At 47.8% G+C, this 142,454-nt stretch overlaps 1 protein-coding gene across 2 annotated transcripts; it reads left to right on the top strand.

Moving 5' to 3' along the window:
- The first annotated feature begins 44,565 nt into the window (after positions 1–44,565).
- Positions 44,566–128,189, top strand: HRAS (HRas proto-oncogene, GTPase). 2 transcript variants are annotated; one of them, XM_065404537.1, is made up of 7 exons: positions 44,566–44,628; positions 85,203–85,272; positions 102,770–102,923; positions 111,299–111,477; positions 120,024–120,183; positions 124,731–124,855; positions 127,918–128,189. In XM_065404537.1, the coding sequence occupies exons 3-6, from the start codon at positions 102,813–102,815 to the stop codon at positions 124,848–124,850; spliced, it is 570 nt and encodes a 189-aa protein (XP_065260609.1). In that variant the 5' UTR covers positions 44,566–44,628; positions 85,203–85,272; positions 102,770–102,812; the 3' UTR covers positions 124,851–124,855; positions 127,918–128,189. The 2 variants fall into 2 exon arrangements, with proteins under 2 accessions (XP_065260609.1, XP_065260610.1); XM_065404538.1 differs by lacking the exons at positions 44,566–44,628; positions 85,203–85,272 and adding an exon at positions 96,376–96,421.
- Positions 128,190–142,454: the final 14,265 nt, after the last annotated feature.

Below are 142,454 nucleotides of genomic sequence, written 5' to 3'. Positions count from 1 at the left end.
CCTGGGCTTTTGCACTGCCGATCTGGGAACCGGGGCAGGACACGGTACTCTCTGTACCAGGCAAAGATGGTAAGCCGTAGACTTGTTGCAGATTAAAACTTTAGGAGTACCACTGGCCACCTTTCACATTGAAAGCAATGCCAGTTTGTGCTGCCAGCAATCGGCCAAGCAAGAACTGTGGCCCTGTCCCACCCCCTCGCGGATGTGCCAGGGAAAGATCCCTGGATGCTGACCCTCTCCTGCCCCCACCGCGTGGCTGTAAACCAGCGGTCACAGTTCTGTAAAGGAACTTGTTGCAAGCAGTCCCAATACTAACAGTCCCCTACCTAATTCAAAGCAGGTTGTCATGAGCGACATTACCCTCATGAGGATCCCGGACACCGAGATCCAGAGGATGCTTCGAGAAAGCCTGCAGAGACCGGGGCCCTATGCCGCCATGATATGCAAGGCACTGATTCCAGAGTACCTGCTTGTCTCCTGGCGCGGGAACGTATCGTACTTTGGAGGACCAAGTAAAGCCGCTCTCCCCAGGAACCTGATGAACAGGCTATCCCTTTACCTGCAGGAGAGCTTTGTTGAGATGTCTGTGGAGGACTACTGCTCAATCCCCGGACATATAGACCGGCTTTTCATATAGCTGCAGTAGCAGGGACAAAAGAGTGGAGCAGCTTGGGCAGTACAATCATGCACAACCGGACACTGTTTGATTTATTTATAAATACTTGTTACTGATTATTTAAGCGCCCACGGGGAAGAAATCATGAATCAAAGATTGTTATTAGTATTAATATTCAAGTTTTGTAAAAAATAAAGGTTTATATGTTTAAAGCACTTACCGCTTGATCCTTCCCCTGAATCTGTGTCCGGGTTACATTCTGGGGAGGGTTGGTAGGGGATCTCTGTAAGGGTGATGAAGAGCTCCTGGCTGTCGGGGAAATCAGCTTGGTAAGCGCTGTCGACTGCCTCGTCCTCCTCATCTCCTTCCTCATCTTCCCCGTCCGCTAACATGTCCGAGGAACCGGCCCTGGACAATATCCCATCCTCAGAGTCCACGGTCAGTGGTGGGGTAGTGGTGGCGGCCGCACTAAGGATGGAATGCAGTGCCTCGTAGAAACGGGATGTGTGGGGCTGGGATCCGGAGCGTCCGTTTGCCTGTTTGGTCTTCTGATAGCCTTGTCTCAGCTCCTTCATTTTCACGCGGCACTGCGTTGCATCCCGGCTGTATCCTCTCTCTGCCATGGCTTTAGAGATCTTCTCATAGATCTTTGCGTTCTGTCTTTTGGAGCGCAGCTCGGAAAGCACGGACTCATCGCCCCACACAGCGATGAGATCCAAGACTTCCCGATCAGTCCATGCTGGGGCCCTCTTTCTATTCTGGGATTGCACGGCCATCTCGGCTGGAGAGCTCTGCATCGTTGCCAGTGCTGCTGAGCTTGCCACGATGTCCAAACAGGAAATGAGATTCAAACTGCCCAGACAGGAAAAGGAATTCAAATTTTCCCGGGCCTTTTCCTGTGTGGCTGGTCAGAGCATCCAAGCTCGGACTGCTGTCCAGAGCGTCAACAGAGTGGTGCACTGTGGGATAGCTCCCGGAGCTATTACCGTCGATTTCCATCCACACCAAGCCTAATTCGATATGGCCATGTCGAATTTAGCGCTACTCTCCTCGTTGGGGAGGAGTACAGAAGTCGAATTTAAGAGCCCTCTATGTCGAACTAAATAGCCTCGTGGTGTGGACGGGTGCAGGGTTAATTCGATTTAACGGTGCTAAATTCGACATAAACGCCTAGTGTAGACCAGGCCTTAGCCTCTAAGGATAGAACAAGAAGCAATGGGCTTAAACTGCAGCAAGGGAGGTCTAGGTTGGATATTAGGAAAAAGTTCCTAACTGTCAGGGTGGTTAAACACTGGAATAAATTGCCTAGGGAGGTTGTGGAATCTCCATCTCTGGAGATATTTAAGAGTAGGTTAGATAAATGTCTATCAGGGATGGTCTAGACAGTATTTGGTCCTGCCATGCGGGCAGGGGACTGGACTCGATGACCTCTCGAGGTCCCTTCCGGTCCTAGAATCTATGAATCTATGAATCTCTTACATGTTCCCAGTCTCAACAGGGCCCAGCGCAGTTCTCCCCTCACATCTCCTTTTAACTCCACCCAGGCTTAAAATATATCATATCGCAAAAAAAAGTTATGAAATATTTAAGGTTGCTATACACATAGTACGCCTGACACAAACCCACAAAAGCAAGGAAATGAAAAGTTAAGCCATATCACAGTATTTACCCTCTACTTCACCCAGAGGAAGGTACTTTACCACTGCATGCATCACAGCCTTAACTCTGCCCCCATAGGGATGCCCGCCTTCCAGCACCCCCTTTACCAAACCACCCTCCTCAACTTTCCCTTCTGCACCCTTCTTTATTATTATTTGTATTACAGGACCACATAAAGGCCCCAGCCAGTTCCATTGTGCCAGGCACTGTAAAAGTGCGTAAGTAAGAGACAGTCCCCACTCTGAAAAGCTTGCAATCTAAACAGACAAAATAGAAAAAGAGAAGGAGGAGAAACAGAAAGGCAAATTGACTCATGTTAATAATAAAGCTAGAAATAGACCCCAGGTCTCCTGAGTCCTAGTTCACTACCCTCCTGTTTGGACCACGCTGTTCGGCCTGTCCCTTGCTATCAGTTGTGGAAGTCTGGCATGCTTAAAAGGTGAAGTTTGGTAAAGGGTGTACTGGAGAGTTGGTATCCATAGTAAGGGAGAGTTAAGGTTGTGGTGTGTGACTTTTGTGTACAGTAGTTGTGGTAGTGGTATGTGTTACCCGAAATTGGGCCAGCTAGTAAGCTTAGGGAGGACTAATGACCCACCAGAAAGCAGCACATTTATTATACTGATAGCTAAGCTCAAAAGAAAGTGTGTGGGGGGGTCACACTCACACTCGCATATCCACGCTCCCAGGACAGGCACGGCACTGGAGATGTCAAGATCCTTCAAGGTAAGTGTCCCACAGCGCAGCGATGGATGGTGCGATGAAAATAAGTCTTCCTGAGGCATGATGAAATGCAATGCGGCCAGTGGTCCAGGCGAAGGGCCTTCACGGGAGGTACAAGCTTGTGAGTGCACTCCTGAGCACATGGCCCCTTCCCCTTTTAATGACCTGCACCTCATGGCCTGTGACTAGAGATGACTTGGCATTTCTGATTAGTCACACTCCACCTCGGACAGTGTCCATGAAGTGTCCATGCGTTGGGTGTGTGATCGCTGCCTAATTAGAGTTCCAGCCACCTTATCTACCTGGAAGCTCTTCTGATCTTCCAGCTGTTCAAGCAGCACATTCATCCCACAAGCATTCCAGGAGGGGAGGGGGAAAGCCACTTTACAGGTACAGTGGAACCCCGCTATAACGCACCCCACGATAATGCGAATTCGGTTATAACGCGGGGTGAGTCTGGCCCCGGCGGCTGTGGCAGGCGTGGGGTGAGTCCGGTGGGTGCGGGGCGTTTGGGATCCATGCCCTGGCGGCTGCGGCAGGAGCAACTCTCCCTGTAGCCCCGGCGCACCCCTGGGGTTCTCACCTCTGTCCCCGGCAGGGCCGGCTCCAGCCCGCAGCCTGCGTCCTTCCCTCCCCGCCGACCGATGACTTTCAGTGCGCCACTGTAGGGGGCGGCAGCACGGAGGAGGGGAGCGCCCTGCTGGGAGTGGGCTGCACGCTCCGCCTGCCCCAACCGGTGCCAGGTCTGCAGCAAGCCCAGCAGCCCACGTCCTTCCCTTCCTGCCGACCGACGACTTTCAATTCACCTGCAGGCGGGAGTGGCGCGGAGCCCTTCCAGCAGGCAGTGCGGCGGGAGGGACCGAGTGGCGAGCGCCACGGCTGAAGGAAGCCCTGGCTGCCCCCCTTCTCTCTCTCCCCCCCACTCCCTCCCTCCTGCTAGCCGGGGCGCACACTCTGCTGCCCGGGGCATGTCTGCAGCGCAGGGAGTCCCACTAGCAAGAGTGCAGCCACCGCCCACCCAGAGACTCGCCAGCGCAGCCGGGGGAGGCAGCCACAAGCCGCCAAGTAAGTGGCACCAAAAGTTTGTGCCCTGTTTTTTGTTGTTGTTGTTTTGTTTTTTTGCTTCGCTGCTCCGGCTGCCCCTTGTTTTTTTCTCGCCGTCCTACTCCTCCTGCCTTGGACAAAACTTCCTTAATGGTTGTAAGTTGAAACTGGAAGCTGAACACAAGTACAGTGGAACCCCGCTATAACATGACCCCGCATTTACCGCAATCGAATTTTGTTTACCCCAATTATCGCGTTATAGCGGGGTTCCACTGTATTCAAAGAGGGAGAGGAGACAAAAGGGTGGGGGGGGAGGTGTAACAGACCTTTTGAACATACAGGTTATACAGAGCATACAGATCACTGCTGCTCCTACAACAGTATGCTTCATCAGAGAACTGTCCTTACCAGAGAGCTAGTGTGTGAACATAATCTAATCCAATCTCTTACTCAAGATCATAAAAAATCTGCTCCTTACAGTAAAACAGCACTGTTGGTGTTGGAATTAAATCTCACACTTAAACAAACAAACATGCAGTGCAGGTAGTGACACCTGTACTTAAGGTTGCTTGATGCGTCCCATTATAAAATCTTGTTTTCAATTGCTTATAACTTTTCCAAATTTAAATTGCCCGAGTTGAAATTTTCCACGGCAGGTCTTTGCTTCAGACTGAGGTTTTTGGGGAAAGTTTCAGCTAAACCAGTTCATCTGTTTCTCAGAACAAGGTTAGGGAAAAACAGATTATTTTGCCGATGGTAAAAAAGTGCATATAACCATTTCATTGAGAAGCTAGCATGTTCATACCTTGGAGCAGGGACTTGAAATTTGGCAGGAGGATTGCCTTTGTGTTATGAATGTGATTATTGCTCTTCCCATGAAACTATGCCCAAATTTGGTCAAATTATAAGGTTCTGAAAAATCATAGTTCACACATGCTCAGTAGATACTTGCTACTGCTAAATTCTCCAGCCCCCTACAGCTCCTATGTGTGACCGGACTGTGCATGCATCATCCCTACTGATCCAATGAGTGTGATCCGGCTCAGGGCTACAGAGGCTGAGCAGGACTTTCCCTGCTATTGCTCCTCCTAGCTATAGAGGCCACTATGGCAACGGGAACCAGAACTGGCAGCAGGGTGACTAGCTCTCCTGTGCTCCCAATTCTTGCTATGCTGGTGCCCAAGCATCAAGGAAGAGGAGGAGGAAACTAAGTGCCTGACTCAGATGCAGAGAGGTGAAGACTGAGAGAAAATGGGGGAAGGGAGGATAGGAGCCTGTGGGTGGAGGGCTAGGAGCTGGGAATAGGAAGGAGGCAGGAGCAGAGGGAGACAGAAGAGGAGGTGTGATAGGAACAGGGTTGGAAGAAGGTTGTGGGGAGAACATTGGCAGAAGCAAGGGATAAGGGCTGGAGCAAAGAGAGGGTGACAGAGGAAGGAGACAGGGAAAGGGGGCACAGGACTAGAGCTGGTGGGGCAGGATAGGAGCAGAGTGGGGACGGGCAGGATTAGGGTGGGGAGTAATGAACGGAAGCTGGCAGGGGGTAGGTGGATAGCAGCAGAAGAGGGAGAGGTTACTGGGGGACGGGCAGAAGTGTCCAAATAACCACTAGAGATCACACCCCTGAAAAACGTGGAATTCAGGGCTGGCTCCAGTGTTTTTGCTGCCCCAAGCAGCAAAAAAAAAAAAAAAAAAAAAAAGCCATGATCGGTGACATTTTAGGGCAGCTCTACCGCCGCCGCTTCATTCTTCAGCGGCAATTTGGTGGCAGGTCCTTCCCTCCGAGAGGGACCGAGGGACCCGCCGCTGAAGACCTGGACGTGCCGCCCCTTTCCGTTGGCCGCCCCAAGCACCTGCTTGCTGCGCTGGTGCCTGGAGCCAGCCCTGGTGGAATTGAACCTATTATTCCTGAGTCCCACATTCCTTTGCTGTCAGCTGTGAAACTCACTGGCAAAGTGTGTGTTTCCATACCCCTCTAGTTTTAATTTCCTCATCACTGTAGCATCTGACTGCTTCACAAACATTAATACATTTATCTTCACACTGCCCCCGGGAGGGAAAGTGGCATTATTCTGATTGTAGCGATGGGGAACTAAGGCATAACATCATTAATGTCAAAAGTGTCCACTAATTTTGGATGCCCAATTTGAGATGCTATGGCCCGATTTAAAAAAAAAAAGAAAAAAAACCTTAGAATTTTATAGCACTTTATTTGTTCAGGGCCGAGCTCCCATTGACTTCGGTTGCTGCAGTGAGGGCTCAAGACTTCAGCACCTCAGGGTTTCAAATTGGGCATCCAGAAAATGAGAATCACACAGTAGTAGCCAACTGTTGAAAAGTCTGGCAGAGGTGACTTGCCCCAGCATCACACAGGAACTCTGTGGGGCAGAGTATCATCATTTCTGTACGCTCCAGTCTATTCCATGTGTGCTATGTCGCTCTGCAATAACCATGCTCAGTTCTCCATCTGAAATATACACAGACGGGATGATTTTTGAATTTTTAAAATTGAATACACCCATTACATTCTATTTAGAGCTACAAGAGCAGAATTACAGATGTTTTGATGCTGCTCAGTGTCAATAACTCCATTCACTGGTTTCTTTGTATGGAATGGAAGCTAAGGTTGGTATGAGACCTAGGGTGACCAGATAGAAAGTGTGAAAAATCGGGACGAGGGTGGAGGGTAATAGCAGCCTATATAAGAAAAATTCCCAAATATCGGGACTGTCCCTATAAAATCAGGACATCTGGTCACCCTAATATAAAAATAAAATATAATAATATATGGAGATATACCTATCTTATAGAGCTGGAAGGGACCTTAAAAGGTCATTGAGTTCAGCCCCCTGCCTTAACGAGGCAGGACCAAGTACTGATTTTGTTCTAGATCTCTAAGTGGCCCCTTCAAGGATTGAACTCACAACCCTGGGTTTAGTAAGGTCAATGCTCAAACCACTGAGCTAGCCCTCTCTCTATTACTGCCCACTGAGCTAGCCCTCCACCCTAGTCAGAACTGTTTGTATAACATTAACTTGTGATTTCCAGAGGTTTAATGTCTGGGTTTAAAACAATGTATCTAAAGCAATTTTTTCTTTGGAATAACAGTTACCAAGCTTGATGCTCCATTCAGAGCAAGAGAAGTAGGAGGGCCAGTAAGGGGCTGGTTACTTGCAGCTCCTTGATTTTTGTGCCAGCATGAACCCAATGTCATTTAACTATGCCATATGCACCATACTGCTGCAAGTGTGTCAGAGCCCAACCACTGCTGATGGCTCTTGGATACAGTATTGCAAAGAAAATACCACAGTGCTCTTAAAAAAAATAAACCTTAGACATTAGATCAGGAAATGAGGCATCTTCCGGGCTTGATGGTCAACCAACGTCAGAAAATATCATTCAGGGCTTGATCTTTCACAGTGTGGAGCACTCTCACTCCCACTGGTGTCAATGCAAGCTGACAGTCCACTTTCACAGGAAGGAAGACCGTGGGAGGTAGCATGTTTCAGGAAAGTAGTGTGATTCAGTGGAAACAACACTGGATTGGGCATCCACAGATGGGAGCATTTTCCCCAACTCTGCCAGACTTGCTGTACGACCTAGGGCAAGTCACCTCTCAATGCCTCAGTTTCCAAAATGTAAATTGGGGGAAATGATATGCTTCTATAGGGCTAAGTGTCTGTATATGTATTTGGTAATATTAACCATTTCTCTCCTTCTGTTGCGATTAAGCTTGTTATGATCACTCCAGATTGAACTACTTTTTTAAAACATTCAAGGAGAAAATGTATCTTTCCATAAGTGAGTAAGACGAAATCTGGCACAATCTCAGAGTAAATACAGGAGCTTTGTGCCTGAACTGCGCAGAGTTAATGTAATTGTTCTGGCACCATCCCCAGAGCCAAGCTAAGCTCAGGAAGAAAACTGTAAATTAAAAACTACAGCACTGATGTGATCCCTCTCCAGGAACTATCTTATACATATAAATCCACAGAGAGGAGAAAAGGGTCTGACTTCACTCTTGAGCAGAAATTTTGCTAACAATTTTCTTATACTTGGAATATATACAATAAACAGTTTATGAAATTCTATGGAAATTCTAGCCTGATTCCAATCTCGCTTACACCAGTAGAACTCCACTGATTAAGAGGGAGTTTCTGTGGATTCATACTGGTGGTAAATTAAGTTAACGGGAGCTGTGGGTGCTCACCAACTCTGCAAACCAAGCCTAGAATACCTCAAATTGGAAAATGCTTTGCCCTTGGAGTCATGCCCTGTCTACTTATGTATTTAAATGCATATATGGCCCTCATCACCATAGTATCTGAGCACCTCACAGTCATTAATGGATTTTATTTGATTTATTATTAATTGATTTTTTAATGTGTATTACAGTAACTCTTAGATCAGTGTTTTTCAAAGTTCGGGTGGGTCGCGGCATGTAAGACACTGGGTCGCCTTGCTCAGCTCCCAGGGACCCTAGCAGCTCTGGTCAGCACTGCCGACCAGGACATTAAAAGTCCCATTGGCAGTGCTGGACAGCTAAGGCAGGCTAGTGCCTCCCTGTTCTGACACCGTGCTGCGCCCCGGAAGCGGCCAGCAGCGGGTCCGGCTTCTAGGCAGGGGGGCCACAGGGCTCCGCGTGCTGCCCCCACCCCGAGCGCTGGCTCTGCACTCCCATTGGCCAGGAACCGGCCAATGGGAGCTTGGTGGGGACAGTGCCTGTGGGCGAGAGCCGCACAGAGCTGCTTGCGCGCCTCTGCCTAGGTGCCGGACCTGCTGCTGGCTGCTTCTGGGGCACAGCGCAGTCTGTGGTGCCAGGACAGGCAGGAAGCCTGCCTCTGCACCCCTGTTGTGCCGCTGACTGGGAGCTGCCGGAGGTAAGTCCGCACCCCAACCTCGTGCCCCAATCCCCTGCCCCAGCCCTGAGCCCCCCAAACCCCTAACCCCTTCCTGCACCCCAAACCCCTCATACCCAGCCCCACCCCATAGCCTGTACCCCCAGCCCAAAGCCCTGCCCCCCTGCCCCAGCCCTGCCCCAAACTTGGAGCCCCTCCTGCACCCCAAACTCCTCATTCCTGGGCCCCCCCCCCGCAGCCCTCACCCCAACCCTCTGCCCCAGCACTGAACCCCTCCTACACCCCAAACCCTCATCCCCAGCTCCATTGGGTTGCGGGCATCAACAATTTTCTTCCACTGGGTCCCCAGAAAAAAAGTTTGAAAACCACTGTCTTAGAGACTCTGTCCAAGATCAGAGTCTCATGGTGCTCGATGTTGTACATATACAAGGTAAAAGACAGTCTCTCTTCCCCACAGAGTTTATAATCTAGATCGGTGTTTTTCAAACTGTGGTCCGTGGACCCCTGGGGGCGTCCGCGGACTATGTCTAAGGGGTCTGCGAAAGGTTCTCGTTACCAACTGCAATCTTCATTTTACAGAGGGGTACTAAGGAAAAGGGTAGATTGTCCAAAGTCACAAAGGAAGTAAGGGATTGAACCCTAAAACCTCCCAGCCCCTGAGCCACTAGACCATTCTCTGTTCTTCAGCAGTGCTTTCTTTATTGTATCACATAATAAGTGGGGTATTTGATTTCTTTTGTAATTTCTGTAGCAATGATGATTTGATCACTGTCATGGCAGCTAATTTTGCACACGCCTCTTTAAAGAGAAACTTGCAATTGGCCCAGGGAAAACTTTATTTCAAGTCATCTAACTACCTCATAAACCTGTTACCTTTAATATGGTTGAAGTCATTGTGCCCAGTTGATGACCTCACAATAATTTCCATAGAAACAGATGTTAAAAGCATAGGACTTCATCTTCACTGTCAGATCAAGCAGAAGGAGAAACTGAAGCTATGAGGGAGAAAGCACTTATTGAAAGAGCTAAAGGAAGATAGGAAAACATGGGGTCAATAAGTTTATTTTGTTGCAACTGTTCCTTGTTTTCAAGCTGGACCCAATGTGAGAGTCCAATTTAAATCAAGTATGAGGGGGAAGCCGTGTTAGTCTGTATCCACAAAAACAACAAGCCCAAATAAATCTGTTAGTTTTTAAGGTGCCACCGGACAATTTAAATCACTTTCCCTGATACAATGAATCAGGGCATTTGTTTTAGCTTTTGAAAAGAGCATATTTGAATTTGTAAATTGTAGTACGAATGGAAAAAAAATTCAGGAAACATACAGCATATTGTACAAAGCCTTCGCCTTTCAGGCCAAGCTGGGCCTGGGAAAACTTACAAGAAGGGTTTCAAAGGTATTTTTAATCCAATTTGGAGTGGTGGAAATATTCATCTCTTCCTGCCCCTGCTCCTTCAAACAAATAAACCAAGACATTAGTTTGTTGATGCAACCTAGAAATACTGTTCAGAGTCAAGGAGCAACCAAGTACTTTCCAGAGGCTACATTGGGGCCAGACCTACAGATTAGTTCCTGCCCTCTTACTGTTATGTAGTTTGACAAGGGAAATGTAAACCCATACTTGACTCCGGAAATGCAAGGCAGATTATCTGGGTACTAAACAACAAAACAAAACAGGAAAAGATATACCTGTATACTCAAAGAGTAATGGTTTCTAACAGCAAAGCTAATCTGTCTGATTGGTTTAACACCTCAGGCAGTGATCTGGGCAGATCTCCTTAGCTAAAGCAGGGCTGAGCCTTCTCACTACTTAGATAGGAGATCCCTAAGGAAAATCCACTCACTTCAGAAAGTGGTGTTGGTGATTCAGTAGGTGGCACTCTTCGCTCAGTCAGTTTCAACCAATGCACGAGCCTAGTGTTAGGAATGCTGTGAGCTAAAGGTACCATCTTCCAGGGAAGATGTAAAACCAAGGGCCTGTAGTCAATAAAGAACCCCTTGGCTCTTTTTGGAGTTCGGGAGTTATAGATCAGTTGCAGATTTCACCTTAGATAATAATTCTACCTCCCTCAACTGCTCTGTACTGTTGCTGTCTGCTGCTAAACAACTGGTGTATTCCATCCCAGAAGTGACAGCATTTCATTGGTGGTTGAAGTGATTGTTTAGTGTGAAAGACATATTGTATAATAAAGGCAAGAAACTGTATTATGTTAAGTGTGACCCATTAATTTTGAAAAACCTTTTAATTTCTAAGGGCCTCTCTCCCATATCTGCCTTGAATTGAATTAATAGTTTAAATTCCAAAATAACTTTTGCTGGGTCTTTTTCTCCCTTTACACAGGAAGAGAGGAACAAATACATGCTATAGCTGGGAAGTTATTGAACATTGAGATCCAACGTCAGCTAGTTTAAATGGGGAAATTTCCCTGATTATATCTTCTCCACCTCCCAAATAAATCACTGGAATGAGGGGAAATGTCAGTACACAAACTAAGGCTTTGGAGGAAATTCAGATTCGGTGTGGTTCCTCAGAAACTCACAGTAGAGGGAGATATCCTCTCTAGCCCCTGAAAATCACCAGCTTGTGTTATTTTTCTTCAGTACACCTACATTTCCAGATTCCCTTTGAGCTAAACCATTTCCTGTGTGCAAAGCCCGAATATGTTGTATTTGCACAAGTGCTTCACAGGGGAATGGAATCATCTCCCAAGCTCAGGAGCACCTCTAGAACAGCTCTGCAGCCATCATTATGATCACTGTGCCTCCCACCCCACACAGAGAGATTTGCCAAGAGGAACTGCAGATCCTGAAACTATTTTTATTATTGTGGTAGTGCCTAGGGGTCTCAATAAGGGCCCCACCATGCTAGGTGCTGTACAAATGTATATCAAAAGATAGTCCCTGCCCTGAAAAATTTACAGTCTAAGTAAATTGTAAGAAAATGTAACTAGTGAAGACGCAGGCATTTTTTAAAAGAACTCTTTGGTATGAACTGTAGCACAAGTCCCTGTGGGACACAGGAGTCACTTGGTGGTGATATTTATAATTCGCACCTGGTTCATGCTCTAGGTGGTCCCCTGCCCCTCTTCTGGGATAAATTCTATCGTTGATGATTGAATTACAACTTTGTTTTCAACATTAACCAAGAAAAAAAGTGAATTGCTTTTGAAAGGGAGTTAGGGTCACTGACCATACCTTGTTTTCCTGTCATTTTCAGGAGAATCACTTGTTCTCTGCCGTGCAGAGGAACTTTATGACATCACAGCCTTTGTAGTTCTGGCATCACACTCTTTCCATAAGAACTTGTTTTGCCAAGCATGCATTAGCTGTGAAATTCACCCCCCTGTCTATATGTAGGGCCTGATTCTCCAATGCTCTGACCCATGTGTCATCATTTACATCAGGGCAAAGTAAATGTAAAATGCTACCAAATCAGAAAGGCAGCATTTTACATTCCCTTTTCACCAACGTAATTGACGACAGATGGAGGACAGAGCAATGGAGAATCAAGTCCTGATTTTTAGCCAACAGTGCAGACCTCTAGTATACACCCAATTTACACCAGTGCAGCACTGAGGTAGCTTACCCCACATCACACTGCACCCGCATAAATTAGGTTTACACTAGGGCTGTCAATTAATCGCAGTTAACTCACGTGATTAACTTAAAACAAATTAACTTGATTAAAACAATTAATTGTGATTCATTGCAGTTTTAATAGCACTGTTAAACAATAATAGAATACCAATTTACATTTATTACAAATATTTTTGGATTTTTTCTATATTTTCAAATATATTTCAATTACAACACAGAATACAAAGTGTACAGTGCTCACTTTATATTATTTTTTATTACAAATATTTGCACTGTAGAAGAGAAAAGAAATAGTATTTTTCAATTCACCTCATCCAAGTACTGTAGTGCAATCTCTTTAGCATGAAAATGCAACTTACAAATGTAGATTTTTTTTTGTTACATAACTGTTCTCAAAAACAAAACAATGTAAAACTTTGGAGCCTACAAGTCCACTCAGTCCTACTTTTCGTTCAGCCAATCATTAGGACAAACAAGTTTGTTTATATTTCCGGGAGATAATGCTGCCCACTTCTTATTTACAATGTCTCCTGAAAGTGAGAACAGGCATTCTCATGGCACTTTTGTAGCCAGCATTGCAATGTATTTACGTTTCAGATATTCTAAGCATTTGTATGCCCCTTCATGCTTCAACCATCATTCCAGATGACATGCTTTGATGCTGATGACACTTATTAAAAAAATAATGCATTAATTAAATTTGTGACTGAACTCCTTGGGAGAGAATTGTATGTCTCCTGCTCTGTGGTTTTACCTGCATTCTGCCATATGTTTCATGTTATGGCAATCTTGGATGATGATCCAGCACATGTTGTTCAATTTAAGAACACTTTCATTGCAGATCTGACAAAATGCAAAGAAGGTACCAACGTGAGATTTCTAAAGATAGCTACAGCACTCGACCCAAGGTTTAAGAATCTGAAATACCTTCCAAAACCTGAGAGGGATGAGGTGTGGAACATGCTGTCCGAAGTCTTAAAAGAGCAGCACTCCGATTCAGAAACTATAGAACCCGAACCACCAAAAAAGAAAATCAACATTTTGTTGGAGGCATCTGGCTCAGATGAGGAAAAATGAACGTGTCAGTCTGTATTGCTTTGGATCATTATCGAGCAGAACCCGTCATCAGCATGGAAGTTAGCAATTGGCTGAACAAGAAGTACGACTGAGGGAACTTGTAGGCTCTATTTTTTTTTAACATAACTGCACTCAAAAATAAAACAATCTACATTTGTATGTTACACTTTCACAATAAAGAGATTGCACTATAGTATTTGTATGAGGTGAATTGAAAAATACTATTTCTTTTGTTTATCTTTTTCACAGTGCAAATATTTGTAATAAAAATAATATAAAGTAAGCACTGTACACTTTATATTCTGTGTTGTAATTGAAATCAATATATTTGAAAATGTAGAAATCGTCCAAAATATTTAAATAAATAATTTTTTATTAACGGTGCGATTAAAACTGTGATTAATCGTGATTTTTTTAATCGTTTGACAGTCCTAGTTTACACTAATGCTTTGCACCAGGGCTATCGCTATTACACTGGTGGATAAAATCCCAGTATAGACAAGGGCTGAGAGTGGGAGTTAATTTCTCAGTTAGTGTCTGTCCTCAAGCAAAGGAAATGGGCTTTATGGAAGAAATCCTGTGGCAGTTTTGGGGGAAGAAATCTATCCTCCAGCTGTGGACTATCTTCTAGGACTTAGACTGGACCAGAGGCTGCATACCCTGTACACCTCTACTCAAGGGTTTGGTGGCAACTGGATCTGTGTTATCATGGTGCTAGTGACCATGCCCCAGGGACCTCCGCCTTCCCAGACTCTCTGCTCTGGGTTTTGCAGAGCTGAACAGAACCTAAGTCCAACATGTGGAGTTCATAGCTCCCTGTGCGTCAGGACCATAGTGGTTCCTCTGCCTTGGAGGCTTTCCACAACTCCTATACCCATGGGTGAATTTCACTCTATGTAAACTACTAGAAACTTCATCTGAGCTTGTTCTTTGTACTGACTGGCCTCTGGCTCAATGTCAGCAAGTACAAGGTAAAGTTGAACAAGCCCAAAAGATTACAGCTTCAGTTTGATCTATCAGAAGAACCTTGGCTGTCAGTAGCTGTTTCTACTTTCCCTTCCATAATCAGCTTTTACGACATTATACACAACCCAGTCTGGAGCCCAGTCTAGGATAAAGGTAGTGAAAACTGCTGCAGCATGCTAGCATCTAGTGCTGAGATTTTCAAAGGGACGTAAGGGGGTTAGGCACCCAACTCCAATAAAAATACCCTTTGGAAATCCTCAGCTGAGTATCCTCCTGTATTTGGATCACTGTCTTGTGTGACATCACCACTGATGCAGGTCAGTGGAGGGAACCATCTCCTTGCACGGGAAGGATGGTGGCTACCTGTCCTGAAAATGGCAGGACAGGCCTGATTTCTGAGCATTATTCCTGCACCCCAGTCTTTGCAGGGCCCCAAAAATAAGATGATGCACTTGGCTGTTGAAGCAACTAACTTTAATATATAATGAGAGAAGACAGAAGATTGTTGGCAGGCTCCTGGACTGCAGAATAAGTATATTTACAGCAATGACTAGAGGTTTTGGTATAAAGATAGCTCTGATACATAATTCACCAAGGCAGGGAAAGATCAAGGAAACTGCTCAAGCTATATCTCAGAGCATCCACAACCATAAAAAATAGTTGAGCCCATATAGACTTCAGACCGCCAGCATGTTTAAAACGCTCTTTTGTAGTGGCTCACTGCCTTGTCATGTTTTTTTTAATAAAGTTGGGTCTGTCAGCAGCCTGTCTGTCTTACGGTTTGTGAAACAGATCATGTTTAAGGCTCCGTGTTTGTCACGGAAGTCAGGGAAGTCACAGATTACGTGACTTTCCCTGACTTCTGCAGCGACCGGAGTGCCTGGCCTGGGGTCACCTGAGCAGCTTGGGCAGCCCCTGGACCAGGTGCACTGACCGCTGCTGGGGCAGTCTCGGGCCCTCCTGCCCCACAACAGCAGGAGTTTGGGTGTGGGGGCTCAGGGTTGGGGTGTGGGGCAGTGCTTACCTGGGGGGGGAGGCTCCCCGGAAGAGTGACAGCAACTCCCCTCCCTCAGCTCCTAGCTCCGCGTGCTGCCTCTGCCCACAGGCACCGCCTCCGCTGCTCCCATTGGCCGCAGAACCAGGGCTTGGGGCAAAGCAGAGGCAGTATGTGGAGCTAGGAGCTGGGGTCGCCGCTTCCCAGCAGCTGGGTACGGTGTCTGCCCTAGCCCCACCAACCCCCATCCCCAGCACCCGCAGCAACCCCCGGGCCATCCCCCCGACGCCCCCAGGGCTGCCCTCCTGAGATGCACCCCCAAGTTTTAGTCAGGGGTATACAGTAAGTCATGGACAGGTCATGGGCCATAAATTTTTGTTTACTGCCTGTGACTTTTACTAAAAATACCTGTGACTAAAACATAGCCTTAATCATGGTATATATTCAGACAACTTCACCCTTGCCTGCAAGCCAGTTGCTAGTGCAGGGGTTCACCACCACTTTCATTTCATGAACCTACATTCGGCTATGTTCAACTGTTCCTCTAGAATCCTGGGATTCCTCTAGATTCCTCTAGATTCCTGCAGGCCCTATTGTAATCTTTGCAATGGTTTATGGGAAACTCCTGGTGCCTGAGGAGGATGGACTGCACATGGCTGAGCAAGCCCACTTCATTAGAAGATTAGAGACAGGGAATGGGAACAGTTATAGAATTACAGAAATGTAGGGCTGGAAGGGACCTTGAGAAGTCATCCAGAGGGCCTGGCCACCACTTCCTGCAGCTCCCATTGGCCGGGAACGGCGAACTGCGGCCACTGGGAGCTGCAGGCAGCCGTGCAAATGTAAACAAATGGGCTGGTGGACCGCCAGTGGCTTTCCCTGACGGGCCACGGGTTGCCCACCACTGACCTAGACCATCCCTGACAGGTGTTTGTCCAACTTTTTTTAAAAACTTCCAACGATGGGGACTCCCCGACCTCCCTTGGAAGCCTATTCCAGAGTTTAATTACTCTTATAGTTAGAAAGTTTTTCCTAATATCTAGCCTAAATCTCCCTTGCTGCAGATTAAGCCCATTAGTTCTTGTCCTACCTTCAGTGGACATAGAGAACAATTGATCACCATCCTCTTTATAACAGCCCATAACATATTGGAAGACTATCAGGTCCCCCCTGAGTCTTCTTTTCTCAAGACTAAAAATGCCCATTTTTTTAACTTTTCCTCATAGGTCAGGTTTTCTAAACCTTTTATGATTTTTGTTGCTCTCCTCTGGACTCTCCAATTTATCCACTTCTTTCCTAAATTGTGGTGCCCAGAATTGGACACAGTACTCCAGTTGGGGCTTCACCCATGCCAAGCAGAGGGGGACAATCACCTGCTGTGTCTTACATACAACACTCCTGTTAATACACCCCAGAATCTTATTAGCCTTTTTTTCAGCTGCATCACATTAATGACTCATTTTCAGTTTGTGGTCCACTATAACCTCCAGATCATTTTCAGCAGAACTACCACCTAGCCAGTTATTCCCGATTTTGTAGTTGTGCATTTGATTTTCCTTCCTAAGTGAAGTACTTTGCATTTATCTTTATTGAATTTAATCTTGTGGAATTCAGACCAATTCTTCAATTTGTCAAGGTCCTTTTGAGTCCTGTCTCCAAAGTGCGTGGAACCCCTCCCAGCTTAGTGTCATCTGCAAATTTTATAAGCATATTCTCTACTCCCTTATCTAAGTAATTAATTAAAATATTGAACAACATTGGACCCAGGACGGACCCTTGCAGGATCCCACTAGATATGCCCTCCCAATTTCACAGCAAACCATTAATAACTATTCTTTGAGTACGGTCTTTCAACCAGTTGTGCACTCACCTTATAATAATTTCATCTAGACCACATATCCCTAGTTTGCTTATGAGAATGTCATATGGAACTGTGTCAAAAACCTTACTAAAATCAGGTTATATCATGTCTACTGCTTCCCCCCTATCCACTAAGTCAATAATCCTATCAAAGAAGGAAAGTCTTATGAACTTGACTACTGATGATCCCTCAGGGGATCATGACTCTCCTGCTGTATTTATAGATCTCTTCTTTCACTTGCTACAGGCATCCAAGGAGCCACCTGAGTCTGAGAAAAGACCTGACAGTCCCAGACTTATCCCCATGTTAGAACTAGAGATGGACCCAAGTCCAGACCTGGATCGGGATTCAGATCCAAACTTTCCAGAAAAAAGCAATGCGAAGGGGACAAACCCAGTTTGATCCGTTCTCGAGATGGGGGACAGTAGCAAAATTAAGATCTGAACCCGAGCTCCCCCAGAGTTGGGGAGTGTTTGGATATGAGCCTTGATTCACAACAATGCCTCACCTCAGTTTTACATTGGCACAGGTTCATTCATTTCAGCAGAGTTACATCAGTATAAAACTGGAGTAATACATTAGTGAAATAGGCTCATGGAGTTTACATTCAATGCCTCTCTGATGGGAGCTGACCGCCAACTATCCATTGTTTGGCTCTTGCTATTCTGCACTGTAGAAAAATAGGAAAATGGAGGCTAAAGTATACAGAACTATCCAAAACTCTATTAAACAATGCTGCTTAATGTATGCCTTCCCCATGCTGCATAATACACACTTTCCCCATGCCATGCAACACAGGCCCCTGCCCAGGGTGTATAATGCACATCCTTCCCAGTCTAACACATGCTATCCCTATGTAACATAACACACATGCTAACAAATTGTCCAGGCAAAGGTTATTAATATGTTGTCCAAGAGAAGTCTGTCACACAGTGGGTAATAGAGTAGTTCAAGTTAGCAGGCTAATACACCTCTACCCCGATATAACGCGACCCGATATAACACAAATTCGGATATAACGCGGTAAAGCAGTGCTCTGGGTGGGGCGGGGCTGTGCACTCTGGTGGATCAAATCAAGTTCGATATAATGCGGTTTCACCTATAATGCAGTAAGATTTTTTGGCTCCCGAGGACAGCGTTATATCGAGGTAGAGGTGTAATAGTCTATGGAGCAGATCAGAGTGCCAGTTAAGTTCATGCCAAGACTACATTTTCTAGTTATACCCTTTAAAAAGTGATGGAAGCAAAGTTGATCTGTTGCATGTGCATCTGTGTACAAGTGTTGTCTGGTTAGCACCTAGTTTCTGAAGGAGGTCACATGTTTATATTCCAGAGAATTGGGTGGGTCTCTTAATCAGGAGTCCAGAAGTGTGTCCAGAGTTATTTGGCATTTGGCACTTCTTTCCCCCATGAGACACTTGCCTTAGCGTGACCAAACAACCCTTGTTGCTGGAGAGTGAAAAATAAAGCCTGAGAAATCAAATCACAGGATGTGATACAAAGCCCATTAAAGTCAATAGGAGCCATTTAGAATAGGCTCATGGTCTCTCTCCAGTGAGGAGGTGCAGAATATTGACTAGGCTACTGGGCATTCCAAATGTATGATTGCACTGAAGAACATCATTTTCAGAGAACTCCCATTATCAACTCCTGGTAAATAACTGTGAAAAATATCATGCTTATTACTGTAGTATGCTTGGTGTAAAAGGTTGCCTGGTGCATGCAATGAAAATAGGATCATTAAATTTAGCAAGTGAAAAATCCTATTCGTGACTAATTCAATTCTCCTGCAAGGGCAGGAGTCTCCTAAGAGTGGATACATATCTTACAAATACACCTTCATGTTTGTAATCTTATGCACAAATTACTTCCTCATCATTTACACTGTAAGCATCAAGGGAATTTGTTCAGTGAATATCTCGGAGTACTTGCAAACATAGCTTTGTGATATAGCAGGTTTTTGCTCATGCAGGCATCTGAACCTGCTCAGAAAACAGAAGTGGCTTGCAAACACAGCACCCTGAGGGTATCTGTGTTATGTTCGGAATCTGTGTTGCTGTGTGTAATATGCAGTGTGAAGTGAAATCCCAGGGATCAAAAAGTTACATCTGCAGACACAGGAATTGTTAAACTGTGATGAGGTAGGCTGCCCCCTGGAGTAGGAAGAAAGAACAGACTAGGAGGCTCAGATGGGTGAGCGAGATAGCCAGGAACTCAGGAGTTAGGAAAGACAATCCGATTGTCTGAAAAGGAGATAATGACTTGCACGAGGGATAGTGAAAGAGCCCTATATCTGGATGGCAGTAAAATGAGGGAAAGTAGATTAAAAACATGAATTAAATATAAGGAATGTTTCAACCACTGCCTCTGAAATGCCAGGGGTAAGGAAAGAGCTTAGAGTAGAAACAGACACAGACTTGGACATGATGGAATCCAAATACCTAAAACTCAAACTCCTTTCATCCAGGAAATGCTTAAGAGTGTTTATGCAGGAACTTTATATTATCTTACCTCCTGGAGTGTGGTATCTGCTTAAGCATAACATTTTAAAATACTTTTTCCATACTTGAGACATGCAATATATAACTGAGTGCAAACATTTAGATCTCAGTACTGCCCTTTGATAGTTGCCTGCATATCAATGAACAGCTTGTGACATTAGCAGCTAGTAGATGCTTCTGCAAGCCTGTATATAAAGGTGTAGTAAAGTGTTGTCCAGCTTCTGCAGTCATTACTTATGGATTATGTTGTCTGCTAGACTAAACAGTTTTCTGTAGTGCCATGACTAAGAATAAAGTGGTTTTAGGATCTGGAAAAGTCAAGGATAAAATAGCTCAGAGGAACTGTAATCTTGAGATAGGGAGCTGGCTTTTCACCGCTAGATCAAGGCCAACCGAGAGTGAATGCAATTTATTGACATGAGAGAAATGTGTATTTTCTGCTCTCAGAGCCTGATCCAGAACCCACTGTACTCAGCAGGAGCCATTCCAGGGTCAATGGACTTTGGCTCAGGTCCTTCCCTCTTTGTGGTGTTAAGGTACTAGATTGCATTAAATAACTGTTCTCTTAGCCTACAGCTGATCCTTCCTGCCCAAGATTGCAGTGCATGGACAGTGTGTTGTGTGGGGTAGCACATACTGCTACTGTCCATGCTGTATCTGTTCTATGGAGAGGAGTCACCGGGCCATGCTTCTTCCCAGCCCCAAAACATGCACTGCCACGCCCAGTCTTTGGCAAGGAGGTTCATTTTCTTAGCCAAGGTTGGCAAGCAAACAGGAAAACTGTCTTTTAACTTCTTCCTTAGCCTCAGGTCCATCCTTCCCTGGGGTCTCTGGCACTCCTGTTCCTGGCAGCCTCCCAGTTTCAGTTGCTCTGCTCCCTTCCTGGAGCAGCAGCCCTAGGCTGCTTCTCTGAGCCCCTGTGCCAGGGACCCACCACAGGCGCTAACTCCACTCCAGTGTGGCTTTTCCTCTCCGGGGCACAGCCAGTCTCAGTCCATCCCCCAGCTGCCCATTCGCAGGCCTTTAGTGGCCCAGGTGCGGCCCAGCCCTCTTTAATTGGCTGGATTGGACTCACCTGCTCTGGGCTGGGGCATTGGGCTTAGTCTATCTACAGGGACCAGCTACCCCAAAGAGGACTTGTCTAGGTTTATCATTGTAGCACCTTCTACAAATCCTAAATTTGCTTAAAACATATTCATAAAGATTTGTCACAAGGAGTCTTGGTGGATGGTATGTGGCTGCTGGGTGCAAGGAGAAATCTGTCAGCTGACCTATTCAGTCAGTGACTTAAGGTAAATCCTTAATTTATATCTTTATCTCTGATATACTGGGTGTGCAGCTATAAACAGATACACAAACATGCCCTGATATCACAGGAATGGGATGTAAAATAAGAATCTATACAGAAGGGAAGCATAAATATATTGGTATTTATATAAATATGTACATAATTCCACACTTGTGGTAATAATATCCAGGTGATCCGTTCCTGTGTTTCTGCAGCCATGTGATAAACTGCACCACCCTGGTGATAAACCAGGCCTGCACAACATGCAGCCCGCGTGGGCTCACTGTGCAGCCTGCGGGGGGGGGTGAGTAGGTGGGCTCACTGTGCGGCCCGTGGGGGGTGAGTAGGCAAGCAATAGGTGAGGGAGGGGGGCTGAGGAGACGGGCGGGCAGTGGCAGGGGGTGAGGAGACGGGCGGACAGTGGCGGTGGGGCAGGTGAGCCGGCGGCGGGGGGGCTGAGGAGGCAAGCAGGTGGGCAGTGGCGGGGAGTGAGTAGGCGAGCCGGGGGGCTGAGGAGGTGAGCAGGCGGGCAGTGACGGGGGGCAGGTGAGCTGGTGGCGGGGGAGGAGGCGGCTGAGGAGGCGAGCAGTGGCAGGGGGTGAGTAGGTGAGCCGGGGGGGAGGGCTGAGGAGGTGAGCCGGGGGGGGGGGGCTGAGGAGGTGAGCAGGCGGGCAGTGGCAGGGGGTGAGTAGATGAGCTGGGGGGGGGGGCGCTGAGCAGGTGAGCGGGGGGGCAGGTGAGCCGGCCACGAGGGAGGGGAGCTGAGGAGGCGAGTGGTGAGTCGGTGGCTGACCTGTTCTATTAATCTGGTCTGGCTCCCATCCCCTCTCCAAGGGTTGCAGCTGTCTGGAGGTGCCTGCCTTCCACGCCTTCCTCATTCACACCTCATTCATTCAACAGGGCAATTGATTACAAAGTGGGGGGAAGATCTTATTCTACTTCTAGCAAAAAGACAGTTTTCTTTTACCTTAATTATACTACCTTAGGGGCCCGCTATAACATATTACCAAGGTTCAATACCGCTGTTTCGGTGGGGCGGCGCTAGAGAAGGAGGGTTTGTTTCCGCGGGGCGGGCAGCACTGGGGGGGGTTGTTTCAGGGGGGCTAGGCAGCACTGGGTGGGGGTGTTTCGGCAGCACTGGGGGGGTTGTTTCCACGGGGCGGGCGGCACTGGGGGGGGGTGTTGTGTTTCAGGGGGGCTGGGTGGCGCTGAGGGGGTTCGGCCTCAGCTATTTTCTTTGGAGTAATATGGCCCTCGCCACTTTACGAGTTGTGCAGGCCTGTGATAAACCAATGTGATGCTTCCCAGGGATACGCAGGGCTGTAAGGCATCTCACCACCACCTGTCCATAGCTTGTTTGTGCCTTTTGTGGATCAGCTCCCTGAAACCACCAGCTTCTGGCAACACAAGCGCTGCCTTCCAGGCTTCTGCAGGCTGCTCTCTACAGGTAGTGATAGGCACACACCAATTCCCGAGTGTTCCCTGTAGTGTCCAGCCCCTTATCCATTGAATGCTCACAGAGTTACCAGGCTTGCTGGTCCCAAAGGAACAGTCCACTGCAGCTTATTAGATACACCTTACAACACAGCTCTGCTGTACACAAAGCACTTAGATATATTTATAATGAAAATGAGAATAGGAAAACAGGGATAAGTTTATTATTAAAGAACAGAGATTCAAGTTATAGTAAATAAGAATATTGGCAATAAATGGTTACATATACAACAAAACCATAACATGCGCTCTGAAACTTAAACTTAATTAACAGGATAACTTCTTTAGACAGGAGGTTTTCCTCATCCAAAATATTTCCAGCATATTTCAGCCATGTTAGGCTGTGATCTTCCTTTAATGAAACAAGCCACACTGCTGCTTGCTGCCTCCGTGAAAGATACAGCCTTAGGGCTGGTCTCCACTACAAAGTTAGGTCGGGTTAACTACATTGCTCACGGCTGCAAAAAAATCCATGGCCCGTGCAAAGTAATTAAGATTACATAAGCCCCAGTGATGTAGATGCTGCTAGGTCGATGGAAGAATCCTTCCATTAACCAAGCTACTGCCTCTTGGAGAGATGGATTTACTACAGCAATGGAAGAACCCCTTCTGTCGCTGCAGTGTGCATCTACGTGACAGTGGCGCAGCTGCAGCTGTGTTGTTGTCGTACTTCTAGTGCAGACATATCCTTATAAAAATAAATAAATTAATGGAGATATCCTATCTCCTAGAACTGGAAGGGACCCTGAAAGGTCATCGAGATCGAGTCTAGCCCCCTGCTTTCACTAGCAGGACCAAGTACTGATTTTGCCCCAGATCCCTAAGTGGCCCCCTCAAGGACTGAACTCACAACCCGGGGTTTAGCAGGCCAATGCTCAAACCACTGAGCTATCCCTCCCTTATGCCAGGTCTACACTATAATCTTACTTCAGTAAAACTACATCGCTCAGGGGTGTGAAAAATCCACACCCTGGAGCGCCGCAGTTATACTGACCTGACCCCTGGTGTAGATAGTGCTATGCTGATGGGAGGGCTTCTCCTGTTGTCATAATCCACCTCCTCAAGAGGCAGTAGCTAACTAAGCCAATGGGAGAAGCTCTCCCGCCAGTGTAGCAATGTCTTCACAGAAGCACTACAGTGGCACAGCTGCACTGCAGTGTTTTAAGTGAAGACATTCCCCAAGTCTCTCTATCTACAGTTATAGCCTGGACGTTGATTGTTTTCACGTGTAAATGGAGATCCCCCTGCTGGTTCACTTCTTCCTGTAAATTTCATCTCTTTGGGGATATTGCAATCCTTTGCTAGCATTTGGCTCAGACTGCAAATGGTTTCCCATTCTGAACCAGACAATACGCAATTTAAATGTAAACAGATAGATAAACATTTCTTGCCTGGAAAAAAAACTGCTTTTCACCTTTCCTGGTGACCAACCTCCTAGTTGCATACCTTAAGAACATTATTTTAAGTATATATACATAATGTACCCTATGCAGGGCCGGCTCTGGCTTTTTTGCCGCCCCAGGCAAAAAAGCCTCCGCCCGCCCCCCCCGCCCCCCGCGGGGGGGGGCAGGGCGCCGGGGGGGAGGGCGGCGAGCCCCGGCGGGGGCTCCGCTCTCCCCCCGGCGGCCGGGGGGAGGGCGCCGGAGGGGAGGGCGGCCGGAGCCCTGGGAGGAGGGCGGCGAGCCCCGGCGGGGGCTCGGCTCTGCCCCCCCCCCCGGCGGCCAGAGCGCCGGGGGCAGGGCGGCGAGCCCCGGCGGGGGCAGGGCGGCGAGCCCCGGCGGGGGCTCGGCTCTCCCCCCGGCGGCCAGAGCGCCGGGGGCAGGGCGGCGAGCCCGGCTGTGGCCCCGCTCTCCCCGGCGGCCCAAGCGCCGCGCCGCCCCCCTCCAGGTGCCGCCCCAAGCACCAGCTTGGTTGCCTGGTGCCTGGAGCCGGCCCTGACCCTATGTACCCCCCTATGCCCTTTGCCAGTTGATATTAAGAGGTTCCTGGGTCACAACTATGTTTACCACACTCCTTTGACCTCCCCTGGATTCTGCCCACTAATACATCTCCACTGGGACTGCTTTAGGCATTCTGCACTGCTTAAAAACCACTGTGTTTTGTAAGTGTTTTGCAACAATCACTTTGATTGCCCTGGAAGTTTAACGCATCCACATTTTCAAAGTGTAAGCCAAAACTTGAACTTTGATTTTCAGAAAAATGCATCATTCTTTCCCATGTCAGGGTTCAATTCAAAATGTGTTGGATCATTTTCCAGAGATAATTTTTAATAATGTCCTCATTACAGTGGTGAATGAAGCATCAGTCGTTTATTATCTGGCAGGCAACATGCTACTAAAGCGCTAGGCAATAACATGCGAAAGATGATTCAGGAATAAGTGACGAGGGAGCTTTTACACTCCCACCTGCTTGATTACTCCACACAAATGGCTGAGAATTGCATTTAGATTTACTATGTCTTGCATCTTTGTTCTGGTGACTGTTGGATTCATTGTCTTAGATTGGTTGTGTTCATTTACTTTCTTCAGTTGCATGCGTGAATACATGCGCACAAACAGCTGCAACATGGTTTAGCCAGCCCTCCCTCTGGCTGGGCACTGCCCTCACCCTTCTGCTCTGTCTACGAAGGTTAATTTCTCTTTTGGACTGTAGTCTACACTCCTTGGTCCAGTGGGCAGGGCCGTAGCAACAAAGAACGTGGCCCCCTCCGAACGGTGGCCCCCTCCGAACATATGTCCGGGCGGGGCCCCTTACAATGCAGAAACTGGAATGCGGTATTTATTTTGCCACTTTTAGGGGCCCCCTTCCTTGCGGGGCCCCCTCCGGTCGGAGGGTACGGAGGGCACTCGCTACGCCTCTGCCAGTGGGTGTGGTCCAGTGGGTAGTGCAGGAGAATGGCAGTCAAGGCTCTGGGATTCTACAGCCAAACTTGCTTTTTTCCTTTTCTGAGCCTCAGTCTACCCATCTATAAGGTAGGTAGAAAGATATTTACCTTTGTCATAGGGATGGTAGGAGGATTAATTCATGTTTGAGATAGATGAAAGCTGTGATAAAAATAGAGATTATTACTACATTATTATTATTTTAAAAAGTGACTTAAAAACATAGACCATGCTAGCCAATTCCATGGTAATCCAGAGAGAGCTGCTCCACTCTTGCCCCTTCAAAGATCCTGAGGTGAGGTGGGACACAGGGAAAATCTGTTGGTGCTAGTGGTTCAAGTGCTACAGGATGTTGTGGGTTCAGTTTCCACTTGAGTTTCATTTTTGTTTGTATGGATAGAGACTTTCAAACAGGATAGGAGCATTACAACAAGGCACATGCTTCCAGGTCCCCATCCCAAGCCCACGGAAATCAATGAAAAAAATGCCATTTGTTGGATTAAGGTTCACTTACTCAGCAGATGGGTCTACCAAATATTTATTACGGCAAAACACTCAGAGTAGCGATCAGTTACTCACAAGTAGGAAGCTCATCAGGATGATCTCATCACAGTCACCTTCAGCACCAGACAATACAGCTTCAACCTCCCTTTATCACACCAACTTAGGCTATGTCTACACTGCACATCTTACAGCAGCACAGTGCCGCTGTAAGGCATGCAGTATAGCCGTTCTTTGTTGGCAGGAGAGAGCTCTCTTGCTGACAAAATAAAACCACCCCCAATGAGGGACAGTAGCTTTGTCGGGGGGAGAGCGTCTCCTGCAGACAAAGTGCTGTCCACACTGGCGCTTTTTGTCGGTAAAACTTTTGTCGGTCAGGGGTGTGAAAAGTCAGAGGTGTGTTTTTTCACACCCTTGACCAACAAAAGTTTTAGCAACGCAAGTGCAGTGTACACATAGCCTTAGTTATAACTTTTGTTATCTTTTCTTATGTATTAGTCTCTCATTTCTATATTAACTCTCTTCTTCCATCAGTATAGGTTTAGTGTTAGTTCAAACTGTTCCTTTCTAGCTTTTTAGTTATTTTATCTTTTCTTGTTCTCACAAACACGATTGCTCTGCAATTTGTTACTCATGTTCAACACTAAATATGATTATTCTGCAATTTATCACACATGCACTTCTTATGCTTCTACTTATGGTTACGCTGTTAAATGTTATCAGAACAGGTTTCAGAGTAGCAGCCGTGTTAGTCTGTATGCGCAAAAAGAACAGGAGTACTTGTAGCACCTTAGAGACTAACACCTACACGATCTCTATCAAGCATTCTTACAACTACAATACCCACCTGCTGAAGTGAAAAAACAGATCAACAGAGCCAGACGAGTACCCAGAAGTCACCTACTACAGGACAGGCCCAACAAAGAAAGTAACAGAACGCCACTAGCCATCACCTTCAGCCCCCAACTAAAACCTCTCCAGCGCATCATCAAGGATCTACAACCTATCCTGAAGGACGATCCCCCACTCTCACAGATCTTGGGAGACAGGCCAGTCCTTGCTTACAGACAGCCCCCAAACCTGAAGGAAATACTCACCAGCAACCACACACCACACAACAAAAACACTAACCCAGGACCCTATCCTTGCAACAAAGCCCGTTGCCAACTCTGTCCACATATCTATTCAGGGGATACCATCATAGGACCTAATCACATCAGCCACACCATCAGAGGCTCGTTCACCTGCACATCTACCAATGTGATATATGCCATCATGTGCCAGCAATGCCCCTCTGCCATGTACATTGGCCAAACCGGACAGTCTCTACGCAAAAGAATAAATGGACACAAATCAGACTTCAAGAATTATAACATTAAAAAACCAGTTGGGGAACACTTCAGTCTCCCTGGCCACTCGATTACAGACCTAAAAGTCGCAATATTACAACAAAAAAACTTCAAAAACAGACTCCAATGAGAGACTGCTGAATTGGAATTAATTTGCAAATTGGACAACATTAAATTAGGCGTGAACAAAGACTGGGAGTGGATGGGCCATTACACAAAGTAAAACTATTTCCCCATGCTTATTCCCCCTCCCAGTTCCTCATATCTCCTTGTCAATTGCTGGAAATGGGCCATTTTCATTACCACTACAAACACTTTTTTTTTCTCTCCTGCTGATAAAAGCTCACCTTAACTGATCACTCTCCTTATAGTTTTCAGAGTAGCAGCCGTGTTAGTCTGTATCCGCAAAAAGAACAGGAGTACTTGTGGCACCTTAGAGACTAACAAATTTATTAGAGCATAAGCTTTCGTGGGCTACAACCCACTTCTTCGGATGCATATAGAGTGAAACATATATTGAGGAGATATATATACACACATACAGAGAGCATGAACAGGTGGGAGTTGTCTTACCAACTCTGAGAGGCCAATTAAGTAAGAGAAAAAAAACTTTTGAAGTGATAATCAAGATAGCCCAGTACAGACAGTTTGATAACAAGTGTGAGAATACTTACAAGGGGAGATAGATTCAATGTTTGTAATGGCTCAGCCATTCCCAGTCCTTATTCAATCCTGAGTTGATTGTGTCTAGTTTGCATATCAATTCCAGCTCAGCAGTCTCTCGTTGGAGTCTGTTTTTGAAGTTTTTCTGTTGTAAGATAGCCACCCGCAGGTATGTCATTGAATGGCCAGACAGGTTAAAGTGTTCTCCCACTGGTTTTTGAGTATTATGATTCCTGATGTCAGATTTGTGTCCATTAATTCTTTTGCGTAGAGACTGTCCGGTTTGGCCAATGTACATGGCAGAGGGGCATTGCTGGCACATGATGGCATATATCACATTGGTAGATGTGCAGGTGAACGAGCCCCTGATGGTATGGCTGATGTGATTAGGCCCTATGATGATGTCACTTGAATAGATATGTGGACAGAGTTGGCATCGGGCTTTGTTACAAGGATAGGTTCCTGGGTCAGTGTTTTTGTTCAGTGATGTGTGGTTGCTGGTGAGTATTTGCTTTAGGTTGGGGGGTTGTCTGTAAGCGAGGACAGGTCTGTCTCCCAAGATCTGTGAGAGTAAAGGATCATCTTTCAGGATAGGTTGTAGATCCTTGATGATGCGCTGGAGAGGTTTTAGTTGGGGGCTGAAGGTGACAGCTAGTGGTGTTCTGTTATTTTCTTTGTTGGGCCTGTCTTGCAGGAGGTGACTTCTGGGTACTCGTCTGGCTCTGTCAATCTGTTTTTTCACTTCAGCAGGTGGGTATTGTAGTTTTAAGAATGCTTGATAGAGATCTTGTAGGTGCTTGTCTCTATCTGAGGGATTGGAGCAAATGCGGTTATATCTTAGAGCTTGGCTGTAGACAATGGATCGTGTGGTGTGTCCTGGATGGAAGCTGGAGGCATGTAGGTAAGTGTAGCGGTCAGTAGGTTTCCGGTATAGGGTGGTATTTATGTGACCATCGCTTATTAGCACAGTAGTGTCCAGGAAATGGACCGCTTGTGTGGATTGATCTAGGCTGAGGTTGATGGTGGGATGGAAATTATTGAAATCATGGTGGAATTCCTCAAGGGCTTCTTTTCCATGGGTCCAGATGATGAAGATGTCATCAATGTAGCGCAAGTAGAGTAGGGGCGTTAGGGGACGAGATCTAAGGAAGCGTTGTTCTAAGTCAGCCATAAAAATGTTGGCATACTGTGGGGCCATGCGGGTACCCATAGCAGTGCCGCTGACTTGAAGGTATATATTGTCCCCAAATGTGAAATAGTTGTGGGTGAGGACAAAGTCACAAAGTTCAGCCACCAGGTTAGCTGTGACATTATCGGGGATACTGTTCCTGATAGCTTGTAGTCCATCTTTGTGTGGAATATTGGTGTAGAGGGCTTCTACGTCCATAGTGGCCAGGATGGTGTTTTCTGGAAGATCACCGATGGATTGTAGTTTCCTCAGGAAGTCAGTGGTGTCTCGAAGATAGCTAGGAGTGCTGGTAGCGTAGGGTCTGAGGAGAGAGTCCACATAACCAGACAAGCCTGATGTTAGGGTGCCAATGCCTGAGATGATGGGGCGTCCAGGATTTCCAGGTTTATGGATCTTGGGTAGCAAATAGAATACCCCTGGTCGGGGTTCTAGGCATGTGTCTGTACAGATTTGTTCCTGTGCTTTGTCAGGGAGTTTTTTTAGCAGATGGTGTAGTTTCTTTACGTAATCCTCAGTGGGATCAGAGGATAATGGCCTGTAGAATGTGGTGTTAGAGAGCTGTCTAGCAGCCTCTTGGTCATAGTGTGTATAGTAACACCCATTGTTTCATGTTCTCTGTGTGTGTGTATATATGTATATATCTATATCTTCCTACTGTATTTTCCACTACATGCATCTGATGAAGTAGGCTGTAGCCCACGAAAGCTTATGCTCAAATAAATTGGTTAGTCTCTAAGGTGCCACAAGTACTCCTGTTCTTTTTGTTATCAGAACAGACTCTTAAAATCTACAGCAGGCTTCTGTCAGGCATAAATATCACTTCGCTCCCTCCCAACACCATTGACTTCAATAAGCTTTGGATCAGACCCCCAGTGAACAGGTGAGAATGCTCTAGACAGACAGACGGGGCAAGCTCACGGAGCACGCACATACTACTGCAGGAGAGCTGCTATCACAAGTATTTTCCTCAAAGTGATATAGTATAAGGTTAAGAGATGGGGAGAGAATTCACACAGCACCTTCCTAAGTCCCCCCCAACCCAGAGACCAAGCATATCATACCTGAAATATCCCATTTCTATTAGTTTGGAGAACTGGACAGTCCTGAGGTCAATTCCTTTCCCTGAGGTCTATCATATAGCCTGACAGAGAAACAGTATTACATTGGGGGGAGGGATAGCTCAGTGGTTTGAGCACTGGCCTGCTAAACCCAGGGTTATGAACTCAATCCTTGAGGGGGCCATGTAGGGATCTAGGGCAAAAATCTGTCTGGGGATTGGTCCTGCCTTGAGCAGGGGGTTGGACTAGATGACCTCCTGAGGTCCCTTCCAACCCTGAGATTCTATATTGTTTAATTCTCTTTGTGATCATATAAGTCCCCCAGATCCCTTTGCCAGGAAATTCTGATGATTAAACAGCATACTGCAGGGAAACTATATCTAACACCTTCTTTCTTTATTAAGATGTGTTACTAATGAATACTGGAAAATCACTCAGTGTTAGTACAGCATCTGTAGATTAACATTAGCTTAGTCATATATTTTCATAAGGGGCCAAGGGCTGGAATTCAATCAATCACTTGAATTCACATGGCCTTCTTCATGCAGACGTCATGCTTTGCCAGTCAGAGCAAACAGAGGCAGCTCAAAAATTCATGGCCAAGATTTACACAAGTGGTTAGTGGATTTTGGATGGTTCCATTTTTGGATGCCCCCAAGCTGAAGGGCCTGACTTTCAGAAAGCCAGACCTCTTTAAAGCATCTCAAATTGGGCATCCTAAAATAAATTAGTTACTTCTGAAAATGTGGCCCCAGCTTTTAGACTTACATTTAAATGAAGGTAATGGTGCTACAACCATGTGGACAAAAAGTGTCTTCAGGTCCCTCATGCCTGGATCACAGTTCTGGGAGAGGGGGAAACTTTTCCTTACTGCAAGAATATGTTTTTCTATCTACAGTGAGGCTAGCTTTGGAATTAGCATCTCACTCTCCCAGGTGGGGGAGCAGAAGGAGAAAGAAGGGGGATAATTGAACTGGGAACAGCAAGGGAGGGAACAATTATCTCCATTATATGGGTGCGTGGCTCTCTTGATCCTTCCTGGAAAGATCTTTGGGGCAGAGAGGGGGATGTAAACTCATGGCTACATGTATATAGCTGTCATAATCATGAGCATACAGGAGGGATCAGAGATAGAACTCAGGACCTCTGACTCTAAAAAACACATGCCCCTACCACATGAACTAACGGAGAATCTCTGTTACACATACCTAGTATTGGGGCTGATATCTCCTGTGGCCTCTAACGGCTTGAGAGCAACATGAGGAAGGTAAGAGAATTCTGGAGTTCACTGAGGGGAGGGGGAGAAGCTTGAATTTCATGTGGCAGAAGCAGGAGCACAAGCACCATCACTAAGGCTCAAGAAGAAGGTGGATATAGCGAGAAGGTTGCAATAGCCAAAAGTGGGAAATTACCAGAGCACACACTAAGGCCTGGGTAATAGGGATGGAAAAGCACAGAAGGAGGTTGGGCAGCATCCTTCATTGCCTTGCATGTTGTGTAGCTATTTACACCTTTGCCATGTAGCTATTTAAATTGTGAGTTGGTACCATATTACACCAACTGGGCGTCATGTGTAACCATTTCCCCCTAGGCAAAGTGAGAGCAATGCAGTGGAGCATCAGGCTCCTTGTTGAGAAAGGAATGACAGGATTTTGTGGGGCACTAGCTGCGAGAAGATAAAAAAAGATGATACTAAGATTATAAGCGTGGGTGATGGGAAGGAGTGGTGTGGTCAGAATTGGCAGAGAAAGGAGTGAGAGTTTAGCCACTACATTAAAAAGTGACCAAGAAAAAGAAACCAGCAGGATACATAGGTCTTTAGAACTGTCTGTAATTTTACTACCAGTGCATGAATGGATCAGACAATAAAATAGAACTTTGCCATCTTCATGTGACACGAATTTCTCCAACAATTGTTTTCTTCAGTGTTAATTTGAGGGGATTTGAGAAATTAGCAGAATAAAATTTGTTGAATCAGAGTAAATGGGTGATTTAAAAAAAATCTTGTATTGACTCTTCCAGGGGAAAAACAGGACTGGTCAAAGGTTTAAACATGGACTCATCTGGTACAAAGAGGCCTTCAAGGATACAAGGATGAATCTGTTTGACCATCAAATGTGGACACTGCCCAAAGAAGGTTGAAAACTCAATTAGCGACTGGGCCTGCTTACAAGCCTGGAATTCAGACTCCTAGCAGCTGACTGGACCTTGTAAGTAACCTTAACATTCTTTTTCATCAGTAATTTCTTTACTGAGAGGCATGAATTTAGAAGTATTATATTAAACTGCATTTGCACCGAGGGCTTGTCTACACCAGTGGTTCTTAATCTTTCCAGACTACTGTACCCCTTTCAGGAGTCTGATTTGTCTTGCGTATTCCCAAGTTTCATATCACTTAAACTATTTGTTTACAAAACCAGACATAAAAATACAAGTGTCACAGCACACTCTTAATGAAAAATTGCTGACTTTCTCATTTTTACCATATAATAAAATAAATTGATTGGAATATAAATATTGTACTTACATTTCAGTGTATAGTATATAGAGCAGTATAAACAAGTCATTGTATGAAATTTTAGTTTGTACTGACTTCACTAGTGCTTTTTATGTAGCCTGTTGTAAAACTAGGCAAATATCTAGATGAGTTGATGTACTCCCCTGGAAGACCTCTGCGTCCCCCCAGAAATATACATATCCCTGGTTGTGAACCACTGGTTTAAACTACTGCTTAAGTCGATGTAACTTACATTATGCAGGGGTGCGAAAAAGCCACCCTCCTCAGTGATGCAAGTTACATCGACCTAAGTGCTGTCCACACTACGGCTACGTTGGCAGGAGACACTCTCCCGCCAGCATCGCTTCCGCCTCTTGCTGAGGTGGAGCTCTTCACCAGACGTGCGACAGTGGTAGCGCGGTAGTGTAGACTAACCCTGATTTTAAAATGCAAAGCAAAGGGGACTGGATGATTCAGGGGATTGTTAATGGAATACAGAGACTTCCACCTCTGAGGGCCTGTTCTGTTGCCCATTAACATAAATAGAAAGCCTCCTACAGCTTTGAATCAGTCCTAAGTCAACACTTGAAATCTAGCTTAAATTGACATTGGCTAAAAGTCCTTACTATTTGTTGGCCTACGTACTATGAACTGGTGGCATTGTTGTAGCACCAAATGGACAAGTTTCCACCAAAATCCACCAATACAACTGATGTTTCTTGGCACCGTTAATGCCGGTCTCAGCAGAGAGGCCTGGGATTCAATGGACATGGAGATGAGACAATTCTGTCAACTGCAGTGTTGGTCCCTCTTGGGGAATGTCTGCCCTTCAAGCTGGAGGTGTAAGTTTCAGCTCAAAGAGACACACCTGCCCTAGCTCTGATCAAGCTAGTATGCTAAGGGTAGAGGATAGCTGCCCCGAGTATGTGCCTAGCATCGAAGATGGGTACATACGCAGGGAAGCTAGCTCCTACTGCCACCACAGCTACACTCTTTAGTGCGCCAGCTCAATCAGAGCTACTGCGGGTACATCTCCTCAAGCTGAAATTTACACCTGCAGCGTGAAGTATAGATATGCCACTGCTGCCATCACATAAGTAATGAGAAACCTGTACAATAAGTCTAATATGCAGGGACTTGAACTAAAGTCCACGAAAGCAACTGGGACAGGAGTCTTTCCATTGATTCAATGGGCCTTGCGTCTCTCTATCCAATGTGAGATCTAGGTCATTGGGTAGAGAGAAGCAACTTCTAAATACAGTGTCACAAACACAATTGACTTTCTTTCTAGTTCCACATGCTATTGCCTGTGGAATTCCGCTCCCCGTCCCATTTGGTTCAATTCAGCGTTAAATCCAATACATTCAGGCATCTGCCTGGGTTAGGTCTTCACACTAGAAATAGGTTTCTATACAAAATATGCCGTTGGTATGATTGTTCATTTCTAAAACAGTGGCAGGTTGGCCCATAACGAGAGGCTAGTACTGCCATCTCCTTCGCTTCTCCCAAAATTATGCTCAGTCCTTCTTTGTTTTTTAAATGGGAGAGGGTTTTATTTATCAGCATTCATTCATATTTTAAACATTGGAATAGAAAATGTCTCTCACTTTCAGTCTTTCCTCTGCCTTACTGATTATAAAGTCCTTGCTCTCTGTGTTTTCAGGGAATCTTGCCTCTCCCAGTTTCTATTTTCAGATTATGATTGCTAAGGGTCTGATCCAAAGTTCATGGAAGTCAATGGGAATCTTTCCATTGATCCCAGTGGGGTTTTGTTTCAAGCACTAACTCCATATGTGGGGAAGGTCTGCCTGACTTTTGTGTCTTGCACTGCAGAATGATATTTTGTTGAAGGAATCAACAGTACATCAGCTTCTTGGTTTTGATCTGCCCTTCCAGAATGCTGTGCATTTTATTTTTAAGGGTTTGATTTAAGGGAATTTTGAGCATTATTTGTTTTTCAGTAGGATTGTTTGTATCGTGGATCTTAGTGTCAATGTTTTTTGGGTCTCAGAGCAAAGCTGCATAGGAGTGAAGTGTATAACAAATTTCAGGTGTGGGTCTTTTAGTGCTATATGATGAAGGGAGTGGGTGGTGCTGTAAACTCAGATGGTAATAGAAACCATTTTAAATTGTTCGTTAATTAGAACATGGACTCCTTCTAGTTCTGCTCAGCATCCTTTGCTGGTAGAGTCCCAGAATGGCTTAGAAGCACAAGTCCTTTTGGTTTTTCTCTTGTCTCTGTGCATTTTCCTAATGGCACTTTTGCTCCTAAGTCTCTTGGACACTTTTGAAAAAATCCCACTCCCTCTGAATGTGTAGTACTTGTCTGCAGAAATTCATGCCGTTTCTCCTAGGGCTTTGTCCTTTTTGGTACAATCTGCAGCTGATCCTCAGACTTCTCTTGTATAACAGAATGAATTGAATTATACTATTGAATAATTTTAGTGGTGTTTTTATCAATGGGTTGCATTTATCTCGTGGCTTCTTTATGGTGTAGAAGGCTCACAGAGCTTTTCCTTATACAGTAATACTTTTACAGCCAATTACAATACAGTAATTCATTTTATGCAGTAAGCTAGAGCTTGCATCTCAGTATAGATTTGCTCCACACATAAAGAACCTACATAATAGCACCAGTTGGAAAGAAGCCTATCGTTACAGCTTGTTATCTATGAGAGTTTTCTCTACAACCTCAATGAGAAATTAGGAAAGGAGCTGTCATTAGCCACTATAGCTTTATCTGCAAATTCAACAGAGTCCAAGCGACAGAAAAAGGTTGTCTGTCCTTTCTCAAGCTTTGTGAGCTTTTCCACTGCATAAATAGCCTAAACTTTAAGGGATCATTTTTCAGTAAGAGAGAGAGCTTCCACTTCATCCCGACATGCGGGATATGGGATCCTAATTCCAGCTGGTATCAATAGCATAGTGATCATAAAATGTACCCCGTGTCTAAGAGAGATGAAAGTCTGTCCACCAGTGAGAGTCTGGTTACTGCACATTACTTCTTCCAGGGGTGTACTCTTTCTGGGTATCATTGGGAACAAAGGCTTCCACATCAGAGACACCTTTATGGCCGCATAAAAACAACAGCTGCCTAAGAGGATGTGATACTCAAAGCTGCAAATCTCGTGTGGGCTTATTGGTCTCCCATCTGCTTCTTTCAGGTCAAGAGTACCCCTGGCTACTGGTACTAACTATGCACTTATGTTTTTAAGTGACCACAGAAGCAGATTCCTAGGCCACTGGCTCCTCCTATTTGCATGTCAGTCAATGATGCTGATAACATTTCAGCCTATGAAATCAACCAGAAGAGTATATGCTTCTGTTGGCATCTTCATTTTTAATGGAAAAGAATCTTTGCATTCTGACTTCATACTGGGTCTTGTGAACAAGCAACGTCCTCACCCCATTCTAGCACAGAAGAAACACACACTGGGTTAGAACTTGATTCTGCAGACAATTACGCACCTGCTTAACTTTAAGCATAAAGCGAGTGAGCTCGGTGTAACTCAAAAGCTTCTCTGTCTCACCAACAGAGGTTGGTCCAATAAAAGATATTACCTTACCCACCTTGTCTCTTTCATATCCTGGGACCAACATGGCTACAACAACACGGCATATAACTAAGCATGTGAGCAGTGTGACTACTACTCTCACTTCCCAGAGTGGACTCAATGAGCTGAATTTTCCACAGTGAGTCAGGAGCAATCAGTATTTTCAAACAGTCCCAATACGTGCTAGGAGGGTGAGTTAACAGAACAACTATGCCTGCCTAGTTTACCTTGAGGCAACAAGAACTCTATGGCCAGCCTCATCTCTCAGATCTATTGAGAGGAGCTTTCCCATTGGACAAACTTTGGAAAAGAAGATCCTAAATATGAAAATTGATAAAGATGGTAAGTCAGATTCAGTCCTGGTGTAAGCAGATGCAGCTTCCAGTGACATCAGCAGGAGTTGCACTGGCTTACACTAGGACTGAATTTGGCCCTGTATTTCTAAGAAACCAGCCCTGTCCCTGCCCTTGAACGCATTTCCTTAATTCCGACTGATGACTGTGTTTCAGTTTTGATCCATGTGCCAGACAATGCAATGCAAGCCCGCTGCCTTACAAGCCTAACAAGGACTTTTATTGACTTGGATCCTCCTGCCTAGATGATGCACGGTCACCAATGAACAAAGAGGAAAAGGTCTCAGCTTCTCTCCTCACCATAGCAACCAAACACCTTATGCACCAAACACTTTTCTGTTTCATAAGCTGGTTGCCATGGCAAATTACTTATGTCAGAGGGGAACAGGAAGCATTCTGTGTTCTCTAAAGAAAACAAAATAAATGCTTAAACTTTATTTCTTATTAGTTCAATTTTTGCCATGCTGCAAGTGACCCCTAAGCTCTGAGGAGACCCACGTCAATGAAGTGGCCACAGTCTTCTAAATGTGTTAAAGGTACCCATGATTACTAAAATGCATCTGGTGCATCTGCAGGAGAGTTGGATTCAGGGAGCCTAAGTTATCTGGGAAGAATATCAGCAAAATGATATTGGGGAGTCTGGCATTTTCACCAGGGAGACCAGTTTTCTCAGTATCCTTTGGAGGAGGAAGTTCTGAAACCATGCAAGGCAAGAATCTGCACTGACATTAAGAACATAACATAAGAATGGCCATACTGGGTCAGACCAAAGATCCATCTAGCCCAGTATCCTGTTTTCCAACAGTGGCCAATGCCAGGTGCCCCAGAGGGAATGAACAGGTAATCATCAAGTGATCCATTCCCTCTCGCCCATTCCTAGCGACATTCTCCTCTCCCTCCCACTCCCACAGATGCCCCAGGGAAGCCCTGATTTCAGTTACACAGAAGATGCCTATGCACACTATGAGAAGGGACCAAATGAACGTGTGGTAAGAAAAGGATGGAACCATGGAAATGAGCAGCAATGTTCTGCTACCTAAAACAACCCAAGCTAAGCAAAGTTAGCCATGATGACCCACAGTGCACCTCAACCTTAAAATGTTCCTAGAAGACAGTAAAGGATTCAGTCCAGCTACTTGCAATCTAGATGCAACTGGGATCAATAATTCTCGTCAGTGTCCGGGACAGGGGGACAGGTTTTGATCTCCTTTACAACAGTGTAAAGTCAGCCTAACTCTATTAACTTCACTGGAGTTACTCTGGATTTACATTGGTGTAACCAAGGGCAAAATCTGGACACACTCACACTTACATCTCTTGGAATTTAGCAAGCTGTGGTGTTTGCTATGTCAGTGAGAAAGTTATCATGGAGAAACAACTTCTGTGATTAGCTGAAGGGCCGGGGCATGGGGGAAGGATGGTTCAGGCTTCAACTTGGCTGATTCCTGGGTTTCTCTAGTGGAAATAGATAAATCAGAGGTACACCCTGCAGAATTATTTAGGATGATCTTCATCTATGATGGGACTTAAAGATCATTTTTTAAATTATACCCTGTGTGAAGGTTTCTCTGACATAGGGTGGAAATCATGCCAAGCTACCTCAGGATACGTACATGCCTATTTAAGGCAGAGCATAGCTAAGGAATGACAGTTCTAATGATTTTTTTTTTTTAAAGTTACTCTTAGTGCTAGTGAAGTGTAATCACGTCGTCCCAAGACTAAACATCTGCTTGCCCAACATGCCACTCCTGGGTGGGTTGTTGGTAGAGAAGATCAAACTGGGGCATTGTGGATCCTACAGCATAAGTGGCACTACTGTCTGAGCTAGAAGACCCACTCCTTATTACAAGAGGCTGATATCTTCTATTTATCCAGAGAACACATACACCATGGGCAGCAAAATTGTAAACATCCCTACACTGCCTGACCAGAGTACCTCAGTACCAGTGGGACCGCTTGTAGGAGGGTGGTTGCATACTCATTCTGTACCTTCCCTCTTTCTTGCCACTGGCATAACCAGCATCCATTTTGGCAGTTATGGTGGTTACTTTGTAAAGTGAATAGTTATTGACGAGGAACAGGATTGAGGTCATCAAGGCAAAAAATTAACCATGAGATGGTAATGATTTTCACTGACTGTAGACCATCTCCGGGTGCAAGCCAGTGACCTAGAGATAATGAAAGAACAGCTATCACTGGTCTGCTGATACAGCCATTGTGCACTATCCTGTGCAGTGAGACAACAGATTTGAATCTACACTGGCAAAATTCAGGACCTGTAATTCACCACCAGGGCTGCTCCACTGTTGGCAGCAACTTTCAAAGCTGTACATCAGACAGTGCACATGTGTTTTTACTAGGGTTGTCAAGTGATTAAAGAAGTTTAACAATGCGACTAATCGCATTGTTAAACAATAGTAGAATACCATTTATTTAAATATTTTTGGATGTTTTCTACATATTCAAATATATTGATTTCAATTACAAACACAGAATATAAAGTGTACAGTGCTCACTTTGTTTATTTTTGATTACAAGAATTTGTACTGTAAAAAAAAAAGTATTTTTTTCAATTCACCTAATACAAGTACCGTAGTGCAATCTCTTTATCATGAAAAAATAACAGGAGTACTTGTGGCACCTTAGAGACTAACAAATTTAGTCTCTAAGGTGCCACAAGTACTCCTGTTATTTTTGCGGATACAGACTAACACGGCTGCTACTCTGAAACTTTATCATGAAAGTTCTACATTTGTAAGTTTAATTATGTACAAAAAAACCCCTGCATTAAAAAAATAAAACAATGTAAAATTTGAGACCCTGCAAGTCCATTCGGTCCTACTTCTTGTTCAGCCAATCGCTCAGACAAACAAGTTTGTTTTCATTTGCAGGAGATAATGCTGCCTGCTTCTTGTTTACAACATCACCTGAAAGTGAGAACAAGCATTCACATGGCACTGTTGTAGCCGGCGTCGCAAGATATTTATGTGCTAGATGCACTAAAGATTCATATGTCCCTTCATGCTTCAATCACCATTCCAGGGGACACATATCTCTGCCAATGACAGGTTCTGCTCGATAACAATCCAAAGCAGTGCAGACCAGTGCATGTTCATTTTCATTATCTGAGTCAGATGCCACCAGCAGAAGGTTGATTTTCTTTTTTGGTGGTTCGGGTTCTGTATTTCCCGCATCGGACTGTTGTGCTTTTAAGATTTCTGAAAGCATGTTCCACATCTCGTCCCTCTCAGATTTTGGAAGGCACTTCAGATTCTTAAACCTTGGGTCGAGTGCTGTAGCTATCTTTAGAAATCTCACATTGGTACCTTCTTTGCGTTTTGTCAAATCTGCAGCAAAAGTGTTTTTAAAATAAACTACATGTGCTGGGTCATCATCCGAGACTGCTATAACATGAAATATATGGCAGAATGTGGGTAAAACAGAGCAGGGGACATACAATTCTCTCCCAAGGAGTTCAGTCACAAATTTAATTAACACATTATTTTTTTAACGAGCATCATCAGCATGGAAGCATGTCCTCTGGAATGGTGACTGAAGCATGAAGGGGCATAAGAATGTTTAGCATATCTGGCACGTAAATATCTTGCAATGCCAGCTGCAAAAGTGCCATACAAATGCCCAGTCTCACTTTCTGGTGACATTGTAAATAAGAAGAGGGCAGCATTATCTCTTGTAAATGTAAACAAACTTGTTTGTCTTAGCGATTGGCTGAACAAGAAATAGGACTGAGTGGACTTGTAGGCTCTGAAGTTTGACATTGTTTTGTTTTTGAGTGCAGTTATGTAAGAAAAAAAAATCTACATTTATAAGTTTCACTTTCACGACAAAGATTGCACTGCAGTACTTGTACGAGGTGAATTGAAAAATACTATTTTTGTTTATCATTTTTACAGTGTAAATATTTGTAATAAAAAAATATACACTTTGATTTCAATTACAACACAGAATACAATATATATGAAAATGTAGAAAAACATCCAAACTATTTAATAAACTTCAATTGGTATTCTATTGTTTAATAGTGCGATTAAAACTGCGATTAATTTTTTTGAGTAAATTGCATGAGTTAACTGTGATTAATTGACAGCCTTAGTTTTTACCTCTGTCTCATGTAGCCATAATCTGAGCAGGGATAGACAGGACAACACTAAAAATGCCCAAGCTTCCACCAGCAGAACCGAACCACTAGTGAATTTTGCATCCCATTTCCCCTAGAATAGATGATGCCGTGCTAAAGAGACTAGTGGAGCTGAAACCATGCAAGGCAAGAATCTGCACTGACATTAAGAACATAACATAAGAATGAACAAAGGAGACAGTCTTTCTTCTATGACTGTGGCAGAAGCAGTGACTACTTCCTCTTTAGACTCTTGCTCTGGAATATTAATAAAATCAAGTGAATGCCAGGATGATAGAAGTCCTTGAGTTATACCTCCCTACTGCATACATAATCACGATGGTGGTCAGGAAGGCAGACGAATGAATGGGTAGACTTTGGTATTCTCTGTCCACAGTGCACGTTCTCTTTTCTTTGTGATCATGGGAGCATGCTGAAATGCTCCCCATTTCTCCCCCTTTATATTCTCTCATATCAGTAGGCCCCATGTCTGACCAGACTATCCTTCCAGTTGAGGAGGACAGCACTATACTTTATCTTCAGCTAGCCAGTGCCACTGCAGGTTTGGCTGGAAAGGTTTCTAGAGAGCTGCATACCCTGCCCTCTGCAGTCTAGGACTCTTCCAGTGGGGTCGCTCATCAGCAAGAGCACCTCCTCTTGGCCAGACATGGTACAGCAGTCTCTTCAACTCTGGCCCCCTCTGGCAATAGTCCCTCCAAGCCTGTGGTGGTTTGCCCCTTCTTGCAACTCAGCCCTCCACCCAGGTACTTATAGTCTCTGTCCCTTCCAGAGTAGTAAGGAGTCCAACAAAGAAGAAGTCTAATGACCTTCTGCCAGGTTTTCAGCCCCACCCTGGACTCAATAGTCCGTGTCCCCTTGCATCAGGGCAGCTTTTACATCTCTTTTCCAGGTAGCTGGTAGGGAGATCCTCCTGCAGTCCTCTGGGTTCCACCCCAGGCACCCTGTTTGAAGCAGCTTAGCCTGTTTCTTTGGACTCATTGCTGCTTCCCTGGGCCACTTCCTACCTTCATCTGCCTCTCAGCCCCTTTCACAGAGAGATTCATTCTAGTGCTTTGTCCCTGGAGGGTCCAGCTGCTTCCTGCCAGCTTACACTCGATGCAAAGCCATCCCCTTCTGCCTGGTCCATAAGCTTTTATCCTAGCTCTTGATGGTCCACCAGTTAGCTGCAGCTGAGAAGGTATTTATTCTGTCTCTTAACCCCTTAGTGGCTGTGGCAGGATAAGGTTTATATACCTCATCATAGTTCTACATAGAATGTGCAAACTGCATCTGATATCTGATTGATGGCTGGTCAGGTTTCAGACCAGTTAATATTAGTGGACAGGTGTTCACATCATAGAAACCGCCATCAAGGCACCCTTGTTGGCAGTCTCACTGTGGCCAGGTCTACACTATTACTCCTGGGGGAATTCTGTGTCACTGCACGTGTGCAGAATTCATGGCCCCGCAGATTTCTTTGCTTACCCGCAGAAAAATGACTTCTGACTGGGAAGTAAAGGGAAGCCACAAGAGCGGTTATATGCCCAGTCCCTGGCAGTGCAGACAGGTCGGTTTGGGCATCCAGAGCAGCTGGTAGATACACAAATCACCACTTGGGAGGAGTGGGGGCTGGGTAGTCATGTATATTGAGAGAGACAGAGACACTCTGTCCCTCTTGCAGCATGCTCAGCGGTATTGGGGGTATTTCTGAAGAGGTAGGCTTGGGGCAGGCTCTGTTGCCTCAGGCAGAGGAGAATGTAGCAGCCTGCCTGCCTGCTTAATGAATTGTTCCCATTGTTCTTAATGAATTCCCCCAGGAGTATAAAATAGGTGTAAACATTTTAAGGCTCCATTACATTGCCAGAGTGGTGTAAAGGAGCTGTATTGTAAAGGACAGTATGGCCGCATAAATGCTTATGGTGCTTTAATGATTAAAACGGGTCTACATTTTGGACTGAAAAAATTTCCTATCGAAATGTGCTCCATTAACTGTTTGCTACTGACCTTTTTGGAGATGGTCATTAGCCAGTATAAATTGTGAGTTTGAGTCCCCAGCCCTCACTTGCTCTTCCGGAGCCTATGATGTAACATTGAGCATATGACTGCACGTATTTGTTGACTAATAACTAGACGTAAAGAGTCAATACTAGCTACATTACTATTAGACAGAGGGGGTTTGATGATTTCCTCCAATGCTCCCCACTCCTATTCTCCATCCATTGTATTGTAGTTTAAATACATTACCAAAATAATTGAAACTAGCTGGATTATATTGCATCATTTTGTCAAAAAAAAATGCAGAATTTTAAAATATTGTGTTCAGAATTTTTAGTTTTTTTTTGGCACAGAATTCCCCCAGGAGTAACACTATAAACTTACATCCATATAACTATGTTGTGAAAAATCCACACCCCTGAGTGACAGTTATACTAACCTAACCCCTGCTGTAGACAGCGCTATGGTTCTCCCAACATAGCTACCGCCTCTCACAGAGATGGATTAACTATGCCCATAGGAGAAGCATCTTCACTGAAGCACTGCTGGAGGGTTTTAAGCATACCTTTCCCTGTGAGTGGAGAAGCCCAGGAGTGTCCTAGCACAGGGACTGAAATACCCTAAGGCACTAACTGGCAAAGCAGTGTGGGAGTTGCCCAGGTCCTTTATGTTCTATGGCTAAACAAAAGACTCCATCCTCCAGGGTCATCAAATAGGCCAGCACCTTTCACCAGCATTAAATCCAAGTTAAAAGGAAGTGAGGGAGGCTGGCAACGCAGGATGCCTTGTTGCGAATATAAAAGGCCAGATCTTCAGCTGGTGTAAATCAGCACAGCTCCACTGAAGTCAATGGAGCTAGGTTGCTTTACGGCTACTGAGGATATGGCCCTAAATGTCTGTTTTTATATATATAAAAAAGAAATAGAAGTAGGAGGAGACCAAGGCTTATTAAACAATGTCTAGGTTTGGGTCTGGATCATTTGTGTTATCATCCAGATGTGTGGTTATAACTCGCCATTAGCTGATGAAGTTCTTATTGCAGCAGTCTATAAACAATCAATAATCCCCAATGTCTCTCTAGTCCACGGGCTGGCACCACGGCTTGAGTTAGGCGCTAAAAATAAGGGCTGAGCAGCAATTCCCCTCCGGCAACTGCGCCTTCCCCCAAGCCCCCAGCCCTCCCAGTGCCCCGGCCGAGGCGGCAGCAGGAGGCGGAGGGGAAGGGAAGCGCCTTTAGCGTCGGTGACTGACGCAGCCCGCAGCCCACCAGGAGGGCGGAGGAGCCGGGGCCGTGCGCCCGGGTCCCCGGGCTGGCGCGGAGCGCCTATCAGCGGCGGCGGGAGGCGGTGAGTGACTGGTGGGCGGGGAGCGGAGCCTGGGCGTGTGCCGCTCGCCGCTGCCGGGGCTCGCCGAGCCGCCTCTGGTGCACACACACGTACATTGTCCGAGCGAGCTGCCGCCGCCGCAGCGAGAGAGCGCCCCGGGGCTCGGTGCCAATGCGGGGTGGGCGCTGCAAGCCGGGGGCTTCTCCACCACCCCGGTGGAAAGTTCATCTTCGCCTGGGCCCGCCGCACCATTGATCCAGAGCGGCCTCCGCCGCCGGGGAGGGAGGCAGGATCTGCGGCTCTGGCCGGGAGGGGGGATTTTTTTTTTGCCGTTTCCCTCCAAACTTTCTGTGCGCGCCTCCCGCAGAAGCCCCCCGCCCCCGCCGAGAATTTGCCTCTTCCCCGCTCTCTGCCGTGCAAGGAAAGCCGCCGGGGCGGGCGTGAGCGCTGGTAAGTGCCCCCCGTCTCCTTCCCTTTGAGGGACTTGGAGGTGGCGGTGCAGCCCCGGGAGTTATTTTTGCGGGTGGTTGGTTTCCAAAGTTCGGGCAGCGGCAGGAGGATGGGGCGGCGGTGGGGGTGGGGGGGGGAGGCTGGTCTCTGCCTGTGCCCCCTCCCTCCCACGCAACCCCCCGGGAATGCTCAGGGTGGCGGGCGTGCAGCAGGCACTGCAGTGGCACGGGCAGCGTGTCCCAGGGAGCATGTGTGCGCGGTAAGGACTGGTGGCTGTAACCGGGCATTGCAGAGCAGAGCTGGCTTTCCTGAGCAGGAGGCGGCGGCGGCTGCTGCTCGGGGGGTCGCTCGCTGGAGCTCCGTTGATCCTGCACCAGTTGTGATACTAGGCTCCAAAGTGAGCTGGGAGGATCAACCCCCCCCCCCCCCCCCTCTCTCCGGAGTCGGAAAGCGGGTGCCTTTGATAAAAGTGTGCGTGTGGGGGGGGGGGGGAGGTAGGAGGGGGAGATGGTCCGTGTGTGCCTGCCTGGATGCATCAGTTTGGGAGGGAGGGAGCACTTGTATAGGGAGGAGGACGAGGGGGTACGTGTGTTCAGGGCTATGCTTGTGAGGGGGCAGCAGCAATGGGAGGGGTTACATCTGTTGGGGAGAAGGGAGACAACAGTGGGTTGTGTCTGGGAAGGGGCCTCTGGGTTGGGGTGGAAGAGTAGCTTTGGCCTTGGGTGTGTCAGGGGCTGCACCCGGGGGGAAGAAGGTAGTGAGGGGAGAGGGGGTAGCCACCTGTTGGTGTTGGTGGGGGGAGGCTGCAGTTTTTCTTCCCATGATTCTCTGATCATTTGCAAATTTGTTCCCTCTCCATCTTCCAAAAGCTTTCACTCTTCCCCTTGATTTTCAGACCCTCTTGTTTTGTGAAAATCAGGCCCCAGCAGCCTGCTCGGAGGCCACTGGGTGGTCCTCATACCTCCAGATTTAAAAGCCTCTGTGCTAGCAGAGGGAGATGGTGGCATTCATGTATGTGTCTAAGCTGTTTGGCAATGGTATAGATTTCTCCTCCTGTATGTCCCAGCCCAGCTGCCCTCTCTCAGCTGTGGCACTCCACATCCCTCTGCACCTTTTGCACCAGGGAGGCAGTGACAACAGGATCTCAGGGCAGCTGCTGATGACTTCTGCGCTTTCTTTCTCTCTGTTTCTTTTCCCTCCCCAAAATGTGACAGGGCTTCCAGATGGGAAAGGAAGGGATGGGGGAGAATCACCTGCTGGCCTGCCCTCCCAGTCTTACAATGACTCTGCTTTCTGTAAACACTTCCTGCCAGTCCAGAAAACATGGGGAAATAAATGGGAGGGGCCCTGCATCCTCCAGGAGAATACCACAGTCTGCTGTCACGTTTCCCTTGCCTATTTTTTTTCCTGCCTCTCTCGTTTTTCATCTTTCCCAGATCCCTTGGTATCGCTATACTGATGCCTACAGTGATATCACTGTCGGCAGCAGCTTTAGGGAGTGGTCTATGATGATAGCACAGCAAGACTTCTAATAGCTGAGCCTGGGTGGCCACTGTTCTTTCAGTCGTCATGTGCCATTGAATTGGTGCAGTAATAATAACGCCTCTGAGTGCCTTTCGTTCCAGAGGGTCCTGCAACCCGTTACAAGGCAGGGGCTAATACAGAGGGTGGGGTGGGGGGCAGAAGAGAGGAGTCTCTCTAGGATTCTTCCGCCTTCCAGGGTGCGTCTTGCTTTCTAGTCTCAAGTATTATACCGTGGCCACACACAGGTAGAGGAGGGATGGACACAGCTCCCAGTGCAGTGTCACTTGAGAATAATGCCATGAAAACACTTTCACCCTTCTGTAGTGCCAGGGTGAGGCTTGCTGTCTCTGCAGTTGGGAGGGAAAGCCAACTGGAAGTCCGAGCTGGGATTAGCAAACTGAGTGGCTGATGGTCAGCTCTTGAAATGCCTTGTACAGCGTTGTACATCATAGTGGGGCACACGCTGGGGTACTGAGGCTGAGATTTTCAAAGAAGCCTAAGGGAATTAGGTGCTGATCTCTCTTAGACCTGGCTTACACTCTCAGTTGTCCACTACAGGTGTGCTTTTAAACGGACTTAAACAGGCACAAACACTTGAGTGGATACACTCTTTGTATTGGGCTAGGGTGAGCAGATGTCCCAATTTTAGGGTCTTTTTCTTGTATAGGCTCCTATTACCCCCCACCCCGTCCCGATTTTTCACATTTGCTGTCTGGTCACCCTATATTGGGCTGAGCTTGTCTTATATCAATTTAGCTCGCGTTGGTAAATTTTACAGGTGTGAGCAAAATTGATATAACCTGTTTTAAACTGATAGAAGCATGTCCACAAGGGGTCTGCCCTGGTGTAATGAAAGAGTTATTAAAGGAGCCTTAGGCCCCTTTGAAAACCACAGCCTAAATGCACAAAATAAGCAAGAAAATTACGGGCCCAAGCGGGGACTGGCTGGCTCCAGGGGTTGGTGTTGAGATGCACAGATCCTTTATATGTCTAAGACCTTGTCTGCACAGGGGTTTTAGCCAATGATGTTGCACTGCTTCAACATCCCCACCCCAGCAGAGATGCATTGCACTTGTGTAAACAATGACTTGCATTGGTGCAGCATATGAGGTCATAGAGTTTAAGGCCAGAAGGGAACACTAGATCATCTAGTCTGACCTGTATATCACAGGCCACCAGCATCCACCCACTTAACCTAACAACTGAAACTAGACCAAAGCATTACAGTCCATAGGACACGACTATTACGTGCCACAGGCAGAGAATAGGAGGGACTGAGGTGACCAGTGCCAGAGGCCTCTACAATGTCAGGGAATTGACTAAGAGAGAGAGATCCAGTTAATCCTGGCAAGTGATTTGCACCCTATACTGCAGGGGAAGTGGGGGGGGGAAACCCCCAAGGTCATTGCCAATCTGACCTGGGGGAAAATACCTTCCTGACTCCATGTATGGCAATCAGTTAGACCCTGAGCATGTCAGCAATAACCAGCCAGTTAAGCATGTGACCAAGGGAATGCTCAGTGCCACCCCAGAGGCCTGGCCCATCCAGTCAAATGTCCTATCTCTTGATGAGGCCATCTCTGATGCCTCAGAGGAAGGAGACCAAACTGCTACCTACTTCCAAGAATACACGGGGAGGGGTGGGCGGAGGAGGAGAATCCCTTCCTGACCAGGGTGGATTGATTTAACTCACCAAGTGGAAAGTCTTGATTTAAATTATCAATTTTAATCAACTTTTCCATTTGGACTTCATTTATGTTCTAAAGAAAGATTCATTCTCATTAGTGGATATCACTATTAAAACATGTTGATTTACAACTAAATAGAGCCTTTACACTAGATTTGGTACGTCTTTTTGCTATCTAGGGAGGTACACTGTAACTACGCTTATTTAAGCAAGTACGTACCTTTATATTTTCAGATTCTTCATTGTACATTTTTAGTAAGTTAGAAAATGGTGAATGATATATTGCTTATTTACTAGATCATTAACTTTTTGCTTGTGATTTGTGTAGAGCTGCATTAGGATGGTCAGTGGAATTTAATTGCACACAAAACAGCATATAAAATGTATTTCTATTAAAACAACCTTAAATGTTTTGAATACATTAACTTCTGTTATCAAAACGTGTTTCACATTTACAACTTATTTATTAAACAGAGGGATTGACTGTAGTCAGTGGATTAAACTGATCATTCCAGGTCAGTCTGGGAAAATTTTCAAATATGCCTAAGTGAAAGTGACTGAAGCTTAAATTCCTACTCACCTAAGTCTCTTGAAAATGAGTTCCCCAAGATACTTAGGCTGTCCTTCAAACTTTTAAAACTAGTAGATCTCATCCCCTTCCTCCTTGGTCTTTATTCATAGACTGGAAGAGAGAGACAAGTTTTCCTACTTTTTTTTCAACTCTGAATCGATTTCTCAACTTTGAATGAATTATTCCAAATGAAGAAAATATTTTTCTGTGCCTGCAGAGGAGGCTACTGCTGTCAAAAGCTGGTTTAGCACTTCAAGAAACTCTGATTCCAGGTGCGTAGCTAATAACTTCCACCAGTTCAGTAGTGTGACTTTCTTTAAAACATCAGCAAGCATGACATGTACTGCTTGAATGTTTCACATCCAGCCCTGAAATTTATTATGGTCGGCACAATTGATGGGTGATTGGATGCCCATGTCATAGCAGCAGCTTCTTCAGCAGTTAGACATCTATCCTGCTGCTTTGAGTTGAGAATATTGGCAAGAAAATGAGGTGGAGTAAGTGCTCGATCCATCTGCTGCTTTGCTGCTTGCTATTTAACTTTGTTGTTGGGTAGTTTTTTCTCCAGTACCTTTTGAACTTCTTTCCAGATTCAAAAGCATCAGCAATATAGCAGCAGTCTTTCTGCAGTTTGTCCAAGGCTATGGAAATATGCTGAAACCTATCTTCTACTTAATCCTGACCCTGGCAGGTGACTGCCTGAACCATAAATCAGGAGGGACCGTCAGGGTTGCCAAGCCCTGCCCCCACCATCACAAACAACCGCATCATACTAATCCACTCATAAATTTGTCCAGCTCTCTTGAAACTCATTAAGTTGAATCAGCAGGTCCAATCTAGTCTGGGTCAATGGTAAATAACCAGTCTGATGGCTTTTCATTGGTCTAGCTATCTTACGTACTTGTATAGTCCCCATTACTGCAGTCCCTCACTGTCTTTTAATGTATTTATCCTCACAGCCTCTCTGTTATCCCTGTTTTACAGGTGGGGAACTGAGACACAGAGTGTCTAAAGCCCAAATCCTCAAAGGTATTTTGACTCCTAACTTCCATTGAAATACCTTAGCTCTCTAAATCTGAGCCTAAGTGATATGCTCAAGGTCACGCACTAAGTCTTTGGTGGATCAGGACTTGAAATGCAGTCTCTCCCGGGTCCAAGGGCTACTGCCTTTAACCACTGGACTGTCCTCCTCTGTTCATCAAAGATCTTCTCCACCCTGTTCTTGTCCCATAGAAAAGACAAACTTTTCTATGGCAGAAGCACCAGCACAACTGCTGCTAAAATTGATGCCCTTGTTCACAGTTTCATGAGAGAGGCCAAGGATTGGCTGGGCCTGGAGAATGAATTTCCTTTTCCTAGAGGAAGTTCCTCCATGTCAGGGCAGAGTCATGTTTGTGCGGCACCTACCATTGTGGCACGTTTCATCAGAAGGAAATGCACTTTGTTTTTAAAAGTGAAAGATGAAGGATGGAAGGAAACATCTCCCATGTTTGTTTTTTAAAAATAAACAGCTTTTAAATTAGCAATAATTACCTCAGTGCGGGGCATCTCTGGAGTGCTAATGATTAGACAGGGCTTAGGACCTGAAGTGAACTCTTCTAGCTGGCATCCGTCCCCAGAAATGTCCTGAGCTTGGTTCTTCAGTGCTTAGCTACGGTAAATTGTTGATATTACATAGTAATAACATGAACAGCATTTGATAGCCTAATATGTTGGCAAATTGCAAAGTGCCGATTTCCCAGACTGGTGCCATATCACTTTGAAAGGGCTCTACTCTACTGTACTCTCTGATTGCGTATAAAGGGGGAGGTCATCGGCTTATTATATTAGTTCTCCAAAGGAGGTCTGGAAAAAGCTAATAGTGAGTGCATCAATTTCCATATAATTTCATCTTTCATCTAAAAAACAAATTACATTTCTCCCATTATAGTTGCACAGATAATCATACAAATATGAATTGGTGCAGTGCTGGCTTCCTAAGTCTGCAGGCAGACAGCTCCAGTGCCTCTTCTGCTGCTTATGCAGACTGAAGACATTGCATAGGTTCATGCCCAATTCTTCTTTGAATACTTGCAAGGACTAGAACCTTAATTGCATGTACCCAAGAAAGCTTCCAGCTTGTCTTATGCAGGTATATGTTTCAGACCCTGGAGATATTACATTATCCTGACCACAGTAACGTGGGGCTGTAGGGTTGGTTCATTCTTTGCTGATGATGAAGATGGTGGCTATGGGCATGGCAAAATAACTTTTATGTTCTTAGTATCACTGTAGTTAGTATCTTGAGATCTATGGTCATACATGTTACGCATGTTCATTGAGACAGATTACAGCAGAAGGCACATGGTTTCTATAGTGCGTGAGATCCTGCATGCCATTCCCCATGGTGAAATGGATAAATGCCAGATGTCTATGTGGCCCATTCTACTCTGGTGATGTCTTATGCACTTAGAATTCTATATAAGACTATAGAATTCCACACCTTTCTGAATTAAAGCTGAATATGGGGGAATGCCTTACTTGTAGCAACCAGTACAGTCAAACTACACTGTTTGAAGAAACCAGCTTCATCAGTGTGTGGTTCTTGTGTAGGTCTATGGGGGAAGGAAGGAGGGCCAGCTAGGACTTATCCCTCTGCCATCCTAGAGGGGTCAGTCATCAGGGCTTGAAAAGAATTACCAGATACCTACTAGCCAGGGTAAAAAATAACTACAACCCAAAGTTTAAAGCAGAGGTGGGCAAGCTATGGCCCGCGGGCCACATCCAACCCGCGGGACCGTCCTGCCCAGCCCTTGAGCTCCCGGCCGGGAAGGCTAGCCCCCGGCCCCTCCTCCACTGTTCCCCCTCCCCCGCAGTTATGCCGCCGCGCAGCTTGCGCCCGCCCACCTCCCAGGCTTTCCAATAAGCCAGTCCTGCCACTCTGAGTGGCATGGTAAGGGGGTGGGTGGGAGGGTTTTAGATAAGGGGCAGAAGGTCCTGGGGAGCAGTTGGATGGGGCGGAGGTTCTGGGGGGGGGGCGGTTTGATAGGTGTGGGAGTCCTGGGGGGCCTGTCAGGGGTGTGGATAGGGGTCGGGGCAGTCAGGGGACAAGGAGCAGGGGAGGTTGGATGGGTTGGGAGTTCTGAGGGGGGCAGTGGGGGTGGGAAGTGGGGGGGGCGGGGCCAGGCTGTTTGGGGAGGCACAGCCTTCCCTACCCGGCCCTCCATACAGTTTCGCAACCCCGATATGCCCCTCGGGCCAAAAAGTTTGACCACCCCTTGTTTAAAGGAACAAGAGTTGTGTATTACACTGTATCTAACTGTATCCTATTGTCATGCATCTTTCTACTTAATGTTTTAAAATGTAAACTTACAACCAGGGCTCATCAAATACCGACACAAAAAAAAATCTGAATATATTTGAATTCCACCTGTATTATTCTAATATATTAGTAATCTGATGACTAATGTACAGCTGGTCAAATTCCACAGAGTATTATTTGAATACATTATTTGACACATACAGATAAAATTAATCAAATGAATTATTTGCTGAGTGCTGTTTAACCATCCTGCCTTGCTACATTTCTCTTGGTTGTTTTTTAGACCTTTTTTTCTTCCTGTCTTCACTCCACTTGTTTGCATAATAAACTGCGGTATATCTTTCCCTGAGCTCTCTTCAGTGTCTTTTCTTCCTTTCTTCCCCTATCCCTCCATTGTTCTTAACATCTACCCATGTATCTTCTTTCCTTTTGTCTTCTCCTAAAACCTTTCTCTCTACTTCTTTTTTTCTAAGTTATCCCATTATTCCCACTTTTTCCCTATCCCCTCAGAGGAAATGCAAATAATATCAAATGCCTCACAGCCAAATGAACTAAATTTACTAATTGCATATGAATATGAAACCTGGGAATGACCACAGGGGCAATTCTACTCCATCTTTCTCTTGTTTTCTGGCTGTTGCAAGGAGGGTGTTTCTGCAGTTCTGTATCTCTTTCAGCATTCATATTTGGTTGGAGATAAATTATATCAGAATTGGAAAAGGTTCAGAAAAGGGCAACAAAAATGATTAGGGGTATGGAACAGCTTCCCGTATGAGGAGAGATTAATAAGACTGGGACTTTTCAGCTTGGACTAAGGGGTGACATGATTGAGGTCTATAAAATCATGACCGGTGTGGAGAAAGTAAATAAGGAAGTGTTATTTATTCCTTCTCATAATACAAGAACTAGGGGTCACCCAACGAAATTAGTAGGCAGCAGGTTTAAAACAAAAGGAAGTATTTTTTTCACACAATGCATAGTCAGTCTGTGGACCTCTTTGCCAGAGGATGTTGTGAAGGCCAAGACTATAACAGGGTTCAAAAAAGAACTAGATAAATTCATGGAGGTTAGGTCCATCAATGGCTATTAGCCAGGATGAGCAGAGATGGTGTCCCTAGCCTCTGTTTGCCAGAATCTGGGAATGGTCGACAGGGGATGAATCACTTGATGATTACCTGTTCTGTTCATCCCCTCTGGGGCACCTGGCATTGGCCACTGTTGGAAGACAGGATACTGGGCTACATGGACCTTTGGTCTGGTCCAGTATGACCGTTCTTATGTTCAGTGAATATCTCCAGTGCCTGCTTTTGCTGTTGCTCAGAGATTTCCCTCAGCTGCAGAATGAAATTGACCAGATTCTTGTAATTTTCACTGTTGCCCAGAGAGAGCTTGAAAACAAGTAGTGAAAACTGATAAATCTCATCAGTTTTCGCTCTGCTGCAGCTTGTGGGAACTCTGAGCAGCAGTCACCACATATGACTTGTCTGCAGTCTCAGAAAGGCAGGGCTGTTATCAGTTTGTTTGGAAAGTTTTCTTCACAACCATTAGAGATACATTACTTATCTTAAAAATTCTTGATTTTGCAAAAGAAGACTGCACTTGTACTGGAAAGATTCTGTCTTACCCTGGACTAGTGGATTTTTTAAAGACTTACCAGTAGGTCCCCACCTCCTTCATGTGAGAGCAGGGATCCACTTCCCCCAAGAACTGATCAACTCACAAATTGCTTTTTAAGTGTCACTTTCATTTGTGTGCTTTCTTCAGTGTGCTTGCTAGTATTTTTTAAAAGCTAGGGTCCTCTTTAGGAACATAGGACTTGCCAGACTGGATCAGACCAGTGGTTAATCTGGTCCAGAATCCTGTCTCCGATGAGTATCGATTGCTTCAAAGGAAAGTGCAAAAAATCCTTCTTTAAGCAGTTATAGCCTCAAGGAAAGAGTCCTCATGACCCCCATTAGTTAGAGGTTGGCTCAAGCCCTGAGATGCACAGGTACCACAATAATGGGCCACTGCATAAAAGCCTACATAGATAGAAGCATGAGGGCGTCTATTACTTCCAAAGCTATTTTTATTTTAATTCTTAGTATTGTAATTCTGGATGTTATTGTTACCCATATAAATGTCCAATTACAGCTCTTGGCCACCATATATTGTGACAGTGAGTTCCACAGACTAATTCTGTTTTGTGTAGGGAAAGGTATTTTAAACTTTCTGCCTTTAAATGTCATTGAATGTCCTTATGTTCTTGTATTACTACACAGAATGAATAGTAGCATACAATATACTTTCTTTGTCTTATTCATCCGCTGTCTAAACTAAATAGTCCAAGGAAGAACTCCCAAATGAGGAGAGACTTGCTGTGTAAAGGATTGGAAAGGCTCTTTAAGAGGCTCTTTCCCCACTCCCTTCCCCGGTTTACCCCCTGTGTATGGTATCAGAGCTCAGGAAGATTGCTCTTGGAAGGCATAGGGAATTGGTGCTGTTTGATCTCTTCTGGTGGTAGGACTTTGAGCATCTGTGTGCTTTCTGACCTACTGTTTTGAGAGCGCAGGTGGGAGCGGGGACAGGTTGTCATGCATGCTTGAGGCAAAGACTTGGGAGGATAATAGCCCTCTTCCAAATGGTGGCCTGAATATGATGCCCTCCATCTCAGGTTAAGCTTGCCTCCTGCATTACTACTTTGATGCTTCCTATTCTCCCATGTTGCAGTATACTGGAAATGTCCTTTTTGATAGAGGTAATTTAAAAAAAAAAAAAAAAGCTTGTGTTTTCAGTGAGGATTGTGTCTTGTCTTGGATGCGTCGCTCAGCGGGCTGAGAAGAATGAATGCAGTCTGCTTGGTTTACAGCAAAAGAACAGCGAGAGGGAAGTGTTCGGGTGATATCTTGTGCGCCAGTGCCTCTCTCAGCTGTTAATCACAATGTTGTTAGCTAGCTTTGAGCAGGAGGTACTATATGTTGTAGCCTTCTGATTTCAGTACTGGGAGTTGTACAATGACCTCCTCGTATCCATAAGGAGACGTCTCTGTTTCACTTGAGGGGGGGCCTGTATGTGGTATGAAATGTTGGAACAATACTCCAGTGAATAGCCACACTTAAAAAGTCAGATGGCATATATTATATGTGAAGATTTGACCTGGGAGGATATTCCCTGGCAGTTAATCACCTATGATGGGGACAGGATGAAGCTGGCGGTAGTGGTTATAAAAATCAAAAGAAGAAAAACCTGTTTTATCGTCTAGAAAAATCAGAATATGACTTGTGTGTTGTGCCATGCTCATGTTCAGTTTCTAGTACAGAAGTGTCTCTAGAAACTACAGACCAGTACAATAAGAAAGCAAAACTTCATTTTCATCCTCCAATCGGAATGAAACTTTCAACTACTGCATGTGCGGCAGAACAGTTAAGAATCTGTGGTAGAGAGAATGGGGGTGTGTCAAGGCTGTATCCCCACTTTGAACTTTAGGGTACAAATGTAGGGGCCTGCATGAAAACTTCTAAGCTTATCTACCAGCTTAGCTCTGGTTCGCTGCCACCATCTCAAGAATTCCCTCCCTGGGAAGCCTTGAGAAACCTTTCACCAATTCCCTGGTGAATACAGATCCAAACTCCTTGGATCTTAAACAAGGAGAAATTGACCCTTCCCCCCTCCTTCCTTTCACCAACTCCTGGTGAATACAGATCCAAACCCCTTTTGGATCTTAAAACAAGGAGAAATCAATCAGGTTTTTAAAAAGAAGGCTTTTAATTAAAGAAAAAGGTAAAAATCATCTCTGTAAAATCAGTATGGAAAATAACTTTACAGGGTAATCAAACTTAAAGAGCTTAGAGGAACCCCCTCTGTCTTAGGTTCAAAGTATAGCAAACAAGATAAGCACTCTAGTAAAAGGTACATTTACAAGTTGAGAAAACAAAGTAAATCTAAGACGCCTTGCCTGGCTTTTACTTACAATTTTGAAATAAGAGAGACTTGTTTAGAAAGATGGGGAGAACCTGGATTGATGTCTGGTCCCTCTCAGTCCCAAGAGCGAACAACCCCTTAAACAAAGGACACACACAAAAGCCTTTCCCCGCCCAAGATTTGAAAGTATCTTGTCCCCTTATTGGTCCTTGGGGTCAGGTGTCAGCCAGGTTACCCGAGCTTCTTAACCCTTTACAGGTAAAAGGATTTGGAGTCTCTGGCTAGGAGGGATTTTAGTACTGTACACAGGAGAGCTGTTACCCTTCCCTTTATAGTTATGACAGGGTGTGTACTGCAGTACTTTTGGTGGGCATCCTAATGAGACAAGATGTCTGGGCGGCTCATCTGTCTGGGCCAGGAGGTGACGCATAGTTTCTGTGGGCAAGGACTGAGAATGCAGGTCTCTGGGCTCCATTTTCAGCCGTCACAGACCTGATGTGTGACCTCACTGTGTCTCTTCTGTAAAATGGGAATAATACTGAACTGCTGATCAGGGATGCTGTGAGGATTAATTCATTAGTATTTGCAAAGCACTGGGGAGCGGGGGGAGGGGTTGGATGGAAGGTGTTATATGAATGCAAAGGGAAAAAACAGACTTGGTCCCTGGGTAAAGAATGGGTCCAACTAGGGGTGACTTTGGATTTTTATTTTTGCATAAGCAAAATTGGTGCAGTTCAGATGCTGGTCCCATTTTCATTTGAACCCTGGAAGTTGGGGGCATCTGGTTAAAAGACCCCAGTGTGGCCCATCCCTAGGGTAATAGCTCCAGCTAGAGGAGGGGTTCTCTGCCTTTTGTACTGGTGACCCCTTTCACACAGCAAGCCTCTGAGTGTGACCCCCCCCTTATACATTAAAAACACTTGTTTATATATTTAACACCATTATAAATGCTGGAGGTAAAGCGGGGTTTGGGGTGGAGGCTCACAGCTCACGACCGCCCATGTAATAACCTCACGACCCCTTGAGGGGTCCCAACCCCCAGTTTGAGAACCCCTGAGAGCTCTCACATAGGGATGTCTTCACTGCTGCCTGTACATCTCCCTGTTGTTTAGCAGTGGTATGTCTGTAACTTAGGCTAGGTCTACACTAACGGGGGGGGGGGGTCGATTTAAGATACGCAAATTCAGCTACGCGAATAGCGTAGCTGAATTCGGCGTATCCTATTCGACTTACCCCGCTGTGAGGACGGTGGCAAATCGACCGCCGCGCCTCCCCCGTCGACGGCGCTTACTCCTCCTGACGAGGTGGGAGTAAGCGTGTCGATTCGGGGATCGATTTATCCGTCTAGATGAGACGCGATAAATCGATCCCCGAGAGATCGATTTCTACCCGCCGATCCGGGCAAGTAGTGTAGACTAGCCCTTAGTTTCCAACATGGGGAAGATGTTATGCCCTGTGCAACAAAGAGGATGTTTTACTGTTACTGGGAAGAGAAAAGAGCAAGAGCTGTGAGAAAGTAGCTAGGAGTGAAAGGAGAGAAGGGTGAGGCTTGTGCAAAGGTGTCTGTGATGGTAACCGGTTCCAAACAGACACAGATTCTCACTCACACCTGGGATGATCAGGAGGAACATGTCTGAGTCTGTTTCAGTAGCTCTCTGCAGGAAGTAAAGTGAAGAGTGGAGGGAAGGGACGCTCCATGGGAAATGCCATTAACCAGGCTGCTGTTGTGTAACAGGTACAGCCGGCCATCCTGCCAATCCAGATTGAATCAGTGTATAGACAGCTGAGAGTGGGAGCATTGAATGTCGCCATGAGGGAAAGCAGAATCCAGTGAAAATATTCCAAGGAGATTCTTCACGGTTAATGGTGATGTCTGGGGTGAGGAAGGACCTTGTTTTGAGCCTTGCAGAGGTACCTGGTTCAGGAATGCTTTGTTAGAACGGCAGATTATACACCTGCAAGAGAGACAGAGACCTTCTGTATTTGTCAGAGGTTGATATATTCTGCTCAGGGGAGGTTAACAGAGTGGTGGTTTGCTTTAGCAGTCAGGACTCCTCTGTCAACCTGACCCAAAACAAAGAGGAAAGATCAGGACAAAGGGAGGTGGGGTCTGATCTGGGGTCCTGGGTAACGTTGCCCAGGCTTTTGTACTGTGAATGACCCACTTATACTGGGATACCTCTCTCTTGCCCCTGCTAGCACGAAAGAAGATGCTCCTTGGATGGTCCTAGCTCACTCCTTTTTCCAGACACTGCAGAGATTGTGGCGTGTGTGTGCTCTCGCTGTACAATACACCCAGTTTAGGGGGAAAGTCACAAGAGCTTGTGGCAAAACATGCTAAACCAGCAACTAATTTCACATCATGAGCCTTAGGCTGTGGCTATGAGGCTGTGGCAGCTCATGCCACCATGTATTACAGTGTTGGACTCCCTCCCGGAGCTGCGTGTTTCTAAGTTCATTTGGCGCTCTGGCATCTTTAACCCTTTGAGCGCAGACGCTTTGCAGCATGCGGGTTGAGCAGATGCTGGAGGGAGTGTGATATCTGTGTGTGTGTGTGTGTGTGTGTGTGTGTGTGTGTGTGTGTGTGTGTGAGAGAGAGAGAGCGCGCGCACATGCACTGCGTACTATTTTTGTAATGTCTTCAAAAGGCTAATAGCACATTTCTCCCCTAACCATCCTGTGTGAGTTGTATGCAGAGAATGGAAGTGACTTGACCCTTGCAGTATTCTTTCCACACTCATTACCCTTGCCTCTTCCTGATTTGCATGAGGAGATATGAGGCCAGCAAACTAGCTTTTTACTTGAGGGGCTGTCCCAGTTTCCAAGCAGCCAGCTCTAGGCAGTGGCCTACTTCATGACCTGCTTTGATAGGCACTAGCTGGCTTGTTGCTCCATTGGTGTGGGAAGAGAGATGCAGATATCCATGCGGGACTGTGTGGGAAGGGTTTAGCTTTATCTGTCTGCACCAGGGCCTCCCATGCATGCAGTGAGCGTGCTTGCTTATTTACAAGGAGTCTGAGCAACTTCCCACTTTGGGGTTGTCCCCTTCCTTTCTGCTTCTGCTGGGGATTGTCATAGAAGGGTGTAGTGATGTTTGTTTGAGTGCCCATCTCACGCTCTCTGAGTGCTCTTTACAATATGTAAAATGTTGCAGTTGCCACCACTTTCTCCTTGAAAACACCTGCTGTCCTGACATCAGACGAAGAGGCATTGTCTATTTCCACCTAAAACAGACCCACTGGCTTTACCAGCCAAAAGGGATGTGGGCCTCGTCATGCACAGATGCCAGCACTTCTTGACTTTAATTGAACATTTCTGGTTGCAACTCAGGCAGAGAGGAACGTCCGTTTATCCCTTGGAGACGTTGCCCCAGACCCACCAATGTGGCAAGCTCTGTCAGAATCTGAGCGACTTAATCTGTGGAGCAAATGGTTCGTTCTTCATGGCAATTCTGCTTTCAGGTGAAGGCAGCTTGGATTAATCATGCTGAACAGGTCTGCAGTGTGCTGTTTAGCAGCTGCCATCATTGCAGTTGCTTGGAATTGGATTGTGACTTCCACCAGCTGGCTTCCAGCTGCATTCCCCTCTTATTTATACCATCACTAGTCCTCTGTAAACCACACTGGCCTGTGAGGGTGGAGCCAGGAAAAATGGTATTTAAGAGCAACTATTAATAGTGGTGGATACCAGGTTTTCATCATGTTTTGCCAGACCAATGAGAGTGGTTATTTGGTGCCACCGCACATACCTCCAAAGCTTCCTGGACCCTCTGCCGGACTATAATACTGGACCCTTGCCTCAAGTGGGATAGTGGTGACCCAACCTCACACCAGAGGAGATTATGCTTGGTCCATGACACAGTTCTATTTATAACCTCACCTCGCTGCCTCCAATCCCTAGATCCAGAGTGTGGCCGGTTATGTGGGTTGCGTTGGTAACCAGTTGAGATAGCCCAGTTGAGGTCACAGTAGCCATGAACTCCTGAGTTGGTCTTAAAGAATCATCACCTGAGGGGATATTGAAGTCACCAAACACCACCATCCATCTGGGCTTAGTACCAGTGCTGCTGTCTTGTCTAACCAGATCTCAGTTATCATTTATAATCTGAGCATGAGCTACAGCAGCTTTTGTTAGCTGCCGATTTTGCATTCCTTAGCGCAGAGTGTAGACTGGGACTGGTGTGAGCCAGTTTCCTGAGATTACACACTCGCTGATGCCAGCGAGATCAAGACCAAAAATCTCGGCCTTGTCATGCACATAGATAATCTCTTATCCTCTGGCTGTGTCCTGCTTCGTTTACCCCCTACCCATCACCACGGAGATCAAGGAATAAAAGCCCTTGCAACTGATTCTCTTCCTGCCACTTGCCACTACATCACTCTGGATTCCTAACACACAGAAACTTTGTTCTACTTTTGTGGCCATTGAAAGGATGTAGCTGGCTTCCTGCATAAGAACCCCAGAGGCTGCAAAAGTCACCTGTGTATTCCTTCCTTGCCCTGAAGTCCCTACGCTCCTATCATATTGCAATTGCCCATCTCAGCAATCTGTCATTCCATGCAGCTATAACTAAATAACCCACTGGAGACAAGTATTCGTTATGTGTTCTTATCTCTTTTCCCCAAACAGTCCTCTATCTGCCACCGTTGCAGGATGAGACTACAAAAGAACTAATCAAAAGGAAACCCCAAGACCTTTGCTCCTCAAATAACGGTCTCTAAGGAATTTACTCACCTTCCTCCCTATAATGAATCCCCCCAATTATCCCAACTGACCACAAGAGATTCTCACTTTCAAGGCCTGACCAGGTATTCCTCACTCTCAAACTTTTGCCTAGAGTGAGATAAAGGGAGCTGTAACCTTAGTTTATGGAGACAAGAAATAGAGAATACTTCCTACCTATTCAGTGCACCTACCTCCCCTCATCCCTGTGACAGACGCACCTACAGCCACTTCCCCAAATGCCCCACTCATTCCAATGTGGGAAGAGTCTGCTCCTCAGTCGTCCTCTGCTCATCTCCAGACTGAGAACCAATAACTCCAGGTGCCAAGCCATAGTGGTGTAGCAGCAGGAAGTGAGTCACAGGGCTTATGGGTGGGTGTGTCTCCAAAGGGCTCCCTGCCATTTTGTAGGTGGCATAGGGAGGGTGTGAGTGGAGTGAGAATGCTGTTGCTCCTTTTGCCCATCCACTCATTGCATGATGCCCAGCCCTCATCGAGAGGGAGAGACACCTTAGCTTGTGCTGTGAAGGAGCAGAATCCTGCTCTTCCCCCCCCGCCCCCCCACCTTCAGAAAATGCTCATCAGTCTTTGCAAGTTCACCTGCGGGTGGGGAGATGGTGGTGGTTTTTAGCCTCAGTAGCAGGGGAGAAAATCCAGGTTCAGTCTCTGGAGAGCAGGTCACACCCTGCACTTTGGTTCCTCTTCTGCTGTGGGGAGTGGACCGGGAGCCAAAATACATTTCTCGGAGGTGGCTGCTTAACCTGTAATCTTCCACTTCACGTTCCTTTCCAAAGCTGCCTAATACGCTCCAGGCTGAAAGCAGCTCTCTGAAGCCTTTGTGTGGTGTGACTCATTGCAGTCTCCAGTGCACAATGAGCATGCCCAGACCCATAGACAGCCACTCTTCCCACTGGACCAAGAGCTGGTGCTTAAATCCTGTGGCAATTCTAACCGTGGTACTAGGCGCTTGGGGTGGTGAAGAGCTGGTAGGACTGAGCTGGGGAACCAGGAGATGCTGGAGTGGGGTGTCCAGGTCTGTAAAACATTTGATGGGAGTATACTGGTTCCCCAGCCGGGCTGGGGCTTGGATTCTCTGGTGAACCGTGTGAGATGTGTGTGCTAAATGGGATTGGCCATGAGAGAGTTTGCACCTGCCATTACTGTCCTCAGGACTGGCTTGGTTTCCACTTGCATAACTATGGTGCTGAGTGCCCTAGTAGATCTGTCTTAGAGAGAGAGAACTGTGGGGTTAAGTGGTTCTCAAGACACTATGGGTAGTGTCCCATATTCTAGCCACATGTTTATATACAGGACCTGGAGATTTCTCTAATAACGCCTGATGAAATTAGTACCCCAGACCGCCCTCTGTCTTTGAAGAAAGCTTGTTTCAAGAGTCTTGGAGCTTAATACGACTTAGAAACCTCAGCAAATGTGGCACTGGTCCCAGGCACCAGCTTCATGGCAGGCATCAGGGCTCTGTGGGGATTGCTGTTGTTGTCTGCATTATTGTAGCACCAAAGGGTCCCAATTGTGGATCAGGGCCCCGCTCTGTTGGGCATGTCCCCAGGTATAACAAAGAGACAGTCCTTGCCCCAAAGAACTTACCATCTAAGTATAAGATGAGACAACAGACGCATGCAACAAACATATGGAAGAGTGCCAGTGGCGTAGCCAGGTTCTAAGAGCAGTGGGAGCAAACATAAAAAAGGTGCCCCCCCCTTGGCTCCTCCTCTGGCCAGGCCCCCCGGCTCCTCCGGCCACGCCGTGCCCCCCCGCCTTGGCTGGCTCCTCCGGCCACACTGCGGCCATGCTGCGCCCCTCCCTCGCTCCTCCGGCCGTGCCGCCCCCCCATGGCTGTAGAGGGAGGCTGGCAGAGGACAGGGGGTTTGAGGGGAGGTGGAGGGAAGGGATGTAGAGGGAGGGTGGCAGAGGACGGGGCTACAAGGGGAGGGAAAGGCAGGGGCACAGGGTACATGGGAGGGGTACATGGGGTATGGAGCTTGGGGAGGGGTTACCGGAGATGGGAGTGGGCTGGGGTCCCTGGGGCTCTCCGTGCAGAGGGGGCTGGAGCTGCCCCCGGGACTGGGAGAGCCTGGGAGTCCGCTGCCTGCCCTTCCGCTGCTTCATTCCGGGGCCCGGCCGCTAGGCCAGGCCCAGCCAGCAGCAGAGAGCAAACCCCACCATGGCGAATCTCCCAGCAGCCCCGATCACACGGCACATTGGTAGCTGAGATCGCGCGCGGCTCAGGAGCCGGGGGAGCTGCGAGACGCCGCCTGGCGCCTGTTGGTGGACGGAGACGGGCAGAGGATCCCGTTCGGGGCCCTGTTCTGGGAGCACAGAGCCATCGTGGTGTTCGTGCGGGTGAGGGGGGAGCCGCTTTTTGTGTCGTCCCACCCGCTTGTGCAAGCGGCTCTTGCGTAGTGGGACACCGGGGCATCTCCCCACTCAGTTCCGGTCTCCAAACCCACATCGGGCGGGGGTGGGGGTGGGAGTAGGCTGGCTGCCTGCAAATTGGGTTCCCACGGTGCCCCTCACGCTGTCACTGCTTCGGAGGGGCTCGCCGCATGCAGCACCAGCCCAGGCTCAGCGCTGGCCCTTACCCCTTGGGGGGTGGGGGCAGAGGGCAGCGAGCCCCGCCAGGCACGGTCCGAGCGAGCTGCAGCCCGGCTCGCCCACTCAGCCTGGCTGTGGGCCGGTCGCGCTGACAGGCCGCGGCGGGAGGGGGGAAGCGCTCTCCTCTCCTCAGGGGAGTTTTATTCTGGTGAGCCGAGGGCGGCGCCGAGGCTCCTGCTGGGAGTGACCGGCCGCGGGTCCGCCTGGTGTGGCTGCCACGAGGAGGTGGGGGAGACCCTCCCTGCCCCGGAGGCGCTCCGGGACCCGGTCAGTGCAGAAGGCGGGGCGGGCACCAAGCCGCCCTCGCAGCGGGCTATGCGCGGAGCTTGCCATGAGCAGCGCAGAGCCACGGCGTCCGCTCCTCCACCATGCACGGGCTCTGCTGCTGCCTCTGCTTTGCGGCCGTGCTGGCGGGGCTCTCCTGGGCCAGCAGGAACTGCCCGGACCTGATCATTGACAGCTGCCTCTGCACCGCGGAGCGCTCCAAGGGGCCTGGCTGCGAAACCGTCCGCATCAAAGTTGTCTGCAGCGGGGGGGGGGGAGTTGCGGGCCGCCATGCTGCGCCTCCCCTCAGTCCTCCGGCCGTGCCGCCCCCTCCCCATGGCTCCTCCGGGCGTGCTGCCCTCCCTTGCCTGCAGGAGACCAGCGCCGCCCGGCAGACCAAGCTTCAGAGCGGAGCGTGGGCCCCGCCCGCTGGTGCCATGGTAACCCCTAACTAAGGCGCCGTTTTTGGAAAATGTGCTGAGGGGAAGCGGCTGCTTCCCCTGCACCCCCCAGCTACACTACTGAAGAGTGCAAGGAACCAATGAGCTAATGCTGGTCAGCATGATGAGCAGCAATTATATTGCTTAAAGTGCAGTTCTGCTCTGAAAAATGACAACATGAATATCGCAGCCTCTGATGTGCCCCTGTCAGTTTACCCAGGCAGCAGGCTGAGGAGACGGGGTACTTCCACCAGGCCTGGCTTTCACTCAGGCACGCTGTATAAAATGGCGGCATTACTTCATGGCATGTGCAGAAGAATAGAGAAATGGGGTCTGTGACAGAGGCAGCAATCTCCAGTTTGGCATGTAAATGAATGCTGAATGGAATTGCCTTATTCGTTATCATCTAGTTGCATAATGGCACCACCTACGGGTCCTAACCAAGATGATGGCCCCTTTGTGCCAGGCACTGTACACACACAGAACGAGAGATTCCCTGCTGCAGGGAGCTTACAGTCAATACAGACAGGACAAACAAAGGTTGGGAGAGAAGAGATGATATCCCTATTTTACATATGGGAAACCGAGGCACAGAGCAATTAAGTGACTCGCCAAAGGTCACACAGAGTCAGTAGCGCAGTTGGGACTCAAAAGGTCTCCTTTGTCTCAGTCCATTGCCTTAACCATAAGATCACTCTTCCTCTTCTGTTAATAATCAGTGAACTTTAAAAGTTTCAGAATTCAGGTTCAAAGTACCCAAATGTTTAGATTCTTATGTATTGCACTGGGTTGCTAGGCTGTTCTGACCTATTTTTTTCTCATGGTATTTCAGCATTTACACTTGTGGCCTGAACTCAGAAGGACAAAAATTCAAAGTAATTGTGGAGAGGAAGAAGTTAGATTCTTCAAACTTCAAGTCTTTGTTTTTTGTTTTTTTGTTTAAAAAAAGGTATTTGGACAAGTACAAATATAGATATGCGTATCTGGCCTTAAAAATAATGAGAGAGGGGCCCACTTTCTGTGCAGATTCAACAGTCTATAACCAGAGGATAAGTCTTTAAGAATAAATGATAAATGACAGCTGTGTGAATTGGAAATCTTGGTCTCCCATATACTAGAACTATACTAGTCCTCCTCCTCCCCCCAGCAGCTCATGTGAGAACCTTTGAAGTCCTTCAGGCTAAGACCTACGGACTTTATAAACTCCCCAGAGTGTTCTTACACTTTGAGGTTAAAATATCTGTAGCAAATAACTCCAAAATGAACCATGCTCCTGTCCCCCAGATACTCCAAGGCACTCTTTACAGAGAGACTAATTAATTAAAACAAATGTGGGGTTAATGGACCAAGCCTTTTATGAGAAATGGCTTTCCAAGGAAAAGTTATATCTTTCTTCTAGAAGCTAAATGTCTTTCATTTATTCAAACTCCTCTCCCAGTCACTTTGGTTGATTAAACTGGCACTTTCCAAAACAACACTCCTCCTAAGTGAAATTTTTCACACGTGAAAGCAATTTTTTGTGCAAGGTAGAGTGTAGGTGACAACTTGGCTTAGAATAGAAAGCTATATATAAACTTAACTATTAAACGCTTACCATGCTTCCACAAATAAGCCTCACAGCACCTTTCTGAGGTAGGTAAGGGATATATCGTGATAGCATAACACACCATTGAAGTACACTGGCCTACTACTGAAGCTTATTTGTGGAAGCAAAAGTGTGTCAAACAGCACACAACACAACACAACACAACAGTTTAGGGGAGACAGTGAATAAAGGTAGCTCATCTAGATGAAACCACAGACTGATGTTGGGCTGCACAGAAATGTAATGATCCAAGAGGGAATTTGGCTAGAATTTTGGGATTGACATTTTTATTTCCTTTGAAAGTGTCTAGGGAAGAAGTTCCCAAATGGGGGGGGTACACGAGACATCTTTGAGGGGTATGTGGGAGAAATTGTGTAATGGTGGACTTTATTATTTAATTTCATTTTCATTGGCTAAAGATAGTTGGTGTTAAGAAGAACCCACAAAGTATCAGTGATGAGAAGGGTAGGTGGATGCGGGCAGCTGGGAGATCTGGAAGGGGGTACGCAATAAGAAAAGTTTGGAAACCGCTGGTCTAGGGGAGTCTTTAATGACCACAAGTAGTTATGGTGTTGGTATTCCATACATCCTAAAAGATAGCACCTCTCGCTGTATGGTGCTTCCTTGTACCTTGTTGAGTCAGTTGGTCATTGCGGACTCAGTAATAGTTGTTCTCTGGAGGTCTCTAACCCAAGTACTGACCAGGCCCATACTGTCCAGCTTATAAGATGTGATAGGTTTACAGAGTAAGGTGGATGGCTATAGGCCATAATAAAGGCAGACTTGTGTTCTTAAAGACTTGTACTTTGGTTACAGAACGTCTGAATTTGTACAGAAAATGGGCCTCTCTCTGATTTATTTTACTGGTGCCGGCAAATAAGAAATGAGAAAAGACTCTTGCCTGCCCCTACTTTTGCCTCTAGTACATGCAGGTACAGTTCTGTATAATGTGGACCTGTCCCTCCAGCTCTGTTCTCTTGGGATAATGTGATTCAGATGCCAGACTCTTTAAAGAGAATAGTTGCGCTGTTGGTCCCCTTCTCACAGACTGTGCCATGCTCCAGACTGCATTGTTACAGCAGGTAAATGGTGGCGCAGTCTTTGGAAAGCTGAACTGTTCTGCATTATCAGACTTACGTCAATGCACTTTCACTCAGGGCTGCAAGGCTGGAAAAAGAAGAGGGTGTTCAGGACTTGGAGGGTTTCCTGGAGGCGACAGAGCTGCATTATTTATATGAAGTTGGCTGATGCGCCGTGCTGTACAAAACTGCCACCTGTATGGGCTACTGATTCTCAGTGGCAAGTACTGGCACAAAATCTTCACAGTCTTAAGCAGCAGGTCAGCAGTTCCTGGCGGACAGTATTGGGACACGGAGAGGAAGTATACTGAGACTTAGCGGAAATGAGGTGATTTAAAGAGAAGGAAGCTTGTGGCTGGTCCTATAGCCCAATACCAGAAACACTGGAGAGGAGGGTTGCACACAACAGATCAGTGGGATGCATGGTACAGAGTGCATCTGGACCATTCTACAGGTGCACGGTCGTTGGTCAGACTTGGTAGTGTTGCACTGGGGTCTGATCCCCACGCTTGGGTCAGGCCGGTAGTCAGCACAGTGTCTCATTTAAGAAGTCATCTGAGGTTTCCATCTCTAATTTCCCATTGGGATGCCTAGATCAGGTTTATTCATTGCACAATCTAAAACAACACTACTGGAACCCCAGCATGGATCTCTGAAAGTCAAATGTTCCTGCTCGCTATCAGTGAATGGTGTGGAATCAGTATTTGGTTGGCAATTGTGTTGATGTGCTGGGCTAAATGGGTCCAACTCTCTCTTCTGCAGCTGTGTTGGCTCTGCTGGGATGATGGGAGTAAGTACTTGTTTTTTTCAGCATGTTGAAGAGATTCAGTTTAGAGTCTGAAGAGACACGAGGGAGCCAATGAGGGCAGGAAGAGGTGGCGGTGGGAGGGGTAGGGGTGGGAGGGACTTTACTTGCAATAATACACTCTTTCTAGGAGTTCATTTGAACCTGGCCCTTCCCTTTTGTTTTCCTCTGAAGTCTTCAATCCAATCTCTCTCCAGGCAAATGTCATGCAGTCCCTAAGTTCATTTTTCCTGTTTGGAGTTGATGGCCTCTCTTAATGGTTTATTCCACATGTTTATCCCACTGTCAGAGGAAAAATTACTCTGCCTGCATTCCCTGTTTGCTCTTAATTTCCTTATTTTCTATAACATCAGGGCTGATAGCTCAAGAATCGTTTACAATAACTCCTAAATCTCTCTCCTGGCCAGTCCAACGGCATGACACTTCCTTTTAATATGTATTCTCTGCTTTGGCTTCGTGCCCCTAGACTCATTATTTTACATTTGTCTGCATCAAAACCACAGTGTTGCCAATCCCAAAGGATCATATATCAGAAGAAGTAATGAAAGAAGAAAAAGAGAGAGAGACCCTGAGAGCAGTCTAAAAATCCGAGGCCCCACCGGAGTGTCTTTTTAAAAAAAAATTTTATTGGTATTGTCTCATCCACCCAGCATAGATGTTAATTGTATCTTCCCTTTCTCCCAGCCCTATTCTTCTATGTCTGTCTCTTCTGCTCCAGTCTATGAATTAACATCTGCCAAGTAAACCTACCAGAATCTCCAGACACCACAGTTCTTGTTACACATAGTGACTGGAGGCCTGTAAATTTCACTTTTCCTACTGTGGGCTCAGAGGGGAGGTTTCACTTGCAACACTGTCTTCCACTTACCAGCTTAAGTGTCTCGCACTCCCCCCCCCCCCCCCGCCCTTCCCCCCAAATGACCTAGATCCCCTCTGAATCTTGTTGCACGGGAAATATTGCTGAATATTCTCTACATAAAATAGGACCGTTTCTAGGCATGACCTGTCTTCTTATTTGAATTACAATAGCACCTAGAGGCCCCGCTTGGGGATCAAGACTTTTGTGTTAGGCACTGTACACACACAATGAAAAGATAGCCCCAACCCCAAGGAGAGCGTACAGTCCAAGATGAAAGACAGTGGGTGGATTCAGCAAATAGATGGGGATAGTGCAAGGTGACAGTGAGACAGTTGGGGACCTACTTAGGGACTACCTCTTCTTGTCCTTTCTGAGCTCTGTGTATCTTTCCACCTACTCTTCTTGCCTTCCCTTCCCCCCAGCAGCAGCTCCTCACCTGGTGACTTGCTAGCCCTGAGCCAGTGGAATGTTGCTCCTGGAACAACTAGAGGACTTCACTAAATATCTCCTGGGAGTTGCTGCCCTCCTCCCTGTGTATGGCGCAGTGGGGAGCTCTCCCAGTATCTGAGTGCGGGATTATTTTTTTTAAATCTGATTTAAACTCATAAATGGCAATAAATGTAGTCTAATGAGAAACCCAAGGGCTCAGTTTCCTATTCTGGCTAAGCTACGTTCAGTGTTCTGCCACCCTTGCCCCTCCTTGTATTCTGGGGTTGCCCAGCCCCTGGCATAAGTTAGGGTAGCCTCAGGGCTGCTGTAATTTACACTTTGCTGCAGTGACACCCTGAGGGCCAGTGTGGCAGGTGGGAATAGCAGGAGCGCAGTGGTGCTCTGTGCATGCTCCTGCCACTGTGGGTGAGGAGGTGTGGTGGTGCAGAGCCAAATATACCAGCTTTACACCCTCCAAGGAAGCCCCTAAGCTAGGGATGTTGCTCAGAAAGCAGATCCACTGTCTTCATGGCTGCATTGTGTAAAGAGAGGGGGGTAAAGTGGCCTTAGAGCAATTGAGACTTGGGGCTGCTAATATTGTTTACTGTGGTTTTACAGCCTGTTAGATATAAGCCATCACTTATTGCTCTGAAACCCCTGTGCTGCTCGTGCAGAGCAGCTGGCGATAGAGCAAGAAGCCTCAGGTATCAGCCCTCTGACTTTGGATTTAAGTGAGTCCCTCATTGTAGCCTCTGTCCTTGCAGTGAAAGGCTGCATGGTGCTCCCTTCAGAGCTCTCTCTTTCTTGCTTCTCACCTGAGACCAAGTCAGCTGCCTCACAGCACTGCCAGCACCCTCTGGTCTGGGTAGCAAGATGCCAGGAATGGAAGACTGGGATGGGGGTGTGAGATGCTGGGAAGATGCACTTTCTATATATAGACTTGCAAGGCATTTCCTGCAAACAACCCTGTTGTGTGAGGCACTGTACGGAGAGACAGTCTCTGTTCCCTGGGCCTTAAGTCTTAATGATAAATTACAGAAGGATGCATGTGCTGGCAATGTCAAATTTTTTGCAAGAGCTGGAAAAGGATGTAGAGCTGGATGGTGGGGCAAGACCTGGTAAAATGAGTGGAATTCTCCTGGCTGGCTGAGTTTTCCCTTTGATCAAAAGCACTTGTTCCATCATGCCTGTTTTTGCAAAGGTTAGCCCAATGGGCATGGCGGCAGGAATGTGGCGCACCAAGCATTTTGGAAGGAGTATTGCTAAGGAATCTGTCAGGGGAGGGAACCTGTGGAGTTCAGTAGCTAACCTCTGAAGACTTTTTCTCTACAGTGGATAATACAGCTGGCATCATCAAATTGCATTTCACGCGAGGGGGTGGTGCCAGGTTGGTCATTTCACCCCGAGTGTTGTGGGTGCATCGCTAGCACTGGATGATCAGAGTTGCAATAGAAACACGTCTCTTGGCATCCAGTCTCTCTTTGTGGTGTTAGGTGGACTTGTGCCAACCCAAGGGTGCTGGAGAGATTTCATTGACTCACGTCTTCCTCCAGCAATCTCAGTAATACTTCTAAAAGGGGCTTTTCCAAACCTTCCCCTCTCTCCACCCCACCCACATGTGCCTACTTCCTGTCAGGGCATGGACGAGCAGGCTCCCCTCTGCTTCCAGAATCTATCTGCCTTGGGACAGAGAGACCTTGTGCAATGAAGGGTGAAAACATAAGACAGCGTAGGATAAGGAGCAGTTCAGGGTGGTGTGTGTCAGTCATTGCCCAGTAGTTAAAAAAGCCTGCGTGTGTTTCTACTTTGATATTTTCACTGTTGTCCTTCCCCCGCTGAACTCTGGTACAATAAATAGTTTCTCTTTTGATAATTCTCACAGCAAAGTGGTGTTTGGCAAAGCATCAAGTACTCTGAGACTTGCACACAGCCACTCAAGGATGGAGAGAACCTTTGCTTCACTTAGTCTGTCATCCTGCCACTTGCAATTCCTGCTTCTTAACAGGTGGATCAGTGGACAATGCGTATAAGCCCATCTCTTCTAGCAGTTCGTCTATAATATCTGCTGCCATCATTTCTCCCAGTTAAATGGGGAAAACAAATGGCCAAAGCCACAGAGAGACATTGATTCAGGCCTTTTGGTTTACAAGACGAGTGCTGTAACCCCCTGAGCTCTCAACCTGTTGTGTATGATTGCAGTCAGACACAGTGCTTTGCTCTGCTCTGCTCTTTTATGATGCCATGCTGATAGGCACTATGCAAAAACTTAAGCTAGATCTGTGTAGGCAACGAAAGGAGCACAGTTCCTGTAATTCTTAATGTTGGCCACGGCTGCATAGAACTCATTTTTGTTGGTAAGGAAAATCGTCATTGTTGGGTTTTAGCCTTTTGGCCTGATCGTTGATTTAAATTTGCTTCTGTTTGGATATGCCCTCCAGAATGTGCTTGTTGAGTTATTCATTCCTATGCCTCCAATTAAAAAAAAAAAAAAAAAAAGAGAACTATATGGGAAGACAGTAGAAACTGGTGACAGGACAACTTGTAAGACAGTGGGAGATGCTTAGTGACTTAGCTAATGGGTCAGATGCACTGACATTTGATAAATGGTTGGAATCAGCATGACCTGAGCATAATTTGGATAAGAAGGTAGGTGTGTGCGGGGGAGGGGGGAGAAGATTTGGTTGCTACCTGAATCTTTTCCTGTGCTTGTTGAACCCCTGGTATAATTCTGTTACTACAAATAAGAGGGCAGTGCCAAATCTAGCCAGAAAAATTCCTAGGACTTTCTCTTCAGAGGTGCTGAACGCCAGCAGTTCCTACCGTAGGCAGTAGTAGTTGCACCTTCTGTACAAGGGCAGAAATGAACCTGTAGGAATTATATAACACTTTGTAACTTTAAAAGAGAGGAAGGGATGGTCCAGTAGTTAGTCTAGGACTCCGGAGACCTGGGTTCAGTTCCCAACCCCACCACAGGCTTCCGGTGTGACCTTGGGCAGGTCACTCGGGCTCTGTGTCTCAGTTCCACCGTCTGTCACATGGGGATAATAGCATAGGTGTGCTGTGAGGATAAATGCGTTAAAGATTGTGATGTGCTCAGATGCTATGGTAATGAGAGACACATGAGTACCTAAGATGGAAAGCAGTTTGCAACCATTAGCTAATGTTCCCCAAAACCATATGAGGTAGGTCAGTATAATCCCGTTTTAAATAAACCAAAAAGGACTGGAAGTGGATGGAAAGCTTAAGTGACTTGTCCAAGGTGTTAGACTGAATCAGTGTCAGAGTCTGAACTGAATCTCTGTAGATCAGGGGTAGGCAAACTTTTTGGCCTGAGGGTCACATCAGGGTTCCGAAACTGTATGGAGGGCTGGGTAGGGAAGGCTGTGCCTCCCCAAACAGCCTGGTCCCCGCCCCCCCCCCCACTTCCTGCCCCCCGACTGCCCCCCTCAGAACCCGCGACCCATCCAACCCCCCCTGCTCTTTGTCCCCTGACTGCCCCGATTCCTATCCACACCCCCACCTCCTGACAGGCCCCCCGGGACTCCCACGCCTGTCCAACCGCGCCCTGTCCCCTGACTGCCACCTGGGACTCTCTGCCCCTTATCCAACCCCCCCCCCCCCTTACCATGCCGCTCAGAGCACCAAGAGCACCAGGACTGGCAGCTGCGCCGCCCGCCTGGAGCCAGCCACGCCGCCGCGCTGCCTGGCAGGAGCTCGCAGCCCCGCCACCCAGAGTGCTGGTGGCACAGCGAGCTGAGGCTGCGGGGGAGGGAAGGGGGGCTAACCTCCCCGGCTGGGAGCTTAAGGGCCAGGCAGGATGGTCCCGCAGGCTGGATGTGGCCTGCGGGCCGTAGTTTGCCCACCTCTGCTGTAGATCCCAGGGAGAGGTTCTTGCTTTAGGAGGCTTTTGGTTGATATTTTGTCTCTCACAACTCTCTTATCCCCGAGGTGTAGGTGGATTTTAACTTTAATTGTTTAAAGGCAGGTGTTTGTTCTCTCTCTCATGTTTACTTAAAACACATCGTGTGCTTTTGTTACCATTGTGCCATTGGTATTCCTCATCACTTTGCTATTTTGAACCAGGCATGCTGTGGTTGGGAGCAACTTGTTGCTACAAGTTAACCCTCATAGAGCAATTCAGGGAGCTTTTTTCCTCTAGTCTAGTGGTTGTGGATGGGAAGCCATTTAATATACATAGCACTTACAATTGCTCTTTCTATAAGATCTGCCATGTGGAGTCTATCCCAGCCAATCCTACTAGCAAGTTCATTTACTGGTGTGTGGCTAGCAGACCAAGAGGTCCCTAAACCACTCAAAGTGCAACAGGTCTAGTAGTAAAGGGGTGAGCTGTCTCACTCCTTTACACCAAGTGTCATCAGGAAGATAGTGTAACACAGTGGTTCTCAACCTTTCCAGACTACTGTACCCCTTTCAGGAGTCTGATTTGTCTTTCGTACCCCCAAGTTTCACCTCACTTAAAACTACTTGCTTACAAAATCAGACACACAAATACAAAAGTGTCACAGCACACTGTCACTGAAAAATTGCTGATTTTCTCATTTTTACCATAGAATTATAAAATAAATCAATTGGAATATAAATATTGTACTTACATTTCAGAGTATAGTCTATAGAGCAGTATAAAGAAGTCATTGTCCGTATAAAATTTTACTTTGTATTGACATTGCTAGTGCTTTTTTTTGTAGTCTGTTGTAAAACTAGGCAAATATCTGGATGAGTTGATGTGCCCTCGGGAAGACCTCTGCATACCCCTGGTTGAGAATCACTGGTGTAGCAGAAGTAAAGTTATTGTAGCAGAACGTTGTTGCAGGATCAGTGCCTGCTGATTTGGAAATAAAAATGCAGGTCTGTGCTATTTGAGCCTTGTTCACCCTGGACATAGCATAGAGCTTTATTTTTAAAGCACCCTAACCCATTTTATCTCACTTTATGATTTTGTACAGTCCTCCACCATCATGTCTCCCAGTGCCTTTCATGTTAACTAGATTGGCAGTTAACCAAGTCCCAAGTGCACTTCATGGAATCTCTCTCTTTCCAGGTTATTGAAAGCTCTGCTTGAAATAGTATTGTCATTTTTATTTTATTTAAAGGGTGGGGTGTGAGGAGGCACCGACAAGCTGGTTGATATTGTAAATATTGTTCTTGTTACGGTAAAAAACCATCAAATAAGGCAGCTTCTTTGCAGCAGCAGGAGGCCATTACCCTTTGATGCATCCTATTCTGTGTCGCAGGCTAGTCCCTTTTCTGAAATGAAGCGGTCTCAGCAGAGCAGAGCTCAAGGATGCTGTCTGTGTACAGTTATCTGCCTCCCTAGAAGCTGCAGGTAGCCTTGCCTCATTTAAATAAATACTAAATGAATTCATTCTAATAGCTGATCATGGAATATTTCAGTACATTAACTTGAGGGTGCTTCCCGATAAACCAGGGGTGGGCAAAGTTTTTGGCCTGAGGGCCACATTGGGGAATAGAAGTTGTATGGCGGGCCATGAATGCTCATAAAATTGGGTTTGGGGTGCCTGAGGGGGTGAGGGCTCCAGCCGGGGGTGCGGGCTCTGGGGTGGGGCTGGGAATGAGGAGTTAGGGGTGTAGGAGGGTGCTCTGGGCTGGGACTGAGGGGTTCAGAAGGCGGGAGGGGGATCAGGGCTGGGGCAGGGGTGCGGGAAGGGGTGGGGCTGGGGATGAGAGGTTTGGGGTGCAGGAGGGTGCTCTGCTGGGATAGAGGGGTTTGAAAAGCGGAAGGGGGATCAGGGTTGAGGCAGGGGTATGGGACATGGGGAGAGGCTCAGGGGTGCAGGCTTCGAGCGGTGCTTACCTCAAGCTGCTCCCAGAAGCAGTGGCATGTCCCTTCTCCGGTTCCTAGGCGTGGAGCGGCCCGCGACCCTCGGAGCGGGGCCATGGCACGGCTTCCGGGAGCCGCGTGGTGCGGCCCCCAACCTGGCACCTTGGCTGGAGTGCCGGAGCGGCCCCCCACCTGGCCCCCCGGCTGGAGCTCGCAGGCAGGGCCATAGTTTGCCCACCCCTGCGATAAACGGTTATTGCAGCAACTTAAGTTTGGCCAAAACTTTGTATTGGTGGGGGGGAATGTTATATATAGCGTAAGATCCATAGAAAAGTTTCCACAATTAAAAAATCCAGTGAAAACAGTTGCTTCCAACTAAATGCACTTTTCCTTACAGTGTTTGAAATCCAGACATCGTAGCACTGAGAATTTGTGGGAGAGAGACTGGCCTCATTGATTCCCCCCTCCCCCTCCCTCCTTCTCCAAGAGGCGTGCGATGTTGATAGTAAATAGAGTGACAAGCAAACTGGATTTCAAAAATTACTACCATCTCAATAATCGAAGGTGTTTAGTAACACAGATGAAGATGCTTGTTTATGATTTTGAGTCGACTGTCCCTTTTAACATGGTAACAATCATCATTGTAGGCTAAAAAGTATCCAGGTTTGTCCTCAGAGGGTACATCTACACTGCAGGTAAACAGCCCATGTCAGCTGACTCAGGCTCATGGGGTGTGGGGCTATAAAATCGCAGGGTAGTCGTTCAGGCTTGGGCTGTAGCACAGTACTGCAATGTTTGGGGATGCACGCACTGCTTATGTAGAAACAAAGCTGTGTTCACTGAATTTATTCCTGTACTTTTTAAGATCCATAAAAACATTTCTATTAATAATATTTGGCTTCATAAAAACATTAACCACAAAACCAAACCTAGAATTTTAGGCTTGCGCCATCTGACAGTCTTAAACCCTTCTGCATGTTTATTATGAAGAAGGCACCAGGTTTTAAATTTCCCAAAGGAAGGGAGAGGCTGCAGCCCGACACGTGAGTTTAAAAGTCAGAAGTAAACTTGCAAGTGTCAGGTGAGATTTGGCAATGTAAAACCTGCCAAAGAAGAAGATTGACTGAAAGGGATACATCCTCAGCTAATTTACAGTAGCTGAGAATCTGGCCTAGCATATTTTAATTCAGGGCATTAGTCAGCCTTTATGCTACAGGAGGTTTTAAGAGACATTCTTACAGTTTCATTTTGTTATTTATTATTTGTATTACTGTAGCATCTAGGGGCCTTGTCCTAAAATAAGGCTTCATTGTGCGGGGCACTGTACAAATAGATTGAGACATCCCTGCCTTGAAGATTTTACAGTCTAAATAGTCAAGACCGCAAAAAGATGGGAGGGAAAACTGAGGCCCAGAGGGTGCCCAAGTTCCCACAGCAGGTAAGTAGCAGAGCTGCGATAAGGACCCAGGTCTTCCAGGGTCCTATCTGCTAGACTAGGCTGCCTCTCAATTTTATATTTATTTTCTCATCTTTAGTAAATAACAGCAGACGCTGGGATTTTTCAAAAGACGCCGAAGACATTTTTCTAGCTTCCCATATCATGATAATATGGAAGCCAGAAGGTGAAACTGAGAGATGCAGAGACATTGAAAGAAACCCAAAGGTAGCAAATATAAAACCAGAAAAAGGAAATAGTTTCTGCCCACTATACAATTAAACAGTGGAACTCATTGCCACAAGATGTCATTGACACCAAAGAGCTTAGCAGGACTGTGGAAAAAGATTTGACGATTTTATGGACATAAGAACATCCATAGTAAGAACTTAATTTGTGAGCTCTTTGGGACAGGGGCAATGTCTTTATTCTGCATTTGTGCAGTGAGCTACTGGTCCGTGACTGGGGTTGCTAGGTTCTACTACTAAATAATAACAACCCTGGGTTCGGAAGGGGTACAGATGCTCCTGCTTCATGCACAAGTCAACTTCTAACTAATGGGGGTTCAGGAAAAACTTCCCCAGTAGGCCAGTTATACTGCAGGTTTGTTGCTCCTTCCTCAGAGTAGCTAGTACTGGCACAGGATATTGAGGTAAGTGGTCCAAAGGACTGATCCCGTATGACAGTGCCTGTTCTCTTAACCAGTTACCCTAGAGAAAGTATCTGAGTTGGGAGCTGAGTGAATTGCCATTACCTCCTCCCCACCCTGCACAAACAAACCATAGTAGTGAAAAGTATATTAGAGTTTGAAAATTCCTTCTGTATTTTTAATAATCTGATGATGTAAGATGGTGGAATATCAGTACAAGGTAGGTGTGTGTGTGTGTGTGTGTGTGTGTGTGTGTAAAATTTGACAGCATTCCTACACATCACTACCTTAGTCCTCTGGCATCGCATCTTGCCTGTACTAACACAATTAAGAGGAATATTCTGCCAAATATTTTATGATCTCTATTAATTTCTCTCTCATTTTGCTTAATAAGTGAACAACAATCTCTCTCTGGTTAGCAACCACTCCCCTCCATTTTCTTGCTTCTAGGTTGGCTGAGATATTTAATTCCTTTCTGGAAAAGTGGGTATTGGCTCAACTCATGCTGGAGATGCATGTAGCACTGGGGCTGACTGGATCCCATAGGGCTGATGGTTGAAATGGGGTACAGTTAGAGTGGGATTGCTCTTAATTTCTCTGGGTGACCTGCCTGTGTACGGCTATGGGGCGGCAGGCTCCTGGATCAAGCATCGCTGCTGAAGGGGAAACTGTTCACGAACCAGACATTCCACGGGAAGCCTGCAACCCTGGAGCTCTATGATCTGGTACTCTGTAAATTGGGACCATATGCAGTGTGCGTGAATGTATTGTACAGTGGCTCGTAAAATTTCCCACGGGGGTGGGTGTGAGGAGGATGGGGGCAGGGAGCCAGTTTATAGGTTGTCTGCAGAATTTAGTTATCTGGGAGACATGTTTTGACTTGGCACCAATAGGCTTTAGGAGGAGCACTTACTGGCGCTTCAGGTCTTCTCTGTGCTGTGGCTTCCCCCAAATAGCTGCATGGGACTTTCCTCCTCTCCAAGGAGTTCATCGTTTAGAGGCTGAAATTCAGGCTTCTCTCAGAATAATGCCTTTGGTCTGTACAGGTCAAAAGGGAACCGGATGAGATCAGCTGTTGTAAGTGAACTGGACTCCGAAGGTCACCCCAGAAGCCTTATCTTGAGTGCAACTCTGACCCTGTTTCCTCTTCCTGTTCCTTTTGGCATTGCCTGCATCCTTCTACTGGAATGGCTGATAATAGCTTTAGCCTGGGGGGACTGAATTGCTTCAGGCAGTGCTGACCACTTGGAAAGGCCATTGCTAATTCCTGTTTGTTTGCTAGGGATTGTATCCTCCCCTGAGCGGCCCTGTCACTGCAGGGAAGGGGCTGCCATGCAGGAAATGGGGAAGTTTGTATCCATAGGTAACTTCTGCTCTTCCCAGTAGTGGAGCAGATGGTGGAAAAGGGGAGACCAAATGTGAGAAAGAAGCCTATGTGGGGAAAAGAAGAGGAGGAGTGTGAGATATAGAGTAGGGTTTCAGAAATTGGACCAGAAGCTGAAAGAAGTGGATCAGTAAAATGTCCCCAATGAGAATCCTTTTCTAAAGCAAACTCTGAGCAAAGCTGAAATAAAAGCCCTGCTTTGGGCTGCTAGGTACTGAGAGATAGGGGATGAGTCTGTCTCAACTCTTACTAAGTCAAGTAAGCTTTGTTGAGGAAGTGGTGGTGCTGGACTAGGAGTCGGGGAAGTGCAGGTTCTATCTGTGGCTCTGCCACTGAGCTACTCTATGACCTTGGGCAAGTCACTTAGCCGCTCTGCCTCCATTTTCCCTTTGTCTGTCTTGTCTATTTGGGTTGTAAGCTCTTCAGGGTAGAGACTGTGTGTTATAATGGGTTTGTACAGCACCTGGCACAACGGGGCCCTGATTTCAAGTGGAGTCTCTAGGTGCTACTGTAATACAAATACTAATAATCACAGATTAAGCATCTGTGAGCAAAGTCCTCTCTTTAATTTTAAAAATATTCTACAGTAACCATCCCCAAACACTATACTAGCAGTCTGTTAAGCTGGTAGGTGGGAGTTTAAAAATACATATTGCTTACACATTCTGTATATATGTCTGTTAGCACATCAATGGCTTTTTGGGTAGGAGAGCTAGGAGCAGAGGTGAAAGATGTCTTGTCTTAGGATAAGAGGTTGCCTTTAGACTGGCCTTGAGGCTCACTTTCCTGTTTTGCCTCGATCTTTGTTGCATGTAAGCACGTGCCATGCATGTGCCATGCATGAACCTTGCATATACTGGTCAGAGAGTGCTTTCATGGAATGTGTTCTTTCAAATTATGCCATTGCCTCATGACCTGTATCATGTGAAGTGTCTAAGGATCAGTCTGCTGTGTTCTGTGGTTTATCGAATAGTGTGTATTACATTCACTTTTATAAATGTGCCTACAGATGAGCACGAAGGGTTTAATTTCAGTCCTGCTGCCAGTGGACTTGAGCCCCCTTTCCTTTTTGTGTCTTCCCTTGTCCATGTCCACAGATTTGATATTGGGATTGATGGTGAGGATAGAATAGGTGGGCTTATACTTAATGGGTGAGCATAGTTGCCTAAAGTGCCCTAGACTAGATGTACAGGTCTCCCAAGGGAAATCAAGCAACAGGTTCACTGCTTTGTTTGAACTCTCCAGCTATTTTACTCTAGAAAAGACTTGACTTACATAGGCCCTGTCACCAGAATGGCAGGGTGCCACGCCACCTATTTCTTAATTTTTCCCTTTGCTCCCCTTTCCAGTTTTTTTAATTAAAACGGCTAATTTTTTATGAGGTAGCGCCTCGTTCCCTGCAGGTCTGGGGCCTTGCTTTCTGTGTGTTCTGTTCAGCTTTGATCCATCTCTACGTGTGCTGGCTGGTGAGCCTGGCCAAACCCTGCATGTCATCGCTGCAGCATGTTCCTCAGGAGGCTGTGGGTGGGGGGAAACCCATCTTTGTTGACCATGCAGATTTATAGGCAGATGCTGGAGACTGGCTGGGGTAATAGAATGATCCTCTTTCTTGCAATGCTCTTGTCTCCTGTATAACTGACCAGAGCAATTGACAAGGAGGTCAGTCTTGTGGTTAAAACCAGGGCTTGGGTAATCAGAAATCCCCAGTTCTGCCATAGGCTTCCTTTGCGAACTTGGACAAGTCACTTAGCCTCTCTACCTCAGTTCCCCATCTATAAAATGGGGATAATACCTTTGTCCATTTATAAGCTCTTTTGGGGTGGAGACTATCCCTTTATGTACGTGGTGTCTACCCCAATGGGATTTCAGTCTCGATGGAGATGCTACAGTAACACAAATCATAAACAAATGAACAAATGAAGGGGTCTGGGTCGTCTTGTTATGTTGATGTCACTACACCTGATGATGCAGAGAGCAGAAATCGGACCACTTAAATTGGAATCGTCATGAAGTGTCCCCATGCCCGTCACTACAAAACCAAGCGGGATATCCATCCCGTTTCAGTGCCAGCAGATCTCTGTAAGTCTAGGAGCAGGCAGCCACACTGACAGTGGTTCAGGTCTGCTGAGAATTCTGAAGGTGAATTAAAGGGAAGAGGGCAAGCCGGCCTGGTAATGAGAGACGGATTCTTTGCTCTGTCCAAGCACCATTTCAATCCCAGAACAAGCTCCACAGTAGTAGAAGTAAGAATACTTTATGCTTCTATAGCACCTTATATTAGAATATCTTGAAGAACTCAGCAGATGTTAATTGAGCCTCCCAAGACCCTTGTGGTTGGCTATTTTACAGATGGGGAAACAGAAAGAGAGGTTATGGGGTGAGATTTTCAAAAGCATTCTGCATTGGCCTAACTCTGCTTTCACCTAAATCCATGGTAAAGCTCTCATTGACTTCAGTGCAGGGTGGATAGATTTTAAATTGGAGATTTAAATCAGCAAGCAGGAAACCTCGATTTAAATAATTGATTTTAATCTTCTTGGTGGTTTTTTTTTTTTTTTTTTACTTTGTAGTTATTTTATTAAGAGAGGTTGATTCTCAATGGTAGGTGTAATTTGGTGATACTTTTTGCTAAGCTGGAGGGAATACACTATATCAATGGTTCTCAAACTTTTTTTTTCGCGGACCACTTGAAAATTGCTGAGTCTCAGTGGACCGCTTAATGCTCTTTCCAAATGTTGTTTGTACCATTAGCTAACTATTGTAAAGTGCTTTGGATAAAAGCACTGTATAAAAAACAAACTTAATAATAATTAACGTTTTTTTGTTCTACAAATAAAAGCATGCAACTCATATTTTAATATCCGTAGTCTTACCTTTCTAATGTGATGGATGTGCCCTCTCCCCCCTGCCACGGCAGCCCCCGAGCTGGGGCTGAGAAAGGGGGGGTCTCTCCCCCGCCACAGCACCCACGGAGCTGAGGCTGGGAAGGAGGGCCGTCTCTCTCCGGCAGCCGCAGCCCTGGAGCTGGGGAAAGTCACCTCATTCTCTGGCCGCCGCAGCCCTGCATGTCCCAAATTCCACTCACCCCCTCTTCTCACCCCACTGCTCCCTCCCACCTACCCCTTATTTCCCCCAAGGCCACCACCTCACCTTACATGTGCGTCTTCTCAAGGGCCAGGCACCTAATTAGTGGAGCCACGCCTGTGCGGCTCCACTAATTAGGTGGGTGGCCCTTCATTCTCTTGTGTGCGGCTGCCCAGGTGTGCACCTTAGAGGGAGCTGTCTGCAGACCACCTGAATGGAGCTCGCGGACCACTGGTGGTCTATGGACCGCAGTTTGAGAACTTCTGTACTATATCTATACACATTTATTTAAGCAATTATCTAGCTTAAGATAATTTTATTCAGATTCTTTTTAATTTTTATTATGTTAGATAATGGTGAATGATGCATTTCGTATTTAATAAGTTATGTTTTTATTTGTGTCCAAGCTGCATTTGGAGATAATTATACTGATTTCCTTTGTAAAGTGCTTTGAGATCTATGGCTGAAAAGTGCACTCTAAGAGCAAGGTGCCATTATTACGTCATATTTGGTTGGATATTAGAATTCAGTTTTAAACTTCAAAAACCAACATTTTAAAATTGTTTTTTATTAGTTAAATAAATCTACCTTAAATGTGCTGGATCTATAAAGGAAAAAATTATCCAACCATGTTTTGTATTTAAAACTGACATATTAAACAAAAGTATTCTCTGTATTTAGTGAACTGTGTGCAACCAGAAAGGAGCAATGCTGGTATCAAAGTGAGGAAAAAGGGACAACGTTCATCAGCAGGCAGCCTCTAGTGTTGATTTCAACACCTGGGAACTGGAGGGGGAAAAACCTGCTATGACTGCAAGTCATAAAAAAGACCCTATTAAGTTAATTATCTAGTCAATAAGCAATATATCGCTCACCGTTTTCTGACTTACTAAAAATGTACAGTTAATAAGAATCAAAACTTTAAGCTATATAATTGTGTCAATAAATGTGTATAGTTAGTGTCCCCTCCGAGGTGGCAAAAAGATGTACCAAATTTAGCATAAAGGCTCTATTGAGTTGTAAATCAACATGATTCAATGGTTATATCTGCTATTGAGAGTGCACCTTTTTTAAAGACAATAACTGAAGTAGAAATGGAAAAATTGATTTAAAATCAGTGATTTAAATTGAGGCTTTCCGTTTGGTTTAAATTATGATTTAAATCAGTCTGTCCTATGAGCTAGTCATTGAACTGCACTAGTTTCATCAACTGAAATGAAGAAAATATTCTCTCTGTACCTGCGGAAGAGGCTACTGCTGTCAAAAGCTGGTTTAGCACTTCTGCAGTCTCAGGTTCCAGGTGCTTAGCCAGTGACTTCCACCAGTTTGGTATTCTGAATTTCTTTAAAACTTAGCAAACGTACTGCTTGAATATTTGTCTTAATTTAATTGAAATGATTTGAATGGATGATAGTAAGTTTAGGCCTTAACATAGGTTGCCATAATTTCAAATTTAAATAAATTAAATAGGTTAATTTATAAAAAGACTGATTTAAACGAAAACAGATTTATTTATTAATTGATTTTTATCCACCCTGCTTCGGTGAGCATGTACTTAGACCAACACTGAGAGCCTCCAAAAATCCAGTTGTTTGATTTACCCAGGACTACAAAGTGAGGCTGCGGTATATCTGGGAACAGCACTTGGGAGTCTCCTGACTCCCAGTCTTGTGCCTTAACCTTAAACCCACTCTTCCTTCCCCTTTCGATCAAACGCTTGCTGGGGGTGGCCTCTCAGTAGTGCGCACACACTGAGTCAGTGGTATCCGTCCAGGACGAATTAGCATTAATTGGCTCCCTGGGCAGTGCTCTGAGCTGCATGAGCATGGAGATTTAATTGCCTCCTGACCTCTAGTAGTGGTCCCCCCAGCCCGGTGTTGCTGCTGGCAGGCGTGGCCGTGGGGAGGAGCTTACGCTGCTGCTGTGCCTGTTTTGACATAGCCAGACAGAAGACTCAGGGATGTCAGTCTGGCACCTTTCACCAACACGAACACTGTAGAGGTGACTGGGAGCCCTGGAGCCTGTGGACTCTAATGTCCCTTCCAGGCACTCTGCCCCGTCTCTCCTACTCTGTGCAGCATTACACAGGAAGGAGACCCTTCAGTGCATCCCTGGGCTGTTCCAGACAGCTCCTCGCCCATCTCTTTCCCTGCTTTGCACTTAGTGATGGAGTAGCTGTCTTCTCTTCCCATCCCAATCCCGGCGTTCCGCGTTAATTCACAGCACCTGTCAGTGCAGGGCAGAGAGGCCAGCGTGAGCATGTGGGGGGTGAAAAAGGGATTTGTTTAGCAATCCCACTCAGCCTGTAAATCAGCAGCGGGCATGGGATCAGCTGCTACATAATAACTGATGCATATTCATGTTTGCTAGCTGCAGCAGAGTCATTCAGCTGGGGGATCCTTGTGTCCCTGTGTTAATAACGTACCCCAATGGGAAGGAGGGAGGGAAAGGGGGGATCCCAGCGGCAGGTGCCTGACTGCTTGTCTTTATCTCCTCTCCCAGCTGCCCATCCTTCCTCAGCGTCCTGAGATGGGGGCACCATGGTTCGCTTGCTTTTCATCTGCATTTTCCCAAGCCTTTGAGCGCACTGGGGCTGCAAGGGAGATTTTGTTGTTTGCTGCTCTAAATCACTCCTGCAATACTTCCATCCTCCCTCGCTTCCCTGTTGAGCTAATAACCAAGGATGTACACCAGCGACTAAATAAAAACAGACAGATCCACCTACTTGGCTTCGAGTTGCTAAATGAGCCTGGTGGTGATAGTGTGGAAGGGATTTGATTGTGTCAGTTAGACGACTTATTAAAAAAAAAAAAAGTCTATGACAGCGTCTAGAATTTGACACACAATATGAGAGCTGCCCCCTCGCATCTCTGCCAGTGCACTCGTTCCTGGTTTCTCCTATTGCCCCGCTGCCAACACATAAATCTGCATCATAATCCTGACCTGTGGCGCTCCCTGATACCCCCTGCCTCTCCCACCATCAGCTCTGACAGCGCCTCTCCAGCCGCGGCTGTCTCAGTCCAGGGCCTCTCTTGAATGGAGAGGTTGCTGTGGTGCTATTTTTTTCCTAGATGGCCCATTAGAGATTGAGATGAGACCCCTCTGGTCCTGACTCATTTCCTCTTGTGGCCCAACCCCAGAACTTGAACTGTGGTCTCCAGAGAGAGAAGCCTAGTGTACCTAAGGGTATTTCCAGGTCTCCCAAATCCTACTCCAGTGCCCTATCCACTAGGCCACTCTGGTGTAAAAGAATGTGCAAGACCCTGTATTGTTGAGAGGGACACAATTTACTTCCCAGTAACTCCTCCCACAGACTGCCACAGCCAGCAATCCCAATTGCACTTCTTCCACTTTACGCCAGTGGTACTCCACTATCTCTAGGGATTTGTATCGCCCTCATCACTGTAGTATCCGAGCTTCTATAACACCCTTATAGCAGGGGTTGCAAGTAACCAGATGTGGGCCAAACCGTGTTACCCAATTTTGAGAGGCAGTGCGGCCCTGTGGATATGGGACTTAGAACACTAGTCCCAGCTCTGGCAACTGACCTGCTGTATGACCTTCTTTGGCAAGTCACTTCACCTCCTTGTCTCTTTCCCTTCCCATCCTTTGTCTAGTCTGTTTAGCCTGTAAGCTCTTCAAGGTAGGGACTGCGTGTGGTGCCTTGCACAGTTGGGCCTTCTCAGTTTGGGCTTCTAGAAGCAGCTATAATACAAATAATTAATAATGATAAGTAGGCTTGGAAGGATTAGTTTTTTTTTTTATTGGTATATGTCGGTAAACGTCGATATCCAACCAAACCAAATCAACAAATATTTCCACCGATAAGCAAAATAAGGAAAATGTTGCTGGAGAACTTATTAGTCAAAATCCAGTGATTTAGACTTTTGAATTAGGCTGATTACAAACGGACTAGCGAATGGATAGTAAAAACAGGTATGATTTGTTGCTTTAAGGGTATTTATTTTGTATATTTTGACACGTGATGTTGACAATTTGTGTTGTAACGATTTATAATGTTTTAACTTTTTGAATCTCAGCGTCGATTACTAAATAATTGACCCCCGCCCCCATATTTCCCATAACTCTGAAAATTTAAAATCGATAAAAATATAAAATCTTAAAAATAAACATTGAAATTATCCATGAAAATTATTTTAAAAAGTAAAATTTGAATGCTGCCAAGCCTAATTATAAATTGTGTTAAGAGAATCCTTGCCAGAAGCTGGGAATGAGCGACAAGGAATGGATCACTTGATGATTAGCTGTTCTGTTCATTCCCTCTGGGGCACCTGGCATTGGCCACTGTCGGAAGACAGGATACTGGGCTAGATGGGCCTTTGGTCTGACCCAGTATGGCTGTTCTTATGTTCTTAGTGCTACCCTCTCTACAAAACCAGACCTCATTGTCTTCTCTCACTCCTTCTCTGTGTTCTTTCTCAGGGGGAATTGAGCCATCCCCGACAACGAGGGGTCCACCACTTTCTACAGGGCCAGAGTGGCCATCAACAGGGTGAGTGGCGCATAGGGGGTTGGGGGATGAAACCATCTTCACACTGGGGGAAAGCGGTGTGCTGAGACACTCGCCTGAAATGCTTTTGCTTTGTTCCTGACCAACCATCCCCTTCTTCCTCCTTCCCCAAGCTCCATCCCTGTAGTTAGTTGTGTGGACCTTTCTGTCATGTTGGGAACAGAGGGATGTGGTACATGCTACATGAGTTGGTTTGTTCCTTAGGGGTAGATCTGGTCAAAATGTTTGGAGTAAAAAAATTTCCATCAAAAAGTGGCCTCTTGATCCATTTTTTTAATCTAAATTTTTCATGGAAAAACAAAACATTTTTATGATGTTTCACAAAAAATGTAATTTAAAAAAAAGCGCTACTAAAATGGTTACCCAAACTGTTTGGTTGCAAAAACCCAGTGTCAATAACATTTTGGATAATGTTTTCAAATACAAATTTCAAAAATTAAAAAAAGGTTCCATTTAAAATGTCTCTCAATCAGAATGGCTGAGATGTTTTTCATTAAACTAATTTTTCATTTTCCGACCAGCTCTTATTTACAAGTTTGAATGAAGAGAACACAGATGAAAGTCTTTTCCATGGAGACTGGATGCCTGTCTGGGAGATATGCTGTAGTCAAGTACAAGTGCTCAATACAGGGGTAACTGGAGGAAATTTGTGGCCAGTGCCTATGTTCCTTCTAATCTTTTATGTCCATGTGTGGAATGAATTTTGTTATGTGCACCAATATGGAGGTGATGTGTGGCAGGGGTGGGGCCGAGGGGTTTGGTGTGTGGGAGGGGGCTCAGGAATGGGACAGAGGGTTGGTGTGTGGGCGGGAGAGGGCTGGGGGTGCAGGCTCTGGGATGGGGCTGGGGATGAGGGGTTTGGGGTGCAGGCTGCTTCGGGGCTGCGGTGGGGAGAGAGGACTCCCCAAGCCCCCTCTCGCCACAGCAGCCCAGGGCCAGGGGAGAGTTCCACAAGTTGACTGTGCGCTGTGTGAAGAAGAACTTCCTTTTATTTGTTTTAGGAAGTTCTTCTTCACACAGCGCACAGTCAACTTGTGGAACTCCTTGCCTGAGGTGGTTGTGAAGGCTAGGACTATAACAGTGTTTAAAAGAGAACTGGATAAATTCATGGAGGTTAAGTCCATTAATGGCTATTAGCCACGATGGGTAAGGAATGGTGTTCCTAGCCTCTGTTTGTCAGAGGGTGGAGATGGATGGCGAGAGAGATCACTTGATCATTACCTGTTAGGGTCACTCCCTCTGGGGCACCTGGCATTGGCCACTGTCGGTAGACAGAATACTGGGCTAGATGGAGCTTTGGTCTGACCCAGTACGGCCGTTCTTATGTTCTTATTACCTCTCCCCACCTGCGTGGCCCTTGATAGCCTGCTGCGTGGCCACGCAGCTTAGAGGGAACTTAGGCCAGTGCTATACAGGGGTCAGATTAGCTGTTTGTAATGGTCCTTTCTGGCCTTTTAAATATACGTTTGTCACAGTTTTTATTGAAAACGCTATCCCAACCATTATTGAAACTGAGTTTTCACACCTGAAAAGGTTTTCTATAATGCTTTTAATCCATTTTTTAATGAAAAGACTCCGTGTTTAGTTGTGAACCCAGTAGTCATAGGGGTTCCCTGGGTGAGGAAGCCAGAAAGCAAACTCTCAACCCGATTTAGCCATTTAACAAACCTGTGCTGTAATACCAAGTGGCACGTTTCCTGGTGATGCATTTAGTGGCACGTAGAACAGACTAATGGCTGCTGAGTATGGAGCTCAGTTTTTATTCTCTGATACTCAGGAACACTCTACAGTCATCCTGGAACGATCTGCAATCTTTCCGTGCAGATGCTTGTTCTTTGCCCCTAGGTTGGCTGTGTAATGCTGCTTTGTTTGATGCCTATTAGCTCAGGTTAGAAGATGACCTAAATCCTTCTGCAGTAAAGGCCTGCATGAATGGGAGCTCACTGTTTATATTAACCCCCCCCCCCCCCCCCCCAGCCTGAAAATCAGTTTGCTTATTGAAATATCTCCATCTTCTCTGCTGTCTGCCATGTGCCAGCTGGTGGATCTTTGTGGTATCACTCGAGAGCAGCAGGGACTGTGCCCTGGCTTGTCACTCAGGTGGGATAGGCCCCAGTGTGTGGTTTCAGGGTAGATTGTGATTGCAGGTGCCTGAAGTGTGAGTATTAATGCAGTTGTTCTGGAACCTCTTCCTTCAACACCTGCACGGTGCGGATATCTCCGATGTGCTGTCTGTGACCTACACAAAGCAGGTGAAGTCCTGTTAGTTGCTTCTGTGTACAGGTCAGGTCAGTTCAGTTCCCTCTTCAGCTCTTGTTGCCGCACCTTATTGGTGCTTTGGTGCACCCATGCCCTGCCTGCTTGTAACATCCACCCTTGTTCCCCTTATGATGCTGCTGTGATTTGACTGGAATAATTGGAGAGCAGGGCCCCTTCTTGGAGCCAGCCTTACATTCCATCTCCGTGATTTGCTTTCCCATTAGAAGTGTCTCGGGGGGGAGCTCCTGCCCTACAGGGAGGTTGTCTGCTCCGATGAGAGGAACACAAAGACCCAGCATTAAACAAACGGTCGTTCCAGCCAGAACCTATAAATGGGGCCTTTCACCAAGCAGTTTTTGGGGCAAACTGCATTCGCAGCATGGCCTAGTGGCTAGGACACACGACAGAGTGAGGAGACCTGGATTCAATTCGAAGCTCTGCTGCTGACTCGCTCTAAGACATTGAGGGAGACGGTTGGTTGCTCTGCCTCGATTTGCCCGTCTTTACGGGGAGTTAAGGATGGAATTGCCATACTGACAGTGGCCAGCACCAGATGCATCAGAGGAAGATGCAAGAAACCCAACAGGGGACAGTTTTGGAATAACCTCCTTCAAGGAGGATGTTTCTTCTCAACCTCCATCAGTTAGTGGCTGGCTTCCGCCCTGAAGCAGGAGAATTTATATCCCTGTTAACACTGATACCTGCTGTAACTGGAGATGTTCTGGTGAGCCAGATAAATGTCTGCTCATAGTTTATGTTCTGTTCAGAAAGGGCTAAAAAGTGATTAATAGGTGTTTAATAAACAGGCACTCACTTGTTATAGATTGTTACCGAGTCCAAGAGGTTAATAGCCTGTTTATAACTATAGCTTACAATAATCTACATTATCTTCTAGCAATGTGCTTATAACCTTCTATGACATGCCCACTCCTGTCTGTAACATGCTTAGAGCATCTACAAACCATTTGCTACATAAGAGCTAGATTTTATTATTATTATTTTTTATTAACCAATTTATAAATGGAACCTTAATAGTAAGTATGACTAAAAGTCTAATCCTCTCTTGAATTCTCCTAAACGCTTGGCCTCAGTGGCTGTGTGAAATGAGTAATTCATTAGTGTTCTCAAAGCGCTTTGAGATCCTCAGACAGAAGTAGCTACTCTTTGGGCATGTAAAGTATTGTTAAGCTTTGTAGTTGGGAGATGGAGCTATTGTTCTGAATCATCTGCTTGGCCCTGATGGGCAGAAAGGGCAGGCGAAAGCTGAGGGGGTGTTGAAGCACCTTCCTGTAGCCTGGATCTGAGCAGTGAAAGCTTTCTCTCCTCCTCTTCCTCATATGATGCAGCAGCAGAACCCTTAGGACTTATCTACACAAGAAAGTTGCCCCCCATTCATTTTAAGAGGTGAATTTAAACCTCATTTAGAGTTATGCTGTGACTTAAAGCAATGCTTAGGCTTGAAATTAGACGAAGGTTTCTAACCGTCAGAGGGGTGAAATTTTGGAACAGCCTTCCGAGGGAAACGGTGGGGGCGAAAGACCTCTCTGGCTTCAAGATTAGGCTTGATAAGTTTATGGAGGGAATGGTTTGATGGGATAACGTGATTTTAGTCAATTAGGCATTAACGTGCCATCGCGGGTAAAATGAGGGTCCGGCTGGAGAATCTTGCCCGCATGCTCGGGGTTCTGCTGATCGCCATATTTGGGGTCGGGAAGGAATTTTCCTCCAGGGTAGATTGGCAGAGGCCCTGGAGGTTTTTCGCCTTCCTCCGCAGCATAGGGCAGGGGTCGCAGGCTGGAAGATTCTGTTGTGGGTGGGTCAGCTTTTGTGGCCTGCATCATGCGGGAGGTCAGACCAGATGACCATATTGGTCCCTTCTGACCTTAAAGTCTATGAGTCTATAAATGGGGAGATTCTTGTTTTGGTTTAAACAAGGTTTATTTCAGTTTATTTTAAATTGATTAGAAATGGGTTTAAAATAAATTGCTATAAGAGTGTCCACAAAGGGGATTGCACTGGTTTAACTAAATGGTTTTAAATGAGATTGAATTTAAACTGGTGCTACTTTCTTGTAAAGACAGGGCCTTAGAGAGGAAGGGCTGTAGTCCGAGTGATACCCCCATTTTAGATAGACTGCAGCCTCAACAGCTGCCTTAGCCTTTCAGAACCTTGCCAGCCACCCTTTGCTCACAACCTGCCCAGCCCTCAGTACCTTAGAGACACCCATTCCTTCTCTGCATCCCATCGCTTCCTACCTTCCCATCCACAAATACCCAGCATGTTATTAGTGCTAATTCCACTCCAGCTTAGTTCTTTACATCTGTAAGTCTCTAGGCACTTCACAAAAGCGGGTATGTAGCATTGTCTCCATTTTAGAGATGGGGGAAACTGAGACACAGGAAGGTGAAGGGCTTTGCCTAAGGTCAGATGGCAGGTCATTAGCAGAGCCAGGTCTCCTGAGTTCTAGACCAGTGCCCTATCCACTGGACCAGACTGTCTCCTACTTCCCCAGCCTGTCTCATGGCTCCTATGCCTAAGCCGCCAGGCACCTCAACACCATAATCGAGGCACCCGTGAATGCATTGTTCTTTCTTGTGGGCAGAGCCACGTAATAATGAACAGGACACCATTGTAAACAAGGTGCATCTCTTCCCTGGAGGAGCAGCTGCTACTAAAAATCATAACTGACTGGGTGCTGGTTGGAAGGTTGAAATATACATGTGTTCCTGCAGGGGGGAAAGTGCCACATCCTAAGTCTTTGGTTATTTTAAATGGCTAGTCCTGCCTGCTGCCTCTGCGCCTGTGTTCCTCGAGAATGATATTGGCTGTCTCCCATGTGGTTGGGATGTTAAGCCATTGTGTTTGGTTTCAGGAAAGGGGAGCGTTTGTCAGCTGTGGGGCTTCTCCCTAGCAGTTCAGCAAACTGATGAAAACCTTTTCCCCACTCTGTGCCCAGCCCTTCCCCTGACTTTGGTTTTGGCTCTTCAATCCCTTCCCTGCTTTGCTGGCAGCTCTACCTTCAGGGAGGGGGCTCCATCTTGGCTCTAGATGTTATTTAAAGACCAGCTGTTTGCCTGGCTTATTGGCAAGACCAACCCTCTGCAGAGAACACAGTGGGCCAACATTCTTTGATTCAGGACATGGGGATGGAAGGACTTGACACAGGTCCCTCTGACTTTGGTGCATTCCTCACTGACCCCATCAAAGTCACAATTGGGACCCTGAGACACGGATGTCTGAAAACATTGATTACCCAGACGAATCTTGCATTTCTTTAAAAGTCATGTATAGGGGTTGCTGGACAGCATTTGACCTTTGGGCCAATGAGTCCAGTATCCCACTGAGGAAAACAAACCCCGCGTTGCACTTGGCCTATTGAACAATGCTGCAGGTGCGGAGGGGAAAAGGCTTTCTGCCCTGCTACAGGAATATTTCATAGACAATGACTGGATCCATCCACCTTTCTATCCCACTCATAGGTATGAATATGCTGAAGGAAATAAAGAACAGACCCTGCGTAACTTTGAGGAGGATGCAAAAGAAAGATAGGAAGAATAGTAAGAGGCCAGTGTTGCTCCATTAGGAGCTGTTTAAGGAGCTGAAAATCAAACAAGAATTCTACAAAAAAAGTGGTAACGTGGACAAATTGCTGAGGAGGAGTCTAAAAGAATAGCACAAGGACGCAGGGATGAAATCAGAAAGGCTAAGGCACAAAATGAGTTATATCTAGCAAGGGACTGAAAAGGCAATAAGCAGAGATTCTATAAATACATTAGGAGCTGGAGAAGGATGACAGAAAGTGTAGGTCCCCTACTTAGTGGAAAATGAGCTATAATAACTGATGACATCAAGAAGGCTGAGGTGTTTAATGCCTATTTTGCTTAAGTCTTCACTAAAAAGGTTAGTGGTGACCTGATACTTAACACAATTAATATTAACAAGGGGTAAGGAATGCTAGGCAAAATAGGGGAAGAACAGGTTAAAGAATATTTAGATAAGTTAGATGTATTCAAGTCATGAGGGCCTGATGAAATTCACCCTGGGGTACTTAAGGAAATACCTGAAGCAATCTTGGAACTGTTAGCATTTATCTTTGAGAACTCATGGAGGACACGTGAGATATCACGGTACCTATCTAAACATAGTACCTATCTTTAAAAAGGGGAACAAGGAGCCCCCCCAGGGAACTGTGACCAGTCATCTTAACTTCAATACAAAGATACAGGAACAAATTATTGAAGCATTTTGTAGGCACCTAGAGGGTAATAGGTAATAGCCAGTGTGGATTTGTCAAGAACAAATCTTGCCAAATCAACCTAATTTCCTGCTTTGACAGGGTTACTGACTAGTGGATGATGGAAACAGTAGATGTAATACATCTTGATTTTTAATAAGGTTTTTGACACAGTATCACATGACCTCCTCATAAGTAAACTAAGGAAATGTGGTCTAGGTCGGTGGCTCTCAGCCTTTCCAGACTACTGTACCCATTTCAGGAGTCTGATTTGTCTTGCGTACCCCCAAGTTTCACCTCACTTAAAACTACTTGCTTACAAAATCAGACACAAAAGTGCCCCAGCACACTGTTGCTGAAAAATTGCTGACTTCTTCATTTTAAACTTATAATTATAAAATAAATCAATTGGAATATAAATATTATACTTGCCTTTCAGTGTATAGTATGTCATTGTATGAAATTTTACTTTGTACTGACTTCGCTAGGGCTTTTTATGTAGCCTGTTGTAAAACTAGACAAATATCTAGAAGAGTTGATGTACCCCCAGGAAGACCTCTGTGTATCCCCATGGGCATGCATACCCCTGGTGGAGAACTGCTGGTCTAGGTGAAATTATTATAATCTAGAATGAATGCCCAAGTGGTTGAAAGGCTGTACTCAAAAAAGTAGTCTTGGTCCTCTGTCAAATAGGGAGGACATAGCTAGTGGGGTCTGTCCTGGACCTGGTACTAGTTGATATTTTCATTATTGCCTTGGCTAATGGAGTGGAGAGAGTGCTTATAAAATGGGCAGATGACATGAAGCTGGCAGGGGTTGCTAGCACTTTGGAGGCCAGGATTAGAATTCAAAACAAGCTTGATAAATTGGAGAATTGGTATGAAATCAACAAGATGAAATTCAAAAAAGAAAAGTGCAGAGTACTACACCTAGGAAGGAAAAATGCACAACTACAAAATGGGGAATAAATGGCTAGGCAGTAGTCCTGCTGAAAAAGGATCTGGATTACAAACGCAATGAGTCAACAATGTGATGCAGCTGTGAAAAAGGCGAATATTCTGAGGTGTATTGACAGGAGTGTTGTATGTAAGACACGGGGGGTAATTGTTCCACTCTACTCAGCACTGGTGATGATTCAGCTGGAGTTCTGGGCACCATACTTTGAGAGAGAGGTGGACAAATTGGAGAGAATCCAAAGGAGACCAACAAAAGTGATTAAAGGTTTAGAAAACCTAACCTATGAGGAAAGGTTTAAAAAAACAAAAAAAACCCAACAACCTGGGCATGTATTGTCCTGAGAAAAGAAGAGTGAGGGGAAGACCTGGTAAGTCGTCTTTATAACCACCCTTAACATTAACAGAAGAAGGTGATCAATTGTTCTCCATTTCCACTGAAGGTAGGACAAGAAGCAATGGGCTTAATCTGCAGCAAGGGAGACTTAGGTTAGATATTAGGAAAAACTTTCTAACTATCAGGGTAGTTAAGCTCTGGAATAGGCTTCCAGGGGAGGTTGTGGAATCCCCATCATTGGAGGTTTGTAAGAACAGGTTGCATAACCACCTGTCAGGATGGTCTAGGTTTACTTGGTCCTGAATCAATGCACAGGGATGGACTAGATGACCTCACTGGTCCCTTCCAGCCCTGCAGGTCTATGATTCTGTGCTCTCCTGAGTATATTTAGAATCTAGCAAACCAAAAATTGTTGTTAGTATTGCTATCGTGCCTAGAGGCCCCAACTGAGATTGCGGCCTCCGCTGTGCTAGGTGCTGTACATATGCGTAAGTCAGAGACAGTCCCTGGAGAGCTCAGGTCTGAACAGACAAGACAAAGGGACAGGGAAGGGGAAAGTGACTTGCCCAAGGTCACCCAGCAGGTCGGTGGCAGAGCTGGAAATAGTACCCAGGTCTCCTGATTGCTTTATGCTCTGTGACTTGCACTGTGCCTTGTAATGAAGCCTTGTGAAGTGGTGGCTCTGGCTGACCCAGTCTGTGTGGGATGGCTGGGCTAGCTGGATATCTCCCCGTTAGAGTCTTCCCCATGCTCTGGGTACTGATTCAGTGGTTCCCAGTCACTGGTAGTTTTGGCCTGGGTTTGTGACGGGCTCTCCGCTCTCCCCTCCCTACCTTAATGATCAGCCCCTTGGCTGGACTTTGGTGCATGGTCGCTGCCCACCCCCTGTTCAGCTATGCACTTTCTAGTCCACATTGGAGCCCGGTCTGGAGCAGGCCAAGTCCCATAGGTGGGGGGAGTGAATACATGCATTTGAATAGGGGTGGAGGGCACAACCAAGGTCTGATAAACTGGAACGGTTGCCTGTGTGATAAACAGATGAAGGTTTAAAGGGGCAAGCTATCTGCACTCCTTCCCCAACATAATCCTCTTATTTTGAAGAAGAGTGTAGGCTGGGTAAGCCCACCCGAGACCTGGGGCAGAGAGCTCCCTTCTCATGGTCCCTGTGTGTGGCTGGCAGATGTTTCTTGTTTCCTGAAGCCGTGCTGCTCCTACTGCCTGGGAAACCCACGGAGGCGGGGGAGGATCTGCGGGCTACTGGACTGGGAGCGGCTGCTGCCAGGCGGAAGCGCTTAGTTAGGTTTTCCTAGACAGCTTTGAATGGGAGCCAGCAGCCCTCTCGCTACGGGAGAAAATCCACGAGGTCAGGAAATCCAGCAGCAGCTCCAGATCCGTGCTGAGGCTGTCTGCTTGGCACTGCTGATCCCATCCGTTCTTTCCACCTCTCTCCCCAAACAATAACCTCCAATGGCTTTTGACTCAGTATCTTGCTTGGCTTCTGAGGTACATCATTTGGCATCATTCTGAGGTCTCTGCATGCAGGATGTTAGTTAGGTGATGAGGGCAGAGAGGGTTAGTGACTCGAATTACAAGCATTTGGGCTCTGGCTTTTCCGACTCTGCCATGCATGCTCCCCAGCATCCAGCATGGAACAGAGAAGTGGAGATTTTAGTGTTTTTTTTCTATTTTCTTTGCTTTAAATTCACCCGTGTTTGAGAGCTACAAACTTCTCTCTTCCTCTTCCAGAGATTATTTTTTTAAGGTCAGAAAGGACCCCTGTGACCATCTAGTCTGAACTCCTGCAGAACCGGCCCTAGAATTTTCCATCCAGCGAGTCCTGCACCGAGGGCAGGAACTGGTGGTAACTGTTACCACTCGAGCAAGTGACTGCTTTCCTTCCCTGCCCCCTTTTTTTTGACAGCCAAGAACCCTTCTTCATAAGGACACGTCTTTGCAGGCAGCCCTCATCTGGTGTTGGGGTCTCGGTGGGTGCCAAGGGGCTAGCTAGCTAGCAGTCTGTAATCTGTGCACACACCGGCTAGTCTGTTTTTCTGCTCTGCCCACAGTATAGCTGCAATCTCCATGGGTGGATACGCTGTTACATACAGCATGAGCACTGCAGCAGCATGTGCGCTTACTAGACATAGGGCAAGATGGGGATAAATAGAAACTGGCCGTCCCTAAAAGAAATGTGGCTGCAGCAGCATCCCATAAAACCCAGCCTGCTGTGGCCTATAGGCCTGCTGTAACCTCTGGCAGCTGCAGGACAGTGCCTTCTGCTGCTTAATAATTAATGGGAAAGTTCCCCATCTGCTTTGTGAACAGAACAACTTGGGTACTATGATAGAAACTACTTTATTCCTCCTCCCTCCTCACTCCTCTCCAACCCCCCAGAGAGTTCCCCTCCCAGAGGGTTGTGGGCTATCAGGAAGCACTCAGCACCCCATCTTGTATTGGTACAGTGACCCTGCTAAACATGACCTACAAGGGGGGAAATAAATTGGGCTTATGTCTTTTTCCTTATGGTGATGGCCCTCTGAAAGGTTTTGTTTAAAAAGGAGCCTGCTTGTTTCATTCCTTGAGACACCCAGGTCGTGTGGACCCTGGGAGACTCCATGGCGATTGGAAGGCTAATTAAATGATGACCTCACTGGAGAAGAGACTGAAAGCTGAGCAGAGAAGGGATTTTTATGCCTTGTCTGTATCAGGCTCTTGTTCTGATTGCAGTGACGAGTGGCCTGAAAATGATGTAGCTGCACGTGGGAAAACCCCATGTGTCAGACTCCATTTGCATCTCATGCTTTCCTTGTGTAAAGCTTAGGGTTTGCACTACTGCACCTATGTCAGTGACTGCCAGAGCACTCGTGGTTGGAATTGGGACAAATTCCCAATGTCGACAAGGCCTCAGTCACTTGTTTAAAAAATTCTTTGGTTTTTAATACCTTTATCTCCAATGTAGAATAAACTATTTGGAGAAAAGAGGTCTCTGTTAAAGAGTCAATTAAGGTGAGAGAGCTCACAACACACAACCTCTGAGAGGCCCAGAAGTTCCTCCAATTCTACCAATCTCAACACTCCTGATATTTTTAAAGTAAAAAAGCAAGCAGAAATCTTGGTTTTGTTTTTTAAATTACTTTGCAGGCTTTCTCCATAAAAGTGGAGGAAGGGCAAAAGCCCACTGTTTGACATATGCGTTGCAGGTAGTCTTTAATGGACCAGTAAGGAGAGGTGTCTGTCCAATTGTTTTCTGGAATTTGGAAGGTGCCTAGGAGGAGACTGCAAGTGAGAACAGCAGAGGTGCTGGCACCTGGTGAACATAGAAGTTGGCACCGAGCACACCAGTGCCTGGTATGTATATGTACTGTTAGCAGTCTGAATAAATATGATTGGATTGGTGTGTAACCGATGGTGTGCCACGTAAGGGAAGATCACAGTTGATCTGAAGGGGTATTCTAGAAGAGGTCTACACACGTTTGCAAACAACTCAACTCCCTGTGTGGACACTCTCGTTTTTGATTTGAGTGGCTTATTTTATTTTTACTTAAACCTGTTCCTAATTGAACTCTTAGATTAAACTGAAATGAGTGTCCACACAGCTTTTTGCACTAGTTTAGCGAAACTGGTTTAAAATCACACCTTTAGATAAGCACATGCCACTCTGTGTGTAGATAAGCTCTTGGAGCACATTTTACATTAAAACTGATTAATACTGTGGGAGGGCCCTCAAAATCCAATCCCCTCTTTACTGGGGGATTATTGAAAAGAGCTAGATCGTAATTTTAGTATTAGAATTTGGTATGTAGCTGCCTGCCGCCAAGCAATGGCACCATGGAAATCTCTCCTCCCCTCTTGTGCCATTCCTATGGCTGTTAGATTATTTCCAGGGGAATACGAACACTACTATCTTGACAGCCTCCCGTTTGGTCCTGCAGTGTTTGTAAGTACTTCTCCCCTCCTGATGCCACTGGGAAGCCATTTTCCAAGCCTGTGGTGGCAGATGGCTCTTTTCCATTGCAGATGGCTCCAAAATTGGAAGTGATCTACACGGTGCACCTCAGACTTTTTACCCCACCCTTTCTGCATGCACAGCAGGGATCATGTCAAAAGTGGGAACCTATTCTAGACTGACTCCCTGTGCCACTAACCTACAGCATGTATAGCTCATTAGCATGCATATGTCCAACCCAAAGTGTCAGTCCTCTTGCTCCCATCACATACGTGATAGGCTGTTGTCTGCCTAGGAGACACACGGGCATTTGTTTGACTTCCCGTTGCATACTGACGTGGGGCCATGTTGACATGGTGAAGGCACAATCTGGAATGAGTCCACTGGTTTCAGTCGAGTTACTGGTGTGAATCTGGATTGCAACAGAGAGCAGGATTTGACCATGGAATCACCATCTTCTGCCCACAGTTTTCCCATACCACCTGTGCTGTGTTCCTCCCAACTTCCTGCAAAGAGGGTGCATTTAGGATGAAGACTGTTGGATGACTTGGGGAGAGGGAGGCTTCCTTGAATGTTGATTTAATACAGTAACTCCTCACTTAACGTTGTAGTTACGTTCCTGAAAAATGCAACTTTAAGCGAAACAACGTTAAGCGACTCCAATTTCCCCATAAGAATTAATGTAAATGGGGGGGTTAGGTTCCAGGGAAATTTTTTTCACCAGACAAAAGACTATATTTTGTGTGTGTGTGTGTGTGTGTATAATTTATATATATAATATGCATGCACACACACACAGTATAAGTTTTAAACAAACAATTTAATACTGGTACACAGCGATGATGATTGTGAAGCTTGGTTGAGGTGGTGAAGTCAGAGGGTGGGATATTTCCCAGGGAATGCCTTACTGCTAAATGATGAACTAGCAAACTAGCCCCGGGGGCCGCAGGAGTGTGTTGGCCCCTTCCGTGAGTGGCGTGGGGCCGGGGTAGGCAGGGAACCTGCCTTAGTGGCAGCCACGCTGCACCGCTGACTGGGAGCTGCCACAGGTAAGTGCTGCCCGGTGGGAGGCTGCACCCCAGCCCTGAGCCCCCCTCATGGAGCCAGCACCCTGAAACCTCTCCTGCACCCCGAACCCTCTCCTGCGCCCCAGCCCTGGTCTCCCTCCCAGAGCCAGCACCCCATCCCCTTCTGTGCCCCAACCCTGACCTCCCTCACAGAGCCAGCACCTTGTACCCCGTCCTGCACCACAACCCCCTGCCCCAGCCCAGAGCCCCCTTCTGCACCCAAACTTCCTCCCAGAGCCCACACTCCTTCCTGCACCCCAACACTCTGCCCCAGGTTGGAGCCCCCTCCTGCACCCAAACTCCCTCCCAGAGCTTGCACTCCTCACCCCCTCCTGCACCTCAACCCCCTGCCCTAGGCTCAGCCCAGAGCCCCCTCCCACACTGTGAACCCCAGCCCAGAGCCCGCACCCCAACCCCCTACCCCAGCCCGGTGAAAGTGAGTGAGGGTGGGGGAGAGGGAGTGACTGAGAGAGTGGGGGATGGAGTGAGTGGGATGGGGCTTTGGGGAAGGGAAGGGGAGGGGCCTCGGGGAAGGGGCAGAGTTAGATCCTGGGTTGCCCTTAAATTCAAAAAGTGATCTTGAGTGTAAAAAGGTTGGAGACCACTGGTTTAAAGCTTGCTCAATGCACAGGTCAGTCTGTTCTCAACAGTGGCAAAGTCCTTCTCCTGTGATGTGATGCATAGATCACTGGTGTATATAAAATGTCTCATATTGCTCTGTATGGGCTGGTCATTGGTATCTATGTTGAAGAGGATTGGTGCTAACACACTGCCCTGTGGGAGGCCATTTTGTTGTCTCCTGTGGCTCTGTTTCTTGCACAGTTCTCTGTGCAGCGCTGAGGGGCCTGGGCAGAGCAATGGAAGGGGCAGGGCTGGAGGAGCAGGAGGTGCAATGGCTCAGTGCTGAGGGGCATGGGCAGGGCTGGGGGGGCAGGAGGTGCGGTGGCTCAGTGCGGAGGGTATGGGCAGGGCTGGGGGGCAGGAGGTGCGGTGGCTCAGGGCTGAGGGGCACGGAGGGGGGGGGCTGTGGAGGGAGCGGCAGGTCTAGAATGAGGCTTTCTTTTAAATGTATAAAACACTCTCATCCAACAGACTCCAAGTGCACGCACGCGCGCGCGCACACAGTGTGCAAAGTGTTACTGAGGACGACAAACTATAAATGAGCTCTCACTTAGCACAAAACCTAGCTGTCCCTCCCCACCCCACCACACGCACACAAGCAAAAGCCTGAGCGAATATGCAGCCTTGAAGCTTAGCAGACTCTGGCTGTGGGCCAGCATGGGAAGTGAATACCAGAGGCCAAGGCCTGAGCGAGCACGAGGCCTCCAACGCCAGGATCTGTAAATCCAGGGACTTGTCCCAGTAGATCATCACTGTCCTGACTGCTCACAGGATCTTGGGAGTTGCAGCCCGAGATTGAGGGGCACCCTGGTCTAGCATTGCAGGGGGAAGGCCTGCTTGGTAACAGTGTCCATGCCGCCTGGCTCCTCTCCAGGAGCACTAGGTTTGATGGCAGAGCTTTAAAAACAAACAAGGAAGCTTGAGTGGCTAGTTCAGTTTGTGTGGGAGCCAGCGAGTGCCTTGCTGTTCCAAAGAGAGAGACAGTGAGCTGGGGGGAGACGGGCTTGGGGATTGGCTGGCGTTACGGTTCACTGATCCCTGACCCTGGGCTGACTTCTGGCAGGTGGTAGCCGTAGTCTGATGGGGGTGGATTGCCATTTAAACGGTCAGGGTTTTGTAATCTTCCTCTTGTACGTGCTGAGTCAGAGTTCCTCTTTCACAGTGGAATTGGGACAAAAATAAAGTGTGTGTGTGTGTGTGTGTGTGTGTGTGTGTGTGTGTGTGTAAATAAAAGGTGCACTTCCCTGCCCACTGCTGGTAATGGCAGTGCAGGTTTTTGCTCAATACTGACTTCTGCCAGCACCTTTCACATTGCTAATAAGTCAGACTGGCTGCAGCTGAGGAGACGAATGCATAATGTACGCTCAATTCCTTGGGAAAATTAATGAGCCTTTTTGAAGTATCGTCCCCAGCTCAGGAGGACAGAGGAGATGGGGGGGGGGGGGGTTGTGGGGTTGGGCCCTGCTTCCTTGCTGTTGCTCCTCAAACAAGGCTTCAAGTAGCCAATATAGCAATAGGGGCTTATTAGCTTAGGTGGCTAGCACAGGGGTTCTTAGACTTTTGTACTGGTGACCCCTTTCACATACCAAGTCTCTGAGTGCGACCCCCCCCATACATTAAAAACACTCTTTTATATATTTAACACTATTATAAATGCTGGAGGTGAAGTGGGCTTTGGGGTGGAGGCTGACCGCTCGCGACCCCCCATGTAATAACCACGTGACCCCCGAGGGGTCCCGATCCCCAGTTTGAGAACCCCTGGGCTAGCAGGTAACATTGGTGCCTTGCCCTCTGACGTGTGAACCTGTTGCAGAAGGCTGTAAGTGTGAAGTGCCAATTCTGAAGATGGTGGCATATAGCCAAAAAGCTTGTTTAAAAAAAAAATTGTTAGTGCTGCCTAGTGATTAGTGCAGGGGCTGGGAGTCAGGACTCCTGGGTTCTACTCCCAGCTGTGCTGTTAATATTAACAACATAGTCTCTGATTTTAACCAAGTCATTTAGGCCAAGATTTTCAAACTTGACTAGTGATTTTGGGCACCCAACTTGAGACCTCTCTAAAAGGGCCTGATTTTCGTAGGGCAGGTACTCAGCACTATCTGAGAATCAGGTCCTTTAAATTGGGCAAGTTAGGTGCCAGTTTTGTCTTTAATCTCTCTATCCCTCAGCTTCCCCATCTGTAAAACGATGCCTTACCTGACCGCTCAATCCGTGAATGTAGGCAGTCGCATTGAGAGCATCAGATGGCGCATGCTGTAGAAGTGCACAATGTTCGGTTTAGGATAGAATTTGTGAATGGGTTTTAATTCAGATTGTTTTTTCTGATTATTTGAAGTGACTTCTGTTATTGATGACGGATGCTAGATAATAGGTCTTACCACTGAAGTTCTCTATTTTAGATGACTTCTCCCCCCCGCTTTCCAGTTTTAGGCAAAGTTCACATATTTTTAAGCAAGATGAATTCAGATTTAAATGTGAATGAATTTGCATTCAAATAGCAATCTGATCATAAACGCAGAATAAAGCCAGTCGACCTCCAAAGGCAGAGCGCTGTGTGACAGAAGGAAAAAGGTATGAATTCAGATAGTGTGAACCAGTGGATTCTAACCCGCCCCAGGGAGTTTGGCAGACAGTCACAAGGGTGAGCTGGCCCTCCAACAAAGCCCCAAATCCCACAGCCCCCAAAGGTACTCAGCCATGGCCAGGTAGGCTGGGATGACCTGACCACCACAGACATGCTGTGGGGAGAAAAGGAGGCCAGAGGGGCTGCAGTAGTACTTAGCAAAGGGGTGTATCTGTATTCGGGTTATCATCATCTATGCCCAGTCTTTAGTTCCATTTCACCATATGTTCTCTTACATCTCAGGTAAGTTCGGAGTTTCCTAGGGAGGCATTTCTGAGCCTGTGCCCAACTCTCCCGAAACTCTGTACCTTGTTCCCAATGTGTGCGCCTCTTTTCCGGCCCCTCTCTGGAGCTGTTTTTTTCCCTTGGTACTCCTTCAGCCTCCAGTTGTCTTGGGTGTTACACTCTCTCTCTGCCATCAATTGGGTCTGGCTTATATAAACCCCATGTCCCACCTATTCCCAGCAGCCTCTGAGAGGAGTGGTTGATTGGAGTCAGCTACTTGGGTGGGTTTTTTTTCTCCCCATGTGACAGTTCACTGTGTCACATATGGATATATTTCCAGGGAATTTAGTGGCACAGGAAAGCATACAAGAGGTTATAGGTCCTTAGGTTTTTCTTTCCTAATTTGATTGTCTCACAAGTGAATATTTGGAGGGTAGGATGGTTTGCATGTGTGTGGGGAAAGAGAGGGCAGTGCAGTCCGTGGGTAGAATTCATCCCTGCTGTGATTCCATTGACTTGAGCCAAGTTACACCAGAGAAGAACATAGCCCTGGATCCCCTGGTGATTAGATTTCTTCCAAAGGAAGGTCTCATTGCTGTTGCTGCTACTATCATCATCATCTTCATCATAATCTGAAACTCATTTTCAGAGGAGAATGGGTTGGACAACAGCATCATACATTCACCTGCCTGCCTAAGTATAGTGTCCATGCATTGGAAAGCCTTTTAAAACACTCTAGAATGGGAGGCAGCCTGGGCTTGTAAGGCTCTGGACAGGAGCCAGGAGATTTAGGTTCTGTTCCCAGCTCTGTCACTCACCTGCTGTGACCTTGGGCCAGGCACCTCGCTCCCCTGTGCCCGTGTTTCCCTCACACGCTTTGGCTGTCTTGCCAAATTCTCAGATTCTCTGACTCCGTTTGTACAGCCCCAGTTTCTGTTGGGGCACGTAGTTCCTACTGGAATACAAATAATAAAAGTCAGTAGTAGCTGGCTGGGTTTTGTGGGAATGGGAGACCCTAGATACTCATGCAATGAGGTTATCGTTTCACTCCCTTCTAACTGCAGCTGTCCCCACTTTGTACCAGTGCCTCTTGCTGTGTCACTGTGCATAGCCACCGCTGCTTTCTCCTGCGTGGCTCTGGTGCAGCAGTGGCAAAGCTAGGTGACGAGAGAAGCACTAACCTAATGCTGATGGTGTCTATATCTCTGTTCTTGCAGGTGTTGGTGCTGCTGGAGACCCTGAGCTGGGGTCAGCGGGAAGATGACTGAGTATAAGCTGGTGGTGGTTGGAGCAGGTGGCGTTGGGAAGAGCGCTTTGACAATACAGCTCATTCAGAACCATTTTGTTGATGAATATGACCCCACGATAGAGGTGAGCAGCCTGCAGGCTCTGAGATGGGAGTGAGTCTGTTAGTTTCTTATATGATCTTCAACTTTTTAACTTTGTGGTGGATTCCAGGGGCTGTTTGTTTAACCAGAGAATTCAGAGTTAAAACATGGAGAGATCAAATCTGAGAAGCCAAGCCAAAGACCTGAGCTACAACTCCAGTGTTGGCTCTAGCCCTGTGGTTCTGAACCTTTTCTTTACCAGGCCTTCCCAGCTAGGTGGGACACCTCTCCCAGTAGAAAGATGGGAAAGGGTATTTGCAACCTGTGCCCCCCCTGCAACTTCCCCGTTGAGAACTCACGCTTCAGCCATAGGAGGTGAGGTTCAGCTTTCCTAACGTTTGATTGCTTGTGCTTCCAGTACACACATTCTCTTCTTGAAAGCACAGTTGAGCTTGAATGGGTAACGGCAGAGAATAAACACAGGCCAGATCTGGTGGGAAAACTACCAGTTGGAAGTGTGTTTGGAAAGAATCCTCAATATGAGAGAGTAAAAATACAGGATCTTGTATCCATCCCAGGTTTCTGCAGCTGGTGGAAGGATCAGCTTCCTTAGTGTGGCTGGTGCTCCCTTAAAATCAAGAGCGCCCTTTTCTGGGGCTGGGCAGCTAATTCTCTGACCTTCCATCCTTGGGGAGCTGGGTTCAAATCTCGCTTTAGTCCCAAATGAAAATGCCTTGAGTTTGGTCTCAGCCTAAGCCCCCGGGGGATGTTCCTCCACTTCACAAAGCTACCACTGTTGCCACAGCACCCATAAGTGTGTCAGCGGATTGCAGTGACCTGACTTGGGGTGGGTGACTGTATCTGCTGAGGAGAGGCCCTGGGCTGGAATAGCGATAGGTGCTGCAGGTCAGGGTGTTGGATGGGCTGAATAGCACAGGGGGTTGGGGGCTAGGATTGAGGTGTGTTTGATGGAACTTCCGGGGGGGCCTTAAGGGGTTGGGTTTGTATGAGCTGCTTCAGATCAGGACTGAGGTGCAATTGAAGACTTGCGGACAGAAGGAAGTTTGCATAAGGTCTTTAATGTCTATTTGTGTCTGTCTTTACTCTGGATGGTGACTGACTCTGTTTCCTTTGGGAGGCAGATGTGACTCAGTGGACAGAGCACTGAACTGGGACTTGAGATGTGGTTTCTGTTCCCAGTTCTGCCATTGGCCTGCTAGGTGACCAAAAAAGGCATAGAGGGGTAAAGAGACTTAGTTTCCCCTTCTGTAAAATGGGAACAATGATACTGACTTCCTCTGTGAAGCGCTGTGAGATCTGCTGATGCAAAGTGCTATATGAGTGTAGTTACTGTATTGTCAAAAGAAAGGATTAACCCTTCTGAAGTGCTCAGATTGTGGTGAGGGATGTGGCATAATTTCCTGAACAGAACTGCTTTGCTTCCCTTCAAATAATAAGGAGCTACTCTGCTTTCTTTAAAATTCAGCCCCCTGCCCTTGCTGCTACCACCAGTCCAGCTCACCAGGGGCAGCAAAGGAGAGAGCACTAGTGTAGACAAAGTGCTGGTGGCAGCAGCATTTTAACCACTCTGTCACCTAACCTTGCTGAAAGTAGGTCTGTGCAACATTGTGCTTGAAACGCTGGTGGACGCTGGGCCTGTCCGCTCTGTGGCTGAAAGGGTGCTAGCAATTAGCTCTAGGAATTCATAGCCCAGAAATGTATTGTTTCTCAGACAAGAACTCCCTGTCCTCACTGTTTGAGGAGTTTGTACTGGCACCCTGCTAGCAACAGATGTCTAAACACGGCTTTTTGCTAGAATCACGGTTATATGATGCCTTAAAGGCCCACTTGGGATCAGAGCCCTGCTGTGTCAGGCGCTGTATATACACAGTTGTTGCCTTAAAGAGCTTGCAACCTATATAGACAAGCTGGAAATGTTATCCCTGTTCTACAGTCAGGGAGATGAGGCAGAGAGAGATTAAGTGACTTGTCCAAGGTTGCACAGGGAGTCTGTGGCAGACCCAGGGATTGAAGCCAGGTCTCCCAAGTCCCAGGCCTACACCTTAACCACAAAGCCCTCCCTCCTCCCTGTGGCTTCAGCCACCGTGGGGGCAGGATCTAGAACAGAGGTGGGCAAACTACGGCCCGCGGGACCGTCCTGCCCGGCCCCCGAGCTCCTGGCCCGGGAGGCTAGCTCCCGGTCCCTCCCCTGCTGTTCCCCCAACCCTCACAGCCTCAGCTCGCTCGCTCCGGCGCAATGCTCTGGGCAGTGGGGCTGTGAGCTCCTGGGGCAGCGCAGCTGCAGAGCCCGGCCTGACCTGCTGCTCTGTGCTGCGTGGTGGCGGTGGCGGCAGTGTGGCCCAGCTCCAGCCAGGCGGTGCGGCTGTAGCACCGCCAGCCACTGGTGCTCCAGGCAGCGCGGTAAGGGGGCAGGGAGCAGGGGGATTTGGATAGAGGGCAGGGGAGTTCGGGGTGGTGGTCAGGGGGCAGGGGTGTGGATAGGGGTTGGGGGGGAACGGGGGGGTTGAATGGGGGCAGGGGTCCTGGGGGGGGGCAGTCAGGAAGGAGGGCGGGTTGGATGGGGTGGCGGGGGGCAGTCAGGGGCAGGGGTTCCAGGGGCAGTCAGGGGACAGGGAGTAGGGGTGTGTGGATGGGGCAGGGGTCCCAGAGGGGCCGTCAGGGAACGAGGGGGTTGGATGGGGCAGGAGTCCAGGGAGGGGGGGGGAGATAGGAGGTGGGGGCTGGGCCACGACCCCCTCCCCTAACCGGCCCTCCATACAATTTACGAAACCCGATGAGGCCCTCAGGCCAAAAAGTTTGACCGCCCCTGATCAAGAATGACTGTGTGTGGCAAACTGAAGTTAGAGCCCATCTTGCAGGGTCCTGGAGCCTGGGCTCCAGTCTGAGCCTGAACATCTGCACTGCGGTTAAACAACCCCTCAGCCCGAGCCCAAATCAGCTAGCATGGGCCAGCCACGGTTTTTAATGGCAGTGTAGACATACCCTTAGGCTTTTCTGCCCCAGCCCCTCTTCTGGATTGTTGCTGCAGAAGCTCCCACGCTTTCTTAGAAATCTACTCTAGGTCGTTTTGCAGGAAAGCGCCGTGACAGCCCAACGTGACAGGAGATGTCTGTGCTGGGAAGCAGAGGTTTCCACAGCTCTGTGAGGAGCAGAGCCCTGCTCTTCCCTTGGACTGGGAGAGGTGGAAACGGCCCCTCCCCTTCACCTGATAATGGACAGGAGGAGCGAGTGCCCCAACCTTTTCAGCCTCTGTTGTCCCCTCCAGCCTCACAGCCTTGTCTCTGGTGTGCCTGTTGTACCGTTCCCATGTGCTGTAGAGATTCGCTCCACGTAAACACGGCGCTGGGAATGTAAACCCTGAGCACTGTTTAACTGAATGTCCCCTGCAGCCGGCATGCTGCTACCGTCCCTTCTCTAGCACACGCCTGCACCTCCTGTGCCTCTGAAACACTTACTTTCCTCTCGTCCGCTATGTGCAGGCCAGGCAGTCCCCTCCCATAGGTATCTAAGGTTCCCCCTGCACCATGCCCTCTGCCACTTCATACTCTCATAGGAACCTCAAATCACTGAGGCTTTCACTGATCTGATAAATGGAGTTTTTCTCCTTTCACTTAAATATATTTGCCTGGTGCTCCCCTGTCCCCCCCAGAGTTAAACTAGCATGCTGTGCCTGTGGAGGTCAGGAAGGAATCTCCTTTCAGTAGAAACCACATCTTCCTAAAATACACCATAACACCTTCAGCTAGGGGCATTATGGGAGCTTTATCAACCTGCCTCTGAAGAACTGGGTAGAAGCAACAATTGGAGGCAGGATACTAGACAGGATGGTCCTGTGGTCTAAGGGGCATAGTTCAGGGATTAGGTACCTGGCTCCCATTATTGATAACTGGACCTAACTCACTTAATGTCCCCCAGTGAGAATGGAGAATTCTTCTTGCTGCACTTTGCATTCATCCTGTATCTAGGCCCTGGGTTGGACTACTGCAATAACAGCAGCTCCGTCGCTGAGGAGTCCTCAGCTCCATTCCTGTGCATCAAAACTAGCCTTCGAGCTTCCTCTTCGCCATAAATCTCCTGTTTATAAATGAAACTCGCTGAGCCAGGCTCAGGCAGATACAGCAAATCCCCTGCCTGCAGATTTGGTGCTGACCTGAGGCTGGGGGAGAATTGCTGTGAAATTGTGCTAGAGGGTGTGTTCCCTTCAGCTACAGGAGAACTGTGAGCCCAGGGTCTCTTCTTCCTCAAGGAAACCCTGCCTGGTGTGTCTGGGGCTGATGCCCTTTTCTGGGGGTTGCATTCTTTCTGCACCTAAGAGGACTTGTACTGGACGAGAGATGTTTGGAAAGCATGCAAGCCAGAGTCTCCCAGTGCATTGGAACAGGTCTTGCATGTCTCAGTCCGACCCTTTGAGCTCTCCCACTGGGTCTCTTGCTTAGCCTTTCTGGCTGTGGCTTCGGGAAGCTCAGCTGCCTGGGCCACTATCAATGTGCATCTGGGATATGACCAGCAGCTAAGCTGCTGTTTCTGTAGCAATGGGGTGTAGCAGTCTGTTCTGGCTTGTTGAGCTCAGCGCATATGAAGTGGGAGGAGGGTTTCAGTCACTGTTCCTCCGAAGAGCTCAGCCTTAGATGAGCCCCTTTCTGTAGTATATGGAGTGTATGTAGGGAGTGTTGTCAGGTTTAAAGGGCTCTTAGAACTGGAAAGTTTTGATGTGGTGGAAATTGCAGGTGGCCGGGATCCTGGCTCCAGTGGTCTGATACGTGCGCTCACGCCTTGGAGGTGCTGCCAAGTATAATGCCAGCCCCTGTTATGACAGTGTCTTCATAACTTGGCAGCCGGCAAAAGGAGGGGCACAAGTGATAGTGCCTGGTTTAGGGAGGGGATGAAGCAGAAAGTAACATGAGCAATGAAAGAAAACTCCATGGCATTTTTGGTTCAAGCTGGGCAGAAAACCAGTCAATTCTTCCCTTGAAATGATTTCCTGGTAATATCTCCTGGGAACCTTAGATCTCATCTTACCCTGTCAGACCTGAAAAAATGCAAAACATTCTCAACAAAACCTCAAGGAACTCACCTGTTTCCTGGTTCTATTATGAACTTGAAACTGAGCTCCAGCTTTGTTAAGAGAGTTAGGAACCTTTCCAGGTGACCCTGGGTTCACTGCAACCTCAGGCCAAACTCAGAAGTTTAGCTGGAGTTTCACTTTGAGTTTTTGGCTCCCTTCAGCCATCCTTCCCTGGGTAGTGAACGGAACGTGGATACTTACAGCCAGAGGTTTGTCCTCCGGACACATGCCAGGGACCACTGTCTTGTCAGTTAATTAATAAAGGATCTGGATGATAGTAACCTGACATACGCAGACTGATCTCTGCATGCTTCCTCCCTTGCTGCCAGCACCAAGAGGAGGTTTGGAATGGTTGTGAAGATGTTTAATTGTAGAAGAGCTAGTGATTGTTGAATGCTGACACACTGGCCCCTAGATGCATCACCTTGACGGGACACCTTAGTACACAGGAGGAGATTAAAGTGGCTGGGGAAAGCATATCCCACATCCAGCCAGTTATATTGCTGTAGTCTGAGGGTAAAAGGGTTTCTTCTCATCCATCATTGGGTCCCCCCGAATCTAGGCATGTGGGACTGTTTTGTCTGCGTGGTGAACACCCTGCTGAATTTGGATTCTTTCCACTCAGGGACAGATCCAAGCATTTCTGACTGCAAATTCCCCATCTCTTTCCTGGATAAGACCAGCTTTGATAGGAGTTGGTTAAACCACTTCCATGGACAAGCGAGCTGTGTTTGCAGGTGGAGTTCCACCTGTTTACACCCCCAGGGCCAGTGGAGCTGTGGGCTGTGATCTCAGAGACCAGACCCCTGCTTCTCTTGGCTAGTGAGAGGCATCAGGCAGGTTTCAGATATGTTATTGATGGGGAATGTGAATGCCTCTTTAGAGGGCAGGATGCCAATCGCCTTTACAGTGGCTGGTATCTTGCCAAGCAGTCACCAGCATTGTTGGTCTCTTCTGCTACTGCTCTGTCTCTAGCCTTCCCTTTTTGGGGAGGGGTATTGAGAAGGTCACAGCTCTGGATTCTTTTGACTTCTTGGATCCCTGTGGGTCTGGTTTCAGGCCTCACTGTACAGTACGGAGTGTTTATAAGGTGTGCTTGGTGGTTGATCTCCTAGCCATGAACAAAGGGAATGGGTCCATGTTGACTTCATTAGCTCAGTCTACAGCCTTCGATCCTGTCACTGACCTCTGCTTCTGCTGCTCTTTGGCCGGAGAACAGTTTTTCTTGTGAAGGGGCTATAGCCCATCTGTTCACGTTATGGTGGCTGAACCTTAGCAACTGAAAGAGCTAAACATTTAGATTTGGTTTTAAAATGAAGGCTTAGAATTGCAAAATATCACAGCAGGCAGCCAGAGCTGCAGAACGATCCTTAAATCGCAGGATCTGGAACGATTTCTTCCCCCCCCCACCCCTCCCACACCTGTGATTTCCCTCCCACCCCTCCCACACCTGTGATTTCCCTCCCACCCCTTTTCTTGCTAGGAAGGCATTTGGTTGTGTGCTTCATGCTTTTGAGGTTGGACTGGTGGGAAGAAAGAGACTAAGCTGTTTCTGTGGTTTGCATGAAACATGACAGTCCTCTTTCCATGCCGACAGCATCCCCGGTGGTTAGACTAGGCAGGGAGGAAGTGTGATGATGTCATCTAAGGGGCAGGGCTTTATGAGGCCCTGCTTTTAAAACTCATAACCGATTCCCACTGAGAATCTTCATAAGTGACTTTTTTTTTTTAATTGCTTGTAACTTTTTCACACCCAAACATACTTTCTAAACTGGAACACTCCAGAATGAGCCCATTGACATTACGCATCAGATTTCAAGGTTCAGCCATTTTGGTCTTCTCCATGTGAAAAGTGGGTAGCAGCAATCAGTTCTACAATGGGGATACGTATTTGGGGCTTTTGCATAACTGAATGGATTTTCCTTCAGCTGTCCTAACTCTAACTTTGGACATTGTGGGAAATGCCCGCTGCACAAGAGAATTTTTTGAGAAGTCTGATTGAAAACAAGGGGTTATAATTAAAACCAGTTGGCAACCTTAACTATAGTGTTTGCTACCAACCTGGTACTACAACAAACATACAGACAAAAGGGAGAGACATTAGTGATCTTGGATGCCCAACTTGAGGTGCTTTATATGTGCCGGATTTGCAAAGAGTCGAGCGTATTACGGCACCTAAAATCATTAGTGACATCTGGAAATCTTGGCAGCACTGAGCTGGCTAAGGGCTGGCAGCAGTGGGCTGGATTTTGAGAAGGGAATATGAGGAAAATCTTTGCAAGTGAGATGTCCTAGGCTTGGGAATTCCCAGGGGAATTGCTGGGAGGCCTGGCAGCGGGGCCAGTCAAGGCTAGAATGGATGAGATGTGGCAGAACATCTCCCATAGGGAGTACGCTGTGTTGGCAAAGGCTGGACTGGATGATTTAGCATCTGGCTCCGATTTCCAGGACTGATTAGCTACAGGCTGCACTAGAGCATTAGGAGTGGAAGTGGTTGGAGCTGTCAGTCCAGCCCCCACTCGCCCACACCCTGTTTACCTGTTTGCACGTCCCTAGGCCTGGCCGCAGGAGGTGACTGAACCACCACTGTGCCTTGCAGCTCCCTAAGAAAAGCTGCATCAGGAAGGGAGGCATGAGGAGGGTTTCGTCTGTACTAAATAAAGTTAGAAAAATAGCTGTCTGGGGCTGGGTGGCACTAGTGTGAAAGGCGCACCTTGTCTGCCGGGAGACAGCGTCGGAAATAGGAGGAACAGAGGTTGTGTTAGCTGCTGCTCTGGCAGCAGAGGGGAAATCTGTTCTGCAGCTCCTCCTCCCCTCCCCCCCCTACACACCCTATTCCATTTTTTAAAAGGGATTGAGTCAATTTAAGACTGGCTAGAGCCAGGCGTGATGCAGGCAGAGATTGTGTAAGTCCCCTCTGCACAGCGTAGCCAGTGTGCCATAGTCCTGACTGGCAGCACCCTCTTCTATTCCAGTCCTGGGCCCTGACCAGCCAGGCTGCCAGTGCACCACAATCCTGACCTGCAGCACCCCCTGCTACTCTGGTCCTAGGTCCCTACACACCCCTGCCAATGTATCTCTCCCTGCCATTCCAGTCCCTGTGGAGTTGAGGCTCCTAATCATGGCAAATGGGGTGGGGGTGGTATTTGTGGGGTGTGTGCAAACATCCACTGGGGGCGACTAGGGTGAGACGAAACTCCCCTGTTTGTTAGCTGCAGTACGTCAGGATTGGAACCCAAGGCTCAAGCAGCAGAAGACACCCATCCCCGCCCCCAGTGTTAACTCCCTGCTCATTCTCTCCCGGTGACTGTCCCTTTCTGTTGGCCCTGCAGGATTCCTACAGAAAGCAGGTAGTCATTGACGGAGAGACCTGTCTGTTAGACATCCTGGACACGGCGGGTCAAGAGGAGTACAGCGCCATGCGAGACCAATACATGCGGACGGGGGAGGGCTTCCTGTGCGTCTTCGCCATTAACAATACGAAATCCTTTGAAGATATTCACCAGTACAGGTCAGTATCCCCTGCAGAGCTCTTCCCCTATGGCCAGGGCTGCTGGGCTGCCTCCCATTTTAAAGGGCAGGCCTGGCTGGCGTGCTGTGCCGCCTGCCAAGACCAGGCGTGTATGCTGTGGGAGCGCTGGCTGCCAGCAAAGACAATTACCTCAAGCAGCCATTCCCCAGGGAAGGGAAGGAGCAGGCGGCTAATGTCAGTGGCTCTGAGAAAATCCATCTGCGGGGGATTGCTGGTGGGCTTGGGGGACTTGGTAATGTAATGTTTAAGTGTTTACGATGACTAAAGAGAGAGCTGATCCCTTCCTATCCCCCTCCCTTCCATCTCTAATTAATGGCATTGCACTGTGAGTGAAACTGATCTCAGCAGCTCCTGCTGTGCAGGAAAGCTGACAGAGGAGGGGAGAACAGGCTCAAGGGTAAGGAGTGGCAGGGTGCCTGATAGGCAGGGCTGCTTCAGCCACTTACTAGAATTGCAGAGCACACAGCTAGGGAGAGGCCCTGAAGAGTGTATAATGTGAACAAACAAGACAGACAAAGGGGGGCGAGGTGAGTTGCCTGCGGTCACCCAGAAGATCAGTGGCAGAGCTGAGAGTAGAACATAGGTCTCCTGGCTCCCAGACTAGTGCCCTATCCACTGCACCAGGCTGCCTCTCCTGTTTTATGCCCAGACACCACACATAGTTTGGCGGTGGGAGGGACTAATGCACCCAAGGCGATGGCTGCTCTCTGGTTGCCACCCAAGGAGCAAGCGGCTGGCCCAGGCTGGCGAGAGTGTGATTTTGTGGTGTGGCCCTGGCGTCTCACCGTAACCCAGCTGCCTTACACCTTCTCCCCAGGACTTGTTTCAGGGGCAGGAGGGCTTTTTGGATGCAGCCAGCAAGCAGTCCGTTTGCAGTAGGAATTTCGGGAGGGGCTCTTTGTAAGCACATGTTTCACAGGCCTGGGAGCAGCTATTCGGCAGGCAGGCAAAGGAATGGGAAGCCCTGGAGCACGAGGCAAGGAACATGTTCAGCAAACATCTGGGGCAGTGAAAAGGTTTGTGGCTTCTTGGGCTCCCAAGGATCAGGCCCTCCTAGAAGGAAGTGCTGAGTGACCATGCTCCAGCCCTGAATGCCTAGAACAGTAGTATCTTTGGCCTGGTCTACACTACGAGTTTAGGTCGACTTTAGCTGCGTTAAGTCGACTTAAGCCTGGACACGTTTACACGACGAAGCCCTTTCTTTCGACTTAAAGGGCCCTTTAAACCGGTTTCTTTACACCACCTCGACGAGGGGATTAGCGATAAAATCGGCCTTATGGGGGTCGGAATTGGGTAGTGAGGACGGAATTCGACATTAGTGGCCTCCGGGAGCTATCCCACAGTGCTTCATTGTGACCGCTCTGGACAGCACTCTCATCTCAGATGCACTGGCCAGGTAGACAGGAAAAGCCCCGCGAACGTTTGAATTTCATTTCCTGTTTGCTCAGCGTGGAGAGCACAGGTGACCATGCAGAGCTCATCAGCACAGGTAACCGTGATGGAGTCCCAGTCCCAGTCTCAGGATCGCAAAAGAGCTCCAGCCTGGACCGAACGGGAGGTACGGGATCTGATCGCCATCTGGGGAGATGAAGCAGTGCTGGCCGAACTCCGAAACAGTAAAAGAAATGGCAAAACATTAGAAAAGATCTCCAAGGCCATGAAGGACAGAGGCCATAACAGGGACGCACAGCAGTGCCGCGTGAAAATTAAGGAGCTAAGGCAAGCCTACCACAAAGCCAGAGACGCAAACGGAAGGTCCGGGGCTGAGCCGCAAACATGCCGCTACTACGAGGAGCTGCATGCCATTCTAGGGGGTGCAGCCACCAGTAGCCCAAGCGTGTGCTATCAGTCCCTCTCTGGAGACAGGGAAGTGGGTTCGGCGGACGAGGAAGATGAGGATGGAGACAACATCATAGATAGCTCACAGCAGCAAGGAAGCGGAGAAACCAGTTTCCCCAACAGCCAGGATATGTTTGTCACCCTGGACCTGGAACCAGTAACCCCCGAACTCACCCAAGACCCTGTGGGCACACAGGGGACCTCTGGTGAGTGTACCTTTGTAAATATTACACATGGTTTAAAAACAAGCGTGTTTAATGATTAATGATTAATTTTCCCTGGCAATCGCGGCCAGTACAGCTACTGGAAAAGTCTGTTAACGTGTATGGGGATGGAGCGGAAATCCTCCAGGGACATCTCCAGAAAGCTCTCCTTCATGTACTCCCAAAGCCTTTGCAAAAGGTTTCTGGGGAGGGCTGCCTTATCCCGTCCGCCATGGTAGGACACTTTACCACGCCAGGCCAGTAGCACGTAGTCTGGAATCATTGCATAACAAAGCATGGCAGCGTATGGTCCCGGTGTTTGCTGGCATGCAGACAACATCCATTCCTTATCGCTCTTTGTTATCCTCAGGAGAGTGATATCATTCACGGTCACCTGGTTGAAATGGGGCGATTTTATTAAGGGGACATTCAGAGGTGCCCCTTCCTGCTCTGCTGAACAGAAATATTCCCCGCTGTTAACCACGCGGTGGGGGGGAGGGGTGAAGTGACCAACCCAGAGAATTGGGTGTGTGGGGGAGGGGAGTTAGTTGGGTTTGTGCTGCATGTTAAACCTGAAACCTCAGCCCCTCCTTTTACATTGCAAACCCATTTTAAATGGCCAACCCAACGGGTGCTTGGTATCTTTAATGAGAGCAGTACTGTTTTAAACCATCCCCACTTGTTAACAAGGTTAAAAAAGCCCAAAGACTGTGTCTTACCATGGCTGCCTGCAAGCTGAAATCTGTGGCCTGGCACTGCGTGAGTGATCTCTCACACCAAACCGGCAGTCCCTCAATATAAGAGGAAAAATGCGACCTTGTAACAAAAGCACATGTGCTGTGTGATGTGAACAGCAAAATCTAACGTGAAAGAGTGTACCCATTGTTCTCAAAAATGTATCTTTTTTAAACAACTCTCCCTTCTCCTCCACCAGCTGCAAATGTTTCACCTTCACAGAGGCTAGTGAATATTCGAAGAAGGAAGCGAAGGACACGTGACGAAATGTTCACTGAACTACAGACTGCCTCCCACGCTGACAGAGCACAGCAGAATGCGTGGAGGCAGTCAATGACTGATTTTAAAAAAGCCCAATATGAGCGAGAGGAGAGGTGGCGGGCTGAAGAGGAGAAGTCGCGGGCTGAAGAGCAGAGGTTGCGTGCTGAAACGCGGGCTGAAGAGGAGAAGTGGCGTCAGCTTGTACTCAGAAAGCAAGAGTCGATGCTCCGGCTGCTGGAGCATCAAAGTGATATGCTCCTGCGTATGGTTGAGCTGCAGGAAAGGCAGCAGGAGCAGAGACCGCCGCTACAGCCCCTCTGTAACCAACAGCAGGAGCAGAGACCGCCGCTACAGCCCCTCTGTAACCAACAGCAGGAGCAGAGACCGCCGCTACAGCCCCTCTGTAACCACCAGCCCTCCTCCCCAAGTCCCATTGCCTCCTCACCCAGACGCCCAAGAACACGGTGGGGGGGCCTCCGGCCACCCAATCACTCCACCCTAGATGATTTCCACAGCAATAAGTTTTAAAGTTTTAAACTGCAGTGTGTCCTTTTCCTTCCCTCCCCCCCCACCCATCCCGGGCTACCTTTGCAATTATCCCCCTAGTTGTGTGCTCAATTAATAAAGAATGCATGAATGTGAAGTAACAATGACTTTATTGCCTCTGCAAGTGGTGCTTGAAGAGGGGAGGGTAGGGGAGGTTGGGGTGCTTGGTTTACAGGGTAGTAGAGTTAACCGGGTGCGTGGGGGGGGCTGCGATTTCATCAAGGAGAAACAAACAGAAGTTTCACACCAAATCCTGCCCAGTCACAAAACTAGTTTTCAAAGCCTCTCTGATGCGCACCGCGCCCTGCTGTGCTGCTCTAACCGACCTGGTGTCTGGCTGCGCGTAATCAGCGGCCAGGCGATTTGCCTCTACCTCCCACCCCGCCATAAATGTCTCCCCCTTACTCTCACAGATATTGTGGAGCGCACAGCAAGTAGCAATAACAATGGGGATATTCTCTTCGCTGAGGTCACAGCGAGTCAGTAAGCTGCGCCAGCGCGCTTTTAAACGCCCAAATGCACATTCCACCACCATTCGGCACTTGCTCAGCCTGTAGTTGAACAGGTCCTGACTCCTGTCCAGGCTGCCTGTGTATGGCTTCATGAGCCATGGCATTAAGGGGTAGGCTGGGTCCCCAAGGATCACGATAGGCATTTCAACATCCCCAATGGTTATTTTCTGGTCCGGGAAGAAAGTCCCTTCCTCCAGCTTTCGAAACAGAAGAGAGTGCCTGAAGACGCGAGCATCATGTACCCTTCCCGGCCAGCCAACGTTGATGTCGGTGAAACGTCCCTTGTGATCCACCAGGGCTTGCAGCAGCATTGAAAAGTACCCCTTGCGGTTTATGTACTCGGTGGCTTGGTGCTCCGGTGCCAAGATAGGGATATGGGTTCCCTCTATCGCCCCACCACAGTTTGGGAATCCCATTGCAGCAAAGCCATCCACTATGGCCTGCACGTTTCCCAGAGTCACTACCCTTGATATCACCAGGTCTTTCATTGCCCTGGCAACTTGGATCACAGCAGCCCCCACAGTAGATTTGCCCACTCCAAATTGATTCCCGACTGACCGGTAGCTGTCTGGCGTTGCAAGCTTCCACAGGGCTATCGCCACTCGCTTCTCAACTGTGAGGGCTGCTCTCATCCTGGTATTCTGGCGCTTCAGGGCAGGGGAAAGCAAGTCACAAAGTTCCATGAAAGTGCCCTTACGCATGCGAAAGTTTCGCAGCCACTGGGAATCGTCCCAGACCTGCAACACGATGCGGTCCCACCAGTCTGTGCTTGTTTCCCGGGCCCAGAATCGGCGTTCCATGGCATGAACCTGCCCCAGTAACACCATGATTTCCACATTGCTGGGGCCTGTGCCTTGTGAGAGGTCCATGTCAATTTCCTCATCACTATCGTCGCCGCGCTGCAATCGCCTCCTCCTCCTCAGCTGGTCCTCCTGGTTTTGCTTTGGCATGTCCAGGCTCTGCATATACTCCAGGACAATGCGCGTGGTGTTCATAGTGCTCATAATTGCCGCGGTGATCTGAGCGGGCTCCATGATCCCAGTGCTAGCTATGGCGTCTGGTCTGAAAAAAGGCGCGAAACTAGTATCTAAAGACCAGGGGAAGAAGGAAGGGAGGGAGGGAGGGGCGGGCGACTGACGACATGGCGTACAGGTACAGGGAATTAAAATCAAGAAAGGTGGCTGTGCATCAGGGAGAAATACAAACAACTGTCACACAGAATGCCCCCCCCCCCAGAGATTGAACTCCTAAGCCTGGGTTTAGCGGGCCGTTGATTTGACGGAGGGAGGGGGGAAGGAAATGAATAAAACACAAATCTATTTTTTACATCTTAAGACGACAGTGCAGCATGACTGATAGCCCTCGGCATTTTCTGGGTGCTTGGCAGCCAATACTTGGCAGCAAATAGTATACTACGACTGGTAACCATCATTGTCCAACGAGGACGGTTAAAGGCAAGGGGTTGCTGCTGTGTAGCAATGTAGCCCCACGTATGCCAGCCACATGTCTGCCAGCACCCAGATCGCCCTCGGCCTTTTCTGGGTGCTTAGCAGACAATACTTGGCAGCAAATAGTATACTACGACTGGTAACCATCATTGTCCAACGAGGACGGTTAAAGGCAAGGGGTTGCTGCTGTACAGTAGCCAGAAGGCTCGGTAAAGGCGCTCAGGCTACAATAATCTATGAGCATTTCAGGCAACCTCTAAATTTACTTGCTTTCAGACCTGAGGAAAGCTCTTCTTTCAGATCTGCTGAGCACCCAGATTGCCCTCGGCCTCTTCTGGATGCTCAGCAGACAATACTGACAGGACGGTTACCAGTCGTAATAAACCATCTACTGCCAAAAGGCAAGGGGCTGGTGCAATGCAGCCCTACGGCTGCCAGCCCCACAGCTACCAGCATCCCGAGCGCTGATGAAGGCTACTACTCATGCTGCACCGTCTACCGCCAAAAGGCAGTAATCTGCTGCTGCTGTTTAGCAATGCAGTCCCACGTTTGCCGGCACCCGGAAGACATATGGTGACGGTGAGCTGAGCTGAGCGGGCTCCATGCTTGGCGTGGTATGTTGTCTGCACAGGTAACCCAGGTAAAAAGGCGCGAATCTATTGTCTGCCGTTGCTGTGACGGCGGGGGAGGTGCGTGACGCAATGTACCCAGAACCCCCCGCGGCACTGCTTTGCATCATTCGGGCATTGCGATCTCAACCCATAATTCCAATGGGCGCCGGAGACTCCGGGAACTGTGGGATAGGTACCCATAGGCACCCATAGTGCTATGCGCCGGAAGTCGACGCTAGCCTCGGTACTGTGGACGCGGTCCGCCGACTTCATGCACTTAGAGCATTTTATGTGGGGACACACACAGTCGGCTGTATACAACCGGTTTCTATAAAACCGGCTTCTATAAATCCGACCTAATTTTGTAGTGTAGACAAGGCCTAAGACTGCTAGAAGGAGGTTTGCTCTGCAGGGTGGTGCCCAGCAGTCATTCATGCTGGATGACCTGGAGAGGCTGCAGGAGCTGGAGTCTGAAAGCCAAGCTGATAGAGTGGAACTGTTCAGACAGTGGCTGACGCACATGCACAGAGGGCTGCAGTTTGGTGCTCATGAAGGGGGGGGAAGGGGGAGATAATGGTTACTTATGGGCTTAGCTAAGCAAAGGGTAGGTTGACACTGTGCAAGGCCCTTAACAGCTCTGCCAGTGCACCTCAGTCCTGACCTGCAGCCCCCACTGTCCCAATCCTGAGCCCCAGCCCACAGTTCTGCCAGTGCAGTCCAGATCTTATTTGTAACACCCTTTACTATTCCACTCCAGCCAATGCACCTCAGTCCTGATTTGCTACCAAGGCCAGCCCTAGATTTTTGCCAGGGTCCTATATGAAGTAACACTTCGCAGGCCTCCTCCAGCCCCCGTCCCCCACGTATGACCAGGTTCCCCATTTCTGTGAACCCATCACTCCCTCCAGTGGTGGTTTTTGTGCATCTGGAAGCCTCCATCCCCAGCCTGTGGTGACCCCCATTATCCTTTGTACCACATCTCTTCGTCGTCATATTCCAGGGGTTCTAGTGATCCCCTTCCATCCATGTGTTCCGGGGTGGGGTGGGGGGGGGAGCTGAGGTGGCTCTTGGTCTCTGCCACAGCTCCCAGGCAATGGGATCAGACAGAAGTGTGGAAGGAGAATCTGGAGGAGGGGGAATGAGGTGTGTGTGTGCAGGGACCCTGGAAGACCGGATCCTGTGCACCTACAATGGCCTAAGGCAGCAACTGCCTGCAACACCCTTTGTTATTCCAGCCCAAGGTGTGTCTCTTTGAGTAGACGAGGCTGGTTATAGAGACCTTGATTTAGCACAGCACTTAAGCGTGTGCTTAATTTCCATTGAAGCTGAGGAAAGTTCAGCACGTACATATGTGCCTTGCCGAACTGGGTCCATAGTGCAGTCCGTGGTTTTGCAATATGGACAAATGGGAACTGAGATGATGAGCCCGTTCACTTGTGAACGTCAGGATTTGAAACCCGGGCTCCAGGACTGAAAGGCCAAGAGGCCAGCATGCTAATTCGCTGCTTCTCGCCTCCAGGGGATTCTGAACATGTTGAATGAGTATCCGAACTTGGGGTGGAATGATGAGGGATTCACGATGCCTTGTTTGAGGGGGGAAAAAAGAGTGGCATGTGTGTAGCTTTTTATTTAGACTATACGTCTGTTCTCCCAGCGGGGCAAATAACCAAGGGGCACAGTCGTTGCCTAGGAAAAACACTGCAGAATCCATCAGCTCACGGTCCTGAGCATTCTCTCTCTCCTTGCTCAGTTCAGATTGGCAAGCAGATCCAGCCAATGGCTGCGGCATTTGGGCTCCATGTTCATTGCTTTGCCTTTCCATATGAGCGAGTGAGACTTTGTTCCTGCCCCGGAATAGGGGATGTTTCTGTGTCCCTGGACAGCTGCCTGGTGGCTCTGGGATTACGGTACTGAACCTGGCTGTAGTTTTGTTGCTGATAGAGGGAAGCTGTTCCCAGATAACCCCCAAGACCTTGTGACAGGTCAAAGCTAGGCACAGCCCTTGTTTATCCTGGAGCCAAAGGGGCCACTTTGGGCTGTGGGCTTTGCCTCTCGTCCCCAGCCTTCCAATAACAAACATGCCCCACGTAATCATTTTTAAAATGTACGAGATTGTCTTGGCTCCACAAAATAAATGGACAAAGAGTGGGATTTTCATAAAGCACCTAAATGACTTAGAAGCACAAATTCTGTTGACTTTCACTGGGGCTTGTATTAGTGGAGTGGAATTCTGTTCCTGTCCATTACAAGTGGCATGTGCTCTGCTCCCATGAGGAGCTCTCTGAAACTAGCTGCTGTTGTCATTGTGATAATGAAATGGCTCCTCCCCTGGCTTTTCCTCTCCTCACTTCGGCATCTCTGTCTCTGCAGAGAGCAGATCAAGAGAGTGAAGGATTCAGACGATGTCCCCATGGTGCTGGTGGGAAACAAGTGTGACCTTCCAGCCCGGACAGTGGAAACCCGGCAAGCACAGGACCTGGCCAGGAATTACGGGATCCCCTACATAGAGACATCAGCGAAAACCAGACAGGTAGGAGGAGAGATGGTTTTAAAATGTGAACCAATAGCAGTCCTCAAAGGCCCCCTTTTTGCACACCTACAAACCCCTATCTCCATGTGACCCATCTAAACATTCCACTCTCAGCACTTAGTGTAGGTCCTACTCTATTTCTCTGTGGTGACAGTCACATTGGGTTGCGTAGGTTGGGGCTGGTGGGATTTCTGCACTGTTTTTTGTGTCCCCCCCCCAACCACCCCGAATCCAGGTAAGAATATCTCTGGTAATGCCAGAGATGGGGGTGTGGATACAGCATATCCTGAAAGCCCAGGGCTCTGGGATTGGTGCCTGGAGAGCTGCCCCAGCACCAAACAGCTAGACTTGTAAGGCTTCACCAGCTTGTCTAGTTACCTCCTCTTCTCAGTCCTTCGTTCCATTGTTGTGGCTGTAAGAAATTGCCTAGCCAGCTCGGCCAGAAGGAACCTCCTCCTCTGCCCCGCCCCTCCCACAGCTGCCATCTGCCCCCTCCCTGCGTTGTGTGAGGAAACAATCCCTGAGCCTGCCCCCCCATTCACGCAGCAGTTCTGTGAGCCCCGTGACTGACAGCAGCATGGCCGACGCAGAGCCCTGTTGACAGAGCAACATGCATTTGCTGTCAGGCAAGCAATGCTCCAGCTGCTAATTACACAGCGTGCTGCGTCTCCTCTGACAGCTCTGAAGTGCCAGTGAGCAGGGGAGTGAGCATGAATTAGAGCAGGCCAGCGCTGGCAGTGATTTACCGCAGTCGGGATGCTGGGATAAAGCTGCCAGGAAACCCATCTTGGGGGCTAGCTGGCACCTGGGCGAACTCTGAGTGATGGTGCTGGAGTGATAAATCCACGGCCGGATCTCTTCTCCTCCTCCCCCCACCCCCCCCTTCAGCCCTTTCCAAGGCTGCTGCTTCTGTACTGGCCGACCATGCTGGTTTGCTTGGTGATGATCCGATGCTGCGTCACAGCATGGAGGCCCATGTTGCGCCAATGCACAGGGATAGTGTATCTGTGCTGCACTCATCACTGTGTTACACGAGTGCCTTGCAGGATTAAATGGGCCCCCCAGGAATCTGATTAATGCCACCCTTGCCCTACCCACAGCAATTCCCGATGGAGCTGTGTGTCGCGGGTGCTAGGCCTAGGAGAACGCATGAGGTTCAGGGTTAGTGGCTACCTCTTCTCTGCCTCCCCTCTCTAAAAAGAAGTGTCTTTTGTCTTGCCTGCTCTTTCCCTAACTTCTTGGTGCCAGTGCCTGGAGATGGCAGAGGCGACCAGTGAATTATTGTGGCGGTTGCATGCTGTGTAGATTCAAGGGGAGAAATGCCCATGGTCGGAGGAGTCAGTTGCTGCCTCAAGGCTGAATGTTCCAGCAGCAAATTCCTCTCCCTATCCCAGTGAGCCGGTCGAGTCCCCCGCCCAGTGGGGGCTTGCCCTGTGTGTGAGCTCTGGAGGGGTGGAATTTAATGCACAGGCTGGAAAGGCGTGGCCACAGGGTAGCCTGTGTGGAATGAGTCCGCACCTCCAGAGCACCTCCACGATTGGCACTAATGGGAGCTCTTGTTGGTAGTCTCAGCAGAGAGGCCTGGGGTTGAATAGACCTTCTTGCTGCTAGGTCCCCACAGGCCAGGGCTGAGACACGCTGGCAGAGGGTTGTGGGGATGATGCTTGCCCTTTGGACAGAGGGAGGACTTTGTTCTTCAGGGCCCTTGATCTGGGACATTTGACCAGCACCCAACTCACGGGAGGGATTACAAAAAAAGGGTTAAAAAGACACCCACATGCTGCAGTTGGGTGGGTCCTAGGCTGGCATTGGCAGCAGATGGTTTCCAATGCACTTTTGTGCAGCTTCCCTGTGTTTATCTCCTAACTCTTCATCCTTAGGTGTTTTCTCAGGTCACTGATCCTGCAGACATATGTATAGAGAGAGACACACGTATACAGGGGTTATCCCATCGCCCTAGAGAAGAGCTGTGTCTCCTTGCTGGAGGGAGGGCTACATCACAGGCTTGCACAGCTCCGAGTGGGTCACATGGGGCGTAGGGAGGGCTATGTGGTACATGAAGTCCATAGAGTTAATGAACACCTGCAGCCCCATATGATTTTAAATTGCACCTTGATCTTCACTCCCTTTGGTCCCGTAGCCTCTGCTGCTGGTCTCTTTTGGGGCCATGCTGCATGCCTGTCGGGTCAGTCTGCCTGGTTGTGAGGAAAGCGCCCACAAGAAGTGGCTTCAGAAGGGCGAGAGGGCACCTATAACAAAGGGCTCTTGATTGCAAGCCCTCGGGGGCTAGCACAGAACAAGAAGAGGATCCTCTCGAGTGTGTGCTACAAACGAGCGCGTGCTCAGCCCCACACTGAAATATAAGAGAATGTGTTAACCAAACCCAGTCCATGGCTGAGTCCTGGCTTCTGGTTCAATCCGGAGGGAGGGACAGGAGTTTGTGCTCCTTGGCCCAACATGGTTTGCTCCTCAGTTTCCCCATGTGCGTGCCTCGGGGGCCGAGAGGGGTGTTACGGGGCTGGATGCTCAACAGAAGAGCGTTGATGTCTGCTGTAAGTCTAACATCTGTACCGGGCAAATTAGTCGAAACAATAGTTAAGAATAAAATTGTCCGACACATAGAAAAACATAAACTGTTGAGCAATAGTCAACATGGTTTCTGTAAAGGGAAATCGTGTCTTACTAATCTATTAGAATTCTTTGAAGGAGTCAACAAACATGTGGACAAGGGGGATCCAGTGGACATAGTGTACTTAGATTTCCAGAAAGCCTTTGACAAGGTCCCTCACCAAAGGCTCTTATGTAAATTAAGCTGCCATGGGATAAAAGGGAAGGTCCTTTCATGGATTGAGAACTGGTTAAAAGACAGGGAACAAAGGGTAGGAATTAATGGTAAATTCTCAGAATGGAGAGGGGTAACTAGTGGTGTTCCCCAAGGGTCAGTCCTCGGACCGATCCTATTCAACTTATTCATAAATGATCTGGAGAAAGGGGTAAACAGTGAGGTGGCAAAGTTTGCAGATGATACTAAACTGCTAAAGATAGTTAAGTCCAAAGCAGACTGTGAAGAACTTCAAAAAGATCTCACAAAACTAAGTGATTGGGCAACAAAATGGCAAATGAAATTTAATGTGGATAAATGTAAAGTAATGCACATTGGAAAAAATAACCCCAACTATACATACAATATGATGGGGGCTAATTTAGCTACAACAAGTCAGGAAAAAGATCTTGGAGTCATCGTGGATAGTTCTCTGAAAATGTCCACGCAGTGTGCAAAGGCGGTCAAAAAAGCAAACAGGATGTTAGGAATCATTAAAAAGGGGATAGAGAATAAGACTGAGAATATATTATTGCCCTTATATAAATCGATGGTACGCCCTCATCTCGAATACTGCATACAGATGTGGTCTCCTCATCTCAAAAAAGATATACTGGCACTAGAAAAGGTTCAGAAAAGGGCAACTAAAATGATTAAGGGTTTGGAACGGGTCCCATATGAGGAGAGATTAAAGAGGCTAGGACTCTTCAGCTTGGAAAAGAGGAGACTAAGGGGGGATATGATAGAGGTATACAAAATCATGAGTGATGTGGAGAAAGTGGATAAGGAAAAGTTATTTACTTATTCCCATAATACAAGAACTAGGGGTCATCAAATGAAATTAATAAGCAGCAGGTTTAAAACAAATAAAAGGAAGTTCTTCTTCACGCAGCGCACAGTCAACTTGTGGAACTCCTTACCTGAGGAGGTTGTGAAGGCTAGGACTATAACAGAGTTTAAAAGAGAACTAGATAAATTCATGGTGGTTAAGTCCATTAATGGCTATTAGCCAGGACGGGTAAGGAATGGTGTCCCTAGCCTCTGTCTGTCAGAGGGTGGAGATGGATGGCAGGAGAGAGATCACTTGATCATTGCCTGTTAGGTTCACTCCCTCTGGGGCACCTGGCATTGGCCACTGTCGGTAGACAGGATACTGGGCTAGATGGATCTTTGGTCTGACCCGGTACGGCCTTTCTTATGTTCTTATGTTCTGTATTGAAACGAAGTTTTCTGCAGGGCTGTGGGCTAGTCCTTACGTTCACTGCCTAGCTGTCTGATCCTGAGTTGTTTTGCTAACCTCCTCGTCCTGCCGTCCATGCGACGGGCACACGTTACGTATGGGTGCGGTTTCTGGGGGGGAGTGCCCCTGCTTTGGAGGGTTAGAGGTGGGAAAGAGGCAGTCGGCTCAGGGCTGTTAGTTCAAGTACAGTTTCTAGTGGGATGTCCACTCTCGTTTTAGGTGTCCCTAGAGATGGAGCCTCCATTTCCTTTGGTAGCCTGGTAGTTTTGTGCCACATTTTGCCAGGAGGAACCATTTCCTGGGATTCCTCTGTTGATTTCTTTGCAGTTTCATCCCTTTAACTTGAGTCAAAACCCACTTAAACTACACTATGCAGTACTCTGCAGGGGACTCCTAGTGGTCCCCTAGATCCATCTGCCCTCACCTCCACCCTTTTTCCGAGCGGCTGTGGCGCTCTTTGAGCAGAACGTTGTGCCTCTCTTCCAGGGTGTTGAAGACGCCTTCTATACCTTAGTGCGGGAGATCCGGCAGCACAAACTACGCAAGCTGAATCCACCGGATGAAAGTGGCCCAGGCTGCATGAATTGTAAATGTGTGATATCATGACCAAGGTGAGCCCAGTGGGAGGGAGAGGGGTGGTGCCAGAGATGGGTGCGGGCTGCAGCCAGGCGTTGCTGGAGGCAGGGATTCATTGACAATGTACCAGGCTGCAAAAAATGCAGGTTGAAATGATTTCATCAAACCCTTTTTTTCCCCAACAAAAAAACCAGCTTATCGGCCAAAACAAACATTTCCTCAGAAAACCCTTGCTTTGGTCAACATTTTCTGGTGGTTTTTGTTTGTTTATGAAAAACCGAACAATTTTCATTTAAAAAAGCTGGATTTTTTTGGTAAAGATTGTCAGTTTTAAAACAAAAAAACTGACAAATTTTTACTAAAAATGTATTTTTTCCTCTTTTTTGTTTTTTTCATTAAAGGGGGGGGGGAAACCACAATTTTTCAAAATTTCCTATGGAAAATAATTGGCACTCCCTCCTCCCCCCCCCAGCTCTAGCTGCAAATGAAGTCAGGTTCCATTACACCCCACCGCTACCCCCCTGTGGCAACAGCAGGGAGGTGAAGGAAGTGGGCAGCTCCGTGATTCCCTTGTACCCCCTCTCCCTACAGCAGTCTGGATAGGCGGGGCTGGGACTGCATTTCTGATTCGAAGTTGTTTGCAGTGCTGTTGTACCCGTGTTGGTCCCAGTGTGTGAGGGAGACAAGGTGGGTGAGAGGCAATCTCTCTCTCTCTAATTGGACCAACTTCTTTTGGAGAAAGAGACAAGGGCTGTGGAGCTCAAGAGCTTGTCTCTGGCACCAGCAGAGGTTGGTTCAATAAAACGAATTCCCTCACCCTTACAGCTAGGGCGGGAATTTACCTCCCCAGCTCCAGTGTAGACATGCTGCCAACAGTGTCAGGAAAGGGCTGTTTGCCTTTATAAATCATACTAGTCAGAGCCAGAGTTGGATGTCTGGCTTTCTTTTTTTAAACTTTTGATTAAGTAAAAGGGTCCTGTGGAATCCGGCCCCGGATGGCAGTGAGCAAAGGCTGCTATCAGCTCTCTGGCGGCCAGCATGGAATGAGCGTGGTGGATTTAGTCCACTTCCCATTGGCCAGCTTTCCATGTCACCAAAACTACCCTGGTAATGAGAATTTCTTGCAGCAGTGTCAGCGGAGAGAGCAAGGGCTGAATGGGCCAGAGAAACTGACCTAGCCTCTTTCCCTGAAGGGCTGGGGTTGAAGTGTGTTAGTCAGGGAAGCTTGCACTGCTGCTGCCCCGATGAGCTTTTCCCTGGATAATAGAGGACTCCAGGCGCCAGAGCTGTTCCTCCATCGCCTTTAACCGGTTCTAAATTCCCAGGGGAAAAGCTGGGATTATCCAGTTCCAGGAACTCCGCTAAAGAGCGGCAGCTGTCTTCCTCCATTGCATCTCGAAGCACTGCCTCTGGCAAGGCTGTGAGCTCAGCAGAGCTTTTCCCAAGGCCCCCCCCCCTCCCACCACCACCACATTCTCTCTCTCTCTCTCTCTCTCTCTCTCTCTCTTTAAACAAAAACAGCGGAGCGCCCCGCCCTGCCCCATGGCTCTCTGCTGAGGGGAGAGTGGATCCTGGACGGGATCTCCCAGTGGGACTGATCCTCGTGCTGGGCCGAGTGCAGCTATTGTTATGGGAGGTTTCCAGATGTTCAGATAATCCAGATGTTCGGAAGCATTTCCTCCGGATGGGGATACGAGTGGTGGGGCTCGTTTCCTGCTCTAGCGGTGATCGTTTTCAGCTGAAAGCACACACACAGCTCCAAACATCTCCTTAAACTACCGTTCCTCTCTGCCTCACCAGGAGGGATTGTGCTGCTGAAGCAGGAGAGGGGCTGGCGTCTATCACTGACATGGACAGTCTTTCCAAAGGGGCCTTGAAAATGTTTTGATCTAACTATTCTGTGAGTTCCCCACATCTCAGTGGCAATGAAGAGCCTTTGCCATTTCCCTGCAGTGACAGAAAACTGACACTTAAATACCGAACGGACAGCAGAAATCCACACGATGCTGCAGGGTGTCTGTCCAGCTCTTTCTCTACGCGGAGGAAAGCGGAGCCTCTTTACCCTTATTTATTTGCAGTGCAAACCACAATACAGCTTTTAACTGGGAGAGCGTCTTTCTGACACGCTTTCCCAAAATGTTCCAGGGAATTGCATAATTCAGGGCAGCAGCCGTGACCAACAGCAGGGGAGTAAAATCAGAGCTGTATTATCAGTGAACCTTGCAGTGCCCCTGTGATGTAGATCAGGGGCAGTGCACCCATTTTTATGATGAGTAAACTGAGGTACAGAGAGGTGAAGTGACTTATCCATGGTGCCATTAATCAGTGGCCAAGGAAGGAATTAGAACCTGGGCGCTCAGCTCCCTTTAGATGCAGTATCTGGTAAAGGCCAAGAGTAGAGGGGGAGTAAAATCAGAAGTGCTGGGAAAAGAGAGGCAAAAATGTATTGGTGGCTGGGGGCAGCTGGGGCCTGGGAGTCGAGATGCCTGGGTTCGATTCCTGACTCTGCTCTTGCCTCACTGCGGCACCTGATTTGTCAGAGGTGCTGAGCACCCACAATCCCCCCTGAAGCCCGGGGAGCTGCATGTGCTCAGCTTCTCTTTGGCACCCAGCTGTGAACGTTTTAGACAGCAATATAAAATGTTTGCCTTGCCTGCGCCCCATCTGGGAGAGGAGATGCTGATATTTTCCCACCTTCGTCCAATAGGTGGAGATTTGTGGGTGGAACATGCCCTGCAAGGGTGCAGCACCAGCATGCTCCTCATCAACGTTAAAATGCCCCTTATCCATAAAGGCTGGAGTCTTGAAAGGTGCCTAAGGGAGTTAGGTACTCAAATCCCAGCATAAAGCCCTGTTCAGCCAAGTGTCTGCTTGCTCTCTTAAGCGCATGTTTAAAGTCAAGCATGTACTTTGCCGAGCGGGGGCTTAAACTCTCAGAAATGAACACGTTCTCCCAACCCACACTCTCCAAGCCCTGTGTAACATTTCGAGTTCCCTCTGCAGGAGGTAGTGGGAACTGAAGGGCTGGGTAGTGGCTAGCGGAGGGTAGCATAAGAATAGCTGCTGATTCTAGTTCCTCTTCCCCTTCTCATTTCAGTTGACCGGACCGTGACTTGGAGGGGTTTCCACTGTGCGGAGCATGCGGACAGAGGTGAAACAAAAGAAGCAGCAAACTGATTCAGGGGAGGAGTATGGGGGAGGAGGGAGACCAGGAGAAGGATATCTTGAGCCCCGCACGGACTGTCTCAAACTTCATCAAGGCCTGTGACAAGCGACTTTTTTTTCCCCCTCCCCGTCTCCTTTTGCCTCCTCCTCTCCCAGCAACTGTACAAAGCCACAGATTGAATCACAGTAAATTATTATTTGATGGTCTCGACAAATGGTCTCTGTGGCTCTGTCCTACTTCAGAGGTGGCTGCTGCTGCTGGTTTTTGTGGGTGGAGGGTGTGGAAGGTGGTGATGGGGGGTGAACTACTTCCTTGATTGGTTGAGGTTCTATTGGCAGCCCGCTGATTTGAAGGTGGCTCAGCTGAGCATAACCCATCTGTTCTGGAACCTGTCAGTGATTGTCCTGGAGATATGGGGCACCTCGGTTTTAGAAAAGGATGTGTGGTGTGAGGACCAGTATGATTATCCCTTGGTCTCCAGAGAGATAAAACCTCTTCAAAGCTCCCCACCAGAAAGGTCCTATCCAGGGTTACTGCCAGCCTACAGCGGAGAGAGAATTAGGATGGTCATTCTGTGCCCAAATGGGCATGGGTGATTTTCTGGAAAGATGGTTGGGGCGAGGTTGGGATTTGAAGATAAAATATGGAGGTGCTCTGTTTATAGTAGGTCCTACATTAACTGAAAGTCCCCAATTCCCATGGGTTGGTTTGCTCTGATCATGTTTTGTGAGGTGTATGCTGCTCCAGAGACAGGAAGTTGTCTTTGTAACCACCATCGCTGCTTTAATGCTTCTCTCTCTCTTGCCCCTTCCTGGGAAGTAGGAAAAGTCCAGTGAATGTCTTTGCAGGGAGCTGAGTTTTAGTCTGGCAGGAGTTCACTGCATGCCTGGGTCTGCCCTCAGAGTGATGGGGGAACGATGCCCGTCAACATGTGCCGTGTGATATTTCTGTGGGGCTGAGAAAGCTTGTATATAAATCACTGCTCTGCACCTGGTGGGTAGAGAGTGGGGTCGCATTTAATGTGAATTCTAAGCCTGGTGTTTTTCTGAGCCAACACCAGGATTTACTATGTGTTGCTTTCTGCTGCTGAGATTTGATTTCTCCTCCGTGGACACTTTCGAACAGCGGGAGCTGTTTCCATTCCCCAAAGTGTCGTGTTGAGGGGACGGGAGGGGGAAGAGTCATGGGAAAGTAATTGTATATACCATCAGCTCATCGATTTGGATGGGGCCCCTCTGCCTTAGATGTGTCTGCGTCTGTTCCCTGCTAGCGTCGTCTTTGGCAGCAGCTAGCTAACTGTGACCCCTCTGTGCCTGCACAGCTAGGATCGTGTGGCAGTCACGTATATTGCACATGTATGTAAAACTGTGACTGTACCTAGTGTGGCTAATTACAGGTGAACCAAGAGCAAAAGGAATCTACTTACTGTACTAAAGCTCCTCGCAAGACCCAAACCAGATGCTCAGCAACCACTGACAAGGTTAAAGGTCAGAGGTCCACAGCACTTAATGTGGCTGTATGTGGCAAGAGGGGTTGTAGCTGCTCCAGTGTTGGACAAACCCAAGAGACGCATTGAAGTTATTAAATTTTCTTTCTCAGAGTGCTTTTGTTTTGTTTTCCTGTTCACCTGCTTGTCCCATCGGCGCGCCTGCTGGAGTTGCATCTCCTCTGATAAAGCTGGGCGCGTGCTTCAGGCAGCTGCCGTGTGCGCCCTTTGGGACTGAACCCAGGCAGGGTGTCTGCCTAGTTTGTCAGTGGTCGTGCATCACTGAGCCAGTCCTCCCAGCAGGGGATTCAGCTGGTGCTACTAAAGCACTCAGGAGTGGAATGAGATGATGGTGTCTTAAATTCCATGAGTGCATAAAAGCCCCTGTTGGCATTGCGGGCGGGGGGTGAAGTGGTGGTCTCTTCCATGCTCTGCCCGCAAAATAAGCTTCACCCATGTCAGTTGCCAGGAGGAGCCATCACGCACCGTAAATTGTGCAGAGCTGTGACTCTCCCCTCACGTGAGGAGTGAAAGGAAACAATGCTGACGTTGGCGGGTATGTCTACACTGCAAAGAAAAACCTGCAGCACTGAGTCTGAGCGTGGGTCAGTAGCAGTGTAGACATTCCAGCCAGGCTGGAGCCTGGGCCCTGAGACCCTCCCCTCTTGCAGGGCTTAAGAGCTCAGGCTCCAGCCCGAGTCCAAATATATATGGTGCTGTTTTTAACCCCACAGCCCAAGCCCAGCGAGCCTGAGCTAACTGAGACTTGGTGCCGCAGGCTTTTCTTTGCTGTGTAGATACCCAGTGGTGATAATTTAGAGTATCTGAGTTAACTCCTTGCTGAGATGATTGGGGCAGTTGAGAGCTCAGCACAGACCTCTCTGCATCTGTTACACTTGAGTCATGACTTGGAGGTGTTCTTTAAATCTCTAGATTTTATGGTTGCAATGTTTTCAAATGAAAGTTGAGATTCAATATTACACGGCAGCAGCTTCAGCGAGGAACCGGTACACCCGCGTGACTGAATCCGAGCCCCGAGGGCCCCACTCTGCAGGGTGCTGTACACACATAGGCTGTGTCTGCGAGCACTCAGGACATGCACCAGCAAGCTTTAATCTAGCTAGTGCAGCTAAAAATAGCAGTGATGCCATAGCTGCACACGCTAGTCAATGTACCCCGGATCCCAGGCAGTTTTGTGCTCGGGTAACTAGCCCGTGCCACAGCCGCTGCCACAGCTTCACTGCTATTTTTAGCTTTGCCAGCTAGATTAAAGCTAGCACAGTATGTCTGTATGGCTGTCCATCGTATCAGATGATGTCAAGGCATCACTTGTGTTCTCATGTGGCTAACGAGTCTGATGGGTGAGGGGGAAGGTGACAGACAGATATCATGCAGGAATACGCAGGCTCCCATTGAAGACTTGGCATGAGGTTGGCCTTTTTTTTTTTTTTTAATCCATTTTTCACATCTGCCTTCCTCAAAGTGTTTAAAGCCTTTATTGATAGTTGCTCTCCATTCAGATCTGTCTGGGGCTGTCTTCGAAGTAATCGGTATTTAGGCTGCATGAGGTGAGATTCTGCTTACGGGGGTGTCTGAAGCCTGTTCGTTGTCCTGCTGTGCTTTCCGAGTTTCAGCTCACCAGGGAAAACTTTTTTTAGGAGTCTGTCGTTGCCCAGTCTGACTACGTGACCTGTCCATCTAAGAAGAGCTTTGCTGAACATTTGCCTCGATGCTGGTTGTTTTTGCCTTTTTTCAGGATGTTGATGTTGGAGACTTTGTCTTGCCAGTGGATCTTCCAACTAGAACGGAGACAGGACATGGAAAATATTTCAAGTTGCTTAATGTGTCTGTGGTCAACTCTCCATGTTTCACGTCCATTAATCAAAGGGATGCTAGCACTGCTGCATTGTATATCCTCCGTTTTGTTGCCTGTTTGATAGTGTGCCCACCTGTGTGGCAATCACACCTCCTGAATGCTGTGCAGACACAGACACAGAAGCTATGTCCAAGGCCCCCTACCCTGAAATGCTTATAGACTAACCAGACAAGACAGACAAAGGGTGGGAGTGGAAACGGATGTGGAGTGATTCACCCAAGGACACCCAGCAGGTCAGTGGCAGAGCTGGGAATTGGAACCTGGGTCTCCTGAGGCCCCAACGAGTGCCTTAACAACCAGACCATGGTTTGTCTCAAAAGACTGGCTTCCTTTTATAGAGAGGAATGAACAGTTGCTAGGATTCGGACCAGACTTTGATAAGAAAAGGGAGAGGAAGTGTGTCGTCTTAAAATTATTCCCAACCTCTGTATCAAAGGTTTAACACACCTTCAAAAGAGAAGTCCGCTGTCGTCAGTGACCAGGCCATGTCAAAGCCCAAGCTGGCGCGTGTGCGATGCTCTCTGGCATTTGTGCCAGCTGATGATGTAGGAATCCTGCCCATCAGAGTGAAATCTTACCTGATTTTAACCAAGCACCTCCCTCCCCTCCTCTTTCCTTCTCCCTCTCCCCCGGACAGGATGAGATAAAGCGCCATGCTTCAAAACTGGCTTGAATGGCAGATAGCTCTGGGAAGTCGCAAATGCAGCTGTCATGGAGTCCTGCAGCTTTGATGCTGGACTCCTCAGTCTGGGCTTGCTCCAAAGCCATTTGAAGTCAGTGAGAGTCTTTCTACCAACGGCTGTTGGCTTTGGATCAAGCCTTGTGCCAGGCACATACAGTGCAGCATCAGGGAGACAGACTGGAGGCACCATGATCCATCGCTGTCCTACCAAGCAGCCGGTTGGAAGACTTTGTGCTCCTGGAGATGGTGCCGGGCAAGTGTGCCAGCCTCTTGCCACATCCCAGCTTGGGGTAAGCTGGTGTTCCAGGGAGTGTTGATGGGAACTCTGTCTCCTTACAAAGAGGAGGCATTGGGTCCTGCTTCACCTTCTGCATGTGGCCTGCATGGGATATCATCCGGCGCTGTCTCTGAGCTACAAACTTTCTGGAAATGGAATTATGCTGAGCTGTGCTGTTTCTGGGCTGGCTTTGCATTTCACAGGGACGCTGGCAACGGCGCCTGTAATTCCCTGCAGGGGAGGGATGGGATGGATGGTGGCAGCAGCACTGGGACTGGGCAAGGGCTGTAGGGGATTAAAAAGCAGTGGTGTTTTTAGAGTGTATTTTTCGTGGTGTCCCAGGTTAGTGAAGCTGGGAGGGAAGCGGGTAAAGGGGGTTTACTAATCGTCTAGGAATTATTCCCCACCACTCCCATGTGCAAAGGGGGAATGACACACACTAGCCCATCATATTCTCTCCACCAAGGCAGCAGGGAATGAGATTGTGGGGCCTTTCCAGGTGCATGAGATGCCTGCATTGTACCCTGTGTTACTGGAAAGCCTTAGGTTGCTACAGGCCAAATCCGGGCCTTCTGTCCTCTCTGGAGTGTGAGCAGAGACAGAATCCCAGGGAAATGTGCTCTGGTTTGTTTGGTTCCTGTTTCCGCAACACTGGGTCCGAGGAGTTGGGGTGATGACTAATTAGCCATTTGCTTTACCCTGCTGATGCTGGGCTGGGGAGTCGGGGGCATTGGGGGTTCGGGGTGGTGGTGGTGGTGAATGCTGGTGCAGAGGGAAGGGTTACCCAAGGAGAGTGAGTTCAAGGTGGAACTGTGACTTCCTGGATCAGCTTGGGCCCTCAGAAGCCTGACAGACTTGGGTCCCACCTTACAACTCGGTATAGTGTGCAGACCCCTTGGAGAGCAGCTGCAAGGACTCGGAATGGGACGTAGCAAAGTCCACGAAGTCTCCACTCTGGGTGATGGTGCAAGGTGCGTATATACTGAAGCAGGGCCCCACAGAGCTCTGTGCATCAGCCAGAGGCGCCTGGGAACCTGACCCTCTGCTGGACTGGGTAGCCTCAACTCGTTCTCCCCTCCTTGCACGTGGAAGCCTAGCTTATGGCTACATCCCAGGAATTGCTGGGTGCAGGGAATCCTGTGGCCATTTGACACGGAGTTCGTTGCTGTATCTGAACCACAGACTAAACTGGCCCGGTGTGCGACCTGCTAGTTGTATAGACAGGCAGTTGGCCCTCGGGATTGCTTACTCCAGGGCTGTGTTGCTCAGGCTGTTGTGCAGCCAGGCTCGCTGTTAGAACAAGACTGGCCACGACAGGAAGGCTTAGACCGCAGTCCAAGGTGGGCCCAGCCTGAGCTGTGGTGCTCACAGGTTGTATATCTTACAGCCCTGCAGTGCGAACGCCCTGCCCTGGCCCCTCTGGCTTTGAACCTGGCTTCTGTGAGCTGTGGTGTTTCTGTGGAGTGCAGCTGCGGTCACGAGATAGGGGCGTAGACGGACGGTTGCTCAACCTGGTGATCTTTATCAGGGTGTTTGCTGGAGGAAAGGTGGTCGCATCATGCCGAGGGGAGACGGGTGACGAGCTGCGCTTTGCAGAAATACAGGCTGCTGTGACTCAGAGGAAAGCTCTGACAGAGCTAATCTCATAGGCGCCTGCAACTGGTTACCGGCAGGAGACGTGGGGAGCCTGTGGGTTTGGGACTCTTTGTTCTTGCAGCCAGTGAACTGCAGTGGCTTCATTTACACCTCGGGGAGGTCTCTCCCGTCATCCTAGTGCAGGCAGGCTTGGCGCGCACGGACAGAACGGATTGTGGAAAAGCATTTCGACTCAAGATTTCACCTCTAGCTGTGGGAGGGTCTGATTGATCTTTGGAGCTGGGATGGTTATTGAACTGGGACAAAGTCCCCTCTCCTGTGCAGTCCTGAGGCAAGAGGAAGGGCAGCGACAGGAAACGCACGCGCACTCGCTTCTGGTGCAGCTTGCTGCCCTGTGGAACTATCTGATGTAATGTCAGAGCCCCTCTGTAGCTACAAGCTGCTTTGCTCAGCACTTGCTCAGGCACTAACTCATGGAACCTTAGCAGGTAAATCCGTCCAGCACAGAAGACAAGGCCTAAGAACAGTGCATTTCCCAGTGTTTGTGTACCATGCCCAGTGGCCCCAGGCAAGCCGGCCCCAGGCAGTAGCGTGCACCCTGGGCCCGTTTGGCTGACTTGCTTTCAGCAGGGTTGCCTGCCAGGTTGGTTGTTGGCATGACAGCAGCGACTAGAGGCTCCAACGGAGATCAGATCTCCATTGCACTAGGCATTGTCCATGCCCAGTGTGAGAGATGGGCCCTGCCCCAAAAGCTCACAAGAGCAGAGAAGGAGGGGGGTGCCCAGGCAAAGTGCGAGCCCCAATGCTCAGTGCTTTGTCTGTGGCAGCAGGGAGCATCCACCCGGCTCTGGAAAAGAGCTGGTGGGTCGGAGCTCCTCGCCTGAGAAGCAGAGACCAATACTGAGTCTGAATTGAGGTGCTACCTCCATGCAGCCTTCAAAGGGCTTCTTTACCCAGCATCCCTCTCCCAGGCCTCTGTGTGCCTCCACAGTGCCCCCTTCTGCCTATTGACAGACCCCTGCTGTGCCACGTGTTCCCCTGCCCTTTGCAGGGTTCGAGCAGGCTGCAGAAGCCAATGACTGTGCGACCTATTCTGCCACGTGGACCAGGACGCGGAGCTGCCCTTTCTTTCCCTGCGGCAGCCCAGCCTCTGGAGCCTGACACAGCCCAAAGCTTTGCTTTCTAGCTTGGCTCCACTCCAGACTCCACTTAGCATCAATTATTTAGTGCTGACTCATTGATTTATGAGGGTGGAAGGCAGCAGTCAATAAGCTCATAGCAACCGTGGGCGGGGCAAGCTGAGGTGGCATGGGGGGAGCAGCATGGGCTGATGGGGATCAACCGCATTTGGTTCTGCTGCTGCCGTGTCCCAGACTGCAGGGAGCCTATGAGAGATGCACGGAGACTCATCGTCAAGGTAAGACCCGACCTCTTGTGTCTGTTCTGTTTCTCCTCATTGCTGAGGCTGGTTCAACACCTCTGGTGTGAGCCACGGCAAGAACCCTTGAGTGCTCTGGCCAGTAGAAGGGATGGCTCTTTCCCAGAGCTGGAGCAGGGAACCAAGGCTCCCATTGTAATAGCATGGAACATGCCTCTGTTGGCCAACCGCGGTTGAACACTGGGCTTTAGCAGAGTTTGACCCCTAGCACAGGCAGGGCCTGTGTGGCTGGGAGCTTCCTCCCTGCAGCACCTTACATAGGAGGGGGCGACTTTACAATCTAAACCTAGGGTGGCTGAGGGCTATTTCTTAGGGTGGCAGACAGCGGGGCCCGGGCCTAGGCTCTCATGAGAGCTTTGCGCCAAGCCGCTCCCATTGAGAAGGATGGAGGATCCCCACCCTAGCTGAGAACCATGGGAGCTCTGCTTCTGTGATAGTCTAGCTCCTACTGTACATAGGGCACCAATGTTTTTACAGTGTGGATCTGCTCTGTGCTGGCAGCCCCAGCAGCTGCTCCCCTAAGCTGGACTTGGCTCAGACCTCCAGGAGCTTACCCCTGCTCTTACAGCTCCCACCAGCTTTCTAATGAGCACAGCTGGGCTGGATCTCCTCTGATGTGTGAGCTAAGGCCGTAAGGAACGGGACTGGACAAGCCAGTTGTGTTTTGAGAGTGGTTGGGGCTTGTTCCATGAGGCCTTCATTGGTGGATGTCCCCTCCCCTCTTAAAGGGCAGGTCTCAGACCTAAAGCTCACTCATGTATCAACACTACAGGGATCACCAGTCCTCTAGTACAAGGGCTCCCTGTGTGTGGGGGGGAGTCATAGGGGGACCTCTCCCCCTGCCTTTCCCATATTGCTAAAAGGGAGGGGGTGGAGAACTAGTGCATTAAATGGCCAGCACCTGACTGGAAGAAGGAGAATGGTAACGGAGAACAGGACAGGCAGGAGCGCTGCCAGCTTTTCTGCTGCCCTAGGCGGCGGAAGGTCCTGCCCCGAAATGCCCCCCCACAGAGGCGGCGGAAGGTCCCGCTGCCGAAATACCGCTGTGGTCGCCGTCCCCCAAATTGTAGCGCCCTAGACAACCGCCTAGGTCACCTAATGGGTTGCGCGGGCCCTGAGGACAGGTGTTTTGTGCGGGGGTCAGTGGTGCCATGTGAAAGGGCATGGAATAGTTCTGGGAGCTTGTGCATCAGCGGGCTTAGTGTGGATGTGGTGCCATCTGTTGGCTGTAATGTTGCACAGCGTTCTGCAGTTTACACTAGAGCAGTGGCTCTCAACCTTTCCAGACTAGTGTACCCCTTCTTTCTTATATGCCCTCATGTTTTACCCGACTTGAGAAGTACTTGTATTTTTGTCTGCTGTTGTAAGCAAATGTCACAGCAGACTATTACTGAAAATTGCTTACTTTCTCATCTGTGCCTTGGAATATAAATATTGTACTTACATTTCAGTATATAGAGCACTATAAACAAGTCATTGTATGCCATTTCAATTTGTACTGACGTCACTAGTGCTTTTGCTGTAGCCTGTTATAAAGCTAGATGAGTTGATGTATCCCTGGTTGAGAACCACAACCCTAGAGCATGGGTTTTCCGTCAGTGCCTACACCTCAGTGACATTGTCTGCTTGTCAGGGAGGGGCTGCTGTGTGTGTGATATTTGCCTCCTTCCTGCCCCTTAATAACTTCCAGCTGACTCCAGGCCTTGGGGGTACAGCATGAGCAGTTCTGGGCCTGAAGCAGCCACGTCACACTTAGAGGTGAGGAGAAACAAAAGGGAGCTGTAAAGTGTCTATTGCACATCACAGCTTCAATGGCTCAGCTGTAGGGAGGTATAACCTGAGTGTGCCAATGGGCTTGGCAGGGGGAGAGAACCCTTCATTACTAGAGTCTAATTCACATCTCAGCCTGTTTAGGTGTCTGGCTACAGCTGCTTGGTGGTTTCTTTGAAAAGAGGGGCATGGTGGTTGTGCCTCTAAGGCTGGTCCGGGCAGTTGCAATGAATGGCTCCCACCCAGCATCCTCTTTTATTGAACTGTTTCCTCTGCCTTGCCAGGGCCTGGGCCATGACCAAACCTGCTGGCAATTTCGGTTTAGAGCCACATTGATCCTCCAGAGGAGCAGCTCTAGGCCTGCACTTCTGTGCTTTTCTCCCACTTCATCACATGGGTGGCAAGGTTAATTTTTGTTAGTCATTTGAAACCTGTAATGAGAGTGGTGGCTCAGGTGTGAAATGGCTGATTTAATGGGTCTAGGTGCACTCAAAAGGGGTGTTAGAGACCTTAGCAATAGCACTTGTCTGAGATAATTATGCTCTAAGTAGTATCAGATGCTGTTGGCGGCAGCAGCATTTACTCCCTGCTCTTACCATTTGGGGAATATGCAGCTACTTGGATTTGAGGCTACTGCCTGAGCAACAACTGCGGAAATGAACAGGCCGACACTACATGTGGAAAGTACAGATTCCAGCTCAAGGAGACTTAGCTGCACAACGTTCTGCTTGAGCGAGCAGAAATGGAGCTGCAGCAGGCAGGGACTTAGCACCCTGAACATGATCCCAGCCAGGATCCTAGGTACAGACTCCAGGGCAGCTAGCCCCTCGGGTGGCCACGGGCTGGAATTTACACCTACCTTCCTTCCTTCCCCTGGTGCTTTGACTAGCATCTACTCTTACAGAAAGTGGGAAGGCACCACATGCTCCCTACATCTCCTCTAATAGTGAACTCAATGGTGTGAGCACTGAGTCCGTACTGACTCATCGGGCAGAGCTATGGCCTTTGTCCTGTGAAATGACACGATCCTGTGAATGGACTGACTGTAGTGATGCAGAGGGGAAGTGTGACTTACTAGAAAGCCTTATGAGACCATGAACTTAGTACACCTCTACCTTGCTATAACGTGACCCGATATAACACGGGTTTGCATATAGCGCAGTAGCAGCGGGGCTCGGGTGGCGCTTTAAAGGGCCTGGGGCTCCAGCTGCTGTGGGGAGCAGCGGGCCCTTTAAATCACCGCTGGAGCCCTGCCACCGCTACCCTGGGGCTGCGGCGCTCGGCCGGCGATTTAAAGGGGCCAGGGCTCCCTGTGGTTGGAAACTGTATCAAGCCAGCTGCCCACTATATTACATTTGGGCAGGGTTTCAACAAGCCACGCAAGAGCAGAAGAAAAAACCAAGCCAAGAAGGTTTTAAAAAAAGGGGACCCTCCCCCCTTCCTCTCTAGACTATAGTACTAAGCAAAACCCTGCCTCCATCCTCTGAGCTGGCTCAGCAGTGAGGCTGAAGGACAGAATAAGCCTAGTATCAGAGGGGTAGCTGTGTTAGTCTGAATCTGTAAAAAGCAACAGAGGGTCCTGTGGCACCTTTAAGACTAACAGAAGTATTAGGAGTATAAGCTTTCGGAGGTAAGAACCTCACTTCTTCAGCCTAGTCCACCTCCACGGCTCTCTGAGTTAGATGGCCAGTGTCAGCAGGGATGGAAGCGCACAGTTCTGTAATCAAGTTGGGGGACAGGGCTTTCACATACGTCTCAAGGGCTTTTTGATCCACACTCCTGGTAACATCCTCTTACATCTCTTCTCCCTCCCCAGCCTTTTTTCTTGTATGAACAGACCAGGGACAGGACTGAGGCAGCATGGGAGGATTTTGCATAGTTTTGCTGTACCTGTTCTTGCTCTGTAGAGAGGAGACCTCAAGCTCCAGGCTGTCACTCAGGCCCCTCTCACCAGCACTGAATACAGAGAGAGTGTAGCCAGCTCCCAGCATGAATAGCATTTTCAAAGCCGTTCAAAGCTCCAGCTCTGCACAGCTACACTAATTGTATCCAGAACATAGGACCCTTGAGCAGTTAACACTGCATCAGGGGCAAGCAGGCAACATACAGTTTTAGTTACACTATAAAAGCAGGGAGGTTGAAGTCCAAGGAGACCGAACCCAAAATCTTAAGCTCCCCAACACCATGGAACAAGCAGCCACTGCAGTGGATTTGAGAACCAGGAGGATGATGATGCAGTTCATTGCCCTAGAAGAAAAACACTCTGCAGCTGTTTATGCTAAACTTCTTAAACTGTCATCATTACAACCATGTAAAACACAGCGTCGAACCCTATGTACAGTCTGTTTGGATCAGCGTAAAAAGGAACGAGCATTTTGCTTTTCAAACTCACTTACACCCCCCCAAAAAAGCACATACATAACAATGGTTTAAAGTAATAACAATACATTAGAAAGAATCACAAAGGAAGATCTCCATGTTGTAAACAAAAGTAGCAATTGAAAATAAAAGCCAATGGTAGCCGATCTCTCAAAGTGCACCAAAGCGACACACCAGCCTCTAGTCCACTGCAACACACAGGTTACAGTTGAAACAATGGGGAGTTTCCTGAACTCTGGTGCTGCATTCCTGCCACAGGGCTGCACTGCCTCTGCTCAAAGTGCTAGTTCACCATCAAAAAAACAAAACAGCCTAAACACCACTAAAAACCTACTCTTTTAAAACTAAATCTATTTCAGCTAAGTAAAAGTTACCTTGGGGGAGGAAGCTGTTTTCCTGAGTTAGCATGAAATAACACTGGTTTTGCCATCTGATTGGGGGCATCCTAGGAGCCCTGCATTATTTGTAGAAGTGTCTTGGAATTTGTTCCTCCCCCCCACACATGTGAAGCTGGGCATGATTGTTCTCCTCTCTGCTACCACACAGCTCCTTATCAAGCCCGGATACCACAATGAGGGGGGCAGTATAAGAACCTGAACAGAACTGACTGGAGTGAGAGGAGTTAGTTGTTAGTACAATAAGCCCCCGCAATGATGGTGGGGAATGCCTGAACCTGACATGCTTAAATGGTCATTTGCAACAATAGATGGAAATGGAAAGATTTAAGTTGATTTGTATGTAAAATGTTAATTTCACAGACCAAAAAAGGAACATGCCTGTCTATAAGCGAGGCATTGCTCCAATGATACCCACCCACAGCAGCTGGCTCTGGCGGTTTAGGCCAGTAAAACCTTTGTGCAAAGACACTGATGAAGGAAAAAGGCAAGAGTCTGATTGCTGTAGCAGCAGCTCCCCCTCCGAAATACTCAGTCCCAGACTACACAAATGGCTTTGCCTTCTCCTCACATTTTGGAACAAGTCCAAAAGGCAGCAAATGAACCAGTTTGGAGCAGGGTGGGGGTTGCCCAAACTGCCCAACTGAAGAGAAAACACTATAGGGACTGATGGCACTTACCCCCTCACCTTTAATGAGGACTCAAGGTCCTAGCTGCTCAGACTATGGTGGAGCATGGTGTGCTGTGACCTGTGGCCTCCAATGATGGTACTTTTATTATTGAAGAGGAAGGTGATCCTAAACCACTTGCTGTACAATGCTGCAGGGACCATTAGCAGTCTGAACCTAAGTCCACTGGAGTCAACAAGAGTCTTTTCACTGACTTCCATAGACTTTGGAACAGGTGCTAAGCTTCCAATTGGACTCCTCTTTTAGGAGAACACTGTCTATATATTTCAGCTACTACCTCTGAGACAGGAGGTCAGGAAAACCCAAATAATTCTTGGAAAATATACACTTGGAATTAGCTTGGCTGCCCTCTCCCCAGTGAGATTTCACAAGAACAGGAGATATGCATCCTGAATTCAGCGTACGGGAGATGTTAGCCTTCGTGGCAAGTATTGTGCATTAGGCAGCTATTGAATGGTCTAGAGACAAATCGCCATTAAAAGTGTGTCTTACAAGAGGACCTCGATACTCTCCATCTCTGACCTCACAGTGCCTACATACACCAGAACGAGCAACAGACACAGTGGGAGGAAGGTCAGGCAAGCAGAAAAGTGTGTGAGCTCAACTCCCGTTCAGGTTAGTGGAAGTTACATGTGCGCTTGGAGGAGAGAACAGACCCCAGCATACAGAAACCAAGCCTAGCGGCAGATGGCAGCTACTTTAACATTTCCATTGCCCACTGGCTTCTAGAGCTCAAGGGGACGCACACGGTTCTGAATTAAAGGATATTGCTCGTCCTGCTGAAATACTGCCTGGGTAGAATACACTCAGACATCTTACTCTCCAAACTACTACACAGTTATTGGGGAAAGGACCACTAAAATAAAAGCAACTAAAGCACCTTTTCACTACAATTGAAAATGAGTTGTGGTGGCTGAGAATCATACTTAGCATTTATATAGCGCTTCTCCTCCGAGCGCTTTACAAATGTTACATCTAATCCCCACAGCACCCCTGTGAGGTAGGACAGTCAGTACGCTTACTCCCATTTCATAGACGGGGAGAACAGGCAGAGAGGTTATGTGACTTGCCCAAGGCCAAAGAGGAAGCTGGTGGGAGAATAGAAATTTGAACAGGAACTGCCAGAGCTGTGCACAGAACATCTCTTGAGAGAAATGGGGAGCTCTCTTAGAGAGCTGTCAGCTACATCGACATCAACCCGCCACACACAGCTGGTCACTTGCAGGGGGTCAGGAAGGAATCCCCCCCCCCCCAATGTATTCTGGGTCTCCTTCCTCTAAAGCATTGGCCATGGCTGGAGGTGAGACACTGGACAGGGTGGGCCAGGGCTCTGAGATGACACCGAGCATTCTCTCTCTCTCTCTCTCTCATCTGGTTCTTGCTCACATGCTCAGGGGCGAAATGATCACGATAGGTCAGACTCGATGATCTGAATGTCCTTTATGGCTTTAATCTCTAGTGGTACGGCGGATAGCGATCCATCCATCGGGGATCGATTTAGCACGTCTAGTGTAGACGCGATAAATCGATCCCCGATCGCTCTGCTGTCGACTCCTGTACTCCACCGCAGCGAGAGGTGGAAGTGGAGTCGACGGAAGAGCGGCGGCAGTCGACCCCACGCCGTGAGGACGCGAGGTAAGTCGACCTAAGATACGTCGACTTCAGCTACGCTATTCTCGTAGCTGAAGTTGTGTATCTTAGGTCGATTCCCCCTGCCCCCCAGGGTAGACCAGGCCTAGGACACATGTTTAGGAGCTGGTCCAAAGCCCACGAAAGTCAATGGGAGTCTTTCCATTGACTTCATTGGACTTTGGACCAGGCTTTTAGTATACTTCTACTCCCTAAGGGAGCCTTTTGCCAGTGTGCAGGGGACGCGTGTA

This window comes from Emys orbicularis, chromosome 4 (assembly GCF_028017835.1).
Source record: "Emys orbicularis isolate rEmyOrb1 chromosome 4, rEmyOrb1.hap1, whole genome shotgun sequence".
NCBI lineage: Eukaryota > Metazoa > Chordata > Testudines > Emydidae > Emys > Emys orbicularis.
The sequence above is the reverse complement of the archived record's forward strand: the minus strand, read 5'-3'. Positions and strand labels throughout refer to the sequence as shown.

Coding starts and splice junctions, on each gene's coding strand:
- HRAS (XM_065404537.1), top strand. CDS start 102,813: ATGACTGAGTATAAGCTGGTGGTGGTTGGAGCAGGTGGCGTTGGGAAG. Junction 102,924..111,298: donor AATATGACCCCACGATAGAG/GTGAGCAGCCTG, acceptor TTGGCCCTGCAG/GATTCCTACAGAAAGCAGGT. Junction 111,478..120,023: donor GAAGATATTCACCAGTACAG/GTCAGTATCCCC, acceptor CTGTCTCTGCAG/AGAGCAGATCAAGAGAGTGA.